The 125,018-nt window shown below is 40.8% G+C and overlaps 5 protein-coding genes and 2 long non-coding RNA genes across 9 annotated transcripts; 4 read left to right on the forward strand and 3 right to left on the reverse strand.

Annotated features, from left to right (window-relative positions):
- Positions 1 to 1,736: 1,736 nt before the first annotated feature.
- On the forward strand, positions 1,737 to 8,991 carry LOC101170324 (NLR family CARD domain-containing protein 3-like). Its single transcript, XM_023966173.1, has 8 exons — positions 1,737 to 3,602; positions 4,220 to 4,261; positions 5,463 to 5,627; positions 5,820 to 5,993; positions 6,218 to 6,394; positions 7,003 to 7,176; positions 7,341 to 7,514; positions 8,364 to 8,991. Exons 1-8 carry the CDS (start codon positions 1,855 to 1,857, stop codon positions 8,371 to 8,373), a joined length of 2,664 nt encoding a protein of 887 aa, XP_023821941.1. The 5' UTR covers positions 1,737 to 1,854; the 3' UTR covers positions 8,374 to 8,991.
- A 4,298-nt stretch (positions 8,992 to 13,289) lies between these two features.
- On the reverse strand, positions 13,290 to 13,991 carry LOC105356334. Its single transcript, XR_910516.3, has 3 exons — positions 13,827 to 13,991; positions 13,649 to 13,735; positions 13,290 to 13,535 (listed from the first exon to the last, which is right to left on the reverse strand). It is a non-coding gene; the product is annotated as an uncharacterized LOC105356334 (long non-coding RNA).
- Positions 13,992 to 19,894: 5,903 nt separating this feature from the next.
- On the reverse strand, positions 19,895 to 28,067 carry LOC101156610. 2 transcript variants are annotated; one of them, XM_011487256.3, is made up of 19 exons: positions 27,979 to 28,067; positions 27,411 to 27,492; positions 26,963 to 27,048; positions 26,517 to 26,738; positions 26,337 to 26,402; positions 26,185 to 26,217; positions 25,985 to 26,084; positions 25,752 to 25,878; positions 25,020 to 25,257; positions 24,751 to 24,907; positions 24,594 to 24,672; positions 24,425 to 24,487; positions 24,134 to 24,333; positions 23,918 to 24,052; positions 23,653 to 23,837; positions 23,438 to 23,577; positions 20,851 to 21,096; positions 20,599 to 20,761; positions 19,895 to 20,449 (listed from the first exon to the last, which is right to left on the reverse strand). In XM_011487256.3, the coding sequence occupies exons 2-19, from the start codon at positions 27,454 to 27,456 to the stop codon at positions 20,360 to 20,362; spliced, it is 2,376 nt and encodes a 791-aa protein (XP_011485558.1). In that variant the 5' UTR covers positions 27,457 to 27,492; positions 27,979 to 28,067; the 3' UTR covers positions 19,895 to 20,359. The 2 variants fall into 2 exon arrangements, with proteins under 2 accessions (XP_011485558.1, XP_011485559.1); XM_011487257.3 differs by lacking the exons at positions 19,895 to 20,449; positions 20,599 to 20,761; positions 20,851 to 21,096 and adding an exon at positions 21,910 to 22,494.
- Positions 28,068 to 38,602: 10,535 nt separating this feature from the next.
- LOC105356343 (alpha-tectorin-like) lies at positions 38,603 to 42,166 on the forward strand. The gene is made up of 13 exons (XM_023948987.1): positions 38,603 to 38,728; positions 39,030 to 39,096; positions 39,197 to 39,432; positions 39,545 to 39,780; positions 39,880 to 39,945; positions 40,054 to 40,253; positions 40,332 to 40,457; positions 40,537 to 40,721; positions 40,867 to 41,018; positions 41,307 to 41,552; positions 41,634 to 41,799; positions 41,891 to 41,977; positions 42,098 to 42,166. Exons 1-12 carry the CDS (start codon positions 38,603 to 38,605, stop codon positions 41,975 to 41,977), a joined length of 1,893 nt encoding a protein of 630 aa, XP_023804755.1. The 3' UTR covers positions 42,098 to 42,166.
- A 2,405-nt stretch (positions 42,167 to 44,571) lies between these two features.
- Positions 44,572 to 45,469, forward strand: LOC111949294. Its single transcript, XR_002875310.1, has 2 exons — positions 44,572 to 44,797; positions 45,254 to 45,469. It is a non-coding gene; the product is annotated as an uncharacterized LOC111949294 (long non-coding RNA).
- Positions 45,470 to 45,630: 161 nt separating this feature from the next.
- Positions 45,631 to 54,573, forward strand: LOC101156852. The gene is made up of 15 exons (XM_023948988.1): positions 45,631 to 45,772; positions 45,901 to 46,032; positions 50,628 to 50,761; positions 51,063 to 51,129; positions 51,230 to 51,465; positions 51,578 to 51,813; positions 51,912 to 51,974; positions 52,083 to 52,282; positions 52,359 to 52,484; positions 52,565 to 52,749; positions 52,919 to 53,070; positions 53,312 to 53,557; positions 53,665 to 53,830; positions 53,922 to 54,008; positions 54,122 to 54,573. Exons 1-14 carry the CDS (start codon positions 45,631 to 45,633, stop codon positions 54,006 to 54,008), a joined length of 2,172 nt encoding a protein of 723 aa, XP_023804756.1. The 3' UTR covers positions 54,122 to 54,573.
- A 5,073-nt stretch (positions 54,574 to 59,646) lies between these two features.
- Positions 59,647 to 84,197, reverse strand: LOC101157091 (GRB2-associated-binding protein 1). 2 transcript variants are annotated; one of them, XM_023966177.1, is made up of 12 exons: positions 83,736 to 84,197; positions 75,761 to 75,889; positions 74,177 to 74,342; positions 73,671 to 73,860; positions 70,877 to 71,502; positions 69,623 to 69,681; positions 69,422 to 69,531; positions 65,299 to 65,597; positions 61,472 to 61,568; positions 60,531 to 60,660; positions 60,311 to 60,445; positions 59,647 to 60,173 (listed from the first exon to the last, which is right to left on the reverse strand). In XM_023966177.1, exons 1-12 carry the CDS (start codon positions 83,808 to 83,810, stop codon positions 59,988 to 59,990), a joined length of 2,202 nt encoding a protein of 733 aa, XP_023821945.1. In that variant the 5' UTR covers positions 83,811 to 84,197; the 3' UTR covers positions 59,647 to 59,987. The 2 variants fall into 2 exon arrangements, with proteins under 2 accessions (XP_023821945.1, XP_023821944.1); XM_023966176.1 differs by having other exon boundaries at positions 73,671 to 73,863; positions 83,736 to 84,195.
- Positions 84,198 to 125,018: the final 40,821 nt, after the last annotated feature.

Consider the following 125,018-nt stretch of genomic DNA (forward strand, 5'->3'; position numbering starts at 1 on the left):
CAGAACCTTCTTTGTTCTCCTTCAAAGCTGTGATGGTTTTCTGTGCTTGCAGGGTTAAGCGGCTCACAGAGATCCCAGTCCTCAACATCCAGCTGTGAGTCCATGAGGAGTGATCAGTCCAAATCATCTAATCCAGCTTTTAGCGAAAAGTAAGGGAAACTGTACTAACTTGATCTAAGGGATCAGTAATGTCTCAAATTTTACAGTAACTGTACACAGCTGAACGCACATGAACATAATTTCATCCATCGGAGCACTATAAACCGTACATATGTAGAGTGCTCAAAGGTTTGAAAGGGTTTCATTAATCATGGTCTTTTTGGATTTGGATAAAGTGTCCAATCTCATCCATTGCTCTTCTGTGGGAGGGGCTCTTGAAATTTGGAATCTGAGACCCCTACTAAGTAACATTGGGTCTCTGTACATCTAGAGCAGGTATTTGGTTTAGCTGGAAGAAAGTTGAACCTGTTCCCAAAACATGTTGGACTCTGGCAGGGCACCAGTTAAATTAATGCATTTTATGTATATATTTTCTAGGTGCAGCCAGGATTATATGGGGGCTGGTTTAGGAATTTCAGGATTTCCTCTTGAAAGGAAAAGAGCCCAGTTGAGGTTGCTTAGGCATCTCTTGTTGATGCTTCCGTGATGCCTCACTGGAGAGGTATTCCACTGGGGAAAAGCTAAGAAACTTCTGGAGGGAGTGGGTCTCTGATTGTATAAGAGAACTGGATTTAGTAACACCCCCCCACACACACACACACATTCTTAATAGGAAGTACCCACTGGTCCCAAGAAAAAGAAATCCTATTGACTTCTTTTAAGAAATAGACAGCTGTTAATCAGTAATATTTTTCAGAATAACCATTGTCTGTTACCTTTTTAAAAAAAAGCCCAGTCTTGATAATCCTAATTTTCTATGATATTTTTTGCTGTAATGCAAGTTAATCAAGTTATAAATTAGCTAAGCAGATGCCTTAATAAAAGATGGGGGTCTCATGTCAAATGTTCAAAGCGTTTCATTGACAGATTCCACAGAGCCCACATTCAGTGAAAGAGGTGTGGTCTTCTAACATGCTCACTCCTGATTGGAGAGAAACATTGACTCAGACTGACTTGGACCAATCACTGCTTGCTGGTGGCCTCTGCTTCCAAGATGCTGACGGCCGTCTTGCAGAAAGATGGCAATAGAATTGACTTTATTTTCTTGGTACCAGAAGCTAGTTGTTTTCTTTGGATGACGTCACACTCACTCTGTCCAGTTCTCTTACACATTCCATGGTCTCTCTGCTTGCCTGGGTGAGTCTTCGGTGTGGACGTGGACTACAGTCTCTGAGACATGACTCAGTACAAGTGGAAGAAAATGGGAGGATGGATGGATAAAGCTCAGTCTTACTAATGGAAGTTTGAAACATAAACTATAAAATATAGTAATTAGGAGGAATTAAAGAAAGCTGTAAATCTCAAAAGAACAGAACATTTGTGCCCTCTTAAAATCAGAGAACAGAGATTTGTTTGACTAAGTTGGGTTTTGTTCACTCTTTTTCTTTTCAACCTGCAGAAAAAAAGAGGAAGAGATGTGATGTGTCTGAAAACCAGTCATTTCTTGCTTTTTAAATCACTAATAGAAAATTGTTTAGTTATATCAAGAAAGATTTAAAAAAATGCCATAAAAAATGACAACTTATGCATTGGTGAGAAAATGCTCACTTCTGTGTTAACAGGAAAACAAAGTGTAGTGATGTGGATGAAGAAGAGCAGCTGTCCTGCCTGGACGTTTCTACCAGCTGTGGATTTAGACCATGCATCAAGTCAGACTGGAAAATAAATGAGTCTTTAGATGAACATCAAAATAACATGAGGATGAGACATGAACATGTGACGGAAGGAACTGATGAAAAACAGAGAGGACCTCTCCTCAAAAAGATCTACACTGAGCTCTACATCACAGAGGGACTGAGAGAAGAAGTTCATACCCAACATGAGGTCTGGCAACTGGAGACAATCTCCTGGAACAACTTGCTCCACAATGCTCCAATCAGGTGCCAAGATATCTTCAAAGTTTTAACTGACCAACATGGATCCATCAGAGTGGTTCTGACCATTGGTGTCGCTGGAATTGGAAAAACCTTCTCAGTGCAGAAGTTCACTCTGGACTGGGCCGAGGGCTTCAAGAACCAAGACATCAGTGCAGTGGTTCCTCTGTCATTCAGGGAGATGAACTTGATCAGAGATGAGCAGCACAGTCTTCTCACTCTCATCCAACTTTTCCATCCAACCTTCCAGAAGATCCCAGCAGAGCAGCTGTCTGTCTGTAAACTTCTCTTCATCTTTGATGGTCTGGATGAAAGCAGACTTTCTCTGGACTTCAACAACAGTCAGGTGGTGTCTGATGTCACTCAGAAGTCATCAATCAATGTTCTTCTGACAAACCTCATCCAGGGACGTCTGCTTCCCTCAGCTCTGGTCTGGATCACTTCCAGACCTGCAGCAGCCAATCAGATCCCTCCTTCGTGTGTCTCCAGGGTAACAGAAGTACGAGGCTTCACCGACTCCCAGAAGGAGGAGTACTTCAGGAGGAGATTCAGTGACGAAGATCTGTCCAGCAGAATCATCTCCCACATCAAGGCCTCCAAGAGTCTCTTCATTATGTGTGGAGTTCCAGTTTTCTGCTGGATCACTGCTGTGGTTCTGGAGAACATGTTGACCACAGAGAAAAGAAAAGAGCTTCCCACCACCATGACTGACATGTACTCCCACTTCCTGATGGTCCAGACAAAGAGGAAGAAGATCAAATACCAGCAGGAACATGAAGAGAATCCACAGGAGCTGACAGAGGCTGACATGGAAGTTCTTCTGAAGCTGGGGAGGCTGGCATTTGAACATCTGGAGAAAGGAAACATCATGTTCTACCAAGAAGACCTGGAGCAGTGTGGTCTGGATGTCACAGAGGCTTCTTTGTACTCAGGAGTTTGTACTGAGATCTTCAGAAGAGAGTGTGGGATCTTCCAGAAACCAGTCTACTGCTTTGTTCATCTGAGTGTTCAGGAGTTTCTGGCTGCAGTTTACATGATCCACTGTTACAACAACAAGAAGACAGAGGTGGTGGAGAATCTCCTGAAGAATCAAACAAACATCTCTACTCTAGATAAGTTTCTTAGCAGGATCATGAAGAAATCCCTGCAGAGTCAAACTGGTCACCTGGATCTGTTTGTTCGTTTTCTTCATGGTCTCTCTGTGGAGTCCAACCAGAGACTCTTGGGAAGTCTGCTGGGTCAGACAGAGAACAGTCCAGAAATTATCCAGAGAATCATCAACAACCTGAAGGAAATGAAGACCAATGACATGTCTCCTGACAGAAGCATCAACATCTTCCACTGTCTGATGGAGATGAAGGACCCCTCAGTTCATCAGGAGATCCAAGAGTTCCTGAAGTCAGAGAACAGATCAGAGAAGGAACTTTCAGAGATCCATTGCTCAGCTTTGGCCTACATGCTGCAGATGTCAGAGGAGGTTCTGGATGAGTTAAACCTTAACAGTTACAAAACCACCGGGGAAGGTCGATGGAGACTGATTCCAGCTGTAAGAAACTGCAGGAAATTTATGTAAGTCCAGACACTACTTTCATTCTATATGGAATAGATTGTAGCTTATTTCTTCACCTGAAGATTGTTGTGTACGCTTCAATTTTAGAAAGACCACTTCTCATTTTTCTTTATTAATTTGTCAGGGTGAGGAGTGGACACAATTGCAGGACACAGAGTCTTCCAAAGAAAAGTTCCACTTTAATAGACAAAACTTGCTCAGAAAACAGGGAGGGTCGCAACTCTGAGAAATGCACAAAACAATCCGGCAACAAGTCCAGGGGAGACGCAAAATATAAACATGAGAACTGATACACGCAAGTACACAGAGGTGCTTATCAGGGAGGGCATACAAAAAACATTTTGGGAAAATTTACACTGGAGGTAAAAGTCAAGACATCTGAAATGAGGACATGTGAGAAACAGGAAGTAACAAAAATTAAAGCAGAACAAAAACCGCCCTGGCCTCAATACCTCAAAATTTCAGATTATACTTTACTGTGTCTGTTTATCTTAATTTGATCAATTGCAAAACATGTTTCGTTTCATTAAAACTGTTAATAATATTAATGTTACTATTTGCATTGTTACAGGAGTTTCTGTTTACAGTCTGTAAATTGTCTATGCTTTTTCTGCAGGATAGGGGTTGTGTTAAAGCCTTCTGAAACTGGTACCTACAGGTAAGAGGAGGATACTGGGGTTTAAGTCTCTAGTTTATTACAAAGGCAGTTTAAACAGCACTGTCATTTATTTTTGTTGGTAAATGACCCAAAAGCACAAGATTTGGATTGGTGGTAAAAGGAAAACGTAATACATATACTTCAAAAATAATGACGAGCAAACAGAAATGTGACTGAAAATGTGACGAATGCGTAAAAACAAGCACGTTTCTAACACATCTAACCCTCCGCCCCCACCCAATATACTAAGGACCAATCAACAGAAGCAAGTGCACCTGGTGTACTCATAGCACAGTGGGTGGGTGGAGACAGAAAACCAAACTATGTAACGTGGAGGAAGCAGGCGTTCCAAGCGAAAACCAATGCACACAGAAAGAGAACATGAAAACTCCACTCAGAGATGTCCTAGCTGGGATTCAAACCAGGACTCTCTTGCTGTGAGACCATCGTTCAGCCCCTCCATACCTATCTACCACTCATAATTGCATTTAATCATTGGTTATTCAAAAATAATTTTTAACCCTTTAGTTTTGACATTCTTTAAATTACTGTAATTATTTAACCGTTTATATAATTATTGTATATATAATTTAATGTATTTCCAATGGAAACAGATGCAGAGAAAAGCAGCTTGGTGTCCACATGCAACACTTTACGTCAGTAAAGCAGCTTTTCTCCAAGTCAGAATCTGCTACACCACCACACCATAGCCATGGAATCTGGTGCACCAATTTACGTCCTTCTCACCAACATGTCACCAATGTAGTGTTGCATAGTGGCACAATGCCAATGTTGTCCCCATTAGAATATGTTAGAATTAGATTTATAAATGTTGAAGAGTGACTTAAAGTTTGTTTGCTACTTTGCTGTCGCCGGTGACATCTCCAGTGTTAAAGGCTTAAACAGAGGAGTCTTATCCTCCTGCTGCTGTAGATGTCAGGGAACATTCAACCTAATTCTAGCCAAATCCTCTTACATCCACAGACTTAGTCTTAATGCACTAGATCCATTCAACAGAAAAGAAACAGTCCTGCCAACCCTCTCTCAGGACACGTGAACAGAAAAGGAGCCTCTTTCTAAACACCCTCAGCAACAGCATCAAATTTAATGTTTTGTTTGTTTTGCAGATAGTCAGAACAATGGAGTTTAAAGATAAAAACTCAGAATTGATTTTTCTGTGCTTACATGTTTGTCACCATAGATACGAACTCTCAGAGAATGACTGTGAAGCTGTGGCTTCAGCCCTGAAGTCCAACCCATCTCATTTGATAGAACTGGACCTGAGCAAGGCCAAGCTAAAGGATTCAGCTCTGGAGGTTTTGTCTGGTGGTCTGAAGAGTCCAAATTGCAAACTAGAGACTCTGAGGTAAGAAGGATACGTCTGCAAGCTATTGCTAAATTAGCTAAAAAGTTAGAGTTGGTTCTAACAATAGAAAGCATCAGAAGTCTTTAGTGCCATGACAATCAAACACACTGCTGCTGAGGCATAAATTAAAACACTGGACACTTATGGTTCTGCTTCACTTTCAGAGAATCTGAATCTTTCTTCTGCTTTTAGGTTGGAAAACTGCAACATGTCAGAGATCAGCTGTGCTGCTCTGGGTTCAGCACTGCAGTCAAATCCATTCCATCTGAAGCATTTATATCTGAGCTTCAACAACCTGCAGCACTGTGGATTTGATAGCCTGTGTGCTGTTCTGGAGAGTCCAAACTGCAAACTGCAGACTCTGAGGTACTACTTCCCTTTGTAGTAACGCCTTGATCAAAAAGTATATTTGTGTGATGTTTTCCACACTCACAATCTTTGTGGTTAAATGTTTTTACGGGGTTTGGTCTAGTTATTGATGCAGGGCTCCAGATTTAAACCGTAGAGGAAAATATTCGTGGATTTGACTTCTAACTACACTGAACACTGACGGATATAACGGAATTCTGAATTTCCATTTTCACCAAAAGGTTAATTGGCTGCCGATTGTCAGAACCCAACTGTGCTGCTCTGGGATCAGCTTTGAAATCCAACCCGTTCCATCTGATAGAACTGGATCTGAACAGGAATAAGATGGTAAAAGATTCAGGACTAAAGCTTCTGTGCGGTTTTCTGGGGAGACCAGACTGCAGACTCAAGACTCTGAGGTCAGATTTCATCTTTGGTTTTGCTCGGTTAAAAATGGACAGAAATTTCTGTTCTATGCTTCTCAGAACAGCCCATCTTCATAATCGCAGCTTCTGTGGTTTAATTCATTCTCTGTTGTGGAAATGCAGATTTTTACCTCAGAAGAAGAAAGATGTTGGACTGATTCCTTCACTTTGAAAATGCCACAATAGCTTTTGACCCTCCTTTTATGTGTCTCTGAGGAACAGCATTGATATTTGTTTTACTTTAATTGCAAATAGAGTTGCTGAACCATTTTTTCTCGATATGTTGATTACACTAAGTAAGTCAAGCAGGAGACGTTTCAAAGATGTAAAATATTTTGAGAAACTTTTCGATTTCTTTATTTTAAAATTGATTAATTTGACCCAGAACATTACAGGAGGCTTTAGAGGCTAAAATCTGGGTCTTTTTACCCAAGCAGCCAGATTACATTATGATATGCATCTGTCTATAATATGCAGCTGTCTATAATATGCAGCTGTCTATAATATGCAGCTGTCTATAATACGCATCTGTCAAAACTTTTCTAACTCTGAAAAACTTCTTAAAGAATTTTTCTAGAGCAACTTTTTCCTTGTGAGTTTAGGTTAAAGGAATGCACTTTATCAGAAGACAGCTGTGCAGAGATAGTCTCAGCTCTGAGGTTCAACCCGTCCCACCTGACAGAACTAGACATGAGTGAAAACCAGCTGGAGGATTCAGGAGTGAAGCATCTCATAGGTTTTCTGAAGAGTCCAGCTTGCAGACTGAAGACTCTAAGGTCAGTATTTTTGTTCTTTTTTAATAGTTCTGGATTTAAGGATCTAATTAAGACCATTGAGTCTCAGACAAAACCTACAGTGATGAAACTCACACATGTGCATTTCTTTTTCCTTAATGTGCTCCACTGTTTGATGCTGAACCTCTTTCCGTTTCTGGTTTCAGGCTGGCTGGCTGCAGTTTGTCAAAGCCCAGCTGTGACAATCTGGTCTCAGCTCTTAAGTCCAACCCATCCTATCTGACTGAACTGGACTTGAGCTGGAACTGCCTGGAGGAATCAGATGTTCTGGAGCTCTCTGACATGGCGAAGAGTCCAGATGTCAAACTGGAGACTTTAAAGTGAGCCAACCTGTTTTATGTGTCCTGAACTCAGTTAGTCTAATAGCATAGACTTCCTACTTCTACGGCTGCATCTACACTCCAGGCCAAAGCGACTCAAACCTGATTTGGCTAAACTTACAATGATGAGACTTTCACTTTTAGCCATTTTTCACCTGACTACCCCTTTTCAAGGGCTGTCCAAAACACAAGATTGGATTGTTTATAATTCCATTGAGGTTACTGAAAGATAAAGTCTAAGCACTGATGCATAGTATTGTTTTCATTTCAATTGAAGTCCAGACATGCTTGTCATTTTTGCATCATAGTCCTAAATATCTTTCGGCTGTGACCAGTAGAACTCAGCATGGCAGATGTTTAATTTTACTTTTGTGTTATTACAAATCTTTTGATGTTTTTTGTACTTCTACAACAGCTAAACATTCTAGAAAAATTATTTCGTTGTGTCTGTTTTGATAAGTGAAGTCTGCACATGTGCTACTCTGGGCATGCACAGAGTTGTTAAACTGTATATGCAAGTTCCTTTAAGGTTCCAGTCTGATTCTAAAGCACATAAGTGTGCATCAGTGGTCTGTAGTTTTGAGTGCATTTATTTAAAACAATGGACAATGCACAAAAGAACATTGATCACATGAATAGTGAAAAGAAATGTTGAGGCAGGTTGTAGCAAAATTGCTAATTTGTGTAACCTCGTTGAGAGTAGAGAAGAATAATGATGGACAGACAGAGACATCATCTCCTTTTCTCCACTAAGTGAAATTTTCAGAAAAAGAAAAGATGGAAACATGAGAGCTGACATGAAGCTTCAGTTTAATCAAGACATTCATTCAACTTCTCTTTCCTCTGCAGATGGGATTGATGAAGACGACCTTGCTGTGATCCGCTCATGATAGTCCAGCGGAGAAGCAGCAGCATTTGAGCTGGTTTGGTTTTCCCAAGATTCTGTTTCAACTCAGTTTGGTGGTGAAGGATTGAAAATTTTACTCTTGTCAAGAAGTTCTTTGTACATTTCACAGCTAAGTCTAATTTGTCTGTGAGTATTGTTTTTCCTCATAGGTTAGATGCCTGCATCCTGTTTTATTATCTGGATCTTTCTGATCTGTCTGAGGGTTATGATGAAAAACACATTCTGAATAAAACACCTAATCTGCCTCTTAGTTGATTTTAGTTTAGTTACAAACCTGGAAAAAAACATTTTTTAATCATTTCGTTTGGTAGTGGCAGGACAAAATTCATTGGCACTTTTGTTTCATAAACTGAAAAGTATATAAGTATATTTTACCATGGTAGCATTGCTGGCATGGACACAGATACCCAAAATATTGTTTCCCCACCTCAGTATCAAACCGGATTTGTACTTTGAATCTTATGTCATTGTGTCTTACATTATTTGTATACTTGGGGCCAGGGGATTTGGACAGTGTCTTCTGTGTGTAAAGTTCATTTATTTTTGCTTTAAAAATTGAAGTTGAAAATGTTTTTCTGTGAAGCACTTTGTGTTGTATGACAGAGTTTTAGGGACAGGTTACAACATTTTTCTTTTTTTAATATTACGACTTTAAAGTCCTAAAATTATGACAAAAGTCATAACTGTTAAATTACGAGAATAAAGTCATAAATTTACTATTTTAAAACACATAAATTCACGTGAAAAAATTAATACATTTAAGAGAAAAAAAACATAAATTGACTAGAAAAAATTTACAAGGGGGGGGCCCACTATTGGTACGGGGCGGGGGGGTTGACGGGGCGGGGTCTCCGCTGAGGCAATCAGTGGTTGCCCCGGCCGGTTGGCTGCCTCAGTCCCGTTGAGGCCTGACTAGAGCTCTTCTAGGGCCGGCGTTTGGGGGTGGGGGCCTGGGCTTGCTCCGGGGGGGCGACGCTTTCTGGCCCCTCTCTCTCTGTGTGGGGTGGGTGGTGCCGGGCCGGGGGTGTCGGCGCCTCCGGGGGTGGGGCCCCTGGGCTGGGTGGGCCTGCCCCCTTTGCTGAGGGGGGTGGGGGGGTGGGGGACAGCTGTTTGACCACCGGGGGACAGTCTACCAATTGTCCCCAAATTACCCCCTTCCTCATATAAGCTCATATTAGGGTGAGGGGGTGGGGGGTTTAGCCTGCGATGCGCCTTGGGGGGGGGGTTACTTGGCAGTGGCCCCCCTCCTATGGTTGCCGTATGGAGTGGGCCCCCCCTCTTTCGGTTTTATTTGCACCTTAGACATGTAGGGTCCTTGGTAGGAGGGGTGCTTGGACACCACTGCCAGCAAGCAGCGGATGTCCTCCTAGCACCCTACCCGCCAATTTTAACTGTTCACATTACACCTGAGCCGGGGGTGTTCGTGTACCTGGGGGATGGGTCCTGGTCCTTGCCCCTGAGGGCTGGGCCCCGCCAAATTTCCAACTGTGGCCGAGCCTGGTCGGGCCATATTTACAACACCCCTTGTGGGCCCCCTTTTTTCCCCGGGGTTCCCCCCTTCGGGGGTGGGGGCGGCGGGCCCCTGCCTTGCTCCTCCCTGGACCAACCGTGGGCCGGGTGGGAGGCTGCCTGGAGTGCGGAGCGGGTCTCCCTTGGGGGGTCCTGGCTCGTACCTGGGGTTGGGGCGGGGGGATGCCCGGAACTCCTGGGTGGTGATGGGGTGCTCGTCTGGGGCTGTGGGCCTCCTTCTCCGGTGGGGCCCTGCGTTGGGCTCTCACGGCGCGGCGGGGGGGCTGCTCTCCTGCCCCAGCCCCCCCCCCGGCGGTCCTGCTGGCCCTGGCCTGGGTGGCGGTCTTGGTCACCCGGGGGGCAGTTTTTCCCTCTCTGTTCCCGTGTGGCGTTGGGGGGATTCTGGCTGCCGCTGCTGCGGGGGTCTTGGGATGGGGATGGCTGGGCACTCTCCCTCCTTCTTTTCACGTTCCACCATCCATTTTAGAAGAACATAAACACTCACCTGAGCACAGGTGTTAGCTCACCTTTGCAGTAACAGTTTGCATGACTGAATGACTGAAATATTTCACACTAGTTGGTTTTAAGGCATAAGTATGCGTGTGAACACTATCTGTTTTGTGTGCATGTCGACATGTGGACATTTTTGCAGCTAACAGGTGTGTTGATAACATTTGAGTGTGTGTGTGGACAGGCCCCGCCCTTTTTGTACTACATTTGAACCTTACCGTAATGTTAAACAACCAGTAAACTTGTTGCTTTATGCTGCTTCATGGTCTTATCCCTCCTCCCCTCCTATTATCACCCTCCTACCCCCTCTCTTTGTAACATCCCTCCCTTTTTCTTCCCTTCTTTCCTTTTCCGTCCGGTCCAACACACAAAATTTTCAAACATGGTTGAAATTAATAAAGTTTGGCCTCAATTACAAAAGGGGTTTATTCAGACATACCTCTGGTTTGTTTGAAGATTAATAACCCCTCTTGTTAAAGTAAAATATGTCCAACACAAGAGGCCCTCAGTTCTCATCTGCCTGCCCAGCTGTTGGACAGGACAAGTTAAAAAAAAAAAGAAAAAAAAAAAGAAAAAATTTACAAAACTCATTGGAGATCCCCACTTCTCTTGGGCGTCCTCCTACTGGGCAGGTGTGAGCGGCCCCTTCCTGGCTCTCTCATTGGCTGGGTGGGTGGCAGCCTGGAGTGTGGGGTCTTTCTTGGGGAGCACTGGCTGGTGCCTGAGGTTGGGGAAACTCCTGGGTGGTGGTGGGCTGCTCATCTGGGGCTGCTCTACTGGGGCGGGGCCCCGTGTTGGGCCCCCCGGGCGCAGTATGACTACTCTCCTTGTCAGGCTGGGGCTTGCACTTTCCGTCTCCCTGTGCCTCCCTGCTCACTGGCATTGGGGGACCCTGCAGCGGTCCTGCTGGCCCTGGCCTCGGTGGCAGACGGTTTTCCTCTATCTGCTATACCATGCGGGAGTTGGGGGGGTCCTGGGTACCACTGCTGCTTCGGATGGGGCTTTAGTGTGGGGATGAATGGGCACTCTCCCTCTTTCGTTTTACATTCTGTTATCCACTGCAGAAGTACATAAACCCTCACTGGAGCACAGGTGCTAGCTCACAAATGGTTTGTGCGACTGAATGAAGTGTTTCACATGTGTTAGTCTGAATGCATTAAGTATGCGTTTGCAAACGTAGTTGCATTGTGTACATGTGCTTGTAACTTTGAAAAAAGAACCCCTCAAAATTACGAAAGGAAACTTTAACAGAATTTTAAACTTGTCATCCCTGTAAACTTGAAAAAAGACATAAAATAAAATAAAAACAAACAAAAAAACAACAATTTTCCATCCTTTTTTCAATCAGAGGTCATTGAATTAAAAGTAGAATAAATGAATAGAGTAGAGCAGGGGTGGGCAAACTACGGCCCGCGGGCTGGATCCGGCCCGCCTTCATGTTTGGTCCGGCCCACTGAACAATATCAGAGACCCGTGTTTATTTTCTTTTTAAATCTGGCCACACGATTAAGACGTGACATTTTCTTTCCCCCTTCTGCAGTCTGTGCTCCAACCTGAAACCCTCTAATATCTCTGTCAAATAGAACAGAGATAGATAATTTATGTTTCCTTTCTACGTCACAGTTCATCTTTCCTGGTTTAGATCATTCTTTTAGAGCGGTTATGCTGCCTTTTTCAAACAGCGAACCCTATTGTGTGTCCTGATTGGCTGGAGACCCTGTCAATCAATCTCCTCAGTCCGTGCCATGTCTCCCGTACAGAAACGCGGAGCTCTTCAGATCAGACATCTACGGTGGCCCTGAAGTGCAAACCATTCAACAAATCACTCGATACCAAAACATTTTTAAGATCGCAACAACAATTAAAAAAAAAATGTTAAAAAGCAGCATTACATTTTAGAAAACAAAACAAAATTTCAGAAACCAAAATTAAATATTGAAAAATGAAAACATTTCAGAAAACAAAATTAATTTCCGGAAAAAAATAATAATTTCCAGAAAACAAAATTAAATATTGAAAAATGAAAACATTTCAGAACACAGAATTAATTTCCAGAAAACAAAACGAAATCTTAAAAAATGAAAAACATTTCCAAACCGGAAGAGGTAGGTATGGGACAACGCTGGGGTTTAAGTTTTGGTTTCTGAAATTTTGTTTTGTTTTTTAAAATGTAATACTGATTTTTAAATTGTTGTTGTGATCTTAAAAATGTTTTTATATCGAGTGATTTGTTGAATGGTTTGCACTTCAGGGCCACCGTAGATATTTGTCATCGATCAAATCTTTGTTTTCATTCTGAAGGGTTGAGAAATTAAACAAGAGAAAAGGGTGAAAATGTTTATGTTTGTGTGAGAAAAGTATAGAAAGTGAACAGTGAGGAGTTTTACTGCCATGAACTTGAACGTACAGACAGATCACGGGTTATTTTTAGAACGTAACTCCTGATGAGGATGGTTTTTTTTAAATGTATCTGTACATTTTTTCTGAGTTTTTGTCTTTGAAAATCATAGTGTTATCTGGTCATTTTTTTATTTCATACATGGTGTTATTTACTTTATTAAAAGGATCATGAAATGAATGAAACTTTATTCATACAGCCCTTTACAACCTTGAAGGAACCAAAGGGCTTCACAATAAAAGAGAGATCTAAAATGGGAACAAAAGTTTTTAACTAAAAACTCTAGAATATTCTGTATTAGAAAATAATTTTCAATCCAAATGTTTTCATTCCATTACATTCCATGTTATAGCATTTTGACTCCACGCATCTGCTCCTGGTCCGGCCCTTCTATCAAATTTTAGAACCCACAACTCAACATAACTGCCCACCCCTGGATTAGAGTAAGAAAATAACAGCTTTTAGCTCACTCAGTTCCTTCCCCATCTAAGTAATAAAGCAGAGAACAGATAAATGATAAAATAATAAAGTGACAGTTTCCTTCCCTTTTCAGAATTAGACAGCAGCAGAATTCCTGCAGTTCAAGTTAACAAATTTGATTAACAGCAGCCAGAACTGATCTTTTTCACACATCCAGGTTCAGAACCAGGATTGGATCGGCACTCTGATGTTTAGTCAAGGTCCCCATGAAAGAAATCTCAAAGAAAAATCATGTGAGACTGATGCTGTTTTTTATGTTTGTTGTCATGATCTGTATCTATCAGGCTGTTAAAGACGCCTCATAGGATTTTCCTAACTAGAGTGTCTTACCTAAGGAGTCCAGACCATGCTGATCAAGGCTGGAGCTCCACGTCTGTATCTGAGAGATCTGCGTCTTCTAGCTGGACCAGAGCAACCCTGGAAGACAAAGTTCAGACGTTAGAACATTTTCTGTCCTCATAGTTCTCATTAAACGTGTTTATTCAGTAGAGTTTCCATGGAGACGTACCGGCTCACAGCTGCCGTTCTTTTTGACACACAGCTGCAGCTGGCAGTGAAGGTAGACTTCTGAAGGTTCCTTTCCAGAGAACTCAAACATGTTGAAGGAGAAGGAGTTGGAGGTTCCTTGTCCATTTCCCATCACTTGAACTGTTTCTTTCCCAGAGCTGCCACCAGTTGAACTCAAGTTTATTCATCTGACTATTATCTTTTATCAGTCTTATTTGTCTGTGTACATTATTTATATACTGCAGAATGGACTATGACCCGTCATCTGTCGCCCACGGCAGAATATTCTGTATTTCATCCGAAGGCTTCGTTTTAAATGTTAAAGGGTGCACTCTGCAGCACGAAAGTAAATATCACGCCCTTAACTCATTGCAGTAGTGTTTGGAACATAACAAGTAAAAAAAACAGTGAGAAGGGGGCGCAATGCACCGATGGCTGGACGGGCGGACGGACGGATGGACAGACAGATAGATAAACTTTATTTATCCCACAAAGGGAAATTTTCTTGACTCACAGCTCGAGACCAGGCTGATGCGATGCCAAGCGGAAGTAGGTGTCAGAAGATGCTAACTTGTTTATTTTCATGAGAGCACTAAAATGAAAATGCCCAAACCATCCAGTGCCCAATTTAGAAAAGAAGAAGAAAGAAGACCAAGAAAAACGTGAAAATGACATTGATATTGAACATTGGTTATGTCATTATGTAAGCCTAAAACCACTTTATGAAACATGCACAATAATATTTTAGGAATAGTTAGGCTAAGGCTATTGTTAGCCTAAACATTTAGTTCATCCAAACTCAATTTGTGCATGAAATTCAGCTATATTCACTCATATTCAACCAATTTCAATTAATTAATTCACTCGTGCTTTTATAAAAAATTGCATATTACAGCATGATGACCTGCTGTCACGTTATTTAGATATCTGCAATTACATATATTTGCTCTTTATTCTCAGTATTATTAGAATTACTTTGTGGTGGTTTCTGAAGGTCCATTTGCGTCTGATTCACAGCAGCAAGGAGCATCAGGTTTGCACATAAGTGCATAAGATGTATGACGATCCATGCCGCCTAAACAAATTCCACAAACACACCTATTCACAATATATGTGCTTATTTTAGGATTACAAACATAAAAATATCTCCATCCATTATAGCAGCTTCAGTGGAGGAAGAACTGCCCACTGACAAAGTTAACTGGCTGACAGGAATTGAACACATCTGGTTTTTAGAGGACAGATTTAGGTGCCGTGCACATTTGTTTTTCCCGGGAATGACAATGATGGAGGACGCTGCCATCAACAGTACTTCAAAAAAACGTTAGTTATTGAAGAAGAGGTGAAAAGAGCTTGGTTGGTGTAAGAGGTAAGATGGGGCCTGAAAAATCCAGCCCGACCCGACCCAGGCCCGCGGGTGTTAAAGCCCAACCCAGCCCGAGCCCGACCAATTAACTTGATTTGCAGGCCCGAGCTCGAAGCAATAGTACTTTTGGCAGAAAAAACGCAAGATTTAAGGTTAAAATAGTCTACATATTTTTATGATCATGATAAATGCATTTGCACAACGAAATAACGCTGGAACACAGAATAAGAGGCCAGACAAAGAGAGATTTTGATGCGCACTCGCTTCATTACGCAGAGAAATACTGCAGCCCAGCTTCTGCGCTTCCTGTTTAGTAGTGGTTATATAGCAATTACCTTACAGCGCCTTCTCTGTTTTAACCAAATTATTTATTCCTTAGTTTAGTATCCACACATCGTTTTAGTATACCTTTTTATAAACTTATATTTATTAAAAAAGTCAGCGAGAGAGAAGCCCGGCCCGACCCGAACGTGATGATTGTCATTGACTCGGGCTTAAGATCTTACCTCTAGTACTCGGGGGGGAAAAAAGAATAGGCTCTTGTGTTTTTTGCTGCAAACTTTTTTCCATAAGAAAAATTAGTTTAAGCCTGGATTTGATGATTGGAAGCATGCCAGTTCTTTGATCACCTCACATGACAATTGCCCAGATCATATCCACTGCATTAAAACCTGGAAAGAATTAGCTGTAAGGATTAAATAGCTTAAGCTCATCAAAATGTTCCTATGATCATCCATGGTTCAAGATCGGCTGTCTGGTTTGGCAGTTATACGCATAAAACACACCATAGCTGAGAAACTAGCATGAGGATTTGATTGATGACTTTGCCCGTATTAACGCAAGACAGGAACATTTTTAATTTCTATTAAGAGGAGACCAAGTTGCTAGTGAAAGCTATGAGGATTTTCAATTCAGTTCTATTTATTTAGCCCAATATTACAACAATAGTCATTTCAATGGGCTACAAGCTTTAAATTGCACTAGTTGTATAAAGTTTTTCTTTTAATCTTATGATGAAAGTCATTTTAACCGTCAAACAAACGTATGTGTGTGATGTTATCCTTCTTGGTTGCTTTTGAAAAAAGTCTTATAAGCTGTAAGAATTTACAAGCTTCTAGTCGCATTTTTTATAGTTTTTATTTGTTAAATATTTGAACAATTAAGTAAACCGCAATAAGCAATTTTACATTTCTGGGTAGTAATTGGGTGGGTACCGAGGGGCGCTTCTGGTGTGGCTTGCCCAGGGCATCATTTGTGCCACAAGCGCCACTGGTCTCTAACCTAGGGGGGGAACTACAGGACACTCTGCTCAGTCTACCGGATTCACTCCAAAGGCCAACCTCTGGGAACAGCATCACAGAGATAAGAGCTTTTTGGACAGAGTCCCTCTGGCAATGATGAAAGTCAGGCAAGGAAAAAATCTTTGAACTTTTCTTTGAGCGATATATGGTCTTAGATGAATTCAGGTACATTCTGGCAGCTAGTTATTCACTTCTTAATCAAGAAACTAAGACTAATTGGAGCATCATGATTTGTCATCCAAACCCCTAGTTTGACTTGCCATTAAGGACTTGCTGGTCCTAAAAAAGAATTTGGATAATTGCTAAAAGTAACACAATCCCACAATCTAAGCTTTTCCTAAAAGCTGCAAAACATACAATTGCTAATATATAGTAACATCAAAGCCCCAAATGGCAAAAAGAACACCAGTAATTATGATATTCTATGAAAGTACCTCATTTATTTGAACGATTTCTGCTTTAGAAATACTGTTTTCTCAAACTATAATTACATCAAAATATGGGATATGCTTTAAACTATCTTTCTATGACATAATGCATCAATTCTTTAACACCAATGCTTAGTAATCTGGGAAATATCAAAACAAACATACAAACAAAATTGAACATCGTAAACATTATTTTTAAGGGAGTGTGGGTCCAAACCACCAAATACTTATAATTATAATTAATGTCAATAATGTTTTTGAGCAAAACTGAACTAAATCATGGTAATTAGGAAATACAAATAAATTAGAGAAATGTATTCAAATGTTTCAGTTTTGATCAATGTGGTCGGTTATTCTGCAGTCAGATCAAGAAAATCTACAAGGGGGGTTCTCTTGGTCAATGGGGCACTGATCAAAGAAATAAAGAAGAAGATCCCAGACCAAATTTAACAAACTACTACAAACGGTACAGACTTGACATAAATGGCAATTTCAAACAGTGTATAAGCATGTTTTATACCATGGTCCGGTTGAATACTTGATTCTGATTGGCTGCTGTGTGTGCATTAAAACCTGATCGCCGCACGGTGAAAATCTAAAATAAAATAGTTATTGTATCAGTGCGCGGTCTTCTTTAAAACAACCTTTTGCTTCATCATTTGGACAAAAACAAACGGTAAGAGATGAACTTTCTCTCTGAAATGATGCTTAATTCAACCCATCGGGACGATCAGCATATATATATATATCGCTGAATCTTGACTGCGCGACTGACTATGTGTTACGTGATGCGGTGCGATATAGTCAAAATCGAAAGGACTAAAAACTGGTTAATATGTATTGCTTTTGTAAGTGACCATGGAATAAGCGGGTTAATGGCCTTCGAAATGTGCGTTATTACTTTAACGGACATTTTAACTTTAAGGAAAAAAGTAATAACGCACACTTTGTCGGCCATTACCCTTACTTAATCTCTGCATAATTTCCACCATAACTAATTGTATTAGAACGGAGAGTGAAATTCTGAACAACAATTGTACTCACCTCCAACATTTGTCTTGCGAATGTACGCTAAAAAAAAATTGCCATATTTGTCTTTTTCCTCCAGCCAAGACCACTTAAATTTGTTTTTTATCTGCTTCTCACAACTGAGGTCGTGACCACGCTCAATAATGACGATGCCCACCATTATTTTAACCCAAATTTGATCGCAAACTCTTCAGATTTGTTTGTGAACGTTTAGCGTGGGTCCTCCAGTTTTGGTCTCGAGGGAATCCGTCACGCTGACCAAGTGGTACAGACAGAGCCAATCGGAGCCGTCGACGCATCCGAAAGCAACCAAAACGACCCGTCAGTGGTCAATTAGGCTGGGAAGACGAAGACAAGATAGCCGCGCCCATAGAGAAAGCGACCCAAGGAGAAATATAGAAAAAACAGCGAAAATTCGCCGATTTCAGACAAGTTTTTCATCCGGAAAGCGATTTGTCCGTAGAGATCAGGTCTTTATTTCCCGGAAGATACGATCGGTTTGCTCGAAAACCCAGATTTCCGGGAATTCCCGGAAGACTTTCATCACTGTTCTGAAGTTCATTCAGGGTGACACAGAGTCCTGGTATGGTGTAAAAAAAAATAACCTCATGGTTCAAACTCTCCACCTCCTCTGCTCTGAAACTATGTAGATGTTTGAGTTTTACTGACTGTTTCCTCCTCTAATCTGTCTGCTGTCCGGTGGCAGGTGGCAGGTGGCAGCCCTACCTGTAATTCTTAGCAGTTTAGTCCAGTCAGTTCCAGATGTTAATCTCTCTATGGACCCAAAATGAGTCCGTACTGGCATATGCCAGTATGTTGCTCAGTGGCTCGTCTTTATCTGTGTTCTTTGATCGAACAGCTCAGATCTTAGATCTATAGGTGGTACAAAACATAAAAACTTTACCTGGAACATACAGACTGATTATTTTGCAAAGCAGATTCCCAGCTGATTTTTTAAAAAACATTTTCAGTCCTTGCAGGAGAATCATGATGGTCTGTGTGAAGACTCCATCAGTTTCTCATCCTCAAGGCCATCTAGCGACTCCAGGTGACATCTGATCACGTCAGCATCTCACTGATTGCTGTGGTTTGATATAAGTATGAGATTACAACAACAGTCCTGACTGTGTATGAAATTATGATAAAACTGAAGAAAACAAATGACAAAAACATAAACTGTCAAATCTGTCATGGATATATATATATATATATCTATACACAGATATATCAAACTAAGGACAATTAATCAAGACATTGGAAGAAATACATATACACATGCTTCCATCCAAAGAGCTTGTAAGTCATTTGTTTCTCTTAATCATCAATAGACTTATGGGTATAGAACATGACAATGACACAAATAAATATAAGGTTTGTCAAAAAGAATTTGATTAATTGCTTGAAATGGGGGGAAACATCTACATAATCCCATCCAGGTGGTTTTTCACGTACCTCTTTTTCCTCTTTACAAATTACACAATTGAGTATCAGAAATAATTAAGTGGATTGGCTTTTGATAATTACAACAGACTACTGCTTTAATCATCTTGAATAATTGAACTATTATTCTTTTCTTTTTCATTTATTGTTAGTCAAAGTCAGTGTCTTTGTCACATCTGAACCAAGTTGCAGATATGGATGTGATGTCTAATGAGAAGCAGATTTGCAGACTCAGTGTTTCTTTTTTTTTCATAATTATTTTTATATTTTTGTTTTACCATGAAGCACTTTGTGATTTTTATCTTAATAGGTCCTATACAAATAAAGGTTAATTAATATTATTGTTCTGTTCTCTGGGTAGGTTGAGAGCTCCTGCCATATAAAGAGGACCTCAAACATGCCCCAGGTCATTCTTCGTCATTGGATTTGTTTATTCTCTAATTACTGTAATAGTTTCTAAAGTAAAAATGAATGAAAAAAATGAACAAAAGCACAAAAAGGAAAATCAGCAAGTAAATATGATTTTAATGATTAACAAAATGTTAGTAATAAATCAAATAGGTTAAGTAATAGTAAATGTGACCCATAAACTTCACTGCACTCTATTATTAAAAGAAAAGAACCTCAGAGAGACAATATTTTCATTTATACGTAAACATTTCATTAGAAGCTAATTATAATGAAGGATAGTGGAGGAAGCTCTTAGAACACATTTGGGTTCTGTATCAGGACAGGATCAAGCCCAATTCAGGGCTCATAATCCAGGTTTTTGGATTGTCCGTAATTACATATCATAGCAGAAAAGAAACGGTAAAAGACAAAAAGAAAAAGGTTCATTTATGTTTCCTGTGTAATCCCTGCTTCCCTGTTAAAAATGACTGTATCAAGACTCAAGCATTCAAGTTTTAAATGAAAGAAAAATAATTATCTCTTCACATGAAAAAGCGCACAGATAATCTGAAAAAGGTATTTAGGTACTCCAGCCCATGCTCAGGAAGGCTGCATCTCTCTGATGGTATTTGGCTGATCTGCGTCTTCTTTTGGTTTGAACAGAACATGGCTGGAAGAAAAAGAGCAGAATATTGATCTCCAGACTTTTGAAAATAGATTATTTAGGTTCGTTTTAAACAAATCTTTCGGATTGTGTTTTTTTTTTTTTTTATTCAGCAATGCAAAGCCAAGTTTAGTAAAACTTTGTGCAAATCATACCGGGATGCAGTTGCCCTCCTGTTTAAGACACAGCTGCAGTTTGCAGTGAAGGTAAAGATCACGAGACTCATCAGTGAATTTGAACATGTTGAAGGAGAAGTAGTTCAGAGTTCCATCGCCATTTCTCTCCACCTGAACTGTCTGGTCATCAAAATTTGCACAGCTGCAGGAAAACAAGGATAAAACATGTTCAAGGTAGAATGACAAAGATGAGAAAGCACATCTAAACACGATCAGTTCTGAGCCTCTTACCCATCCTGAATCAGAAAGTATTTCTGAGAGCTGTCGGATGACGGCTGATTTGTTGCCCAGCAGGAGTCAGTTACCGTGGAGATCAGGTTTTCATCAAGCCCACTGCTCTTCAGCTCCACCCAGATCTTTTGGTTAAGCTGCACTTGATAGCTTGGGTCCAACATTTGAGTGCGCATGGAATCAGCAAAGGCTTTCATTGTCACAGTGTGATTCCAGTCTCCAGATACGACAGTCTGAACCACTGGGCTAGAAAGAAAACCAAAAAATTCACCTCATGTTCCACAGACCATTGAAGGATTCCTTCTCAACTGAAGAGAATTATCATTTAATCACCAGACAGAAGAATTGCACTGCATTAAACTACAAACACCCTGCTCCTTTCAACTCAGGTTCAAGCAGCCACCTCCAATGAAGTGTAAAGGTGCGTTTCGGTCTTCTGCATTCAAAACTCTCACTACCCTAACAAAGCAGCAGTGCAGTGAATATATGCAATATATGAACTTCAACATCGCAAATATTTTGTTTTTGAGAAAAAAAAAGTTTATTGCTAATTTGCATAAGTTATTGGTCATAACATATGATAAAGATCTAAGTAAAACAAGAATGTTAAACAGCAAACCAAGTTGATAAATTATTTGAACAAACTTTGGCTTCTCATAGTTGACTGAAATATGAATATTATTGAAAGGGCTAAATGCGTTATTCTTGCAACCAAAATAGCTAAACTTAAATGAGATTGACCATTTAAAAACTTGCTTATAAAATAGGTGGTAAAAGTGTAGCAATACAAATAGAAAAAATAATTTAGCTGGACAATGTCAGAAATGAGATCAAATGAAATAATTAGGCGATAACCCAAGCAAAAACTAAATGCAATGAGAGAAAAAAGTATTGCAGCCACCAATTGTGCAATTTCTCCAGCTCAACAAAATGAGAAAAGCCTGTTTTGTCAGAAAAGGAACACTTCAAGTGAGTGAAAAGGAATTGTGAAAATCCTAACCCTCAACTATGAGAGGCACAATGAAAAAAATAAACAAATCAAGAGAATCACAGTTTGTCTGATTTTTAAATAATTTATTTGCAAATGATTGTGGAAAACACAATTTTTTTTTTAAATAAGTATTTGGTCAGCAACAAAAGTTCATGTCAACAATTAGTTAACTAACTTTTTAATGACAATAACAGACGTACACAGTTTTCAGTAAGTCTTTATAAAGTTTTTACACTGTTGCTGCTATTTTGTAAGTCTTTATAAAGTTTTTACACACTGTTGCTCCATGCAGATCTCCTCTAGAGCAGTGATGTTTTGGGGATGCTGCTTGGCAACACAGCCTTCAACTCCCTTCACCGATTAAGATCCAGAGACTAGCTAGATGGGGATGCGTTGGATTCTAAGATATTTGCTCACTGTTTTTGTAATCATTTTAAACTATGGATTGAGATCTTGTGCGGAGCCCAAGCAGAGGGATATTGTCTGTGATCTTTAATGTCTTTCACTTTGTAATTAACAGCTGATCTCTTCCCAACACGCTGCTTGCTCATTGTAGTTTGGCTCATCCCAGTCTTGTTAAAGTGTGCAATCTTGTCCCTGGTGTCCTTTGACAGCACATTGATCTTGATCATGGTTGATATGTTGAAGTCTTACTGTTTAAGGGTGTGGACAGATGTCTTTAACACTGATAATCAGTTGAAACAAGTAACATCAATACAGGTAGAAGGATAGAACTACTTCTTGAAAAGTTACACGTCTGTAAGCAACAGAATTATTGCATGTTTGTGGGTGACCAAATGCTTGTGTACCAAGGAATTTACCAATTATTTTGTTAAAATCCTACGATGTTATTTGCTGATTTCCCCCCCCAACAATCTGTCTTGCATACTTGAAGTATACTGATGATGAAAATGACAGGTGTCTCTTAAATTTCTAAGTGGGAGAACCTGCAAGGTGGTGGCTTACAGTATAGTTTTTTTGCACTAGTGTATATTAGCTTCATTAAAATAATTAACCCTAAATTTAGCCTAATGAATGTAAAGATAGCTTAAGAAAAAAACGTAAATGCTAAGCTAGAAGAACAAACCAGAGACTAGGACAAGTGGGTTTGAGGCCAAGTTTGAATTTGAGCAACGATTGAAAATGTATATCAGTGCCTCCTCACAAAACTTGCCTTACAAGGGTTGGATTGGACAGGTTAAATCAATAAATGGACTCCAAGTGCATGGCTACTTGCCAACTTTTTTTCCTTTTTTTATTTTTTATTAAGGAAAAAGTCATAACCCTGACACTTGACAACATTAACCAAGCAAAATTAATAATAGATAAGAATTACATATTTTGGAAAGTATAAGATACCTTGGAGATCTTTGTGTTATTTATAGAACTGTTACGTGTAGTGCTTCTAAAATTTGCTAACAAGCCTTAAAAAATGCAGACAGTATGAAATTTAATTATTATATCAGAAATTCTGAAATATTTAGTCCATATTCAAATTAAACACATAAATGGCAAGGGCTGTTAAAAAGTCATCCTTTCTTTGTTTTGCATTGAATATTATTACTGCCATGACAAATGTTTCCAGCTAACACTCACCTGTCTTGGATTCTGAAGGCCACATGGTTGACTTCAGGCTTTTTGTAGAGGCAGGAGAACTCAATGAAAGCTTGGTCCTTTCGAGTGATCTTATCTTTCAGGGTCACGGCATTCGTAAAGATTACTTGACTGTTGTTGGTCTAAAGGAACAAATATTCATAAGTTAATAACAAGCTGTTGACAAATAAAAACTCTCTTTCTTGTGACAAACTCACAGTAACTATTGTCCCACAATTATCGCTGGTGAAGTTAAAGGTCATCAAGTGAGTAGTTTCATCCACTTGACCCTTGCAGGTTTTATCCAGAAGAGTTAAGAGGGAGTAGTCGATGCCTCTTTGCTCCAGAAGACAGCCCACCAGAGTCAGTGAAGCAGAATTGTGCTGGCAGACAGTTGGAGCACCTGAATAACGATGCTGCATGTTACAGTAACATTTTCTACACTCACAAAACCAAGTTCTGTAGATTCCAAAGGCGACATACCAAAACTGCTTGAATTTATGTATGGGGCGGCAAAAATTGCTCTACAGCGACATCCAGTGGCGGTGCTGTTGTCGATCTGACCACAGAACTCATGATCGCTGCAGGTTCTGCCCGGACACATAACTGTAGAACTGGCTGAAGAGAGACACAGGAATGTTACTCCAAGAACATGAGCATCTAGAAAAGCTACATTCTTCTTCAGTAACCAGCTCTTACAGCACTGAGCTGCTGTCTCCCAGTTCTCTATGTTAACTTGTCTCTTCTGGCAGGCTTTGGCGTAGGCCCCCAGGAACTGACACCTGAGACCGTCCACTGCAGGATACTTGCACAAAGTCTCAGTGCAGGCAGCTATGTATGGCTGAGGGTCAATAACAGCATTACAGGAGGAGAATGGTGGGGATTTCAAGATGTTACACCTGTTCAATGCAGGAAAGAGAAGAACAGAGAAGACATTAAACAGATGATCATTTATGATATCACTAAAAATCAATGAAGGAATCTACTTACTGTTGAGTCACAGCAGTGCAGTTAACAGTGTTGTCAACTTTCTCTTGATACTGTTGCTGACAGCTGCAGGTGACAAACAACACACAGTCAGGACTGTTGTTCTGCTCAGATTTATCAAGAGAGCAGCAATCAGTGAGACTCTGACTTTGTGATCAGAGTGAGTGATCACCTGGAGTCACTGGAAAGTTTTGAAGATGAGAAACTGCTGGAGTTTTCACACAGACCCTTATAAGAGTGACCTGCAAGGACTGAAGGTATGAAAAAGAAATGATCAGAAGATGTTTTGTAAAATGGTACATCTTTATGCTTTAGGTAAAGTTTTGTACCATCTATGAAGATCTGAGCTGTTGTTCCATCAAAGAACAGAGAAAAAGATGCGCCTCCCAGTGAAATATTGGCAGTGACTCCAGTCTGGTCCTTGGAGAGACCAACACCATTAAACGTCTGGACTGAACCACTGAGGGTCACAGGTGAGCCTCCCACCTGTTGGACAGCAGACAGATTGAAGGAGGAAACAGTCAGTAAAACTCCTCAATCATCTTCAGAGCAGAGGAGGTGTGGAGGAGATCAACTCATGAGGTTTTAGGCAGCTTACCAGGACTCTGTGTCCTTGTAGCAGCTGAATGTCAGCACCCTGACTGAAGTCCAGAGTGACACTGTCCACAAAGCTCACATCTCTGCGACGCCGTTCCAGAAAGTTGGCCTTCAGAGTGAATCCAGTAGACTGATCCTGCAGCAGAGTGTACTCACACCGGTCTGACACTGAGTTCATTTGTCCTCTGAAGTCAATGACGGTGGGACCGGTCACTGTGCAGAGTCCTCTTTGCTTGCAGCTGATGCAGAGAGAAAGAGACAAAACAAAGAAAATGTAAGTTCCACTGAGACTTTGAGGTTTTTTTTTTCTTAAGTCCTGCTTTCTGCAGCTGCAAATATGTAACAAATGCTGTTTATTTTCTGAGATTTAAACCTCCTTCAATGGCTATTTATGTAAGTTATTTCTTAACCAAGACATAACATTGTTGAGTTTAGTTAAACTAGAAACAATAACCAAACTGGAAGGCCACAGATGCTACGTACTTTTAACAACGGACAGTGTGTGTATCTTCAAAGTCAAGAATTGCATCAATAGATCAAACTAGGGCTGGGCGATATGGCCAAAACAAAATCTCAGATTTTATTTTTTTTTATTTTTTCCGATCCCACATCTGCCATCGGTACTGGAGAAGTTTTTTTTGTGTCCCACAAGATGTAAACCAGAGCTGTGACGGTGTGGGATTTTTGATCACCGCGCTGATGAAGCAGCAGGAGTTGCGGTCAGAAAACCTACCTTCCTTTGCCGTCACAGTATTCACGGTCACCGCAGGTGGTGCTTGTTACCACTGCAGCTGAGCTGCAAGAGCCTGTGGTGCAGGTCTCAGGAAAAGACTTCACGGTATTACGTGCCATACCAAAACCTGTGAAGTTGAGAAAGATCCCACAAATTTAAAAACTTCTGACCTTTTTAAGGCTCACTAGTCAGATAAAGTTTCACAGAATTTCACAATAGTTAATGTTACCAACCGTTGAGTCTGCAACCAGTGATATCTCCATAATTTTCAACCGCTGCTTTACTAGCAACCACAGAGTGGACCTGTTCATTGTTGACTAGAGTGTAAGCATACTAGAAAGAAACAGAGAAATATGTGAGAAGAGAGAGAGAAGACAGAAATAATTTTGTTCTTTTCAAAATTAAGAAAGTGAAAGAAATCCTTCTTAGTTACCCGAGGATAATCTGTTGACCCTGTCCCAGGTTGCTTAAATCAAAAGATAAAAGATATGAGGCATTAAATAAACCAATTTAATTTAAATGTACTTTATGAGATACTTGAGAAGGAGTAGGATTTGAAAACTACTAATCCAAGGGAATCTTTACCTGGTAATCAGAGTACTGTAGACCAAGAGCTGTCTGGGTACCAAACTGGTATAATTTCAGGGCAGTCTGTTAAAGACATAACAAGCTACATCACCACTGGATTGTTGTCAAACAATAAAAAACAAGTTTAAGCTTTGATGATACAAATATGGTGTTTGTAGGTAAAGACTAAATACTCACAGTCCTTCCCTCACTTAAAAATGAAAAGTATGAATAACATTTTAAGTCATTTGTGAGGAGTTTCAGTTTCTGGCGGATGGTTGAGCTCAAGGAGTTATCTTGGTATATATTAAATGTGATTTGATTTTTGTCAATCACAGGCCCTTGGATGCAGTCGTTGCTTTTTCCAGGGTTGTAAAATCCTTTAAAGCAGATCATGAGTCTTCCATTGCTGACGTCCGTCTGGTAAAAATCAACATAATATTTATTGGGAATCGAAGGTTTTATGTAACATCAGTATGTTTTAATGCATTACAAATAGGTCAAGCAGTTGTTAAATACTGAACAGAAATGCACTAGTTCTTGGTTTTCTGATTTTAAACAGTAAGAAAATGCGTTATATTACTAATAAACGTAGATAGAAACTACAAACTTTTAAATTGATTTTCAGACTTAGTCTTACTTACATAAACATTAGTGTACTTTTCCGTGTAGTATGTAATGGGACATTGAGCAATGCTGACTTGTTGTTTTTGAGTGATGATCACTGAACCTGAACACATACACACAAAGCAGTGGTCTTAGCTTTAGTTAGAAGATAAGTTGGTGAAATGTTGTTGCGACATCTACTGGCAGTGTCTTATATACAACTCATACCTCATCATACAAAAAAGGAAAGGGTCAGCACAGATTGAAAAGGCAGGAATAAATCTTTGACAAAAACTGGTAAATAATCTGTTAACATCTCATATAAGCAATTATCAAAAAATATCATATTGTTTTTATAATATGCAACGCTGACGTTTTCCCTAAAGATTGTAAATGGTTTCGCTTGTAAGTATTTAAAAAAATGATGGCATAAAATATTTAGCGGAGGAAATAATTACTTTGCTCCCTCAGGGTAAAGCAGTGTACCTGCTAGCGTGACAACAGAAAACAGGAGTAGCAGGAGGCGGAGCATGTTGGAGGACGACAAGTCAGCTCACAGTAGGATAGACTATAAAAAGCAAAGTAAAAACGGTTGTAGTGTCAGTACATTCGACAAAAATGTTATGGTTAATCTGTTTGCAAAGTCAGCTCAGCTAGATCCGAATAGTCATAACTTGGAAAACATGGAACAACTACAACATGTACAACAAGACATAAGAATACCGTTGTGCTTTACAAAAAAACTATTGTTTTATGAAAATATTTTTATTGATGTTAAAAAAACCCGCACATTTGTCCTTTTTCTATTTAGTACAGAGATCTAAGGTAATTGGTCTGTTTATTTTCTTTTTTTAACAAAGACTTTCTATAAAAGATAAAATGTTCATTACTGCGAGTCAAAGAGACGGCGATGTCACAATGTCTAAATGCTCTAAACAAGGGCTGAATCATTTGTTTGCTCTAAACACACATCAACAAAAAGAATAATCAGCTTTGACACACTTATGTTCAAAGAATTTATCTCTAAAAACAGTAATTCAAAAGCTTTTCTTACCTTTTCCCCCGTCTGAAGGGATCTACGGATTCTCTGATTTGTCTGCTGGCTTATCTGTTCAGGATGACACTTGAAGTTCTTTGCGCAGCATCTCGTACATCCACCACTTAGTAGTTAAAATATTTTACAGGGGAGTGGTTTGTAATAGAGGTGGAACTTCTTGGAAGGAAACTCCCCATGCTGTGGCACGGCAGAATGTGTTTGTGCAGTTAAGTCAACCCCTTTGCTAAAAACTCACATAGTCATTTTGTTGAGTTCCAGCAACATACACTGCCTTTTTTGTTCATATATCCAATCATTTTTGTCTTTCCATGATACATTCCCTCTCTTACATCTAATTTAACCCCCTCCACCCCATCAGCTCTAAACCTTCAGTCTTCTTCGCTCATCACAGTCATCTGGTCTAACTTGGTAAAAACTAATGAATAAAAGATTGAAATTCCAAAACACGTGCAGAATACAACTAAATGTTTGTCTCCAATAAATTACGGAACCAGTAATTATTTTGTATATGATGTGTTTATCACAACTAATCATTGAAGTAGCGTATTCCAGGATATCCAAACTTTAACATTTTTTTTTATCTAAACCATTCTAGTCTTTGTGACAGCTCAAATGTTTTTAAAAGACTTTCTTTTTTCCAATTGCAGGTCTCTTAAAACCAAGCACCAGAAGTAAACAGCTGATGGGAACACTAACAATTTATATATTTTATTTGGTTTTTGAATTAAAAAGCATTGTGGTGGGACAGCATATTTACGGACAACTACTTCGTAATTCACTATGTATGACACTGACTTGGTACATAAAGAGAGAAACCAAGAATTACAGAAGAATGCTTGAGTCCAAACAGAACCGGAGCAGTAGCATTCTTTCCCCTTTGATCTGACATTTCTTATATAACTTATTACAGTTGCCAATTTCCTTCTGTACTTTTAATCATTTGTACATTTGAACTAATGATGAAAAAAAAATCATACTTAAAAAGATGGTTCGCTTTTTTAATTTTGTCAGTCATGCACTGTTTTATGCATCTAGTAGTTAAAGTCATTGCTTGCATGGTCTGATTGGTAGGTCTTATCTGTTTTCGTTAGTCCTACACGCTGTTCACGCCTATACATTTTAAGTTTAGGTATGTTCAGCCGTGGGTTTTTTCTCGGTACCTAGTGTGCTCAAAAACGTTTCCACCGACTACCAAGACTAAAAGGAAACTAGGCATTTATAATGGCTGGGCAAGTTAATGTTCACAAAAGTATTCTTTGACATTTGCAGTGCGTTGCCAAAGTTGAACGTTTGCCACATTTCAGGGTTCAAACATAAAGATGCAAAACTGTATTTTTTTTTTAAGAATCAACAACACATAGGATACAATCATAAAGTGGAACGAAATTTATTGGGTCATTCAAAATTTTCTAACAAATAAAATTCGGAGTGCAAAATTGATCAGCCCCTTTACTTTCAGTGCAGCAGACTCTCTCCAAATGTTTAGTGAGGAGGATTTCTTAAAGATCCAATAAATGACTAATGATGATAAATAAAATCCACCGATATGTAATCAAGTCTCCGTATAAATGCACCTGCTCTGTGATAGTCTCAGAGGTCCGTTCAAAGCGTTTAACAGTTTATACCAGTAACTGTCAATTGTGTTTGTTTATGTCATGGTTTTTGTGGCCCTCCCCTGCATGCAGAGTCTTCTCATAGACAGCAGAGGGAGCATTCTCTTTTCTTTCTAGTTCACTGTAATGCAATGTTCATTTCACAAGCCATTGACTAATGTTATGGATGACAGGTAACCTCAAACTGCCATACCCCCTCCAAGTCGTTCAATGGAATTTGCCTGGCATGAAACAACATTGGCTTTTCCTGAAGCAGCTCTGTGAGGCCATTGGAGAGGAGGTGATCTACATCTAAAAACTTCTGTCTTATGAAGTTAAACCCAAACAGTTGTAATTAATGAATGAATGAGTTATTGCAGTAAAAAAAAAGTTTAAGTTTGGATTCAGTTTATCGGATTTATAATATATATATATATATATATATATATATATATATATATATATATATATATATATATATATATATATATATATATATATATATTTTAATTAGCATTATATTTTTTAGTTTTTAACTTTTTGCCCGTTTTGGACATGCTTAGTTTTTGAGTATTTTTTAAATGGGTTTTTCCAAAGTAACACAAATAGGTATAATTTTGTGTACTAAACACACATCAGATGCTTAATGTTTAATTTCAAAACAATATTATACATTTAGTTTTTATTTTACATTTGGCTGTCAAAGTTTACTTGATTAGTTATTCCACCTCAGTGCCTTTTAAGTTTATAACTTTTTTTTTCTTGATAACGGACATTTTTATCGATTTCTGTGGATTGTATAGACAACTTACGTTCAGGGTAAAACAAACAGGGCATTGCATTTGTATGTTATAAAAGTAACAGTAGACAGTGTCCCTTCACCTTCCGAAAATAAGACATTTTTGGTTGTATTATCTTTAAATGTATAAATCCAGTAATGTTTAGGAAGCCTGACCTAAATTACAAAGATCATAGTGATGTGTCACGTACATATTTTTAACAACAACTAGCCACAGCACAAACAAACTGTTCTGGCATTCCTGTTAGCATTGCCAAGTTTTACAAATGTGACCTAAATAACATCCACTAAATTAAATCTACAAGGAAACTTGGGGAGGAACTAAATGTCAACTCTTTGCCTGAGGCGACTTGTTATCTGCATGTGGTTGAATGCGAGGCCATGGGGGATATTCCTAAAAGTCACTGAGTGTTGTACTTTCGTTTCTTTGTAGTATCAATATATCACTATAATAAAGAATCAATACCACATCATCTCTAAAATAAAATGATCATTCTTTAAAAACATTAGAAAAAAAGTTAAACGTGTTACTGCAACCCCATACGTTCACCAAGTTACTTTTCTTGCTTTTAAAAGATTGAATAATAAGTTGGACCTCATTTCCCAGCAGACCGAGAGTAAATGCTTGATTCTTAAAGCTGCTGGAAAACGATAAACTTTCAAACAGGAAACTAGCTATCATTAAGAAATTAGACTCTTTTTTTTCCCTCAAGATATTGCCTCATGCCCTTGGCATAAAAAGATAATTAAAATTTACAAAAATTAAAACACATTTTAATATTTTGCCAGTTTTGACATGCCTAGTTTTCTATTTTTTTACTGTTTTTTCAAAGGAACATCCATCTTTTTTTACTAAACGTACATCTGATGCTGGCTGTTTGATTTTAAAACAATCAGTATACATTTATTTTTTTTTGATTCTATGGGTATCAAAGTTTGCTCATGTAATGAATTGGTAGTTCCACCTCAGTGGCTTATGGGTTTGTGATATTTTTATTGATAGCTGAAATTGTTCTTGATTTCTGAAATTTTGCCAAACTTGTAAGACTGTACTGGCATTCCTCGTAACATTGTCAACAGTTTTAAAAACGTGTCCTAAATAACTTCCACAAAATGTTGATTCACTTCTACAAGGAAACTGGGGAACTATACATCACCTCTTCCTGAGGTGACTTGTATGTGGTTGAATGCACAGACAGATGGTTTTACATTTTTAAAATCATCATTCTTTAAAAACAAAGAAAAAAAAAGTTACATTTGTTCATGCAACACCATGAGTTCACCAAGGTACATTTCTCGCTTTAAAAAAGATTGAATATTAAGTTGGGCGTCATTTCCCAGCAGACCAAGAGTAACTGCTCGATTCTTCGGGCTGCTGGAAGACGATAAACTTTCAAACAGGAAAGATGCCATCATTAAGAAATTAGATCTATAAAATCATATTTTTTTCTCTTAAGATATTGCCTCATGCCCCTTGGTAGAAAAAATGATTAAAATTTACAAAAATTAAAACAAATGTAAACAATAAAATATGGACTAAAAACATCCTTAAACTATTTAAATGATCAGATCAGTTTCCAGAAATCTGACCCGTAATATGTCGTACAATTATATATTCAAACACATTTTTTTACAAACAAAAAGAAAATGATAGTCAAGTATGACAAAGTAATTTCTGTTGTGGGCTGAACTTCAAACTGTCAACAAGATTTATACATCTTAAAAACTGCAACATTTTCCAAAGAGCTTCTTAAGGCTTAGTAGGAAATGCAATAAGTCAATTATTGAATGCCAGCTTTCAGAAACAAAGATGCCCAAATGCCATCAAGGTATTTGGCTCTCAACCTACACCATCAATCAAAACTGCTAAATAGAAAATGTGTCAAACCTAAATTACAAAGAGCTGCACAACATTGCAAATGTGATTAAAAATGGAACTCTCAGTTATGCTTTTGTAATTTAGTAATTAAAAATTGTTTACCATCTTTTTCCTACATAAGAACAAATATAAAATATAGATAATATATATATTTTTTAATATAAACGTGATCTCAGCTATTTATACTCTCCCCCTCAAGTCAAAATTTCAGCTAAAAAAGGTTTTAGTGAGGCCTTAGATCTTTTTCCCCCACTTTCTTTTGCCTGTTCCAGATTTACAAAAATTTGAATGAAGAAATACTAAGATTGTAATACCAGAACATGTTAAAAACACAATTTACATTGAGTGGGTCTTTAAAAAACACCTGGTTTAAAATTTGCTTAATAATTGACTAATCATTAAAAATACGTGGAAAAAAAAGGCTTACCTGGTTTTATTAGATCGATCCGTGGGACCTTGATATGAACACGGTAGAAGTTCATGAGCAGGACACCGAACCGAGATCTAAAATGACGACTAGAGGACTTGACTTCTAATGGAAGCAAACTCAAGTCAAATTTGGAAAGAGAAATTCAAGGCGAACTCAGTGTTACTGCTCGAGGCCTTGACATCCCGGCCGCGGAACCACCGCTAATGTTTTTCTGAACTTTTATTTGTTGCCACCTCATGGCCAACTTTGATGTTGAGGGAATAACTGGGGTTTATATGTACTGCTGGGGGTTTTAATTAGGCGCCGGCCGCCATGTCTGGGTTCATTCATCAGGCTCCTGCCGCCGCCAGAGCTAAGGCCGTTTTAAACGTTACTTTCGTTAAATTTTCAATTAACCAGAGAGGGTCAAACATACTGGGGTGTCCTCTTTATTATTGTTTTGATGAAAATAAGATAAATGTTATGCCCGTCGAGCTGGAGCGATGGCGGCCGCTGATGGAGTTACTGGAAACATGTCGTGCCCAAAGCTGAGTTTGATTGGTTGTGTCGTGTTAGCTTGTTGTGCCGCCACGTCGACGGGCGCCCAAAAAGCGCTGCAGGACTCAGGTCTTCTTGTCTGTACATTGACTTTACATTGAAACTCGATGCCCCTGTATGTTACAGTTTTCAACTGTGGACAATTATCATAACCTGGCTAAGCTAATGTCTCCTAATCGTACCTAGCTAATTAGGCTTTTGGCGGATATTGCCCTTCCACCTCTGTGACTTGGCTTGCAGGGTATCTTTTTAAAGTCGTAAGTGAAATGCGGAGAGCCATAAGGCGCGAATCACGTCCGTGTGGATGCAGAATAAATAGGCGCCGAAACAAACGCTACACTTACAGAAGGACAGACTTCAAGCTGAAATGTCCAGAAGCGGTTAAAAAAAAAACTTTCAACTATTTTCCACAACTTAGTTTTGAGTTAACGATTGTAAGGCCAGTATAATTTTGATTTTTTACTTATGTGATGACTTCTTCCTACATTTTTCGCGGTCATGCTTGTGCAGCTCACTTCCGGTTTTGCTCTACTGTGGGCAATACAAGACAGACTGGCAACGGTCGTGTGCTTTTAAAGTACTTCCTTCCTCCGGGGCGCCGGTTGGGTGGTGGGCGGCTCATGGGTTCTTGGGGCCCTGGCTTCGTCCTTGGCCCTTGTCTCGGTGTCCGGTGGCCCCCATGGCTGCCGCCTGGTACGGCTAAGCGCTCCTGCCCTGTGGCCTGGGGGCTCGGACACCGGATTCGCCTATGCTTTTGGGTGCCGGGTGGGCCCCTCTCTGCGCCTGGCTGGGTGGGTGGGCGGTCCCCTCCTCCCCCCCTACCGGGCTGCTTGGGTCCCGGTGCTGGGGGCGCTCCTGGCCTGGGGGTTTCTCCTCCCCTCCTGGTCTGGCTGGTTAGGATCTGGTTCCCCTTATGAACACACGGTTCACTTCGGCAGCATGCATGTATCTCCACCCCCACGTGCACGTGCACACTGCCACACTGCTCCCTGTCTCCTTCATCCCTCCTCCTTACCCACAGTGTATTGATGGACAGATATTTTCCGCTCATCTTCGTGTCAGATTTTCACCTTTGATGTAATATTTGTCTTTCCAGCAGATCTGGTATAATTGTTACAGCTTAAAATAATAACTTATTCAAATCAGTATTTGTATCCCCCACTTTCTCACCTCTCTTCCCTTTACTCCCTTCCACCCCCCATCTCACATTCTTCCACTCCCCCCCCCACACACACTAAACATAACTAATAAATAAAAAAACAATTCAACAAAAAGGGGTTTATGCAAATCTACACTCTGGTTTTTGAAGTTCTATAACCTCTTTTTGTGAGAGTAAAACCTGTCCAACACAAAAGGCCTTCAGCTCTAATCTGTTTGCTAAGCTGTTGGACAGAACAAGTTAAAAGAAAAATAAAGTACTTCTTTTTGTCTTTCACAATAAAACCAATATGACACGTATATTGTTTCAAAAAATATGTTTTTGAGAAAACGTATTTTTTGGTTTTCTTTCTTTCTTTTTTGTATTTGACATAGTTTTCTACTGACATACTCTTGTTAAACACAAATTAAACATAATTTACTTAAACAGAAAGTTGAAGAAAAAAAGCTGAGGTCACATCATTTTCACATTAAATATGAGTACTTATTATTTTATTTTCCTGCAGTAGGATTTGTTACTTATATAAAATTAAAACTCCTACAGTTATAATTTGATTCGCCCTCCCCAGACCAGTTTATTAAACATACCACCTTGGTTAAACATACCACCTTAGTTATGCTCAGCAACTGCCAAAACCAAAATATTTCTTTTGTCATTGAACCTCCTCTACTTTAAAATACACTCAAAAGCTGTGATGTGACACAGAAACAAAGGAAGCAGCATGGAACTTTTGGGCAACTCAAGTTTGGACTTGAATATACCAAGGTAGCCAAAAATACCAAAGTAGCCAAACTTACCAGCACAGATACACTGGCCTCAGTCTGGCTAAGTATCTAGAGCAGTGGTCTCAAACTCACAGCCCGTGCCAGGTTTTTCTAAATGAGACTTTTTCACTGTTGTGCACGGAGCATCACCAATCACAGTGATTGGTTGAAGTCCAATATGACTCATGGGGGCGTGACATTGACCGGGCTTGAAAGCAGGGGAACATTTAAGGCAGGAAACCTGACAGCCCCTTCCCTGGACCACATTAAGGAGTTCCTTAATTTCCCTTTTAGAAAGTGTCTATTCGCTTGACATTTTCTAAATTCGTGCAGTCAGGGCTGAACTTTTTTCTGGGCCGCACCTTCAGCCAATCAACAGGTTTCAATAGTAGCTCTGCTTTAACCCATCCGTTCCATTTTTCTTTGGACCTATAACCAACGGGGGCTCAAAAATGGTATGGTTCGGTCAAGCTTAATGGGTAAATTTTGTAATGTAGATGCTCAACATATCGGACTGGACCATAAACCTCAGTGGAAACAAGGTTTAATCTTCCATTGCTGGTCTTGTATCAGGAATGATCTGGTCCAAATAAGGATTGTCATAAGAAATCATCTGGGCCAAGTTTTGGTGCCAGATTAGGGAAACTGTGAACTAACATCACGACTTTACGTACACAAATTGGACTGTACTTGTTTTAATTAACTTTGGAATGTTGAGCTGTTTTACTCGTTCTCATTCAGGTTTGGTGTCTTCATGAATGTTTGGTTTTTTCCAACTCAGATTTATGATGATTACTGTAGGTCATCCATGTAATTAGTATTGACAGTTAGTTTCCTTTTCACATAGGAACAAACAAAATTATTTCTTTGGAAGTGCAACTTACCACTTCGCATTAGTAGTCTAAAATTAAACCTGTCAATTTGTTTGTGTTTAACGACCCTAGGGCTTGAAGTAGAGATGAGTATAGCGTGACAAACACACATATGTGCACAAGCAAGGGAGGACACAAAATACATAAATGTAAATAAACAATGACCAAGGTGTGCAAGACTTAATATTAACACAATTGTTTCAAATAAGCCCACTTCAGAAAATGATCAACTATATATCTTTGGTACAGTTTGTATATTATGTGGGCCTTCACTATTTTCCAAATTGTTGAACTAGTTGTGTGTAGTTGAATGTTGGTCTTCCTGCTCCGAACTCCTGTTTAATTAGTGAGGAAAAAGGTCAGTTTCTTTTTTTCACATTCAAAAACTTAGAATATATTTCTTAAACCTTGCAAACTTCAACACTTGTGTGTTTAACAGGCGCTTCAGCTCAAAATAGAGACATGTACAGCTCTCCTACAACCAACCAACCAACCAATCAAACCTCATTTTCACCTCAGTGGAAACTAGGTTAAATCTTCCATTGCTGGTCTTGTATCAGGAATGACCTGATCCAAATAAGGATTGTCAAAAGAAATCATCTGGAGCAAGTTTTGGTGCCATATTAGGGAAATTGTGAAATAATATCATGACTTTACGTGCACGAATTGGACTATACTTGTTTTAATTAAACTTGGAATGTTGAGCTGTTTTACTCGTTCTCATTCAGGTTTAGTGTCTTCATGAATGTTTTTTATTCGACTAAGTTTTATGATAATAAATGGAGGTCATCCTGCTTTCATTCGCCTTGTAATTAGACCTTGGAATTAAAACTTATCAATTTGTTTGTGTTTAACGACCCAAGGGCTCGAAGCAGAGATGAGTATAGCATGACGAACATGTGTATGCGCAAAAGCAAAGGTCTTATTTTGGAGGATGCAAAAAATAAACGTAAAAAACAGTGACCAAGGTGTTCAAGAGGTAACATTAACCCAGTTGTGTCAAAAAAGCCCACTTCAAAAAAAGATCACCTATATCTCTCTGGAAAAGTTTGTAAATTATGATTCAGAAAAACAGATCTTACAGAGAAGAATTTTGAGAGTGCAGGATTACTAAGGACAAAAAAAGTACAAGGAGGCTTAGCTTGGCAGATGTAGCAATGGCACCAACAAATACGTGTAGTCTAAGAGTCAGCCAAATTTACGTTCCACGAGTGGAACTAGGTCGGGTGTGCTTCAAACAAAAGTGAAGACTTAATTAAATAGTGTTTTCTTTCCTTTTATCAGCATGTAAAAAAACTGCTTCACTAATGAAAGCTGTCAAACTCTGCATGATGGATGGTGATAAAACAAGAATGCCACACAATCACCTTCCAATGCAACAGGTTTAAAGGAAACCTAGTTATATTTGAAGCCTTTAAGCTGATTTCTTGTAAACAACAATGAGTTGAACTGAATTCAAACGTAGCTTCTGTGACCCGATTCAGTACAACCCAAGTCTAAAAGTTTTGACTAAAGAAAATTCACGAGAAAAAAGAAAATGTCTTAAACAATGGAGAGTGTGAAATGCCCTTTTTGCCAGGTCTTTTTTGTCCCATTTTCAAGTGTGAAAGCCTGTCTGAAACATTAACAGCATCTATCAGTTATTAATAATTTGTCAGAAAACACTGATACATTCAGAAACATTGATAAACAAGCACCTTCCTGATAGACACCTGGCATCCCCTCCGGACGTGTCCCGTGCAGCGCTCTACACAAGCTGTTGAGCTGGTTGTGTGTCGTTGAAAGTTGTTCTTCCGGCCCAGAGCTGCTGCTTAATTAGTAAGGAAATATGTCAGTTTCGTTTTTCACATTCAAAAACTTAAAGTATATTCCTTATTGAACCTTGCAATATCTCCTAATAGACGGTATGTGGTCAAAGACCACAATGGTAAGATGACCAGAGAGATTATCCTTTAGTAAAGAGTCTGGATTTACTAATGGTTTTCAAGACTGGAAGGTCGTATCCGAAAGTCCTGCTGGCAGAACACAAAATACTGCTTAGAGATTTCTTTTGCCAAACCCCAAAGTGAAAAAATTAGTAAAAACCTTTTCAATGCAATGCTGATAAAAATATGAAAAAGTTAGCGAGCGCCGAAAATGAATAAAATACCACAAATGTTTTCAGATGTGTAACTTTAGCTTGCAATTGTTGTTAACTCCACCAAAACCTTTGAATTTATTAAAAAATTACTCATATTCAGAAAATATACCCCTGTAAGTTATATCAAAAATATTAATTTTTAAAGGAAAAGTTTTGACGGAATCATTTTCACTTTTTTTGAGAAATGAAAAAAATAATTTATTATAACTTAAATTTCTCTAAACATTTTATTGAGTAAAGAAAGGTAATGTTTCTAACTTTATTTCTATGTTATCCAACTCCAAATTCCGGGAATTATTTTGTACTAAACTAATGAAAATTGTAATTAAAAACAAATACACAATGGTACATTCCAAGCTGCTGATTCATCACATTACAGGTTGGTTCCCCTCAGGTGATACACCTCCAGCCCTCCCCTTGAATTCTTCTGGGTGTGGATAGAGGCCAGAATGAGCATAAAAAGAGGCAGACAGAGAGCCAGAGACACAACGGTGATCTCCACCAACACCCTGAGCAGGATCTTCAGAGAAAAGGAGAAGCATCATCATCTTCACTCTTCCTCCTGTCTGCTGAGGGTAAGACAGACTGCAGACCTGTTGGAGCATCCTTCTGTCAAAATGATTCCTTACATGAATTGTTGAGAGTTTCAAACTGATTCAAAGTCATTTATTCCTTTTTATCAGGTAGCATCACTTTTGCTTAAATCAGTCCATTTCAGTCGTTCTATAATCTGTTTATTTCTGCTTATTGAAATATTAGTTTGGGGGAAAATGAAATATGTTTCTGAACAATTGAACAAAATCTCAATGTGGTTTATAAAATGGGTCGTCTTTTCCAATCTGTAGATTTTAATCTATATTTACTTCTATTTCCCAGCCTGATCTGATCTCCTCCAACATGCTCCGCCCCCTGCTCTTCCTGTTTGCCGTCAGTGAACTGACAGGTAAGAACTAACAAAGTATTGATAAACCATGTTCTGAAAATCAGATGATCTATTTATACAAAGTTTGGTTTAAAACTCTCACCTGTCTCCATCTTTGCAGGCGTCCATGGAAACCTCTGCACAGTCACTGGTCCCTCTGTCATTGACATCAGTGGAAATGTCAACTCAGTGTCAGACCGGTGTGAGTACACTCTGCTGCAGGATCAGTCTACTGGATTCACTCTGAAGGCCAACTTTCTGGAACGGCGTCGCAGAGATGTGAGCTTTGTGGACAGTCTCACTCTGGACTTCAGTGAGGATGATGACATTCAGCTGCTACAAGGACAGATGGTCATGGTAAGCTGACTAAAACCTCATGAGTTGATCTCCTCCACACCTCCTCTGCTCTGAAAATGATTGAGGAGTTTTACTGACTGTTTCCTCCTTCAATCTGTCTGCTGTCCAACAGGTGGGAGGCTCACCTGTGACCCTCAGTGGTTTAGTCCAGACATTTAATGGTGTTGGTCTCTCCAAGGACCAGACTGGAGTCACTGCTGATTTTTCACTCAATGGTTCATCTGTGTCTGTGTTCTTTGATGGAACCACAGCTCATATCTACATGGATGTACCCGTCGGTTACACTTTTACGGGTCTGTGTGCAGACTCTAGCAGTTCCTCATCTTCAAGGCTGTCCAGTGACTCCAGGTAACATCTGATCACAAAGTCAGAGTCTCGCTGATTGCTGCTCTGCTGCTGTTTGATAAAAGATTAGAACAGTCCTGACTATGTGTTGTTTGTCATCAGCAGCTGTCAGGAAGTGTATGAGGATCCTGCTGATGACACCATTGACCCCGATAGTGTGATTGCACAGTAAGCAGATTCCTCCATTCATCTTCAGTGACATCAATGATAAAGAACAAGTATAAATAATCATCTGTTTAATGTTTTCTCTGTTCTTCTCTTTTCTGCATTGAACAGGTGTGGCGTCCTGTCAGCTGCACCATTCTCCTCCTGTAACATTTATGTTGATCCAGAGCCATACATACTTGCCTGCAGAAATACTTTGAACAAGTATCCTGCAGTGGACGGTCTCAGGTGTCAGTTCCTTAAGGCCTACGCCAAAGCCTGCCAGAAGAGACAATCTACCGTGCAGAACTGGTGGACAGCAGCTAAGTGCCGTAAGAACGTTACAGAAATGATCTTTGTTTGTCAAAGCCCCTACATTCTCAGAGTAACACACTTGTTCTTCTCTGCAGACCACCCTGAGCCCATCTGTCAGGACAAATGCAGTGACCATGAGTTCTGTGGAGATATCCACGGAAACACTGACTGCCGCTGTAGAGCCATTTATGCCTCACAGTACACTGAACAGAACAGACTGGGTATGTCAGCTGTCAGACCTGATTATCAGAACTTAAAAGGACTACATTTCATAGTTTGACTCATTGTTCACATGTTCAGGAGGTCCAACTGTCTGCAAGGACAACACTGCCTCACTCACTCTGGTGGGTTGTCTCCTGAAGGAAAACGGCATCGACTACAATCACCTACACCTCAATGACAAGACCTGCACAGGTGTGATGGACCCCGAGAGTCACATGCTGGAGTTCAGCTTTAGCAGTGACAGTTGTGGAACAGAGGTCATGGTGGGTTTCCTCCTCCAATTCTTTATTTTCCTGAAAAACATTTTCTCCTTCTCTATAGTTTACAAATATCTGCTAAGTTTCATTCATTTCATTTTCCGTTGACAAAAAAATGTTTTGATTTACTTCTGAACATCTGATTCCTCAGACCAACAACAGCCAGGTCATCTTCACAAATGCAGTTGTGACCCGGGACAGCTCCTCGGACCTCATCACCCGTCAGGATAAAGTCTATATTGAGTTCTCCTGCAGCCATCCTGCACCTGAACTGCAGAATGTGGCCTTCAATATTTTGGACAAGTACGTATCAAACTTGGCTTCTCCTTTTTTTGGGGTCGCTACGAAACAACTCAGCAAGTGGCACATATGACATGACTTAAATTTCACTGGAAACACTCTTTTTAACACAACCATCTGCATGTATCTGGAATCAAGTCCAGAACATAAAAACACTGGAAAGGAACTTTCAGCAACTGGTAGTCCATGTGGTCTAACCTTAGTTTCTGAAATCAAACAGGATCTGGCGGGTCTAAGAGTAGAATCCTAATTTGAGCTTCTGTGTTTAATAATCTTCTTTGTTCTCTTCAGCTCTGTGGAAGTTGTCCTTGAGTCTGGAGAGTGGCACTACAACTTGACCATGAAGGCTTACTCTGATGCTGCCCAAACCCAACTTTTGGGTCCAAAGAGTGATGTCAGGCTGAACCAGAAGATCTGGATTGTGCTGGAGACCAACGGTCTGGATGCAGAGGTGGTTTCTGTGGTGACCGACTCCTGCTGGGCAACCAGTGGGAACTCACCCAGCAGCTCTCCCAGATATGACCTGATCACAGACGGGTGAGACGATCAGAACCTCCTGCTTCAAGGCAACCATCTAAAAGTTCTGACAATAGATTGTTTTTTCTTGTTTGTCACCAGCTGTGCAAATGCAGAGGATGGAACAGTTCAAGTGATGGGAAATGGAGAAGGAACCTCCAACTCCTTCTCCTTCAACATGTTTGAGTTCTCTGGAAAGGAACCTTCAGAAGTCTACCTTCACTGCCAGCTGCAGCTGTGTCTCAACAAGAACAACATCTGTGAGCCGGTACGTCTCCATGGAAACTTTACTGAATAAACACGTTTAATGAGAACTATGAGGACAGAAAATGTTCTAACGTCTGAACTTTGTCTTCCAGGGTTGCTCTGGTTCAGCTAGAAGACGCAGATCTCTCAGATACAGACGTGGAGCTCCAGCCTTGATCAGCATGGTCTGGACTCCTTAGGTAAGACACTCTAGTTAGGAAAATCCTATGAGGCGTCTTTAACAGCCTGATAGATACAGATCATGACAACAAACATATAAAAAAGGCATCAGTCTCACATTGTTCTGATTTTTCTTCCAGATTTCTTTCATGGGGACCTTGACTAACCATCAGAGTGCTGATCCAATCCTGGTTCTGAACCTGGATGTGTGAAAAAGATCAGTTCTGGCTGCTGTTAATCAAATTTGTTAACTTGAACTGCAGGATTTCTGCTGCTGTCTAATTCTGAAAAGGGAAGGAAACTGTCACTTTATTAACTTTATAATTCATCTGTTCTCTGCTTTATTATTGATATGGAAAGCCGTTTTTTTTTTACTCTAATCAAATTTTATTAAAAAAATTTAAAGTCAATCTTCTGATTCCAAAATTCATTTGTAGTGAATGATAAAACCTGGAAAAGAATGTGTCTTTCATTATATTTTTCTCACCATCATTTTGATTGATTTTGTCACAGACAGTCTGAAGACAATAGAGTTAAGATTGTTAGAAAGCTTAACAGCTGCCTATAGTTTGAAGTCAAACAGTGCACTGCTTCAAATACCTCACATTGTCCTTTTTAATCTTGTTTTTAATTTAATTGTTTCCTTTTTCTGTTTTTTAGAACACTTGATTGAAAATCAAAATGTTTTCCTTTTTTTTTGATTCATCATCTGTTAAGCATTGAAAAGACAAAAAAAATGAATAAAATTTGTGGATGACAAAAACAGTTGAGCTCTGTTTTTCTTTGAAACTATTGATACATTACTTTCTTGGTAAAAGAATGCCAACTCCGTGAATCTAAGTTTAGCTCTATAAGACCAAGAGTGTTAAAGAAACACACAACCTGTTCAAACCAATGAATAAAGCTATGTCTTTGGGCTTTCTCTGAGCGAAAGTGAGCGACCTTGGGCGCCTTTCAGGCAGACTACTCTAGCAGTGTAATCATCTCACCTGTTCAGCGTCCTATTTAAGTCCAGGTGTGCAGTTGTTCATTCTCTTCCTTTACCGCAGCACTGCGTTCATTGCCGGTTCTCCATCTCACCTTCTCGCCGTGTTGTGTCTTCCCGTTCTTCTTTGGATTTGATGGTTCCCCTTCTTCAGATGTGGGGGCCTCCGTCTCCCCCTTTTTATCAGCAAAATACGGAGGCGTTGCGGCTCCTCCGTCATTCGGTGTAGCAGCGCCCCGCGTCTCAGGCATGCGTCTGCGGGGGGATGCGTCCTGGTGTGTTCGGGTTGTCAGTGGCGCTCGTCTGGGGGAGGTCAGGGCCCCCACGGAAGCTGTGATCACCACTATAGTCAGCGTGCATGCTGTCTATTTCCACTGTGTTCATGTGTTGAGGCTTTTTCCTCACTCCTGGATCTCCCTGGTTCTGTGTTTACCTAGTCGCCGGTGACGTTACGCCACAAAGGACCATGGGATTTGTAGTTCCTTTCTTAAGAGTAATCGTATGCTCCTGGTTCGGATTCTGCTGTGTGTCTCTGCGTCGTCCTGGTGTCATTTCGGGGTTATGGGTTCTTTTCTGTGGTTATGAAGGCTGGCGGTCCTCACCTGGACAAGTTTCTAATGCTGGCTGACTTTGTTGTGGCTTTTGGCCTATTTCTCTGTTGCTGTGTTTTATTTAGGAGCCGGATGTGAATTTTGGCCGTCATTCGGTGCTGGCTTTGTTGTGGTGGCTCCCTGTTTTGTTTCTTTCTGTTAAAGCTGTCTAAGTATTAGCCAAGGCTAATACTGCTTTGTCTTTATCTATGCATCGCTTCCTGAGCATGCGACCCCTACTCCCCGGTCAGCACTTCCGTTTCTGGTGGATGATGTAAAACCCTCGACAGAGTCGGCTGGCTTCCAAGTTCCACAGTCTCTGCTCGTCCTGCATCTTCCCTGCAGATGGTTGCCCCTGCACTCCTTGATCTGGAGCTGCAACGACGACCGGAGCCCCACGTACCTATTTCTGCACTGAAAGTGATGGGGTGGTAAACCTTGTCCACGTTTCAATGAGATTTCTTACTTGAATCATCCAATATGATAGCATCAGAATGGAATACAAATGCTTGGATTACAGATGTTTGAAAACTATATTGCCAGGTGGAAGCCTCAAATTTAGGATGTTCTTAAGCTTGAAAATTGGAGTTTCCTTAAGCTCGTATCATAGTATGCTGGATGGTAGCGTCGATATTATAGCATTTAAGCTTGTTCGTAGTACTCAGAAGGAAGCTTCTAAATTTTGGATGTAACTTAAGCTTATAACATATTATGCCAGTGGAAGCTTTGGATTTGGATGTTAAGCTTCGTGTCGTCTTCCGGGTTGGTTTTTGGTGGTTAAATTTATAGTTCCCTAAAGCGTTCTTTCGGACATGGCTCCACGTTCAATTTGCCTGGCTCTTTTTCTCCTCTATCTAGATAGTATGCTCGCTTCGTGGTGCTGTACTTGAACGGGAGCGGCCCAACAGTTAATGGGGAACTAGGTTTAGATGCTTTGAACTAGGGGTGTCCAAACTACGGCCCGCGGGCAAACTGCGGCCCGCGGGACTGTTTCTATTGGCCCGCAGCACATTTTGAAAATATAATTGAATGTGGCCCGCACATGGCGCTTGAGCTCAACTCTGTTGCACTTCTCAGTTTCAACACTAGATGGAGTCGGTCACAGAAAGGTGTGTAGCGGAGTGTGTGTGCTGAGCGAGGCGCGTGCCACGAGAGAGAGGGGGAGGAGCGCGTGAAGGTGGAGATGGGTGTGTGAGCACGGAGCGGAGGTGTGGGGGGTCGATATATTGTGTGTTCGGAGGACGGAGCATTTTAATAAATAGAAGGTGTAATTCCCTTGCAGTCAGTCCAGACACAAGTGGTTTTCTTAAACGGGTGTCTTTAATGTCGTACACACACCGTGAAAACTATAGAAAGCACAAACAAAACAATTAATGCTTATCAAAACAAGTACAAGTTTCAAAAAAAACATTTACACTCACAATAAAAATACCAACATAAAATAACCTCGTTGGCTGTATGCTGCCAAAAAGAGAATTAGAACCCGGTTGGGAATTAGAACCTTCTTTCTTTCTTAATTTTCTTTTCTTGATTGACGCTGATCTTCCTTCTGGAGCTTACGACGTGCTCTCCTTTTCTCTTTTTCCTTCTCTGCTTTTTTCTAACTTAATTTGACCGCAGTGACATCTACAGGTGGCTTATAAAACTACACATTTAAAATAACCTTAAACCCATCAAAAAAGACGCACTAAATTCAAAAAAAAATGTGGCAGCTACAGAAGGTGTTCCCCCCCAGAATAACTATTTGGAGTCATTCTTAATCCACTCTGTGGCTGAGGGTTCCGAACGGGAAAATGAACCGAAAGGAGAATCGCATTGGGCCCTGGAGGAAATCTCCCCATCGCTTCTGACCACGGTCGGAAAGAGAGAAAAGCAAAGAGAAGTCCCGCGCAGGAAAGGTTCAACAGGTGTTTCTCCACTAAACAAAATTAAGCAAAGAAGAATATTTACTACGAGTCACCAGAAATGGCAGCACCGAAGAAACGCAAGATAGCAAGTGAATGTAGAAGATTTCAAACACGGTGGGAAAAATTAATATTTCTTTAAGGAAATCAACGGAAAGTGTATCTGTTTGATTTGCACTGAAGATGTTGCCGTGATGAAAGAGTATAATGTCTGTCGGCACTATGAGACCAAGCATCAGAGCAGCTACGCTTCGTACACAGGTGCCGAACGAGCACAGAAATTCAAGCAAATGGCAGCCAGCCTGCAAGCTAAACAACAGTTTTTTTCCCATCTCGGTGAGTCAACACACGCCGTCCATCCAGGCCTCCTTTACTAGTTTCCTCGTGTAATTTGCAGCGTTACATGAGGGGTTGCCGCCTGCCTGTCTGTCTCTCCTAATGATGGCCTTCACGTCTCCCCACAGGCTTCATAAGAGCAAAGGCCACAGGCTTAGGAAGTAAAGGAAGCTCCTATGAGCCGTCTCCGTCTGACACCTACAGGGATGCTGTTCGCAAGGCCATGTTTGCACGCTTCACAGAGATAGTGAACCTAAAAGGTGAAGAAAATGCATTCTGAATTAAGAAAAAGTATTCCCTTATGTAAAAAAGAACTTGTTTTGTTTTTTAGATTTTTTTTTTGTTCATAGCTGCATATTTTGTCACAGAGTGTAATTGTAAAATGAAGCTTTTTAAATTGTGTGCGTTTATTGTAAAATTGTCCTCGGTCACCCATAAGCCCCGTTTTTCTTGGTCTACTTTTCTGAGAAAACAGTCGACTCTTTATAAACTACAAAATCGTGCACTCTGCCAGTCAACCACACTAACGGCTAAGTATGTAAAGATCTGCTGGCTTCAGCTGCTCAATCAACCCGTTCTGAACTGCCTGGTTGGAAGGAGGTTTCATTGTCTGAGTGAATGTTTCATTTTGATGTGCGCTTGTTTTATGTGGCACAGATCAGCATCGCTGCTCCCACTGAGAGCAATGTTCTTCACATTATAGGTGAGTTAGAAATACACAGTAATCATGTGTCAATATGTCACCTCTTGTGTGCGGCCCGGACCTTTGCTCATTTTTCTGTATTTGGCCCTCACCAAAAAAACTTTGGACACCCCTGCTTTAAACCAATGAGTAATTTAATTAATTTTCATTTTCGTTCAATGTGAGAAATTGTTTGACAAATGAAAGATGTCAAACTCTGCATGATGGATGGTAATAAAACAAGAATGCCACACAATTACATTCCAAAGTAATAAGTCCAAAGGAAACCTAATTATCTTTATTAAATTCTGCCAAGCTGATTTCTTGTGAACAAATACAAGTTTAGCTGCATTCAAGCTGGCTGTGAGCCATTTCATCTAAGCTTAGTACTGAAAGCTTTGACTTAACCAAAACTTTTCAGCACTCTGCAAGTGCCTTCATCTGCCTGGGGGAGATGGAGGAAGTGTAAAACGAGGTGAACAACTGTTTGCAAGCAGGTGGAAGAAGTCAATATAATCAAAGTGATAAAGTCATCAAGAATTAAAGAAAAGCTGTAGAAGACTGTGGTGAAAGGAGCCATGTTGTTGGTTTAGAGTCTCTGATACACAGATAAGAGGCAGAGGTAGAAGTGGCAGATATATAGATGTTGTAGTTTTCTTTGGAAGGATGGAGAGGATGAGGAATGAGTTCATCAGAGGAACAGCTCATGGTAGGTGTTTTGGAGATACATGCAGGGATGCAGATGGTTTGGACACGCTGAGGGGAGTAAAAATGATTATGTTGGTAAAATGGTGCTGAGGTTGGAGCAAAAGGTCACGTAAAGATGAAGAGGGTCAGGTGTGTCGTACTAATATTTTTTTTTTTTGCCTCTAAATCCTGTTTATTATGTGAGGAATCCATTAATTCAATTAAGAGTGCTCTCCTTGTGTTGCAACCTGATTTTTAAAATAAAACAGGGGAAAATCAGAGTGTAGTTGGTTTGGATATCCCAAAGGTGTCGTAGAGGCCCTTAACCCTTGTGCCATCCTAAGCACTTTAACATTGGAAGTTGGGTCATCTAGACCCACTAGACAGACAGCTCTGAACCTTTTTTTCTTCAATGATTTGTGATCTTCACTGGTGTCCATGGATTACATGAAATCCTTCCACCTTTATCCACCTTTGTCATGGTAGGGAGAACACGTCAATGTAAGGGTGGGGTCATCTAAGCACAAGGGTTACGTATCACATGCACACCCCGCGGGTCACTATGGGGCTAGTGCTCACACCTTACTAATGACTGAAGTGTGGCATAAGGGCACCGTACAACAGCATCGCCCATGGGCCATAATTGCATGGAACCTCCATTAGCCTTATGAATGCTTTACTATCCACACACCACACACATGGCAATAGTATGCACCATTCTCATGACCTCCCCTAAGGTGGTGGTATAAGCCTAAAAAGAACCTGGAAGACACACCTGCACTCCCCTTACAAAGGCACTGCTCCTCTCTGTAACAACCCCAAACCCAGAAAAAGCCATATGGGTACATGTGACTAAGGCTGACCTTGGAAGATGTAGCAATGGCATCAACAAGTACATCTAGTCCTACCAGTCAGCCCAACCCACGTTACACGAGGGGAACTAGGTTGAGATGCTTTAAACTAATGAGCAGTTTAGTTAATTTGCATTTTCTTTCCTTTTACAATGATGTCAGAAATTTCTTCACAAATGAAAGATGACAAACTCTGCATGATGGATGGTAATAAAACAAGAATGTCACACAATTACCTTCCAATGTAATAAGTCCAAAATAAACCTAATTATCTTTATTAAATTCAGCCAAGCTGATTTCTTGTGAACAAATACAAGTTTAGCTGCATTCAAGCTGGCTGTGAGCCATTTCAGCTGAGTTTGGGACTAAAAGCTTTGACTTAACCGAAACCTAAAGTGAAAAAGAAAACTTCTCAAACAATAGATCCGGGTGATGTCTTGAAGATAAATCATGGCATCTAGACTTAAAATCTTCTTCATTGAACATTTTCATCACTCTCTATGTGGCTCCATTTGCCTGAGGGAGATGGAGAAAGTGTAAAAAGAACAACTGTTTGCAAGCAGGTGGAAGAAGGTTTCAACTGGATCGAAGTGATTAAGTTATCAAGAATGAAAGAAAAGCTGTAGAAGACTGTGGTGAAAGGAGACATGTTGTTGTTGTAGAGACACTGATACACAGACAAGAGGCAGAATGGAGGTGACAGAGATATAGATGTTGTAGTTTTCTTTAGAAGGATGGAGAGGATGAGGAATGAGTTCATCAGAGGAACAGCTCATGGTAGGTGTTTTGGAGATACATGCAGGGATGCAGATGGTTTGGACACGCTGAGGGGAGTAAAAATAATTATGTTGGTAAAATGGTGCTGAGGTTGGAGCAAAAGGTCACGTAAAGATGAAGAGGGTCAGGTGTGTCGTACTGATATTTTTTTTTAGCCTCCAAATCCTGTGTACTAAGGAACCCATTTACTCAATAAATAGTGCTCTCCTTGTGTTGCAACTTGATTGTTAAGATTTAGAATAAAGGGGAAAATCAGAGTGTAGTTTGTTTGGATATCCCTCGGGTGTCCTAGACGTCCTTAACTCTCACATGCACACCCCGTGGGTCACTATGGGGCTAGTGCTCACACCTTACTAATGACTGAAGTGTGGCATAAGGGCACCGTACAACAGCATCGCCCATGGGCCATAATTGCATGGAACCTCCATTAGCCTTATGAATGCTTTACTATCCACACACCACACACATGGCAATAGTATGCACCATTCTCATGACCTCCCCTAAGGTGGTCATATAAGCCTAAAAAGAACCTGGAAGACACACCTGCACTCCCCTTACTATGCCGCTGCTCCTCTCTGTAACAACCCAAAACCCAGCAAAAGCCATATGGGTACATGTGACTAAGGCTGACCTTGGAAGATGTAGCAATGGCATCAACAAGTACATGTAGTCCTACCAGTCAGCCCAAATGAAAGATGACAAACTCTGCATGATGGATGGTAATAAAACAAGAAAGCCACACAATTACATTCCAATGTAATAAGTCCAAAGGAAACCTAATTCTCTTCATTAGATTCTGCATGATCTGCTGATTTCTTGTGAACTTATTCAAGTTTAGCTGCATTCAAGCTGGCTGTGAGTCATTTCATCTGTACTTTGAACTACAAACAAATCCAACAGGTCAAGTAAAGATGAAGTAGGTCAGGTGTGTTGTACTAAACATTGAATAATTGTTTAAGATTGAACATATGCGGCGATATACTAGTTTAAATATTGAAACTTTTCTTGACTCTAGTGAAATATTTAACTAAACCTCAGCAGACGGATGGGGATTTTTGTGCCCTCCAATCCACAATTTGTTTTAAAATGTTTTGTTTTAGTTTAGACCTGTAAACACAAAGTGTCATTCAAAGTTTTGACAACATGATCCAGATATGGTTCAAAATAAAGAAATAAGGCTTGGTAATAATTTTAGCTGTGTTTCATTATTAACTTGATTAAGAAGTATGATCTAAATCCCGTCACGTTGTACTGCAAGGATAATGAGGAATGTTGGTCTTCCTGCTTAGAGTTTCAGATTCATTAGTGATGATAAAGTGCAATTTCTTTCTTCAAACTCAAACAATTAAAAGATATTCCCTAAACGTGCCAATTTTTGTACTTTGGTGTTAAAAGGTGCTGAAAATACAAAGACCTGTGCAGTTCTCCTGTTAGCGAGTGCCTTAAACTTACAAAGGACCACAAAAGTTTTCAGATTGATAAATTCTGCTTAAACTTGATATTACAAACATTTTTATACATTTTAAATACTTACTCTTCCAATTTTTCACATATCTTAAAAAAAAATTATCCATGCAAGTTATAAATGTTTGAAGTTTAAAACGTTATGACTGAAGTATTTTCTGACAAATGTTTACATAAAATAAAACTTCTTACATTGAAGTTTTTTTGTTTCAAGTTATTATATTGACTTTATTTGCTCTATGAAAAATAACATTGATGTTTCTAAGTCATGTAATTATTAATTAAAGAGGACATACTGTTGCATTCCAAGCTGCAGATTCATCACATTACAGGTTGGTTCCCCTCAGGTGATACACCTCCAGCCCTCCCCTTGAATTCTTCTGGGTGTGGATAGAGGCCAGAATGAGCATAAAAAGAGGCAGACAGAGAGCCAGAGACACAACGGTGATCTCCACCAACACCCTGAGCAGGATCTTCAGAGAAAAGGAGAAGCATCATCATCTTCACTCTTCCTCCTGTCTGCTGAGGGTAAGACAGACTGCAGACCTGTTGGAGCATCCTTCTGTCAAAATGATTCCTTACATTAATTGTTGAGAGTTTCAAACTGATTCAAAGTCATTTATACCTTTTTATCAGGTAGCATCACTTTAGCTTAAATCAGTCCATTCCAGTCGTTCTATTATCTGTTTATTTCTGCTTATTGAAATATTAGTTTGGGGGAAAATGAAATATGTTTCTGAACAATTGAACAAAATCTCAATGTGGTTTCTAAAATGGGTCGTCTATTCCAATCTGTAGATTTTAATCTATATTTACTTCTATTTCCCAGCCTGATCTGATCTCCTCCAACATGCTCCGCCCCCTGCTCTTCCTGTTTGCCGTCAGTGAACTGACAGGTAAGAACTAACAAAGTATTGATAAACCATGTTCTGAAAATCAGATGATCTATTTATACAAAGTTTGGTTTAAAACTCTCACCTGTCTCCATCTTTGCAGGCGTCCATGGAAACCTCTGCACAGTCACTGGTCCCTCTGTCATTGACATCAGTGGAAATGTCAACTCAGTGTCAGACCGGTGTGAGTACACTCTGCTGCAGGATCAGTCTGCTGGATTCACTCTGAAGGCCAACTTTCTGGAACGGCGTCGCAGAGATGTGAGCTTTGTGGACAGTCTCACTCTGGACTTCAGTGAGGGTGCTGACATTCAGCTGCTACAAGGACAGATGGTCATGGTAAGCTGACTAAAACCTCATGAGTTGATCTCCTCCACACCTCCTCTGCTCTGAAAATGATTGAGGAGTTTTACTGACTGTTTCCTCCTTCAATCTGTCTGCTGTCCAACAGGTGGGAGGCTCACCTGTGACCCTCAGTGGTTCAGTCCAGACGTTTAATGGTGTTGGTCTCTCCAAGGACCAGACTGGAGTCACTGCCAATATTTCACTCAATGGTTCATCTGTGTCTGTGTTCTTTGATGGAACCACAGCTCAGATCTACATGGATGTACCTGTCGGTTACACTTTTACGGGTCTGTGTGCAGACTCTAGCAGTTCCTCATCTTCAAGGCTGTCCAGTGACTCCAGGTAACATCTGATCACAAAGTCAGAGTCTCACTGATTGCTGCTCTGCTGCTGTTTGATGAAAGTTAGAACAGTCCTGACTGTGTGTTGTTTGTCATCAGCAAATGTCAGCTGTATAATGACGCTGCTGACGACACCATTAACCCCACTACTGTGGCTCAACAGTAAGCAGATTCATCCATTCATCTTCAGTGATTTCAGTGATAAAGAACAAGTATAAATGATCATCTGTTTAATGTCTTCTTTGTTCTTCTCTTTCCTGCATTGAACAGGTGTGGCGTCCTGTCAGCTGCACCATTCTCCTCCTGTAACATTCATGTTGATCCAGAGCCATACATGGCTGCCTGCAGAAGCACTTTGAACAAGTATCCTGCAGTGGACGGTCTCAGGTGTCAGTTCCTTAAGGCCTACGCCAAAGCCTGCCAGAAGAGTCAAGCTACCGTGCAGAACTGGTGGACAGCAGCTAAGTGCCGTAAGAACGTTACAGAAATGATCTTTGTTTGTCAAAGCCCCTACATTCTCAGAGTAACACTTGTTCTTCTCTGCAGACCACCCTGAGCCCATCTGTCAGGACAAATGCAGTGACCATGAGTTCTGTGGAGATATCCACGGAAACACTGACTGCCGCTGTAGAGCCATTTATGCCTCACAGTACACTGAACAGAACAGACTGGGTATGTCAGCTGTCAGACCTGATTATCAGAACTTAAAAAGGACTACATTTCATAGTTTGACTCATTGTTCACATGTTCAGGAGGTCCAACTGTCTGCAAGGACAACACTGCCTCCCTCACTCTGGTGGGTTGTCTCCTGAAGGAAAACGGCATCGACTACAATCACCTACACCTCAATGACAAGACCTGCACAGGTGTGATGGACCCCGAGAGTCACATGCTGGAGTTCAGCTTTAGCAGTGACAGTTGTGGAACAGAGGTCATGGTGGGTTTCCTCCTCCAACTCTTCATTCTCCTCAAAAACATCTCCACCTTCTCTCTGCTAAGTTTCTCCTGCTGCTCTATAATTTAGGAACTTCTGTTGAATTTTATTCATTTCCTTTTCAGTTGACAAGAAATTGTTTTGATTTACTTCTGAACATCTGATTCCTCAGACCAACAACAGCCAGGTCATCTTCACAAATGCAGTTGTGACCCGGAACAGCTCCTCGGATCTCATCACTCGTCAGGATAAAGTCTATATTGAGTTCTCCTGCAGCCATCCTGCACCTGAACTGCAGAATGTGGCCTTCAATATTTTGGACAAGTACGTATCAAACTTGGGTTCACCCTCCAGGGGTAGCCATTGACTTGGACTTAAGCCCAGAACATAAAAACACAGGAATGTTCTCGCATGTGGTTGCTGTAACCTAAAGCAACTGGTAGTCCATGAGGTCTTACCTTGGTTTCTGAGATCAAAGATGATCAGGCAGGTCCAGGATTAGAATGCTAATTTGAAACTTGATATCAACTGGTTGGCTAATGAACGAACCTTCTGCTTTTTTCAGCTCTGTGAAAGTTTTCCTCCAATCTGGAGAGTGGCACTACAGCTTGACCATGAAGGCTTACTCTGATGCTGCCCAAACCCAACTTTTGGGTCCAAAAAGTGATGTCAGGCTGAACCAGAAGATCTGGATTGTGCTGGAGACCGAGGGTCTGGATGCAGAGGTGGTTTCTGTGGTGACCGACTCCTGCTGGGCAACCAGTGACGAGTCACCCACCAGCGTTCCAAGATATGACCTGATCACAGACGGGTGAGTTGATCAGAACTTGCAAACTGCTGCTTTATGGCATTTATTGTTTTGTTTTTTCCATCCTTCTCAAAAGTTTTGACAGTTTGTTTTTTCTTGTTTGTCACCAGCTGTGCAAACACAGCAGATGGAACAGTTCAAGTGATGGGAAATGGACAAGGAACCTCCAACTCCTTCTCCTTCAACATGTTTGAGTTCTCTGGAAAGGAACCTTCAGAAGTCTACCTTCACTGCCAGCTGCAGCTGTGTCTCAACAAGAACAACATCTGTGAGCCGGTACGTCTCCATGGAAACTTTACTGAATAAACACGTTTAATGAGAACTATGAGGACAGAAAATGTTCTAACGTCTGAACTTTGTCTTCCAGGGTTGCTCTGGTTCAGCTAGAAGACGCAGATCTCTCAGATACAGACGTGGAGCTCCAGCCTTGATCAGCATGGTCTGGACTCCTTAGGTGAGACACTCTAGTTAGGAAAATCCTATGAGGCGTCTTTAACAGCCTGATAGAAACAGATCATGACAACAAACATAAAAAACAGCATCAGTCTCACATGATTTTTCTTTCAGATTTCTTTCATGGGGACCTTGACTAACCATCAGAGTGCTGATCCAATCCTGGTTCTGAACCTGGATGTGTGAAAAAGATCAGTTCTGGCTGCTGTTAATCAAATTTGTTAACTTGAACTTGAAGGAATTCTGCTGCTGTCTAATTCTGAAAAGGGAAGGAAACTGTCGTTTATCAACTTTATCATTTATCTGTTCTCTGCTTTATTACTGACATGGGGAAGGAACTGAGTGAGCTAAGAGCTGTTATTTCCCTTTTTTTTACTGTTAGAATGACCATTTAAGATGAAGGACCTCTGATTTTCAGCTTGTTTTGGATCCTGCATGACTAAATTTACTGAAAAACTTGCAAATCTATAACTTCTTTTTTCTGTTCTTGGAAAATTATGACTATTTGTTAAGCATCCGAAAGACAAAAAATCTGAAAGAATAAAATATTGTTGGTGAGAAACAAAGTTGTGTTGTTTTTTCTTTGAAACAATTAATGCATTATTTCCTGGGAATGAAATGTCGACTTTATGATACTTTATATTAAGCAAAGTAATTAATGCATGGACCAGGGTCCGCTTGGGTGGATTCAGACCAAAAACGTGTTCCATATTAATGGGGGAAACATACTCTGGTTCACTTTACCCCTTGTGCTATCCAATGGGGTCAAGATAACCATTGACGTGTTCTCCCTACCATGACAAAGGTGGATAAAGGTGGAAAGATTTCAAGTAATCCATGGACACCAGTGAAGATCACAAATCATTGAAGAAAAAAGGTTCAGAGCACTGTCTAGTGGGTCTAAATGACCCAACTCCCAATGTTAACGTGCCTAGGATAGCACAATGGTTAAGCAGACCAAATGTTTCCAGTCCTAATACACCCTTAGTTCTTCCATCTTCCACTTGTTACCTGTATTAATGACACCAGTTTGAACTGGTTCTTTGTATAAAAGACACATGTCAACACCCTTAACCCTCCTATTATCCTTGGGGTCAATTTGACCCCAATTCAATATTTGTCATTCAAAAACGAATAGTTAATTTTTTTCTTTTTCTTTTTCTTTTCCTAATTTGATGGGGACAACTGATTAAGCATAAAATTATCAATGTCCTAAACACAAATTCATAGTAGTAAGTTTAGGGGCTGTCATCTGGAAGTAGTTTTTAAAGTTAGACTTTGACTTCTTCTAACTTTCCAGATGACAGCCCCTAAACATACTGTTATAATGGAATCAACCTGGATGAATGAGAGTCTTCATAGACTAAACACATATTGCATACATTGTTGTTCCTCTGGGTCAATTTGACCCCAGGCTGTTTTTGCTGTGTAAAACTTGTCTGCCGGTGTGTGTGACCTAACATCCCCACACCTTCAGGTGCAGAGTTGATACTTTTGAGTGGATACATAAGAGAGAGGGATGGGGAAACTCCTATTCCTACGAGAACGTAGACATTTTCTCATGGTGTGAACTCCTGGCAAAATGAGGAAGCCAATGTAGGCTTGTGAGTTGATCACATCCAAGTCTTTCCAACTACACATGCCTCCCCTCTAAAATGATCATGTCAAGATCAATATTTTCTATTGATGGTTATATATTTTATGTTTTATATATAATAAAAAAAAACTAAAAAAAAACGCCCCTCTCACCCTCTGCGGGTGGTTTCTCCTCCATACTCAGGTCCTCTACCAGAGGCCTGGGAGCTTGAGGGTCCTGCGCAGTATCTTAGCTGTTCCTAGCACTGCGCTTTTCTGGACTGAGAGGTCTGAGGTCTTTCCAGGTATCTGTTGTAGCCACTCCTCCAGCTTGGGGGTTACTGCCCCGAGTGCTCCAATTACCACAGGCACCACTGTCACCTTAACTTTCCAGGCTTTCTCCAGTTCTTCTCTGAGTCCCTGGTATTTCTCCAGTTTCTCATGTTCCTTCTTCCTGATGTTCCCATCGCTTGGCACTGCCACATCCACCACAACGGCTTTCCTCTGTTCTTTATCCACCACTACAATGTCTGGTTGGTTCGCCATTACCATCATATCAGTCTGGATCTGGAAGTCCCACAGGATCTTTGCCCTCTCATTCTCTACCACCTTCGGAGGTGTTTCCGCATTTTGACTTTGGGGTTTCCAGTCCATATTCTGCACACATTTTCCTGTATATTACTCCAGCCACTTGATTGTGGCGCTCCATGTATGCTTTCCCTGCCAGCATCTTACACCTTGCAGTTATGTGCTGGATTGTTTCAGGCGCCTCTTTGCACAGCCTACACCTTGGGTCTTGTCTGGTGTGGTAGATCTACACCTTGGGTCTTGTCTGGTGTGGTAGATCTACACCTTGGGTCTTGTCTGGTTTGGTAGATCTACACCTTGGGTCTTGTCTGGTGTGGTAGATCTGAGCCTCTATGGCTCTGGTGCTCAGGGCTTGTTCCTGTGCTGCCAGGATGAGTGCTTCAGTGCTGTCCTGTAGGCCAGCCCTTTCTAGCCATTGGTAGGACTTCTTGATATCAGCCACTTCAGTTATGGTCTGGTGGTACATCCCATGCAGGGGTTTGTCCTCCCATGAGGATCTGTCCTCCAGCACTGAGCATCCTCTGCTCTCCATTGCCTGAGACATTCACTGAGCACACTGTCAGTTGGGGCCTTGAGCTTGATGTACTCATGCATCTTGGATGTTTCATCCTGGATAGTGGCTTCTATGCTCACTAGTCCTCGGCCTCCTTCCTTGCAGCTAGCATACAGTCTCAGGGTGCTGGATTTGGGATGGAACCCTCCATGCATGGTGAGGAGCTTTTGTGTTTTAACATCCGTGGTCTGTATCTCTTCCTTTGGCCATCTTATTATTCCTGCAGGGTATCTGATAACTAGCAGTGCGTAGCTGTTTATTGCCCGGGTCTTATTTTTGCCATTGAGCTGGCTTCTCAGGACTTGCCTCACTCGTTGGAGGTATTTAGCTGTTGCAGTTTTCCTTGTTGCCTGCTCCAGGTTGCCATTTGCCTGCGGAATTCCAAGGTACTTGTAACTGTCCTCGATGTCTGCCATTGCTCCTTCTAGGAGTGAAACCCCTCCTGTGTGGACTACCTTGCCTCTTTTTGTCACCATCCGGCTGCATTTCTCGAGCCCGAATGACATCCCAATGTCAGTACTGTAGATCCTGGTGGTGTGGATCAGGGAGTCAATGTCACGCTCGCTCTTAGCATATAGCTTGATGTCATCCATGTAGAGGAGGTGACTGATGTTGGCCCCATTTCTGAGTCTGTATCCATAGCCAGTTTGGTGATTATTTGGCTGAGGGGGTTCAGACCTATGCAAAACAGCAGTGGGGACAGAGCATCACCTTGGTATATCCCACATTTGATGGACACTTGTGCAAGTGGCTTCCCATTGGCTTCAAGGGTGGTTTTCCACAGCTTCATTGAGTTTCCTATGAAGGCTCTTAGAGTCCTGTTGATGTTGTACAGCTCCAAGCATTCAGTGATCCATGTGTGTGGCATTGAGTCATAGGTCTTCTTGTAATCAATCCATGCTGTGCACAGGAGTTGGTGTTTGGCTCCTCTGGAGTCTCTACCAATGCCCTTCTGTGTGTTGCTCATGTATTGATCCATGTGCCTATTTATCTTGGTTGCAATGATGCCTGACATGAGCTTCCATGTTGTGGAGAGACAGGTTATTGGCCGGTAGTTGGATGGGACTGCACCCTTTGAGGGATCCTTCTGGATCAGGATCGTTCGCCCTTCCGTTAGCCATTCAGGGTGAGTTCCATCTCTTAGCAGCTGGTTCATTTGTGCTGCCAGGCGCTCGTGGAGTGCGGTAAGCTTCTTTAGCCAGTAGGCATGTATCATGTCAGGGCCCGGTGCTGTCCAGTTCTTCATACCTGAGAGTCTTTCTTGGATGTCTGCCACTGTGATGGTTACTGGATTCTGTTCAGGGAGGTTATGTTCTTTTCTCAGAGAGACCAGCCACTGGGCATTGCTGTTATGTGCTGTCTCTTTCTCCCATATACTTTTCCAGTACTGTTCAGTTTCCAGCCTTGGTTGCTGCTCGGCTGTTTTGACCCTGCCACTGAGCGTACACTTTTGCAGGTGGAGTTGCGAAGAGCCTGTTTATTCGTCTGGCTATATATATATATATATATAATAATGTTGAACTGTAACACTTGAAGGTCACTTTACTCTGCTGAACATCACTTTGCTGCTGCCACAGACAACAGAATTTCTCCATCGTGGGAGAAAGTTTAATCTCATCTCTCAAATGAAGAGCTGGAATAATGACTTTGTCTTCAACATGACTGACTGTGTGTCTGGTGGGACACACTTTTAGCAAGAAATATGTCTGCACATCCTGTGTACATTGGTGCAGACTAAAAGCTTGTCTCTCAAATTGACCCGAAGGGTGAAATTTGTGAGCAATATTTGAGGATAAATGAGGGTTAAACAGTCAGATTGCAACCTCTGCACCATGACTGAGACCAAAGAGCTGTCGAAGGACACCAGGCTTTTCTTTTCCACCCAAGTCAAATTGTATTTTCCTCTTTGTTTTGAACTTTTATGAAATTTGTAAACGTTCCCTTTGATATTACTAATAATAAATGAGAAAAAACACAGTTTTCAGTAGTTTGTCATTTATTGCCTCCAAAATGTAGACAGTAATAAAGTTTAAATGCCAGAATTGCACACTGAGAATGTAGATAGTTTCAGGTAAAAAAAAAAGGGGGGGGGAAATTTCAGCTGGCGTGGGCAGTCATTCTCAGTTTTTATCATAGATTAATGTGAATGTTTTGGCTGAATTGGGTCCCATTCATTGGTTTGATCTGCCACCACTTATAATTCAATCGGTTCTTCGGGTGTGTGAGCTGATTTAAACCCTGGAAGGACTAAACAAAATCTCGCATGCAGGCGTCAGTCAAATGTACATGATCCAAAGAGTAGTATTTAACAAAAGCACTAAAAGGCTAATGCATTATGGGTAAAGAAAAAGAGCACAAAGTGGTGGGTATGATTCACGTCGGCTGCCTCTCTTTCACCACGCCGCCAATTCTCTGCTCGGCCCCACTCCAAAAATGTATTCCTAAGGTCGATGCCGCCGCGGCTTGGGAGGAGCTACCAGCTAATCTTTTTAGCCAGATCGCCGCACGCTGTCTTCATGCCGTTTCCAATGCACGGAGATCAGGTTCATTTGCTATGAGGAACTCTACAAAAGCATCAGTAATCCATGTCTGTGTCATCATCTTGGGGTAAAGTGAGATGGCGCCAGTGGGTGCGGATTGCCGCCTGCTCCCGCCTTGTGATTGAATGTTTTTGCTTTTATTGATGAGTGTGAAGCAAAAATCTATCTGCCTGCTGGTTTAGACTCCCTGTGCCGTTCTTTGTTCTTTCTCTGATTTTGTCTCGTTTTAACATTGTGAAGCACTTTCTGAGTCACTCTCTGAAAAAATGCTATATAAACAACGATTTACATGGTTACATTTAGGTTCTTTGGGGGGGGGGAGCTTACTCTTTTAAATGAAACACTTACAAAAATCGCACCCAGATTTGAGAAGAGAGAAGTCCTCATGTTAGAGTCAAAACATTTTTTTAATCACACCATACAGTAGTAAATCAAGACATCCCATAGTATTTAGTGCTATCTAAGAGACTTAAAGTGGATCAATCCAGAGAATTGTTGGAGAAAGTGAATCCTGTATTTCCAATAGCAGATTGAGTTCCATCCTCTTGTTATTAAAACACTACAAAAAGACGAGGACTGAGCAGATTTCTGGAGTTAAAGTGGACTAAAGATCTCTTTTTCTGTGGAAAACAGACCGTTTTAACACAATTTCAAAAGTCTGATGTTTGTTTACTCTAGTCAAGTAAAGTTGTTCATTCGTCCGTGCGGTGTGCGTCTTCGTCTGTTAGGTTTTCTCCTTTTCAGTCGACATTCTCCCATCATGCCATGCTTCCCGGGTGTTCTTGAGGGCTTTCGTCCGTTTGGGATCCACCACCACATAGTCAACACGCGTACGCTCGCCTCGTGCGCGCTCTTCCTCTCCGTATCCCTGCTCAGAGATGCTGGTCCTGCCTTTGGGTGTGCATCGCTTCTACCCGCAGGAACACGGGTTACATGAGGGAAGCAAAGTGTCGTTACATTTGCAGAAAGGAAAAACATGAAATAAAGTGTATTGGTGACCTGTAGTGGCCATGTAAACATGAATATATTTGGTCAGCGCCCTCCTACTTGTCTCGTTGGAGTTGATCGACCAGTATGAAGGTCCAAGTCCAGATACTCCACCTGCTTTTCACCTTTCGCCCGCCGTAGCAGCGGACTACTGGCTCCGCCCTCTGATGCTCTGTGCAGCATGAGCCTGAGAGACTACCATCAAACAAATTTAGAGTACTTAAAAAAAGAGAGATCAAAAGCTGCTGAATGGAACCAAGGAACTAAGACAAGTGTTTACCTGCTCTCCAGCACTGAAGCTGAGGTTGGAGGGGACCATGGCTACATAGCTGTCCTCCAGGTCATCCGAATCAGAGGAGGGGGAGGAGCTTTGAGCCGAGTGCGGTCTGACACAGCTCCCACTGGAGGGACTTCAATACACAGATCCATTTCAAAACTCGGGAAACATTTCCAAATTTACATACAAAACAATAAATAACATATTTATAAGAGACAAAAAAATGCTTTATAAAATAAAGATTTTCATTAAGTGCTAGAGATACTTTTCAGGTGTTGCAGTCATTGACTATATATGGGAAATGGAGCGAGTGACATCACTCATAGACAATGGTTTACTGCCGGCTCCAACCAAACAAAGTCAATTCAGTCTATATTTCTTCGCGACATGGACGCAGCCATGTTGGGGTCAGACGTCGTCAGCAAGCTGTGGTAGGCCCTAGTTGTCTGAGTCCACGATTCTATGCCAACACATTTCGCCAACTGTAGCAGGCGACCAGATATCTGTCAAATGTTTGGAACGTTGGACATGGAGATGAGAAGGCTCCACCTACTTTTATTGAGGCATCTGATTGGTCAGTTTATGACTTGAATACCTTGAATTACAGAAACAAAGGTATCAGGGCATAAATGGTTATTCTGACTAATAGAATGACTGTGTAACAGCTGTTTATTTCTCTATAGAAGTCTGTGGGATTTTGGCTTCTTGGAGCCAGCTGGTCCTTCCTGTTTGGAACATTGGGGGGAGGGGTCACCTAGTCCACTTCTCATGTAGGTCAACAGTTGCAGCTCTCTCTTTTGTGGTCTTTGACCACTTCTTTATCAGTGGCATAAATCCACGGTAAGTCTTTGATGTGACCACAAGATGGCGGCAGAGTGCCAGATGTTTTGTCGTTTAAGCGGCATTTCCACTCTGAACTTCATATGCAAACATTTCACCATTACCCTCTTCTGAAGATTTGAGTGACAGGTGATCGTACTGGAGGTGGGACTTCTTGCCAGTCTTGTGGGAGTGGAGCGATTTTTAGAGGAGCTGGTTTCACTGGGAGACATAAGAAAATTGAAAATGTCAAATCTTCTTCAATGTTTTTTCCAATCCTCTATAACAATTATGCACAATCTTGTTAATAGGATTTAAAAACGCACATTTTCTTTAATCATTGCACATTTATGTTTGGCCTGTCATCCGGTTACTGGAGGGACGCTCTCACTGATGATGCCCAAATACAAAAAAATATTTATTCAACGACTACTACTTGTGCGAAGGTCTGTAATTTTCATCAGAGGTATTCATCAACTATGAGACAAAGTTAGAAAAATAAATCAAGAAAATCACACAATTTATTTGCAAATTATGGTGGTTAAAGAGGTTTTGGTTAGCAACTGAATATTTTTATTGCATTAAATTGCATTTCTGACTACTTTTTTATTCAAATTGTAAATCAGGAGCAGACGAAAAAAATGCAGTTTGAAAAAAATCGTATTTGTGACGTACGAAAAAAACGCTGGGCGGGCCACAAGCTTCCTGCTCTACAGTCTCAGCAGGGGTTGCTCAGCGCCAACAGTCCTGCCCACAACTCAAAGGTGAATTTCTAATGAACTCCTGCTGTTCGGCAGAAACTATGTTCTAGAAAACAAGGTTTTTTGATAAGATTGGCTGAAAACGTCATAATCTTGATTATAATCAGTGTGATGGTGTAAGGAGACCAACCGGCTCCTGAACATCTCATCCACCACAGGACGAAGACAGATGACCACATCGCCGTTTTTCATCAATGGGGAAAAGGTAGAGAGAGCTGCAGATTTTTGGGGGTCCCGATTGAGGAAAGCCTAACTTGGATCACAAACACTTCTGAGCTGCTGAAAAAAGCCAAGCAGAGACAACATCATCTGCCAGACTCCTGCTGTCCTTCTAGCGGTGCAGCATAGAATCCATCCTGACCTACTGCCTCAGTGGAAAGTTCGGAAGAAAGTCCTCCAAAGGGTCATAGACTCGGCCCAGAAGATCAACGGCTGTCCTCTCCCTTCTGCACAACTCCCACTGTGCAATAAGTGGACTAATCTGTGCTGTAAGTGGAATAATCTGTGCAACAAATGGGCAAATGTATGCAATGAGCGGACGAAGATGAGAGTAGTAGTTTTCTACTTTTATCATTCATTCTGTGTTTGTGTTTTCAGACTTGCCTTAAATGCTCCATAACATTGTTTTATTTTTGTTGATTTTTTCTGAACACTGTGAGCACGCGAGGACATGTTCTTGTGCATGTTACACATCAATGAGAATATCACCTATTCTAATCCTATTCTAATTTAAAAATAGATCTAAATATGATTGTTGTGAGTCTTTTAGGGTGTGGACAGGTGTATTTTTTGCAGATAACTAGTTCAAACAGGTGACATGAATAAAGGTAACCAGTGAAGAACAAAGAAGAAGTTACAGGTGAGGGAGGGACAGAAGTCTTGCTTTTTTTTGCTAGTGGTCAAAGACTTTTTTATTGAAGACTATACCAATTATTTCATTATAAATTATAATTATATATCCCTGAATCTGTGAATTTGATTGCTTTCTGTCTCTCAAAGCAGAGGTTGAGCTTTGACGATAATTACAAGCTTCTTTGATCTTTTTAAGGGGGAGAAGTTGCACAGTCGGGGGCTGAATTAATCTTGTCCATCTATAAAGGATATGAAAGTTGGCGACTGCCCAAAACAAAAAGGAACATTTAATAAAAAATATGATTTTTTTTCCAATCATGGACAAAATCTCATTTAAATTATTTTTCGTAAATAATAATTTTATATTTTTCCATATAGATTAATTTTTATGATGTATGAGCACTTTTGGCTGAGTTTGTGTGAAAACAGAAGGAGGAGAGTAACAGTCTGTCATGTGATTCAAATCACCGCAGAAACAAGGAATCAAAGCTGTTTATATTCGTCTTCCTGCTGTTTTCTGTCATCTCAGCTGTTTCCTCTCAAACTGAAGCTCCCAGTGCGATGACATCTGCTTATCTTCATTTGCCCTCAGAATAAATAATCTACTCTGATTTTTTAATTTGCATCAGGAGAAATGTAAACTTTTTAAAAGCTCCTTAACTAAGAGGAAGAAAACTACCACCAGCGTAACCTGTTCAACCCATCCACATTTAAATCTCCTTTAGGTCAAAAGTTCATTTCCCATTTGCATTTGAACATGGATTTTTCCTTTTCCTGGAACTACAGGAAGTTCTGCAGAACTCTGAAGCATGAATGTTTCATCTGAAAGTTTGCGTGAGCGGCTGGTCATCGAGCGTTTGCGCCCGCCGCTGTCATGAGCATGTGCTGCTGCTCGTCAAGCAGAGAGGGAGGACGTGAATAATTGAAGCTGAAAGAGGCAGGAGGAGGACAAGAGGCACGAGAGGAGAAAAAAAAACAGCAGCAGGAAGAGAAATCTGCCTCAACTCAGACTAGAACAAGTTTTCACGACTCAAGAACAAAAATGCTCCCACGGTTCACCACTTCTCCTTTATCTGTCAGCAGGAATCTGCCTTTCAAAAGAAAACTGTTCTGTATTTTTTACACGCTAAGCTAAAGCTTTGCATGGGAGACCGGACTGGTTCAAAGCTTAAAGTTCCACTCCGATCCTCCTTTAAACCATTGGTAAAGCATTCACATTGGTCTTAATTATAATTATGCAGATTTTTGCATAAATAACAATGTAATTCGTGTAAACATAGTTTTTGCAGAGCGGCAGGAGTTCATTAGAAAGTTACTGCTGAATTATAGGCAGGACTGTTGGTGTGGAGCACCCCCGTCCCCCTTCCCGTCACCTATAACAGAGATCTCTGTTTAAACTCTCTCCCACTAGCTTACAGCCCCTCGTATCGGTACAACAAAAATGGTGAGCGATATCAGAGCTATCCAGGCGCAGAGTTTAGATCCAGACTCCAGATCCAGACTCCAGCTCATTTGAGGAAAACAAAGACATTCATGGATCTATTTGTCTGCAGGTGGATACATCAGAATGGAGCAGAGCACTATGCTTGTATCGATAAATTTACGTTTTTTTCCCTACAGTAAAAAACAAGGTCAAGTAAAGGTAAGTGAGGTAAGTAAAAAATTGTGGTCCCTATCCCCCGGGCTGTGGGACAGTACCAACCTTGGAACAGTTGGTACTGTCCCACAATAAAAAAAAACTACTTTTTAAATGATCATTTTAACTGAAGGAAGTTTTATTTTGAAAATCTACTGGTTTCTCTCCCTTCTTGATGCACGTCACGTCACTGAGTCACCGGTTTTTGTGACAGTTTTTGTTGTTTTTGGTGGTATTTTTTGCTGCACCTTAAAGGTCAGACGAGCCTAAAGTTGGCTTCCGATCTTTTTGTTTCCACTTCAACAGCTATGGGTTAAGGAAAAATTTGATCACATTTTAATGGTTTCTACATGAAATGTAGTGTAGAAATAAAGTTTATAATATAATATAAATATTATAATAATATAATATAAAGATATTTTACAGAGGATGAAGATAAACTTAACCCTCAAAAGTTAAGGGATCCTGGAGGCTTAAAAAATAAAATAAAATAAAAAGTCAGACCCCCACTTCAACCTCGTATAGACCCCTCTGGGAAAATACCAAGCTGGTAGGTGGCCTGAAAAGGCTTTGGGACCACTGCTTTAAATGTTTCCAGCAGAGAGGAACAAAAACAAAAAATGTCTCCACATTTCTGAGTAAAGTTTATGGGAAGCCCTTTTTTTAAAGGTGCAAAGATCAATTCTGTGCAGTTCCCACTGACCTTTTCTCTGTGGCTTCAAGTCACGGTGGATGGGAGGGGGCACGACTTCAGGTTCGCCCCTGGTGGTGGTGGTGTTGCGGGGGGTTTTCTGGAGCGGCGGTGTGAGGGGAATCACTGGGATCAACGGGGAATTACGAAATCCCATGTGAGCAGGAGGAGGCACCTGCCTGCCCAGAAAAGCCAGGTCATCTGACGGGGGGAAGGCGTGAGTGGGAAGTGAGGCTGTGTGGGGGGTCATGGGGACGTAGTTGCAGTCATGAGGGTAAGAGGAGGGGTCCGAAGGGGCATTGGGAGGCACCCTGGGACAAGACAAGGAAGTGACGATTAGAACATTACATTTGTTTTACTTTACAAAGACAATCCACAAACTAATGCAGCAGGCAGAGTGTAACCTAGGAAATGCGTTCCTATGGTGAACACCAGCTGCTGACCTACAAAGGGCTTAAAAAACGGCTTCCCTCTTGCAGTGAGAGCTGCTTCCAGTGAGCGCGGCCCCAGGCTGAGCGCGGCCCCAGGCTGAGCGCGGCCCCGGCTGAGCGCGGCCCCAGGCTGAGCGTGGCCCCAGGCTGAGCGCGGCCCCAGGCTGAGCGTGGCCCCAGGCTGAGCGCGGCCCCAGGCTGAGCGCGGCCCCAGGCTGAGCGCGGCCCCAGGCTGAGCGCGGCCCCAGGCTGAGCGCGGCCCAGGCTGCTCAGTTCAGTGGCCGTTTTTAGCTGAGTACTGCCTCAAACGCTGCTCAACGCAAAAAAGAGCGATGTCTTTGTTTATGCCCCTCTAGGGACTCCTGTGGTTGACCTCCTAGTTGCATGCCTACGTATCGCTGTTTTGCCCACGGTTTGCATCATTGTGTTTGGTACGGATGTTTCTAGCATCACTGTTTTGGTCGTCGCTACGGACTGACGTGGCACCTTTGGGACTTTAACATGTGAGCAGTCTTAGACAACAGTAAAGTAACACGCTCCTGAACTACCAAAAATCTTTGACCATTTATGCAATGAATGCAATTCCAACAGATTCTGATACAAAGAAAAGCAGCGTCAAGTTATTATGCAACAGTTTATGTTAGTACTTTAAGTTACTTTACTTTAGTTTACATTACACAACATTTTAGGTTGGTACTTTAAGTTACTTTGCATTACATAACACTTTACGTCAGTACTTTAAGTTACTTTACTCTAGTTTACATTAAATAACACTTTACGTTAGTACTTTAAGTTACTTTAGTTTACATTATGCAACACTTTTTGTTAAAACTTCATTTTGTACGTCAGTAATTTACGTTACTCAACTTTACCAGTGATGAAAGTCAGGTAAGGAAAAAATCCCTGAACTTTTCTTTGAGCGATATGGCGGGCACAGAGCGAAATTTTGGAAAAATACGTGGTCTTAGATGCATTCTGGTGCATTCTGGCAGCTAGTTATTCACTTCTTTATCAAGAAACTAAGACTAATTAGAGCATCATGATTTGTCATTCAAACCCCTAGTTTGACTCTCCATTAAGGACTTGCTGGTCCTAAAAAAGAATTTGGAAAATTGCTCATAGTAACACAATCCTACAATCTACGCTTTTCCTTAAAGCTGCAAAACATACAATTGCTAAAATATAGTAACATCAAAGCCCCAAATGGCAAAAAGAACACCAGTAACTATGATATTCTATGAAAATACCTCAGTTATTTATACATTATTTCTGCTTTAGAAATGACTCATGTACAACATCCACTTGCACTGTTTTCTCAAACTATAATTACATCAAAATATGGGATCTGCTTTAAACTTTAATTCTATAACATAATACATCAATTCTTTAACACCAATACTAAGTAATCTGGGAAATATCAAAACAAACATACAAACTAAGCTAAACATTGTAAACATTATTTTTTAAGGGAGTGCGGGTCCAAACCATCAAATACTTATAATTAATGTCAACTATACTGAACTAAATCATGGGAATTAGGAAATACAAATAAATTAGATAGAGAAATGTATTCAAAATAAAAACTGAAACTCAAAACTAAAATTGAAATTATTTCAAAATGTGGTTTTGAGATTATTTTACACAAAAAAGTATTTGACCTACACTACCTTAAAAATCTTTTTTTTTCCAGCCAAGACCACTTCAATTTGTTTTTTATCGTCTTCTCACAACTGAGGTCGTGACCACGCTCAATAATGACGATGCCTGCCATTATTTTAACACAAATTTGATCGCAAACTCTTCAGATGTCTTTGTGAAAGTTTAGCGTGGGTCCGCCAGTTTTGGTCTCTAGGGAAGCAAGTCACGCTGACCACGTGGTGCAGACAGAGCCAATCAGACCTGTCGACGCATCCAAAAGCAACTAAAACGTCCCGTCATTGGTCAATTAGGCCGGGAAGACGAGAGATGGCCACGACCATAGAGGAAGCGATCTGCGGAGAAATATAGAAAATAAAGCTAAAATTAGCTGATTTCAGACCATTTTTTAATCCGGAAAGCGATTTGTCCGTAGAGATCAGGTCTTTATTTCCCGGAAAGTACGTTCGGTTTGCTCAAAAACCCGGATTTCCGGGAATTCCCGGAAGACTTTCATCTCTGCTTTACGTTTGCACTTTCTGTTACTTTATTTTAGTTTACAATATGCAACACTTTACTTAGTACTTTACGTACTTTTGTACTTTAGTACGTTACATTACTTGACTTTGTTATACAACATTGTATTTTAGTACTTTATGCACTTACTTTATTACTTTAGTTCTTTATGTTATTTGCTTGACTTTGCTATGTGATACTTTAGGTTAGTCTTTTACTTTACTTACTGTAAGGATGGCAGTAAGGATGGGCGGATATGTCTCAGCGTTGATCACTCTCAGCACCGGAGCCCCCCAGGGTTGTGTTCTGACCCCTCTACTGTACTCACTGTACACGTACGACTGTGTGGCCTCCACCAACTCCACCACCATCATCAAATTTGCTGACGACACCGTTGTGGTGGGCCTGATCACTGATAATGATGAGACGGCCTACCTGAAGGAGATTGGACATCTGGAAAACTGGTGTGAGAGGAACAATCTCCTCCTAAACGTCAGCAAGACAAAGGAGTTGATAGTGGACTTCGCCATAAAGCAGAAGAGGAACTACCAGACCCCCGTCATCGACCAGAGCCCAGTGGAGAGAGTGAACAGCTTCCGATACCTCGGTGTCCACATCACGCAGGACCTGTCATGGTCCTGTCACATCAACACCGTAGTGAAAAAGGCCCGGCAGCGTCTCTACCACCTTAGACGCCTGAGAGACTTTAGACCGCCCTCTGTGGTGCTTCGGAACTTTTACTCTTGCACCATAGAGAGCATCCTGACGGGAAACATCACAACCTGGTTCGGGAACAGCACCATGCGGGACAGACGAGCTCTCCAAAGGGTGGTGCGTTCAAATGAGCGCTTCATTCATACCGAGCTCCCTGACCTACACTCAATCTACAGCAGGCGGTGCTGGACCAAGGCCAGGAAGAGAACGAAGGACCTCAGCCACCCCGACAACGGTTGGTTCTCTCTGCTGCGGTCAGGAAAGCGATTCCGCTCTCTGAAGGCCAACACAGAGAGACTGAGGAGGAGCTTCTTCCCACAGGCGATAAGGTCTCTTAATCAGTAATCAGTACACCACACAGTACTCCATACTCATGGACATTATACACACAAGCCACTTTCACATATGTCACTTTAGAGCATATTTGCACTCATTCGGACATTCTGTTTTTATGTTTTTATATTTTTATATTTTATATCTATTTTCATATTGATATTCTTTCTTTGTTTGAGGTCGCGGGCGGTCGCCTAAGCATTTCACTGCACATTGTACGGTGTATGATTGTGTGTGTGACAAATAAAATTTGAATTTGAAAAATTTGAATTTGTTCGACTTTACATTATGTCATAGCAGCTTTTCGGCGTCAGTACCAGCTGGTTTACGTTAACCACATAACCACCAAACTACTGTCAAGTGTTGCATATCATCCCAAAGCTGCTTTTCTCTGCATCAAAATCTATTGGAATAGCGTTGATAGACTAAACGTACAGTTCCGATCGTTCCGAAAGTCAAAAGAATGTCAACACTGGCGCCACAGCTCCGGATGTCGTCATGCATACCTTGGTGCGACAGGAGGGTCAGAAGGGGCGGTGCTCATAAACACATAATTTTCAGTCACGTCCTCATCTTCAGGACCAGAGCTGCTGAGGGGAACCATGCCTTTGTTAAACTGAAAGAGATCAAGACATTTGCCAGAATGTCTTTACAAAAGCCTGAATGAGAAGGTGCGTGTGACGGCAGCGTTGTTGGTTTTGACTCACAAAGTAACTGCTGAAGCTCTCGCTGAACTCAGGCATGGAGCGAGGAAAAGACTCACAGCCTGAAAGACAAACACGAAAACACACAAATCCCTTTGATGTCAGTGTGAGCGGATTGAACTCGGCGCTTCCCGAGAACGGAACAACGACCAGCATTGTTGGGAACCACAACAGATTCACTCAGAACAGCTGCTTTTTTTGTACATCTCAAGCGGAGCCTGACCAGATCTGTGTGCTGATGGGCATAGCGGCTAGCTGCAGCAAAGGAGGATCAGGTCCAGACATGCAGGACCTAAAGAATCATCCTCTAAATCTCCCTCCTAGAGCCGTCAGGAACAGAAGGAGTTCATACTCCTGCTAATAATGTCATGGCAGCTCCTGTGCTTTAAAAACACAGAGCAATGGAGTTTGCTGCAAAAAACCAAACAAAACAAACTGTTACGTCTGTAAAGATTAAATCCAACAATGAGGCTTAGTGAAGCCTCTAAAGCCTCTCAAGCAAAGGGCTCAAAGCACCTCTGAGCTGCCAAAGTTCAAACTCCTCATCACTAATACCAGGTGATGAAACTGCATTTTCAAGCAGCAGCACAGTTGAAGCCGTGTAAATTTTGCTTTTCTTCACATTATCGGAATTCTCTCTAAGTATTTGTGCTGCAGGATTGCAGAGCAGATACCATGAAGGAAATTGAAAAATGTGAGGGGGTCAAAAATATGGTGCCCCTGAGTTTTGATGTATTTTTACTCAAAGGCCTAGTAAGAGAGAAGACTTGTCCCACATGTGGTGATGTTGTGTTTAAACACAATTTCACCACATTTAGGGGTGTGTAGATAAAGCTAAAGTGCAACAACCGTCTTCATGCCAACAACATTTCAGAAAAAAAAGAACAAAGTAGGAATAGAGCAATGAGCCTCAGTACGCATGTGCACTTTGCTGAATCGAGGTTTTGATTTGTTTGTCTGCAACCCTGTGACGTATTTTTGAGAGTGTTTTTAAATTTCGTTATCAAAGACAAACACAAATCGGATTCACAATACAAATGTTAATAAGAAATATAAAACCAAATGTTGCATTCATATAAGTTGTGCACAGGGGATTAGTTGACGCACTATAACCTTACGTATTTATTTTTTTGACAGTTACCTTACACCATAGTTTTCATTTTTAGCAGTCCAATTAACACGGGGTAAAAAATGTGAAACTAAGAACTGAAGCGATGTCAGAAAATAGAAGTCAGACCAAAGCAGTTGTGCTCGTACTTGTCTGAGTGTGTCCTGGGATGGTAACAGTGCTGCTCCTCGACGTGTGTCCTCCATCAACACCTTCATTTCTCCGCTCTGACTCAGAACTTGTTCTTGGAAGGGTTGCAGGCCCAGCGCTCACCGAGGCGGTCTCTCCGTGGGCTGCGAAGTTGGGGGGCTTTGGAGGGCGAGGGGGAGGAGCCGGGATGGAAGCAAGGAACTCCGCCTGGGTTAAAGAGTCGACGCTCGGTGTAGACGATGGACGATACAGGGGAGGGGGTTGTGGTGTGGATGCCAGACGGGGAATCTGGTAACTACTGGAGGTAACTTGCTGCACGGTGGAGTCTTTGAGCGGGCGCATGAGGATGTCTAAAGAATGCTTTCTGGGGTGGGGGGAAGGGTGGCAGCGAGATTTGTTCACTTGTTTCTGGAAGTCCGAGGGGGCATCAAGAGACTGACTGATGGGAGTCGTCATGGCAGCCACTGTCCAAGCAGCCGTCTTATAGCTGGAGTGAGAGGGAGGTGTAAGGCTGCTGGGAGGGAGGGAAGGAGAGGAGGATGAAGAGGAAGAAGCTGCAGAGGGAGGAGGGTTGAGGGTGTCGTTGTGCTCCGTTTCAAGAGAGACAGAAGAACCCAGAGGAGGCCTGGAATGGAATTCAAACAAGAGTTATATTTAGATGTGAAGGTATCCTGATTTGTAGCATAAAGACAATTAGCCATTAACCAAAGAGATTGAAATCTTTCCTGGAAGATACAAAGATTAGAGAACGTCAGGCCTCTCAGAAACCTGTGGGTGTGGATCAGGATGAAACTCTTTCTAAAGTTCAACTTGTCTAAACTTGTAACTCGTGTAGATGTTTTGGGTTTTGACAACACTACTTTAGTCTTAGTCCCGACTGCCCCTACGGGGGTTACAGGCTGTTTGCGGGCCAAAAATAGGCTAACCTGTACAGGACTGTATCATGGTCGTAGACCGCTCAGTGAATCCCTAGAGAGAAAATGTTCAGGGACATTTCTTTTCTGCAGGCATGCTGCAGGTTGTAATGAACTCTCAGGAGAGGTAAGTAGGTGCAGCCTGACTGTTAGAAATAAGGAAATTAGACAGAGTGTAGTGTGTGTGTGCGTCTAACAAGCACTTATGTATTACGTACACACAGTACTTGCATCTTACTAGAGTACCGTACGACTGCGTCACCTGTACGTCATAAGACCGGATGATTCTTTTACATTGGTAAATGGCCACCTGGGCACATTTGGAGGTCGCGCTGTGACAGTCCAGTAACAGGAAGGCAGCAGCGAAATCGTTGGCTGATAGGAGGGTCTCCAAAATAATCTGATGATCGGCCAATTTCAGACTGCAATGCCCCTGACCCTATGCTGCTGTCCCACTGCCACCGTTCAATAGTTCAATAGAAATTGTTTGATAGCAGCTCGGGAACTCGATGAGGGCTGTTTGAAATGGGCCGGTTCCAGGCAATGACCAGACAACAATCTGGCGATCCCAGCCACCGTGGCTCCTGCATATGAAGCCTGCTGTGATTGGACCGCTTGGACCTTCGTTTTGGGCGCTGGGCCTTTGTCTTAGCTGGGTTTCTTGCCGGGCTTGTAGGCGACTGGCGCCACCCTGTATGGACGGCGGCCATGCAGAGACATTTACAATCAGATCTGCTGCCGGCTGGCAATCCGGGTGCCACTGTCCTGTGGTCAACCAGCTGTTGCCCAATTTCGTAGTGGGCGGCAGCAGCTAATCTGAAAGATTCTACCAATGTCTCCCCGTCGCGCGATGGTAGTTGTGTTTGTGACCATGTAAGCCATCTTAGATAAACAGGTTTAGGTTTTTAATGTTTTTATTGAAATTCATTGAACTGTTGAGCTTCTAGACTAGAAAAAACTAAATTCAAGTGTTGACTTGCACATATCTGATGGAGAAAACAGGAACAGGCTTGCTGTCAGGTAAGGTCATGAGTCATGTGCAGAGGAGTTTCACAGCCTTTATCTTTTATTGATTGAATTAATCTCTTCCACTTCATTTTTTGCCCAGTGAGACTAATGTGAAGTACATTAGAAACAGTCACAACACACATCATATCAGAGACTAAAAGTTTGCTCAAAATGCAGACAAGGGCATAAAATACATAACACCACAGTCAATGGATTTAGTTTGGCCTAGAGACATTTTTGTCCCTGGTTTTGACCCAAATGGGAGTTAAATTTAATAATTATTGAGACAGACTTCTATTATTTAAGTCTTCTTCACAAATTTTGCATGAAGCTTATGCTTCATCTTCTTCTTTTATATTTTTAATGAATTATGATAAGGACTGGATTTCAATTTACTGCTCATTTCATTAGAAACGAGAGATTTTTGTAGTTTTGAGTTCTGGGTGTCATGGAGAATCCAGAATTCAGATTCCTTTCTCGTGTAGTTCCTTCCCGGCTCTGGTTTCACTTTCTACCACATTTGCTAGTCTTTGAAATCACTTAAGCTTTCTTGGAAATTCAGCTTCTTGGAAATGAAGGCAATGCTTGGAAATTCTTCATGGTGAAATGCTTTCCATCTTCCTGCATGATGATGTTTTATTCAATCTTCAATCAACACTCAGACATTCACCAGTCTAGGACTGAAAACCTTCAAATTAGATCACTTGTTTTTATATCCTGTTCTTATAAAATGATTATTTTAGTTCTGCTTTCAGGACCCTTAGAACTGGTACTTGCCTCTTTATCTCACATAGATGTATATTTTTCTCATTTTCAGAACAGATAATGTGTCGTTTGTTTCTGTTTGACCCGCGGCAGAGTCTCTGTTTACCTGATGTGACTCTGGCAGTTTGACAACCACAGGTAACCGTCTTCTGCGCTGTTGTAGGGCTCCGGGTGTTGCACCCTCACAGGGTCATACGGGGTCGGGACAGAACCCGCCACCATGAAGATAGCGGGGGTGGAGCTGGTGGTGGCTATGGAAGTCATGGAGGTGCTGGAGTTTGATGGTCTGTCTGGAGCTACTGAAAAAGATGTGCAGCATAGAAATGATGTAATCATATCAACGGTGTTTCCATTGTTGAAACATTTATGTTTTAACATAATTAGTCCAGCTTTTGCCTTTTGATCATAGCTGTATCTGAACTGAATTGATTTCATTTTATGCATTTCTGTGATACTGCAGCACAGTGGAGGACCTTCTGGGGCTTTTTTCCCCCTCTTTTCTCTGTTCTGTTTTGTCCTCCGACAGGTTTTCACACTGACTCAATCACAACTCCCACACACAAACACGCATGAGCAAAACAAGCGAGCAAACAACGTGGATGGGTGTTGTACCGTCGTCTGTGGGGTTGAAGCCGCAGAGCAGGCAGATGGAGGACACCCAGCGGTTCATGTCCTCCTCAGACTCGGCCACCAGGTACCAGATCCTCTTCTCTGTCCTCAGGTCAAAAACGTAGCTGCTCTCCAGCTCCTTCTTCGTAAAAGACAGACCAGCATCCACCTAATGTAGGGGAAGGAGACATATCAGTCCGAATGTGCGGATTGGTGAGAAGAGCTAAATGAGCCAATGGGGACCCAAATCCCATAAATTGAAACCGTTTTTATTTTAGGACTACTTCCTGTCCCCGGTTAATATTTTGACAAGATGACTTCCTGTTTCCCGTTCTCAACATGCATTGTGTCCAAATTCACTCCTACTTTGGATTCTGCCAACTGGATCTTTGGATTTGGACCTAGTTTAGACTTTGGATAAGGATTTTGGATTATCGGACCAGTTTCCTCTTCACCCGCCACTGAACTGGACTTCCATGCCACACCATCTCCACCTTGCAGCAGAAGATTCTGCAGATTTGGCGCCTTCTTCTTAAGCTCATCCTGAACCTGTTGGACTTCTCCTGTTGAGCATCTCACATCACCTGACGGCCATCAACACTTCCTGCTCCAAGTTGGTTATTAAATCTGTGCTTCACTTTACTAGGAGAACCGATGTTATAATTGGCTCTCATTATTTATTTGGTGAGTTTTAAATGTACTTCTCAGTGTTGCCATGCAACAGCTAAGGATGATCTAGATGTTCTCCTAAAAGTTACAAAAGGTTGTTAAGTTTTTAGGAAGGAATCGTGTACTTCAGGGAAAATGAGCCAGAATGCATCCAGTGGACCACAACACAGGCAACTCAGCCATAAAATGATGTACTAAATGTTTAAAATTACATATTTTTTTGTCAGCAGAAAAAAACAGAATGCGGTTTTCAGAAAGTAGGCCTGCATCTTACCTGCTGGTTCTGACTGTTATACAGCTCTAATAACTGATGCATTCATTGTTGACTTTATTAAAGTTGAAAACAAAAGCTTGGTTAAATAGAATAAAGTCTACTTGTTTCCAAATAAATGTAAGACAGTAGTTGGTTGGAGTTAGAGATTTTTGAAAAAGAGTGATTCTATTATTTGTATCAATATGGTATCAATTTCCCCATCATGGGATTAATAAAGTCTTCTTCTTCCTCTTTCGGCTTCTCCCATCAGGGGTCGCCACAGCGAACAAGTCGCATGGTATACTTGGCAATGTTTTACGCCGGATGCCCTTCCTGACGCAACCTTCTCAAACCGGGCTTGGAACCGGCACAGAGGTGGAGAAGGGAACAGGGAGCAGCCCGGAGTCGAACCCGGGTTTCACGGACGGAAGGCGCCGCAAACCAGCATGAGCTAAACCAACTCCCATGGGATTAATAAAGTATCATTCTATATTTATTTCTAACAATACAATGTGTTTTCTCCTTTAATAAGACAGCCCCCCCCCCCTGTACCCAGCCAGTCTTTTCTGTTGACCTTTAGTCATAAAACTAATTTTTAGGTTGTTTAGGACTCAACATGCACATTTAATTCTTCTTGCTCGTAGAACAGTATCGTCAATGTTTACCTGTTCACACAGATTGAGGTTAATGGTCTTGATTGGCTGGCGGGACTGTTGGTTTTTGTAGTACTGCAGGACATCCGGATCTCCAGTCAATCGGCCACTTCGAAGCACAAACCAGCGTCTTTTCCACGCCTAGACACGAGACAAAATATTTGTTTTATAGAATTAATCATTAAAAATTTATATTGCCTGACACATAAATTGTTTTTTTTAGAGAAATAAAAAAAAACGGACAGTGTGATCATGAAATAAGTGAGTTTTTGCGTTTTCTTTTTTTATATAATTGACTCCCTAAATTTACAAGAAGTCACGTCTAATTGAGAGTTCTGGGCTAAAATGAGACATGTAACAAGAAAACTCCCCTTTTTTCCACAAAGACACCGGTTAAACAATGTAACTGATTAATCCAAGATCTGCTAAATTTAAGAAGAATTTAGTTATTCTCAGTTTACTTTTACAAACAGTAAAAAAAAAAAGCTCCATAGCAAATGAGTAATCAGAAACGCATAAATTCTGCAGAGAACATTAATGGAAATTTGCTTGCAGGGTTCACACAGCTGGAATAGCCTCAGGGGGAAACTGTAGAACTGTCTGCATGTTTCTACCGAAGCTTTTACTGCTGTATTGAGAAAACGTTTTCTTGTGAAATAAAAACAGAAAGCAGTTCTAGCCTGAGGGATTAGCTAATCCTCTGAGATCTGGCAGCAGCGGCGGTGAGGCGTCATGCTAAACAGCTACTTACATGGAGCAACATGCATCCATTTGCTTTAGGTGTGGCTGTTTACATCAGAACAAACATGCGCGTTAATTTAGTTACTGAAGCTTGAAAATTTGAATGATAGCAGGTCAATTTAGCCTCTTTAGGCCTCCAAACGGTTACATTTAAAGCGAGTAAACAACGGGAACCCATGAAGGTGCTTAGAAATGTGGCATCTGAAATCTGAACAAATAACAAGAGACGTACCTCACGCCGCCAGTGTCTGCGGGTTTTTAAGGAGTTACATAACAGATTATGCATGAGACTGATTGCACTACAGACGTGGCTCATGACTGAGCAAAAAGATGCACTTCTACAAATACAATAATCTCTCAAACTTTACTATCAGCTAGAAAAGCTGTTCCAATGTTGGACACTCACACAAACAGCAGCTTTTCTAGAAGCTTAATTTGACTGAACTAACATTATTACGGCTTTAAAACTGTAGTCACCGTGTCTCCTAACAAAGTAGGACGTATTTATGTATTAACTTGATGACTGCATATGTTCCGTGGTAAATTGGTACCAGTACCAACATAAACTACTACTGGTACCTTGTAAAAATGTTGATTTCGGCACTATGTCTTACTGGTTTTCTTTTCAGTTTGGGTGTACAATTCTATCCAATCATTTTACCTTTCCAACAATTGTGGAAATGAGGGTGGGTGGAGCTTCAGTAAAAGGCCAATGGCGTTTCCAATTCAGTGGCCTGAAGAGTGACTTGATCAGTGCTCTGAAAAAAAGATCGAATTTGTGGCCATAAGCCGTGAAGTTCTACTTTTAAAATTATAGAAGAAATAAATGAGACTCATCTTGTCCAATCACAAAATGGAAGGAAGGAAGGAAGAAAGAAAGAAAGAGAGAAAGAGAGAGAGAGAGAGAGAGAGAGAGAGAACCTTCATTTCAGGTTAACTCAATTCTTTCTTAATTTTGAGGTTCCGTTGCGTCTAAGTGGAGGTGTGGCGATGACGGTGGTGGTGGTGGTGGGGTGGGGGGGTTCCTTGTGTAAATTTGATAGCTTTTTGGTATCTTAACTAGAGAAACTGCTGCCTGTAAAACACTATAAATTTAAACTTAAAAGTTTTACAGTGTACCTTTTTTATGTCAGTCATAGGGCTCCTAACAGAATCAACTACTGTAGAAATATATCCTAAAATGTGATGTCCACACATGTGGAAAGGAAGTCCTAAGAGGTTAAATCCCAAAAGGAGAAGATCTTCGATTGAATCTGGACAAGACAAACCTTTGAATTCATGTCTTGTTTTATTTTTATGAAGCTCAAGGATCTGGACAGACGTGTTAGATGACGTCATGCCACAAAAACACTAAAACTATTTTCTCTGTCGAGTCAAAAGCTTCACGCTCCAGTGAACACAGACGCCGACCGAACATGGAGCACACGGTCGGTGCATGGTGAAAGTCCTGTTATCATAACGGGCAGTGTCCTTTGAGCGATCCACAGGATGACACCTCATATTTCAGCCATGACTCACCCGCTGTGTAAGAGTGTTAGTGTGTAGGCGGGAAAAACACTTGGTGATGATTTAAAGGTGTGAAGTGAAGCATTTTGGAGGACTTTGATTCAACAACACAGCTTTAAATGGAACGTTTCCTCACAGGTCTGCCATTAGAAGCGATTTGACGCAGTGAAAAACTGTCTGCCTGTTTGCACGTTTGGGTCAACTCCCACCAAGTTATCATCAGAATCATCTCCTCTAATCCTCCTCTTTGTGGTGTTTCTGCACAACGCCAGCAGAGCTGCACACAAACTGTGTGTGTGTGCGCGATTACAATGAGCAGCAATCAGGCCCCTGTTTTCTCCAAACACACACAGGAAGAGGAAGTAGCTGAACAGGAAACACTGGCAAGACGTGGCAGTGGAAGTATGCCTGTTTATGTTTTGGTTGTTTGATCCGCTTTCTTTAGACAACATGGAAACAGCAGCGGGACAGAAACTCGCTCCGTGATGTTTGTACAGCGTCAGAGTCAAACGCCAGAAATAAAAGGCAAAGATGGAGAAAAGCTGGAATTTAAGGAAATGTTTAAAAGCTACAATAACAATGCAAACAACACACAAAACAAAAGAAAAAGGGAGAAAAATTTTAAAAGAAATTGATAGAAGCTCGGCTTCTGTCCACTTCTATCCACTCCCTTCCCTAAATGCCTAAACTGCTTTGCTGAGTATAATAAATATTTTTATCCTTATTTGTTATTTTTGATGTCTTTTATTGAAAAACGAAAGTTCAGTCTTCACTTCCCACCACAAGATGTCTATTTTATAACTAATACACATCTATTGTTCATGTCTACTGGACATCTACTCTATTGAGTCACTCTGTTACCCCGGACTTCCTCCAGTCCGCATGCAGAGCATCTCCATCGCGTGGCGTGAGGAGTCCGTCTCACGGCCATCAGTTAGTTTACATCGTCGCCGCTGTATACTTACTGAATATTTGATTTACAAATATACAATAACTATACAATTAAATAACTAAAAAAATGGATTAAATCAATATTTAAACCTATTAAGTTAACTAAATTTATTACATTTATAATTTAAATAGCTAATTATAAATTTGTATCAGCTCTGTTACTAAATAATGAAAAATGCATTTTTAAAAACTGAACATTTTAGACCACTGCAAAAACAACCACCCCCACCCCCAAATCAATTACAAATTTATTTGTAAATGATTTTTTTTTCGTGTGCAAGTCCGACTTTATTTTCTGCAGACTTTGTTACCTCAGCGTCTGATGGATTTGGAGGTGATTTATGTCTGAATAATGTTGAAGCTGTGAATTTAGATGCAATATTGATAAGCATTGTTGTAGTGTCGCCTCCTTCCAAACGTTTGTTTCCTCTATTGACCTTTGACCTGGAGAGGAAGTGGGCACAATAGATCTAAAAAAAAAAAAACATTTCCTACTTCCTGTCTGGAAACCAAAATTAACCCCAGACCTGAATACCAAAGTTCCGTCGTTTAGTTCCTCACTTCACAGTTATTTTGAGTGATGTCTTTGAACTGGAGCGACACGTTGCTAAAACTGAGGACACTGGAGGAGTTTTTCCAAGAACCTATTGTAATGCTGTGTGGTTTAAAAGCACGGCGGATATGTGTTTTAAGCTTTAACTTATAGCTGGATAAATCACTTTTCAAATCATTTTGTAAAACAAGTATCTTTATTTTCAAAACAGCAGTTTAATGCTAACAATAGAAGGGGGGGGGGGGGGGGGGGGGGGTTGGTGGAGCTCAGCACTGTGGTCAGAACTTGAGTCTTGCCATTTCTGAAACTGCTGACCCGACATCACCTGAGCAAGATGTTGCAAGCGCGCTGATGCGTTTGAGTAATCGTCACGAGGGAAACCTCTTTTATTTAAAACATAAATTCAATAATATTTGGAGAATAAATCAAAGTTGCAATGTCCAGCTGCTCTGCATCTTCAATTATCTCCAGTTTAACTTTCCCTGACCCTGTTTCACATTTATGACAACCATCCGTGCCTTCAGACCACAGGATGGACTCTGCCTCTAGCGATTTCACTTTCATCTTCATGTGCATTTGAATCTGAAAGTACTAACATGCTCCTCCACATGTCATCCAGGTGGCTGCTACAAGTCAATCCTGTAGACATTCTCTTAAATGTAAGCTGGTCCAACTTCACAATAGACAAACTACTCTGTGGTTTTAAACTTTTCCTTCTATGGCCAGATCTACGATCCCAGAGGATGTCAGAGGGGGCAATTTCTTTGAACATTTTTTTCTACAGGCTGCAACAGTTGGTGGCGGACATTGATTCAAGGGTAAGAAGTAAGGGTAAAGTTGGTGAGCAGCAGGCGTGTTGTATATATTTTTCATTGTATCAACCTCCACATATCCTGTAGACTGGACCAGTAACCCGTTGGTACTATTGACGTGATTAGTCTGCGCTACTTACGGGAAGCCTGACTGTTAGGATTTAGGGAAATTAGACAACCAGAGTGTAGTTTATGTGGATGTCTTATGGGCACTTAACGTATCTCGTGTACATCACATCCTGTGCCTGTAGTATTTATCCGCAGTCAGTAAGAAGCCAGTACTTGCACCTTACGTCTAGAGTGCGGACACCGAACAACAGGGTCACCTATCCTTACGAATACTTCACGACACATTCAAACGCATAACAATGGTGTGTTCCATTTTCAATGACGCATTTTAAGGTGACCATCAAGCATCAAAGGACCTTCAAGACACAAAACAGGTCCAGGATGGATAAACCTGAACCGTTAGAGATTATCATACGTCTCTACAGTCATTTCCTTTAGTTTTGGGTCTCATAAGACAAACCAGGACAAACTAGGAGCATCTCTCTGTGGAGTTTGATTCAAGAAGGAGCTGAGATTCTGGAACTTTTCTGACTATTTTTTAGGTTTTAAGAGGTTTAAGTAAGAAAACAGAACACCGGATGATTGAATGAACAAACTCCATCTGACCTTTGGGGTGTTGAACGTCTGTTTTTGTGCTCACAGAGTTTGCGTCATCGTTCCAAGGCTCTGTGCCATCATCTGTGTGTGAGTCTTTGTGTTTTTCCAAATCTTCTAAGTCTTCAGTGACGGCCCCCCCTTCACACCCGCCAACCCCAGCTGAGAGTGATTAGCTGATTACATCACGGATCTTAGCACACAGAGGAGGGCGTGTATGAAGGGGTATACCCCCGCCAACTGGATTGTAATCCTAACACGTGCAGCCTGTTGCTGGTGTGTCAGGCAGCTCAGTGCATTTTTGTGGTGAAAATAACAGCACTGCTTGCCAGAGAGAGTGTGTAAATACACACAGGGTTGTTTATGCCTTTTAGGCTGATTGTATTGGACTTCTCAACAATGCAGTTAGTGCTTTAGGGCAACAGCACCCCCCTCTTTATATATTAACGGACAGGGGAGTTGTCTCAGTTAAGGTATAATTTATAAAAATATATTTAACCCTGTAAACTCCACCACATCAGAGAATTGATAGAACATTCTTTTTTTTTTTTTGGTAAAAAGATGTTGACGTCATGTTGACTTCATAAAATGGGCGACACCCACAAGGAGCAAAAGGCGGGGCCTCAGAGATCAAGTCGTGTTACTTCCTGATACCAAAACGAGCCGCGAAAATAATTCATATTTGATAAAAAAGTTGTTTTTGACATTTTTCACATTATTTTGACCGTGTCTTTACTTTGATTCAAAGTGGAAAAGAAAAGATGTTGGGGTTGTACTAAAAAGATGGACACAAAGCCTCACAACAATAATAAAATAAACTAGAAGGAGCTGCATTTCCAGAAGAAAATGCAGGGTTGAATGCTGTACTGCTGAATGAAAGCTAAATTTGCTGAAGAAATGGCTGAACTGTACTGGAAAAACCTTTAAAAGTTAAAGGATCAAAAGTCCTGGCATGACTAGGCTGAAAAAGTTGAACATTGTAATAGTAGAATGGCTAAAATAGGTCAAAAATTGTAGAAGGAGTTAAGCATTAAAGCTTAAGTTGATGAAAAAATGGCTGAACTGTTGAAAATTTGAAGATGTTGCTAAAATGGCTAAAAGTGCTAGCACTGAAATCAGCATCATCAACTGACTCCAAAAAACCCATTGTTTGAGAGTATCGTATTGGTAAAAGCTACATGTTCTAAGTTGATAGAAAATCCACTTTTTCAAAAAGGCGGCTTTCCTATTGATTTTATCTCCATAGCAACCATTTTATGTTTGGGTCGCCTGGGGATGACGAACAAATCGACATTAGTTTCAGACAAATTGGAAAAAGTAAACCTTTGGACGTCCTTAGCAACGAAGTTTGTTGGCTAACCACGCCCACATTCCTTATATGTCCAGATCCAGTGAATTTCAATATGTTCAGTTCCAGCCATGGATGAAGTTTATTGCAATATTTGCTTTAGATTTTGTCAAAAAATGGCTACCAAACAGTAGGTTGTGTCGACATCGAATAATGATGTCTAAACCTATTTTATAGTCCAAAGCCTTGTGATCAATTTAACGTTTGAACAGTGTCTCTAGCTAAAGGCATGTTGAAGTTATAATGGTTGAAAGAAACAAAGGTTATCAAGGATTCTCAATGCATTTAAATGGAGCGAAAATCTTGGAAAATCCTGGAATATCTTGAAAGGGTCAAGGATTTGAAGGACCAAAAGTAATAGCTGAAAGGAATAAGCTGAAAGGGTTGAACATTTTAATAGTAGAATGGCTAAAATAGGTGAAAGTTTGAAGAAGTTTAAAATTGAAAAAAAAAAAAAAACTTTATGTTGAAGTTCAAAGCCTTGTGAACATTTCAATGTTTGAACGGTGTCTCTAGCTAAAAGAATGTTAAAGTTACAATTGTTTAAACCAATAAAGATATGAATGCTAGAGCGAAGAGTAAATTAGGAAGAAAAGTGCTTAAAAAAGCCCCATCCTAGTAAGAGTAATGCAATACCTTCTAGATACATCTAATGACTCTTCTCTATATTCATTCTTAACATTGCAGGCTCTTCTGTCATATGTGTACATAAGTGGGCGAGTCTCCCTAAACAATCCCTGCCGACCTTTCCCTCTGTGGGGAAGAAAACCTACTGACCTTAAAAGAAAAAGAGGAAGTGCCACGAATGAATGAGTGAAGCCAAAACTGCTGAAGGAGAACTAAGAAGCAGCGCAGACATTTCTTGGGAAATGAAAGGTTTTGAGAGAATATGGAAGCGGCAGATGAGGAGCGCTCGGCTCATTGGGAAGGTATGTCAGAAATGTGGCAGATGTGTGTTTGTGTTTCCAACTGAGCTGCTGGGAGAAGAAAGAAACACAACTGGGGTTGACTTTTCTTTGATCTTTGTTAATAAAGTTACACAATCGGAGTAAGGTTTGTATTGTCTTTAGGCATAATTCCCACATTTGAGCACATTAGTCAAGAAGGGAATAAGAGGCACTTACTTCTCTGTCAAATAGTTCATTCAGAAAAACATCAATGTTACTCATAAAAAGTGTTCCTGAAAGGTTAATGAAGCAGAGATTTAGGTCGACGCATTTTAAAGTTTACAATCCTCAAAGTTTGACAAAGTCCAGCGTTGTTAACACCGCAGAAGCTGACAGCTGTCACTTTATGGTTTTATTGTTCGGCTGCCTGTTTGGGTGTGATGACACCGTGTTTGCACATTTCCTAAAACGGGACGTGGTGAAGTTAGTGCTTTATTTGCTCTATCTTTCAGGCTGGAATACTCACATAACGCCGCAGCTTTTTCTCTGGAGGGGATTTTCGTAGCCACCCTTCGCACACCACATCTCCTGCTCCACTCATCCTTTCAAACTCTTCTTACTTCTCAACCAGCGGATCGGATGTCAAAGAGGATCCTCAGCATCAAACTGAAAGAACTGAAATTCCTTGTTCTGGCTTCCCGACTTTACTGTGATCCGCCCTCCAACCGGCTGACCCATAAAACGGTTGGTTGACCTTTCACGGCACTTCCAGCAGCAGCGGCCCGGTTTTCAGTCCGCTCCTCTGTCTCCATGTTATCGCACAGTTTCCATGGATATTCCCATGTGAGGCAGAGCTGCTGCGTTTCCCTCACTCAGTCTGAGAGACCCCACCTCCCTCGGATAGACTGCCCTCTTCCCAGCAGAGTCCCTCCTCTTTCTGCTCCAGCGGGAATCACACTACAGACTTCAGCTCCCTTTCGTCTGTCCTCCTCAACCCTCCTGTTTTTCCCACAGACTCATATCAGTGCCTTTTTTTGTTATAAAGTAATGGGTGTGTATTATTTAAAAAAATGCAGACTCTACAAAGAAAAAAATGTAAAAGGTAAAAAGAAAATGAAAGGTTTTTCCCGCTAGGAATAAAAGAAAAAAAGCCTCAAATCCAACCTATTTTTTTTGTCATGAACCTGTTTATTTTTATCCAGCTGAATCGTATGTTAGATGAATCCAAGAAATCCAGATTTATGCTAAAACAAAACAGAAACAGAGACTGGGATTCACGGAGAGTTTAGGACATTTAATGACATCTGGTGTTCTATTTTAGGAGCTGCAGGTTGGTTTCTAACTTTTAACAGGCTTCCTTTCAAAATAAAAGACACCCCATGTTAAGTGGGATTGTCTCAATGCAGCAAATGTCACAGTAGTAGTAGTAGTAGTAGTAGTAGTAGTGGTAGTAGTAGTGTGTTGATGTAAGCAGTGATTTAAAAAGAAAACAGTTAATTTTACTGTTTGTGGTGCAACACACTCAGACGTGTTTACATCTAAGAACAAATACAATTAAATCACAGCTAATTAAGTGACTTCTATGTATTTTTAAACATAAGCCGCACTGGAAATCCTTGAACTTAAAAAAATTGGAAATCTGTTATATATTTAATCTGGTGCACCTTCATTCTGGTTCTGACCTCCAATTGATTTTTAGTGGAACACAGAAATGTCGAAATGTTTCAGTTCAACTTGTGATTGCTACGGTCCACCAAATGTTTTTGAACGAGTTAAAAAGAAGTTTGAGTTAGTTTACTTTACATTTCTTTGTCACGGTTACTTTTTTTCAAATTAAAAAGTTTTTAGTTTCAGGAATCGGTGGTTTGGCTCCCAAAATGTTGGAGATCAGGTGTAGTGAAAGAAACTGACACATTTCATACAGAAATTAAAACACGACAAACCCAAAGGAGCAACAAAATAAAATTGCTGGGTAATTGTCACTGATCTTTTTTACTTGCAGACATGGAAACATTCTCCTCCCTCAACAGCTCTTCTAATCTGACTCACTTGTTCTTCATCGACTCCAACATCCTCTTCAACCTGGGCTGGACGGTCTCCAAACCAACGTCCTCCATCATGATAGCTCTTTACATCACGCACATCTCGCTCCTCCTCCCTCTCTGCATCAGAATCCTCCACCATTGGTGCCAAACCACCTCTGCTGTAACGAGCCACTCTGACTGCTTCAGCTATCACACGGCTGTTGTGGAACTGATTGGCGTCCTTGGTTGTCTCTTCAGCTGTTGTGTGGTCCTAAAGACCGAACTGGTCTTATTTTTTGTTGGGTATGTCCTTGTAGTCTTTACTTGGGTGGCAGAGACGTTCTTCCATGTTTTGACGTGTGTGGAACGCTACATGGCTGTGGTTCATCCCATCACCTACCTGCACCTGAAGAATGAAAAAGCAATTAGGGCCAGAAACGCCACTCTGGGCTGCGTTTGGCTGCTTTGTACTCTGCTAACCACTTTGTTGACTGTTGTAATGTTTGCCATCAATTTGTACTTACTGATAGTTAGCTTGGCAGTCATCGTCTTCTGCAGCATCTCCGTTCTCTGTGCGTTGGTCCGTCCAGGTCCGGGTAAAAAGGGCGGGCGCTTGGAGAGAGTTGACCACTCAAAAAAGAGGGCCTTCTGCACCATTTTGGTCATACTGGTGGTACTGGGAGTCCGATGTATGTGGGGTCTGATTTGGATTTCCCTAAAATCAACAGATAATTGGTATCTTTGTTTGCTGATGTCCTGCAGTTACTGGTTTAATCTGCCCAGCAGTCTCGTGCTGCCTCTGTTGTTTCTTCACAGAGCTAAGAAATGAAGGTGTTGCAACATGCAGTTACAATTGTGTCTTTAGACTAAACACTCTCTTTTTAAACTCAGATGTTTGCATAAACTTTCAACATTTCAAACATTTTAAATAAAGGCGAATTAAGTTCCTCAGAACTTTGAAAATATCTTTTGTAAAGCTACATTCACGCCGCTCTTGGCCACGCCCTTTCAACTGGCCCTTTCCAATGAAAAGCCTACGTAAAAGCACATTTCAGGCTTCTGTATCCAAAGCTACGCAAGGTTCTACCCCAGTTTTTAGGCTCCAGGTACAAACACAGATTTGTACCACTTCGACCTTTCACACCAAGCCTCTTCCAACTCTAGCTGATGGACATGCGCTAGTAAACTGTAGAAACACTTGAAACACTTTTTATTTCCTTTCATGTATTATTTATTATATTAGTAGAAAGTTGTATACTTTTTTTGATGTATGAATGTTGCACTGACCAGAAGTCACTTTTAATTTCATTGTATGCATGACAATGACAAATAAAGATCTAACTACCTATCTAGAAAAAGAAGAAGCCCCTCCCTGCTTTTCCAGTGTGAACTCCATGTGCACATTCCAAAAAATTGCATGTAGCTCATTCTGGGATGCACGTCACATGTCCGGTGTGTCGATAGCTTTAAAGTTGTGCCAAATATAGAAAGTAACTCACCTGTGAAGTGTTTGTGGGATTTGGGTATGTCTTTGGTCTTTTTTTCTACTAACTCATCTATGCTAATTTATTAGGATGATATTGATTCATTTTTACAGGGAATCAAAGAAAAATGTTTACGGCGTATACTTTTATAGCACTTTTCTAAAACCTTGCCCAATAACACTTTGACACCTGGGCTGCACAAGATTTAGTTTTTTCAATGTGGTTTTGCAACAATGCCAAGTTATCTGAACTGTAATTTATTGATGGCTTATATATGTGACATAGAAAATATTTAGGGAATTTTCACCTTTGTCTTCTGAAATGAGTGGAGTGTAATGAAGAAAAACAATCTTTAAATGGACAAAGATGAAGAATATTCCATCAGAATCTCAGCCAGGAAGAAGGAAAATTCAGGGAGATGTACTTTGGGTTTCATTTTTAAGCTTAGCCTGACCAAAGCAGCATGCACCAAAGTGTTCCTTACCAACCCATTGGCTTAGCAACTGGCACCAACGTTTTATAAATCGGTCACATTTATCAATGAAAGCCAATCACTACCACCTAACATGAACTCAGCCAACATAATCCTTCTTCGAAAACCAATGATCCCACAAGTCCTAAAGCTATCGTCCCATTCCTTTAATCAATGCCGATGTAAACATTATCTGCAAAGCACTAGAATAGATAAAGAAATCCTTTTGTTTGAAGTGTTCAAATGTAGCAACAATTGGTCTTGCATGCTGGTTATCTGCCCTTCTTCCTCTTAGCCGGTGCACCCTCTGAAACGCGGTCTTCTGTACCTCTTCCTTGGGGGGCTTCAGGTGAGCTTCCATGAAGGTCTTCACCGTGGCCTCCGGGTATTCTCCTGCCTCCTCTGGAATCCGTGAGATCACCAGGTTGTCCCTCATGCTCCTCGCCTGAAGATCCAGCACGGTTTCCTTAATGGAACGGTTCTCTTCAGAGAGACGAGCGGTGTCGCTGCTCAGGGTCTTGACGGTCTCTCTGAGGGCCTGGTTCTCCACTGCGAGCTCCTGCACCTGCCGCAGGCCTTGGAACTCTGTGGAGGATCTCCAGCAGATTCAGGCGGCATTCAAGGCTGGAGAGTTTTTATCTATGGAATCTAGTGTGTCACTGATTCCGCTGCCTGGAGAGGAGGCAGCTCTGGGAGAATCTTCGGGACAGCCAAGTTTGGAGGAAGGAGTGGTGGTGATGGTTTTCCCCATAACTAAGGTATTGTAGCAGCCGTCCAAATAATTCTCCAGGTCCTCCAGGCTATCAAAAGGCTTATTAAACTTTTTGTTGTTAGTTTTACAGCTGATTTTAATTTGGCGGTAAAATGATATAAGACCAAAATGTTTGTTCAACTACATAGGCACCGCCAAGTTGAGTTGCCACACTGGTCTCGTGATACTACAGCATCAGGTTTCTCCTCATCCCACCTGACTGAATTCCCCTAACGATCATCAAAACACCATCCATAACGTTGTCGTTTTGCCTAAACAAATGACCCCTTTAATTCATTCACAGCACCACAGTCAGGCAGACACATGGAATGGAAAGAACCAGAACTGGATCAGAAATCACTGAACACTCAACTGTCTATGGAATTTAGCAGAAGCAAGTTTCAAGAAGAAGGTGAGGGTCACTACAAAATTATGACTATGACCTATACTTACCTGTTGTTTTCTAGTAAAACCTAAAGGAATACAAAACAATAAACTGGAGGATTGTTTTGGCACATCTTTTTCACCTAACTAGAATTTTAAACATGAATCATTTTATTAATAAACAATATATACTTTCTTATAGGATTTGTTTTTACAGGGGATACATTGACTTTACATTAAATATCAATTTTAGCTAAAAAAACATGGAATAATTACTTTATTGTTTATTTACTCTACTCAAAATTGTATTCATAATCAAAAATACTACTCTCCCACTTCAATGTTTTTCTTTTGCCTTATTTGAGTACTTCTAACATACACACACACACACATTTATTTCACATGTTTTGTTCAATGATAAAAAATGATTTTAACTGTGTGACAACCAACACTAACACAAATAATATTTCTTGACAGAGTAGAGTCTTAAGGCTGTGTCACACACCCGTTATGTACATTTTGTGGATTTTCCATGAATGACATGTGCATGTCTGTCAAGAGTTTCGGCTGACCGGTCTTTACGTGAATTCAAGTCTTTTTTGGTCAGTAGACAGTTATGCAGTTTACCCATATTTTATGTGGTTTTACACAATCATTACATCAATCTTACACAATATTGTGGGATTTTAACAAGATGCATACGCAAATTTGTGGCTTTCCATGACCGTTCAACGTATGTCCTTATATGTTTAATTAATGCATATACCACTAATATTTTATTGCCTATACAGCGACATATCACGCTAAAATGACATAATCATGTAAATTTGGGGCCAGATTTTTGGCTTTTTCCTTGCGTGGTTTATTCAGGATACATCTGAGGAATTTTCATTTTAATAACTATTCTCACTTTTTCAACCTTTATTCAAGTATGACCAATTTCCATCCGTGCATTATGCACAAAATGAACGTAGCGATTGTGTGACACGGCCTTCAAAATACAATTGTGTTCCTGGCAAATCTGGTAACTTTGCAAACCAATAAGAAAAAAACAGAAAGCTTTTTGTTGACATGACATCAAGAAATGTGAAAAACAACAAATGTTTAGCTAAATCTGAGACAGTAGCTTGACTCTAAGGAGGTTACATTAGCAAAGGAATTTGCATAAAGGATGGTCAGAACTTAATGGCAGATGCGGTTCCTGGCCCAACCAGACTGTGACCCAACCTGGACTTCCTCCAATGACTAGACACTGATTACATCCGTGTAGTGATCTCACCAACTCTGTTGTTACATGGAAAACAACAAAATGAATAAAAACCTCTTGAAAAGGAACTAAAGACCATTACATTTTCAAAGGTTGGCTATAACTGCTTGGGTGGAGAAGTTTGTCTGCTAAACAATTGGTCAAGGGTTCGAACAAAGGCTAACAATGACAGTGGTGTCATTGTTTAATACAAATGTATTTATACTGCTTAAAATTGCCGGATAATTTGTAATTGACAGATTTTCCAACAGTGGAGCTTATTTACAAGATGAAATGCATAGAAACTAAAAGCACCATTTATTTCTTCTTGGCAACAGTTAAAGTGTCTAAAGCGGGAGTGAAGTGGCAATCAAATATTTCCTATTATATAATACATTCTCCTAAACAACTGTGTCATCCTCAACTATAATGGGCACTCTAATACAAAGAAAAACCGAAACATTTCCAATATATCTGAAATGTTATTTAATTAACAAACAGCAGGTCAAATATCTATTTTAGAAATCGTTGACATTACCTCGCTAAAGTGCTTCCATAACAATATTGCATAAGCAAAATAGGCTGAAATTGTGATGGAACTGTTTGAAACAAAAAGTACTGCATTTGTGGTATTTCATACCTACAGCGATAAGATTGGGTTTTTCAGAACAAAACCCCATCAATATTTCTAAAAACTTCACAACAATTAAAATGAAAAATAAACAAGAGTATTTTGATTTATTCATCTTTTGTTAAAGTATGACACAGGGCCAAAGTAACTCAATGTAAGTGAATTCTGTCACGGTGCATGTAAAATTAAATGTTTTTACTTTTTTATGTACTGGAAGTATGTTAATTGAAGTTAAATACATTTTCTGCAATTAGACAGCATCATTATTAATTTCCCCCCCTAGGAAATAGAGTGGCAATCACTTGTACTATTCATTTCAAAACTTGTTCACATTTCATTTTGACGTTTGGCAGAACAGAAAGAAAGTCTGGATTTAATCTGAATATGCTTGGTTATCATTCAACAAACTGAATTTATAACTTCCTAAATGTCAGCTGCTGCAACGGCAAAAACATGACTAAAAAAAACAGCTGTACAGTCATAAACGTCCGCAGATTGTGGACCCGCTTCGCACTTTTCCCACTCACGCACATGCTCCCGTTCCATTGATAGACACTCATTTCACTCCACCTGTCCTTTTTTAACGGCAACAGTTTCATTATTACAGAATCATTATTACAACATTTTCATTTCACTGTGGCAAACTTAGTTTTTTTTCCCTAAGGAGCGAATGAATTCAAATCGCCTGTTCATTAATTGGAAAAGTGGCAGTATTTATAGGCTACAGGTAGGTTGGGTCATATTGATTGAACCTTTTCCATATGACGCCATAGGGGAAACAAGACCATTGTATGAAGAAATGATCACTCAAACCCAACTTTTTTTAATCTAAAAGATACAAACAGACAACATCAAGTGCGTATTGTTGTCACACCCCTGCATGGCACTGTTCTTTACCTCCGCATACCAAGTGTGGCACACATGCCCTGCGTGGCTGACCCCTGGCCTAAAGCCTTAGTCATGTTGACCATGTACTGGTCAATGGGAGGTTGACTGATACGAGTGCTGTGGATTTTTGGGAGGGTCGTGGAGAGAAGCAGACACATCTTAATGGTAACGTCTAGGTGTGTCATGCAGTTCCCTTGAGGCTTGTGCGGCAACTTTAAGGGTAAATGGTAAATGGTAAATGGCGTATACTTATATAGCGCTTTCTACCTTCTTTCGAAGGCCCAAAGCGCTTTACAGTCACAGTCCCATTCACCCATGCACACACACATTCACACACTGGTGGCGGCTCCGCTGCCAAACACTGGCGCCAACCTCCTACCAGAGGCAAGGAGGGGTTCAGTGTCTTGCCCAAGGACACTTCGACACATGGGCGTGCAAGGCGGGAATCGAACCTGCAATCTTACAATCATGATCAGAACACGGAGAATCTTACAATCGTAGATCTTACAATCGTAGAATCTTACAATCGTGGTGCATTTTCATGACGCCCCTTGGGCGTCATGAAAATGGATCTCTTTGGGAGGCAGATGTATGCTGCATGAATTTATGACTTACTTAGAGTATCTTTATGATACCCTTGCATCTCACCTACTACACCCTTACTCATGCCTGTACTAAAAATGTGAATGAACATTTTTTGCACTACAGGCTTACCTATTTTCTACAGGCCAACAGAGTGCCCCATACTCTCACTCTCATACAGCCCAGATCTACCCATAAGGGCAGTTGTGACTAGCGCTTCAAGTATTGAGTTGTCCTTTGTGTAATGTTCAAGTGTTTTATTTATAGAATGTTTTAATATTTGTGTTTCTGAGTTATAACGTCTGCTGGCATTCAATGTGGTTGACAAATTTAATGAACACCTTATTTCTCTTTCCAGATATGTGGAGGAACATATCGTTTAGCCACTCTGTTTTCACAGCACAACAGCCCCTAATGAACTCTTCCCACTCTTTATACATCCACTGCCTCATCGACACTCCAAGCTCCCTTATGTTCATCGCTCTTGAAATCACCACCATCTTGATTGTCCTCCCTCTCTGCATCTTTACCCTCTACCATGGCCTCCAGAAAAGGTGGCAAAAGCGCTACACGTCCTCTGTTTCAGCCATGAGTCACTCTGACTGCTTTACTTACCACCTGGTTGTCATTGAACTGATTGGAGTCATTGGGTATATCGGCAACTTAGCTGGTATCTGTGGTGATTGGATAGACATTTTATTAATTGCAGATATATTTACATGCCTCACCTGGTATGGTCAAATATTCTTTCACATCCTAATGTGTGTTGATCGCTACATGGCTGTGGTTCATCCCGTCACCTATCTGACGACAAGAGATGAAAGAGGGGTCACTATCAGGAACATCTGCATCGGCATTGCCTGGTTGCTTTGCTTTGGAGGAATGGCATCAATGAAGATGACTAACTTTTACTATGTTGTGGATATTTTCCTCCTGGTATTGTCTCTGACAATTGTCTGTTTCTGTAGCATTTCTGTTCTCCGTGTTCTGATTCGTCCCCGTCCAGGGGAGAAGGGTGTGCAGAAGAAAAGGATTGACCAATCAAAGCAGAGAACATTCTACACTATTGTGGCCATACTGGGAGTACTGGTGGTGAGATTTGCTTGGAATATGGTCTGGGAGGTCCTATTCATATTTGGAGAAAATAGCAATTGTGTTATCGTGGCCACTTGTGTATGGTTTAATTTGCCCAGCAGCCTGGTGCTACCAGCGCTGTATCTACACAGAACAGGTAAAAGTGGGTGTTGTAAGCATACCATTCACTAAGAAGATGAGAAATATTTTTTAAGGAAGAAATCAGTTAATTCATGAAAATATATAAAAAGGTGGACATTAAATACATTAGACAGCAAATTTAAAATTCCTTTAAATCCAATGTATACATATATTGTTTACCCATTTTACAAATTAGAAAAGGGAAATTTTGGATCAAGAGAAAGTACTTAACCTGAAACTAAATACAGTATCATTGTCAAAGCCTTAGTCATATGCTACTGTATTGGCATATATATATATGGGTGCTATGGGTTTTTAGGTTGTCCTGACTGGTGGGGGGTCATAGAGAGGAGCGACTGGATCATAATCCTTAGTTGCACAGGGAGGTTGTCCCGTACGGGTGTTGCAGGTTTTTGGGTTGTCTGGTAGTCAGGAGTGCGGGTGTACTTGATGCTCATCCGGCTACCTCTAGGGACATTGTTGAAAATGGAACGTACCATTGGTAAGTGTACTGTGGAGATAAATGGGGGGGCTGAACGCATGTGGTTTGCAGATGATATGTATGCCCATAGGACACTCGTAGGATGCCGACACGAATTACTCTCTTACAGTCCATGGGGGTGGGGGGGCAGTAGATTTGTACCTATCCATAGCCAGGTTAGGCTCTGGCAGCCCTGTGAAACTGAAAGGGAAGTGGCAAGTACGAAGGAGATTGTTGTGGATTTCAGTGGAGGCCTCACCCAACTGACCATCAATGGAGTTTCTTGGTGTGCAAATCTCTGACGATCTGTCAAAGAGTAACAGCACATCATCACTGGCCAAAAACCCAGCAAAGCCCATGTGCCCCCTGCACACAGACTTCTTGCTGCCAATTGCACTATTTGCCTCTTTTGCCATACTGTCTCTTTTAAAAGCCAATGTTTCATATACTCATTGTTCTTATTATGTCTGGATTGTAATATGTCTATATTAATACATATTGTACCTATTAGTTGTATGGTTATACCCGTGTCTTTTTATTATTTATTTTTCTGGATGTTTGCACCAAAGTCTGAGAGGACAGCAGTTTAATCTGTACTGTATTTTAAAGTTATATTGCACATTGGGCAATCAATAAATCTTGAATCTTGAACTGAATCTAACACTCGTGTTGCTGAATTGCTTTAAGGCTATAAGGGGAAAATAATTTGGATTACAAAAAAAGAACAACCACTAAATCAATGTCATTACATGGTTTCTATTTCAAATAGAGGAACATTTTCTATAATCAATTGTTTGGTTTAACCTCTTGACATCTATAGATGCAAATTCATATTAAATCCCTTCTGCTCTAAACTTATCTTGATTTGGCATCTATTTGAAAGCAAAAAACCCAACAGTTTTTTTTCTTCATAGCTGGAAATAAATTCGGGCATCAAGGGATTAAATTACCCTTAGGGTGTATTCAGACTGGAGAAGTCTGTTGGCCCTGACCGAGCCTGCTTAAGTTGGTACAGATCACATCCTGAAGCTTTTGTTGGGTCTGTATTCAGACTGTTGTCAAGCAGACTTTTGTGTTTCAAACCAAAGCAACAAAACCACGTGACTAAAGATCTCTTCAGTAATTGGCCAGAAATCAGAAGGGCGGGGCAAAGCAACAAGAGGCAGAAATTATGGAAGTACTGCGCTTTGTGATCCTTGTTGGAATAGTTCACTAATTCAATATTTCGTTGAACAATTTTGAACATCCGTATGAAAGTCAGGTACAAAACTTTTCAAAATAAAAAAAAACAATGTGTTTCCTGTCAAATGTTTTTTTGACGAGCCTGCATTCATCTGATCACATTTCAATGAGTTTCTGGGTCTCATGGTTGTTGCATTGTTGGTAAGAGAATTCTGTTAAGGAACTACAAGGTAGCTTGTAGGATAATGTCACAGCAGTGCCAGGCGCATGCCGGTGGTAAAATAAAAGTTCGAACAAGTAAGCCGTTGGACAAATTATTCTGTTTGATAACATGGCAATCATTGCTTTACATTTGTCCGCTGTTCATCGGTTATTTCATTCCTACTCTGTTTATGTCCCATAATGTCCCACCGGCTATGGTGGCCATTGTGTTCCAGTTGTTCCACTTTCAACACGGATTGTATTCAGACTGTCGAATCTCAGAGCGACCCAGAGCTCAGTATGGTTGGCAAAGAAACAAGACCATCTCGAAAGATGGGTCACAGAGCCTGGTTCTAGACCAGGGTCCGATTGGGTTTTTTCAGACTCTGGTACAATTTAAAGTTAATTTGCTTGTATATCCAAATAAAATAATATAAATCTCATCACATCTCAGTGTAATAGGATCATTAGATCTCAGTTGTGCAACATGTTATAAAAATCTTTACTATTAATTTTGTTCAGCTGACACATATGTGAAAGTGTTTTTTTATCAGTATTGGTTATTGTGATAGCATTAAAACAAGGAAAAATAAAAGAAATAAACAATCAGTGAGTCATATTAAACTCACAGAATGAAAACATAATAAAACAAACAAACTGATTATTCACTTAATAATGCTGTCAGAGAAGTTTGCTTTATGTTTAATTTGGTACGTTGCAGTTTGTATGTTTGCCCACCATATCTAATTAATATTCAAATATATGTATTAATGTCTTTGTAAAAACTCATCAATAAGTAAATTTTTTTACACAAGCATGACTAACTGCAAAAAAAACTGTTGTGATATTTTTGCAGTTTTCACCAAAAACAGTTTTATGAAGTCATCACTGAAAATGTATTATTTTTGTTGAACTATATCAAGAAATAAAGAATTATTTATTCCTGACTCGCAACATTACTTTTGAAGTGGACACCACACATTTTATTTTTTATGTAAATTGTCGTCAGTCTATCACCATAGCAAAAACATACAACAGGGGAGAAATTTCCCTTTTGGAAATAAACCGTGTAAAGGGAATGACCAATACGTGCAAACAGCACAAACATTAAGCCAATGCTTCCATATGATTAATTTTGCAATGAAATGTCTTTCTTTTTAACCACTGCAAGACCTTTTAAAAAAAAAAGCTAACTAAGCGTCTTTCAGGAAAACCTTTACACACATATAATCTGTTGTTAATGACAAAAAATTGTTAAATCTAAGATCAACAGGTTTTTTTCTTTTCTATGAAATTAACTTTAGTCCTGTTTTTAAAGCATGGTTTTAACCCTTGTGCTATCCTATGACCCCACCCTTACATTGACGTGTTCTCCCTACCATGACAAAGGTGGATAAAGGTGGAGAGGATTTTATGTAATCCATGGACACCAGTGAAGATCACAAATCTTTGAAGAAAAAAGGTTCAGCGCACTGTCTCACTCACAATGTTAAAGTGCCTATAGCACAAGGGTTAAAGTTAATAATAATAAAAATGGATTAGATTTATCTGCGCTTTTCCAGACGCTCAAAGCACTTACAGCGTGTCCATTATTCATTCACTCCTCATTTATACTGGGGAACGGTAAGCTGCTGTTGTAGCCACAGCTGCCCTGGGGCAGACTGACAGAGGCGTGGCTGTCGGTTCGCGCCTACGCCCCCTTTGACCATCACCTGGACATTCATACACATTCACACATCAGTGGAGCCACACTGGAGGCAAGGAAGGTGAAGTCTCTTGCCCTGGGGGTTGGCTGGGGAGAGCGGGGATCGAACCGCCGACCCTTCGATCATTGGACGACCTGCTCAACCGCCTGACCACTGCCACAGTTGTGTTTATAAGCACCACACGAGAAAAAAACATCTTTTGATCTATTTCAAAGTGTTCCCACTGGTCCTTTAATTAACTTTTTAGCCCAAATTAAAGGTGTTTTATTCACTTTACTTACTATAATTACTTAGTGTTTTATTTCTGCTGAGCAGTAGCAGTTCATTAGAAAATCACCTCTGACTTGTGGGAGGGACTGTAGGCGCAGAGCAATTCCGCCCCACTTCCTTTTCCTGCTTCTGAAAGCGCTTTCACATTGGGGATGTGAGGGGCTGTAAGCCAATTAAAAATTACTGGTGCAATAACGATGGCAAGCAATATCGGAGTTATCCAGCTATACAATTTTAGCCATATTCCAGCTGAGACAAAGAAAATGAGGACAATTTTCTGTCTGCTACTGATTCACAACAACAATAAAAATACTCAGACAGGCCCCGCCCTTTTTGTACTACATTTGAACTGTACCGTAACGATAAACAACCAGTAAACCTGTCTGCTCTATGCTGCTTCATTGTCTTACCCCCCCCTTTCACTATCACCCCCCCCCCCCCGACATCCCTCCCTCTTCTTCCCTTCTTTCCTTTTCCGTCCGGTCCAACACCGAAGATTTTCAATCATGGTTGAAATGAATAAAGTTTGGCCTCAATTACAAAAGGGGTTTGTTCAGTCACACCTTTGGTTTGTCTGAAGATTAATAACCCCTCTTGTTAAAGTAAAATATGTCCAACACAAGAGGCCCTCAGCTCTCATCTGCCTGCCTAGCTGTTGGACAGGACAAGTTAAAAAAAAAAATACTCAGACATTCAATTAAAACCTTAATTTTCTTAATATATATGTCCTCCATCATCAGAAAAATGCAAGAAGAGCAGAATGGGTTTTTGACTTATTTTTATCGAAACATCAATATTATTACTTTTTAGTTAAATTACAAAAACCACTAACCCTAAACATCTTTAATCAAAGTGAAAATTATGTGAAGTGTCCCCATTGGTGACAGAGTCCTGAAGAGAATGGTGAGTAAACCAAAACACGTCCTCAAAAGATAACAAATACAAGGTTACGCACACACACACGCACAATAGAGCCATGGGCATTTATTTTTTGTGAGACTGCACAGCCTTAGACCTGGAGGAAAGGTGCGCTCCTTTAGCTCCCTTAGGCACGGCTAGTTTCCCCAAAGAAAACACTCTAATGAAATACGTAAAAACAAAACATCAAAAACAAGGGAATTCAAAGTCAAAGAGCAGAACTTTTAATAATAATTCAAACAAACAAACAGATGTGTATTTACTGTAAAATTATGCCTTTTAATGTAACAAAAGACATTTTTGATAACTGCGTTCAAATTTACTTTGCACCCTTTCAAAAAAAAAATTCTCTCTCTTTTGTGAAAATTGGGTCTTTAGTAAAAACGGTATGAAACCTGTCTAAATTTGCACAAATAAATGAGCTGTGAAACAAAGCAGGCAAAAAAACAACATTTTTACAAAATGCATACCTGCATTTTTCTGTATCTTCTGAGCGGCACTGGATGCCTCAGTCACCAAGGCCTCCAGATACACAGCAAGAAAAAAAAAAGTAAGGCTGATAATTTATTTGTGTTATTGTGATAATTTTTAAAGTTTATTTTAAATAAGTGTAAAGAGTTGCAGCTGGTTTTATCTATTTAAAGTTTTTAGCCATATAAACAGGACCTATTATTTACTTTCAAGTTAAAATGTTATGTTAATGTTGAGCCAGGCTGGTGGTAAAACAAAACAACTGAAGCATTGGTGGCGTATACAATATTTTATTTCATTCAGCCTTCCTGACAAAGTTCTTCTTACTTCAGCCCACAGGATTTTCTTGACGTACCTGGACAAAACCAAACACCACTGCAATGTGTCAAACTCTTTGGGAGCAGCAAGCTTAATCCATGCCGACACAGCAAACAAACACTGAAACACTGCACTCAAAGACTGGGTACAGGCTGAGCACTACCTTGCTACAGGGTCAGGAATGGGGGAAGTGAAAAAAAAAAAAGATTTAAATGTGTTAGTCTGCTCTAACAATCTACCTAATCACAAACACGTCTGCCTGGAGCGGACTAACAACAAACATCTAGGATCCTGACGCCATAAAGGCGTAGAGCAGTTGCACTTCACAACTCTATTTACTGCAGAAAAGCGTAAATATTGTGAAGAGCAATTTCTAATTATTCCCCTAAAAGAACACAGTGATGGAGGTATCTGAGAATTACAAGAAGGTGCTTGACTTCGTGCTGAGGAGGTCAGAGCCATGAAGATCCTGCATGGACAGATTCTAAATGTGATAGAGGAGGTTCGAGCTCTGAATGATCAGAATGTCAAAAAGATTAAGATAATCGAAAAGCAAATAGATGGCTAGTAGCAGAACTCCAGGACAAACGACGTGGTTAACACCGGATAGCACAAGGATTATTGATAATATATTTAAAAATGATATAGAATACACTCATTTAAATGTCAAATGCCCCTTGGTTAACCACCAGTCAACAAAATGCTTGTAAAAAGAAAAATAACCTCTATAAAAAAAATTGTAAAGTTAAGCATACTTTAAAAAATTTTTGTTTATGTTAAGGAATACAATCATGAATTTTCTTGAATATTGACATAAAAGTTATTTTTTATGTGCTATAGTGCAAAAAAAATTACATCATTAGGCTGAGATTTCAGAAATTGTAACTTTGTTGTTTAAAGTTAATAAGCAGTGATTTTTGCTTATTTAAGAAGAATATTGAGTTTAGCAGTAGTTAATATTTTTGTTCTTGTTTCTTCATTATAGGGCAATAATATAAAGCTGACTTCATACCTTTTATTGTTGTTTATTTGTATGAATAATGACAAAACTGATCACTGGTTTTTCATCCTTCATTTGGTCAAGGTTTTTAACCCAGTTAAACTTTGTTTTTACACGTGTACAGTTTCATTTTTTGCTCCCTTGTGCCACCTGCTGTCAAAGTGAACTTTGAATGATTTTATTTTTATGTGCCAGAATGGCTTTCAGACAGAAAATATCAAACTTGTGCCGTATCTCTGCACTAAAACAGTCCAAAATAGTTAACCTCAAAACTTTTAGTTTAGAAACAGGTTATTTATGATAAATAACCCTTGTTCTTTTTGACTCATCGTATTTAAATCTTAACGTTTTTTATACCACAGATGCCTCAACATGTCATAATAATGCCATATGAGAATGTGGCCAAAAATAGAACTTAACTTGTTATATTTTTATTTTCAGAATTCATTTTATTAGTAAATAATTAACGTCAGCACTGCATAGATTTTAGAACCAGACTAGTATTTGCATGCTATCCGGCTCTGCTCATCATTCAAGCATCTCTGGATTCAAGTTTCAGATCCCTTATCTCAGATGTTAGTCAGCCACATCCTTTTTTACCCCAAAGGTTTGCATCCTTAGAGACTCATCAATAGTGCCACACCTTTAGAAATACAAACCAAAAGACGACTGAATGCATTGAAAAACATTCTATTTAAACATAAAAATTGTCTAGATCCATTTTTTCCCCAAAAATATTTTCTATTATGTTTATTTACATCTATCATTCTGAGTGTTTTCTGTTAATCTTAGGTCCCACCAAACCTGAAAGCAAAAAGAATGCAACAGGAAGTGATTCTAATCTGGCCCCACTAAAGGCAGCATCAAAAAGGAGTTTTGTTCAGGACAGTTTGACCTACTTTTTCAAGCCAATAAAGTCAGTATCTTGGATTTACTCAAAAAATGTCAAAATATTACATGTTCAGCTTTTCTAAAAGTGCTAGTATAGTATATGTGTTTGTATATTGTAGCAAAAGCATGAGTATTTCTTTTCAAGTTTAATGCTTTCTCATTAAACCCAGTTTAAAGTTGTCGCTGTTCCAAAAAGTGTCAAGCTGTACCGTTCACCAAGGCTATGTCTGAAGTCCCTCACTACTCCCCAACCCCTAAAAGACTATATAGTTTGGGGCTTTCCAGTGTCCTGGATTTCTATGTAATTTGAATCCATCCATCCATCCATCCATCCATCCATCCATCCATCCATCCACCCATCCATTTCTGTTCATCCCGGAACAGGTCGCGGGGGATGCGGTCTGACACGTGAAAAACCAACAACAATTGTAGAATTTAATATAATCTAATCAAACAAATTTGGTCTTTGGGTGTTCATTTTGGGAAGCAACCAAAAATCTTAAAACTAAAACATTTAAAAAATTTGGGCTCTTTTTCAAATAAATTGTCATAATACAATGAGTTGTGGTCTATGTTTGTCAATCTAGTGAACATCAATACACGTGGGTTTTTCACAGAGACTTCTGGGAAATTTTCAGGTCACATAATTTTGTTTGATTCAGACACAGGTACGGTTTGCATTTGCTTTGTTCTGATCACATGCCTGATGTAGTTCTCATAATTCACAATAGAGGCTTGGTTTGAGCTAGAAATCTAAAAATGACACCACTATGAAATCAGTGAACCCCTGGGAAAAAACTAAATATGTTACACTTTTTACCGCCTTTTGAGCCTGAGATTGTTTTTCAAAACACAAATTCAGACCCCCAAAACACTTGTAAGGACCGTTTCATGTAGATTCTTTCAGAGGTTTTTGGTGAAGCCTATTTATTTGACTGGAATAGCATATTAGTTACAACCTGAAACAAAGATTGCAGCTTTGGCAGAGACACAACAAAGGTGTAGCTGAGGTTGGGACATCTGCAATGGCTTAATTTATGTTGATTTTTCTTCACAGAACTTCCAGAAATCAAGGTTTATGACTGGTCTCACAAAGAAAATTCTGAAAGTAAAATGCACACGACCAGAAGCAAACTCAAAATCAACACATATCTGAGAAAAACCCAACCATAGCATTGGAATAATTCTGCAAAGGAAACAAATAAGCCAGAAAAAAGCAGGGAAATCTTAGATCACAATAAACAATGCACACTATGAAATAGGATTCAGCTTTTTTGCATATGAGATACATTCAGGTATAAATGGAGACATCCTTCATTGTGGATAAAAATCCATTTGCATGCGGAATTGTGTAACAATAATGACAAAGCTTCAGTCTCATTTGCAACATGCAAAGATTTTACCATATCCAGTCTTTGAGATGCCGACCTGGACAAACTAGCACCAGGAATACTTCAAGCATTGTAGCAGTCATTAGGAGTTCCTTAAAAGGAGAGCTGGACTCTGTGATGCAGCTCCAAGACCACTAGAAAAAGACGCTACCAAGACGGTAAGTGCATCATTTGAGATATTCTTATTTCTATCAAGAAAAGAATAGAAACTGATATTTGACTGTGTTATTTTACTATGAATAACATTTTTTTTCCATTTTCCACCTTTCTATAACATGACTTATAAGTCAAGTGACCTTTTAGAAACTAGAAATATTTTCATATAAACAACTGAATCACATTCTGTAGTTTAAAATCATGATGTAACCAAAATTTCCACACTAAGTCGCGTTTTGCAAATTCTGTTTATTTAGAGTTAGAGCAGTCCAGTTCACTGTTATCATTGCTTTTCTGTCTTCCAGACATGATGGATAACTCTTCTGTGTTTACCAATTCAACTAAGTCAATTTTCCCCATCTACATGAACTGCTTAATCAATAAACCAACGTCCTTCATTTTCATTGGTTTCGCCGCAACCTACACCTGTCTCCTCCTGCCTCTCTGCATTCTCATCCTTCACCACGGTTACCGTCAGTGGCGGAAGAAGGGCTCAACCTCCTCAGTTGCGACCATGAGTCACACTGACTGTTTCACCTACAACATGGTCACCATAGAGCTGGTCGGTGTCTGCGGGTGTATCATCAGCTGTTACGGAAGCATCATGAGGGATTTATGGGTGTTAACTATTGGGACTCTTCTTGCATCTTTTATTTTGCAAGGAGAAGCATGTTTTCATGTGCTGACATGTGTGGAGCGCTACCTGGCTGTGGTCCATCCCATCATCTACCGGAACCTGAGGAGTGACCGAGCCATAGCCATCAGAAGCTTTGGCATCGGCTGCGTCTGGCTGCTCTGCTTTGCAGGGGTTCCTTTGTTATTATTTGCCGATTTGTTCAGTATCATGGATATCTGCCTCCTAATCTTAGCCGTGCTCATCACAGCCCTCTGCAGCATCTCTGTTCTCTGGATTCTGATTCGTCCAGGCCCAGGGGAGCAGGGCGGGGACAGGGAGAGGGTCAACCAGACAAAGATGAAGGCTTTCTTCACCATTGTGACCATACTGGGCGTATTGGTGTTGAGGTTTGCTTTGGGTCTGGGTCGAGCTGTGTTGTTTGTGTCACGTGCAAAATACACTTGTCTTATAATGGCCTTAAGTTTCTGGTTCTATCTGCCCAGCAGCTTGGTTCTGCCTCTGCTGTTCTTACTCAGAAAAGGCAAATCAGTGTGTTTTAAAAGTGCCTAGCAACCGTTAAGTCTACAAGACTACAGTTGTTTATTTACAAGCTGTTTTGACAGTCAAACCTTTGCATACACTGCACAAACTGAATCTTAAGATAGTAAAAAGATTTTTTCTGTCTTGCAAGAAAATGATCTTCTCAAAAAAAGGTTTCCAATAGCAAAATATTTACAGAAAACATGTCTTAGTAACTAAAATGTCTTTCTTAAACCAAATGTTCTTGGTAAGACCATTTGTCTTACCCCATTAGTTGATTTTTTTTTTACCTTATGGGAGGTTCTTCAAATTGTAAAAACTTTAAACTTATTTCTAGACAGACAAGTACTAGCAGGGTGTTTTTGCAGTGTATGTCATAGATTTTAGTCATATTTCAACAAGGGTGAGCATTTGAACTTGCTTGTTGATGTTGGTCTGATTAAAAAAAACAACACAACTGTGGTTGGTGGGAATTGTTATGAACCTAAGTTGATATTCGGCATTGAAAATGTGGTAAAATACATAATGCTTGTATCATAAATTGGTGACAAATCTACAACACAAAGTTTTTCATATATCAGAATAAACCTGTGAAAGAAAAAGCCCGGAGCAAGATTTGCACTGCTTTGACATTTGATGCTTGGCCTCTTTAAACTGCAGGTACTGGACATGCGCTAGTAAACAGCTGAAAAAGAAGAAGAAACCCGCTCCTTGCTTGTCCAGGGTGAACGACATGGACTAAACATACATTCAAGAACGCCTTCTTCAGTGCACATTAAATGCCCAGTGTGTATGTAGCTTAAGAGTTATATTGAAAGAATGGAAACTTGTAACTTCCAAATAAAAAAGCTGAACAGAAATCGTTCATATTGTTGTCATAGTTTACAGCGATGCTTTCACGTCGTTTAAAGATAGAAACTACAGATAAACCAGTCGGATTTATAAAGTTCATTTTATTGGCTAAAACAAACATGAAATATAACTTTTATTTTAAAAAAAACAAATATTTTAAAACTGGAAAGGTGGAAATTCAATCATTCTTTTTTAACTTAGTTAATTAGGGTCACAGAGATAGAAGTTCGTTAGTCCTAAACTTGTTTAAAGTTAATAAATGCTGGTTTTAGAAAGTTTGTCTAATTATAATTAAATCTTTAGGCTTCTGGCATCAAGTAAGTCAGTCGATTGAACTCTTCTCTCAAAGCTGCTTGCTTATCGTAAATTGGGTGATTCCAGTCTTGTTCAGCTCTACAAGCTTGTCCCAGATGTCCTTTGACAGCTCTTTGGTCTTGGTCATGGTGGAGAGGTTGCAGTCTGTCTTTTTTACAGATAACCAGTTTAACCCTTGTGCTACCCTAGGCACTTTAAGATTGGGAGTTGGGTCATCTAGACCCACTAGACAGTGCTCTGAACCTTTTTTCTTCAGTGATTTGTGATCTTCACTGGTGTCCATGGATTACATGAAATCTTTCCACCTTTATCCACCTTTGTCATGGTAGGGATAACACATCAATGGCCATTTTGACCACATAGAATAGCACAAGGGTTAAACAACAAAAATTATTAACTCAAACATCTACAAGTGTTTTTTTCCTTTCTATAAAATTAACTTCAGACCTGGTTTTAAAGTTTAAATATTTTAAACCATGGTTTTAAAGTTGTATTTATAAGCAGCACACTAGTGTCAGCTAGAATTTTCCTTTTGTATTTTAAAGGCCGAATTCAACCATCTTTTGATCTATTTTCAAAGTGTTGCCAGTGGTCCTTTAATTGGGTTTTTAGCCAAATAAAAAGAAAAAAAGTGTGATTTTATTGTAAATGGTTTCTGCAGAGCGAAAGCAGTTTATCAGAAATTCACCTCTGAGTTGTGGGCAGGACTGTAGGCGCAGAGCAATCTCACCCCCCTTCCTTTTTCCGCTTCTGAAAGCGCTTTGGTGATGCGCTTTCACGCTGGTTTAGAGCCCCTCACGACCCCAATTCAAGATTACTGGTGCAGTAAAAATGGCGAGCAATATTAGAGTTATCCAGCCGTACAGTTTTAGCTGTATACCAGCTCAGACAAAAAAAATGAGGACAATTTTCTGTCTGCTATGACTCCCAACAATATAAAAAAAGAAATTCTCAGAAATGCAATTATTGATTTTCTTTATATATATCCTCCATCATCAGAAAAAAGCAAATTTTTATTATTTTTATTGAAACATCAATATTACTACTTTTTAATTAAATTACAAAAACTAACCCTGACACCCACACACACATACTGGTTTCCACGTTATGTGGATACCAATATTGTGGCCATCAGTTAAGGGGACCACCCATTCTTGACGAACTAGAACTCCGAAAAAAATCAGGTGGCCTCAGCAAAACATTTGTCATTATCTACATTACTTTAAAAAGCCAAAAAGTCTTAAGTTTTTGGATGCACCTGTTGCTACCAGATTATGTGGGGACACAAAAAACAAAACAACAACAAAAAAAACGCACACACATTTTACATGGGGACCTCATTTAAATAATATTTGCATTTTTTACACAAGTTTCCATTCATGTGTGGGGACTTTGGGCTAGGACCTCACAAATTAATGAAAAACTAATGTCTAATATTTCAATGGCACCCAATGTCTCCTGCTTGACACTCAGCATAAAGGGGCAGATTGGACGACTCTCAAGTGCAGCTGTGTCTGCTGCTCGCCTCTCCCCCGAGGGATGGGTCAAATGCAGAGAACAAATTTCACACACCTAGGTGAGTGACAGCTAATGATACTTTCACCAACTATTCATCACAATCAACTGAATGCCTTTTACAGTCAAAAGCTCCCAACTACTGAACTATAGTCTTGTTTTGTTGTTTACTTCACAAGCACTTAAAGTGAAATACAAGTAAGCTTAGTCGGACGACAAAAGACCTGACAACTCTGAAAATGCAGACTTAAACATTTAATGGCAAATTAGCTAATAAAAACCTGAGAATTTGGAACACTCCCCCCCCCCCCCCATCTTCACGGTGTGTAACAAGCTGGAGTAATCAAACCAGTTGCAATGCAGTTATAAACTCAATTTTAAAAAATCTAACACTTTCTTCCCCAACAGAAGGCAATTTAAAACATATCACTGACACTGGAGTTTCCTTTTGTATGCAATTATATGATTCTAAACATAAAACTTAAGATGTTGCCTGTCTCAATTCTTCAATGCTTCCGGTTCAGCTGCAAAACACTTCTCGCAATCAGCCTTTGCTGGTACACAACAAGATGTGATGAATGGACTCATCTGCCTTTCCACAGCCTGAACTTTGTTTTTTGTCCATGGTCTTTTCCTTCTTTTTGTCGGATTTACCTTTGACATAGCACACAAATTTGACAAATCTACATTTTTGTTATGCAAAGAGAACTGTCAAATTATGTTATCTTAAATACAATTAGATTTCAGATGTTGAAGATCAGAGTTTCTCAGAATGAAATTACAGAGAAATGTCATAGCAACGTTTGATTAAAAGATGTTTAATCTCGCTTCACATTCCTTATTTTCATCACCTACACAGAATCTGGAATTCTCTGGTCCTGAAGAGCTACTACCTTTGATTTTTTCTGTGTGTAGCTTTTCTGCCTAAACAATATAGTTTCCAGGTTCAGGTGTGTTTGCCAAGTCAGATCCTGAAGGATACTAATTAAAGAAAGAATGTAATCACAAAATTAAATCTTAAGTGAAATGTTGCAGTGCCTTTGACTGAACACATCTAATCCTGGTATGGACAGCAGCATAAAAAACCAAGTTAAAGTTCAGTATCGAACTCTATTATCTAAATGCTGCAGTCAGTTAAATCTGAATAAATGGCACTTTGCCTCTGTGTACACAAGGTATTCTACAAATGTGCTAAACATTACCTAAGAAGCACATTAACCACAACTTTTACTTATGCACAGAATCAAAATTAAGTAAATCATTGCAAAAATTGAGTAGGATATTTCTATATAAATTTGCGTTTCAGATTAGGCTTCAGTTATATCCAACACCTTCCCCCATAGCTTTTCCTTGAACTGTGTGTCCAGAAACATGTCTTTTGGGGACGCCGTGCGAGTCAAAATTAAATTCACAATAAAGTCAAAAACTTACAAGTCTAAATGTTCAAAATCACAACAAATATTCCATCAACAACCATTTATAAATTGCATGATTCAAATCTGTAAATAGTTACTTTTACTCAAATGTAACAGAACACATCAGCTGGTTAGGCCCTCTCAACTGGTCAGATATTTCAAAATGTGAGCAAAAAAGGTCTAAGTAATATTCAAATTACAATCTAAATGCAAACAGAGCTGTACCTGAAGTAAAGAGCTGCACAGTCCATTGGCATCATCTGTCTGGATCTCCGGCAGTGTTAAAGGGTGACCTTCTTCCACTGCATCTATGTGAACACCGTCTGTTGGTGACTGTAAGATGAAAATATATTTACAAAAGATTTTTGACAGAATTAATGACTAAAAACTAACGAAATAGTGCATTATCTTAGGTATAACGATTGTTCAAGCTGAATATTTCATTTAAAAACACCATTATTGAAGACATAACTAGGTGACTTCAACAAATGGAAATATGAATGATTTTAATATTTAAATATTGAGAAAATTGGGAGGAGCACGTGATGCTGTAGTATCGCGAGAGCCGACGAGAGGAGTGTGGTGAGTTTACTTGGCGGCGCGTAAGTTGTGAACAAACATTTTTGATTTATTTAATTACACCGCCATATTTAAATAATCCAGAAAGTTTAAAAAATAAAAATCTGAAAAAGTTTGTCAAGCATTTGCCAGCCTGGATGACCTGGAGGACCTGGAGGATCTGGAGAATTACATCGACGAGTGTTTCAATACCTGCCTCATGAAGAAATCCAACACCGCCACTCCGTCCACCAAACGCAACCGTCCCGAAGACTCCCCGGGGGCTGCCTCCTCCCCAGGCAGCAACATGAGTGATATCCTGGATTCGATTGATAAAAGGCTCTCCAGCCTTGATTGCCGTTTAAATCTGCTGGAGATCCTCCATAAGGAATTCAAAGGTCTGCGAGAGTCTCTGGAGTTCAGCCAACAGCAGGTGCAGGAGCTCGCAGCGGAGAACCAGGCCCTCAGAGAGACCGTGAAGATCTTGGGCCACGACACCGCCCGTCTCTCTGAGGAAAACCGATCCATCAAGGAAACCCTCCTGGATCTTCAGGCGAGGAGCATGAGGGACAATCTAGTGTTCGCAGGGATTCCAGAAGAGGCAGGGGAAGTCCCGGAGAACATTGTTAAGTCCTTTATAGAGGTCCACCTGAAACTCCCCAAGGAAGAAGTCCAGAAGATCTCCTTCCACAGGGTTCACCGGCTCGGAGGAAAAAGGCCGGACAATCAGCGTCCCCGTCCTATTGTTGCTAAATTTGAACATTATAAACAAAAGATGCAGGTAAAAAGCAGAGGGCGAGAGCTGAAAGACACACATTACAGCGTGAATGATCAGTTTCCAGGCGAGATCCTCCGCCGGCGGAAAATCCTCTTCCCGCTGAGGAGGAAGCACCTGTCTGCTGGAGCTCGTGCGGTGGTTGCCGTTGATAAACTTTTTGTGAATGGCAAGCTGTTCCGGGACCCAGAGGTAACACCCTGGCTGTGCTGAAGGCTTTCAGAGGCGCACTGACATCTGCGCTGCCCAGAAGAAACCCGCAAACTTATTTAACTAGGAAATAATCGGATCATCAATAATCCACACCTCTCAGGAAAAGTGTTTTTTTCTTTCTCTCACATTCATGTTTCTGTTGTTGTTTCGTTGTTTTTGTTTTTTGTTCTTTCTCTTTCCCTCTCTCTTTTCTCTTGTCCCCCCCCCTTCCCATGTCCTCATATGTGAATCAGGTAAAGTCAACGCAACCACGGTGAGTATTTATTTATGCACGGAATGGGCGCGCGCGCATACTAGCGCGCATAAGAGCATGCACATGCGATCCCGCACACACACGTTGATAAACTGCAAAAATCTCACTTAGGCTCACACAGGACGCACGTAACATGCAGCTCATAGCCAAGACACGTTCACCCACAACGCATAGCGCTTGTCAGTGTAGCAGGAACGCACAGCGGGCACGCGCACACGGACGGGCACACGCACTATTTAGCCTTGCACTCTCCCGGTTAGAACAGCTATGAACAGTCTTAACATCGTTAGCTGGAATGTGCACGGACTTGGTTCTGGGCCAAAGAGATTGAAAGTGTTAAATCACCTGAATGATCTGAAAGCAGATATAGCTCTGCTGCAGGAGACCCATTTATCTTTATCAGCTGGTCAACTCCTGTGCTGTTCCCAGTATCCAGTTATGTATTCTGCCGGTTTCAACTCCAAACAAAGAGGGGTTGCAGTTTTGATTAAAAAAAATGTTACATTTACTCATAAGGATACAGTTACTGACCCAGAATGCAGATTTGTAATCATTAATATATCCATTCAGAACAAGGACTTTTGTATAGCGAGTGTATACGGTCCTAATTTTGACGACTCTTCCTTCTTTCACAGATTCTTCACCTCACTCTCAGTTCACTCTGACTCCACAATCATTATAGGAGGAGACGTCAACCTGGTTTTGGACCCTGAACTTGACAGACTCAGCACAGCAGCAAACCAGCGTACATGGCAGTCTGCAAGTATTCTAAAGCAGTACATGAATGATCTGGGTCTCTGCGACGCTTGGCGCTCATGTCATCCAAGCACTAAGGGGTTCACCTTTTTTTCTCCAGTTCACCATTCACAATCTCGTTTAGATTATTTATTAGTTAGTAACTCCCTTTTGAAAGAAATTAAAAGTTCCAACATTCATCCAATTATTATCAGTGACCATGCACCAGTTTCTGTTACTATTTCAAGGGAAGTACCCAGACCCTCGGGTTCAACCTGGAGGTTTAATACGTCTCTGTTAAAAGACCAGGAATTTATTGAATTCTTTAAAAAAGAGTGGGCAACCTTCTTAGAATTCAACGATACTTCTGAAATATCACCAAGTATTCTTTGGGAAGCAGCAAAAGCAGTCATGAGAGGGAAAGTCATCTCTTATTCAACGCATAAAAAACGCAAGGAGAAAGCAGATTTATTAGAATTAGGAAATAAAATAAAAACTCTGGAGACTGCTTATGCTGCTTCTGCACAGGAACACATACTGGGGGACCTGAAAAATTTAAAGCTGCAGTTAAATGACATCATCAATAAACAAACACAATTCCAGATACAAAGGCTTCGACTGGAAAGATATGAAAACTCAAATAAATCTGGCAAATTTCTAGCTAATCAGCTTAAAATTAATAAAGAAAAATCAACAATCACTTCGATTCTGGACCAAACAGGGAATGTCACCCATGACCCGGTAAAAATTAATAATGCGTTTAAAGACTTTTATCAAAACTTATACACTCCACAGATCAATCCATCAGAACAAAGCATCAACTCATTTCTCAACAATATAAACCTGCCCAAGTTAAACGAAGATCAAATCACAAATTTAGACTCTCCGCTCTCGTTGTCTGAGCTTCATGAAGCTCTGTTACTTATGCCTAATGGTAAAGCACCAGGGCCTGACGGCTTTCCTGCAGAGTTTTATAAGGAATTCTGGGAACAACTGGCACCAACGTTTTATAAAACGGTAAAATTTATCAATGAAAGCCAATCTCTACCACCTAACATGAACTCTGCCAACATTATCCTTCTTCTAAAACCAGACAAAGACCCCACGAGTCCTTCAAGCTATCGCCCCATTTCTTTAATTAATGCAGATGTAAAAATTATCTGCAAAGCACTAGCACAGAGAATAGAAAAAGTCACTCCTCACATAATTGACTTTGATCAAACTGGATTCATCAAAGGCAGACACTCGGATGACAATGTCCGCAGACTCGTTAACATAATAGACTTTGCCACCATCAAAAACCAGGAAATGACTATACTATCACTGGATGCTGAAAAAGCCTTTGATAGAGTAAATTGGAAGTTCCTCATTGCTGCCCTCCATAAGTTTGGGTTTGGAGAATCATTCATCAATTGGATCAAAATATTATATCACAACCCCAATGCATCAGTTAGAACTAATAAACAGACTTCCAACAGGTTTTTTCTTGGAAGAGGAACTAGACAGGGTTGCCCACTCTCCCCCTCTCTTTTTGCAATATTTATCGAGCCTCTAGCTGCAGCAATAAGACAGAATGAGAGTATTAAAGGAATTAAAACCAAACACAGCCATCATAAAATTAGTCTCTATGCAGATGACATATTACTGTTTTTAAGTAATATACATTCTGTAAATGAAACGGCAACAATCATTAATGAATTCTCTTCTATATCAGACTATTCCATTAATTGGAATAAATCTGTTTTATTACCACTGAACAGTAATGCGGAGCAAGGACTCACAATACCAGTTAAATCAGGCAATATAAAATATCTAGGTATTTATTTTTCCCCCAAAATATCAGAACTGGTGCAGCTAAACTACACCCCATTACTGAAAAACATACAGGACGATCTAACACGCTGTACCAACCTGCCTTTGTCCCTTATGGGCAAGGTAGCCACGGTTAAAATGAAAATCTTACCCAAAGTTAATTATCTCTTCTCAATGATTCCCACACAACCGCCATTAAAATGGTTCAAAACATTAGACTCATCCATATCAAGCTTTCTATGGAACAATAAACCTGCAAGAATTAGTCTAAAAACTTTAAAATCTGCAAAAAGCTGTGGAGGATTAGAATTACCTAACTTCCACAATTACTTTCTTGCAAATAGATTACAATACATCTTAAAATGTTTAAAAAATAATCCAGAAACCAACTCATGGTTAGACTTGGAACAGGCGTTATGTGGAAAGATCAACCTGTCAGATCTTCCATTTATTAGTCAAATAGTTAAAAAACAGGATTGTTTCAAAAGTATTAATATAAATGCCACTTTAACAGCCTGGTGGGAATTTCTCAAAATATCAAAATCATAAATTTAACCGTGCAAAATGACACCCATCTGGAACAACCCAGACATCCTCATAAACAAAAAAATTATCCACTTCCCAGCTTGGCAAGCAGGGGGCATAAAACAACTAGAGCACATAATTATTGATAGAAGATTCATAACTCCCCAGGAACTTCAAGACAAACATGGAATATATAACTTCTTGGAATATCAGCAACTTAAATCAATTATTACTAAAAAGTTTAAATACAGAGACAACGATTTAAAGCTACCAGATGTAGTTACCACTCTGATCAATTTCTCAATGAATAAAACTCTCTCCAAAATACAAACTTTTATGTAATTTAGATAACAATATTTCACTTCCGACAACAAAATGGGATGCAGATTTGAGCATCAGCACAGATGAAAGTTTTTGGTCAGAACTTTGTCTAAACACCTTTAAAATGACAAAAAGTCCAAATCTGCAGCTAATCCATTTCAAAACTCTTCACAGAATTTACTACACTGGACAGAGGATGTTCAAGATGGGTCTCAGCAACTCAGACATTTGTCAGCACTGTGACAGTAATCTACCCGACAATTACATGCATGCACTATGGTTCTGCACGCCTGTCCAGGCTCTCTGGCAGCAGGTATGTGCCGATCTATCAGTCTGGCTTAAGGTTTCAATCACAGCTTCACCGTCACTTTGTGTGCTTGGTGACATGAGTGCCATCGATGTAGAAGGAGGATTAGGCTTTATCATTTTCATAACTCTTTGCATTGCTAAAAAAACTATTTTAATAAATTGGAAAAGCAAAAAAAATATAAATATAAGTCAACACAGATATCTGCTGCTTGATCATATCAGCTTGGAAAAAATGTCAGCCCAAAGTTCAAGTAACTTTGAAAGAATTCGGTCTCTCTGGTCTCCCATAGCTAACTCCGTGACTTAGGGGGTGGGGGGGGCATGGTCGTCGCCCCTCTAACCCCTCTGCCGTGGGCCGGGGTGGGGGTCGGGGCCTCCGGTGCCTGGCCGGGGGTGGTGGGGGCTCCGTTGGTCGGGGGGTCGGGTCCGGCGCCTGGGTGGGGCGGCCTGGGGCGCTGCGTGGTCCTCTGGGCTTGGGTGTGGGGGTGCGTGGTGGGGGGGTGGGGTGGTGGTCTGGCTTGGCTTGGGGGGGTGGTCCCTTTGCCTGTGCTGGGGGGGGTTGGCGGGGGGCGCTGCTCGGGGGGGGGGGCCCAGCGGGGCTGGATGGGCTTCCCGTCTACACCTGGGGCTGGGATCGGCCCTTCCCTGGCTCTGGGGCGGGACGGGACAACCCTCTTGGGGCCCCCGGTCGCTCTGGGTGTCATCCGCTTCGGCTGCGGGGCCTGGGGGTGGGGTGGGGTGGGGGTCTTGTCGGCCCTGTCCTGTGGGGGGGCATTCTGGGGGGGGGGGGGGCACTATTGGTACGGGGCAGGGGGGGTTGACGGGTCGGGGTCTCCGCTGAGGCCATCGGCGGTTTCCCCGGCCGGTTGGCTGCCTCGGTCCCGTCGAGGCCTGACCAGAGCTCTTCTAGGGCCGGCGTTTGGGGGTGGGGGCCTGGGCTTGCTCCGGGGGGGGGGGGGGGGGGGGCGGCGCTTTCTGGCTCCTCTCTCTCTGTGTGGGGGTGGTGGTGCTGGGCCTGGGGTGTCTGCGCCTCCGGGGGTGGGGCCCCGGGGCTGGGTGGGCCTGGCCCCCTTGCTGGGGGGGGGGGGCGGGGGACGGCTGTTTGACCACCGGGGGACAGTCTATCATCTGTCCCCAACTTACCCCCTTCCTCATATAACCTCATAATAGGGTGAGGGGGTGGGGGGCTTAGCCTGCGATGAGCCTTGGGGGGGGGGGTTTACTAGGCAGTGGCCCCCCTCCTGTGGTTGCCGTATGGAGTGGGCCCCCCCTCTTTCGGTTTTATTTGCACCTTAGACATGTAGGGCCCTTGGTAGGGGGGGTGCTTGGACATCACTGCCAGCAAGCAGCGGATGTCCTCCTAGCACCCTACCCGCCAATTTTAACCGCACCTTAGACATTTAGGGCCCCTTGGTGGGGAGGGTGAGGGGACGTCACTGTGAGTAATCAGGGAGTCCCTTTAGTGCCCTACCCGCCAATTTTAACCGCACCCCCCTTAGTACACACACCCCTCCCCCTTCAATATATACATCCCAACATAAACACACACACATGCACACACACACTCTCTCAAACACACATACACGCACACACATTTTGCAAGGAAGGTGGGACCTAGGACCATCTGTCCCCTGCCTCTTCCCTGGTGGGGGGTACGGGCCCCTTTGCAACGGCGGCTGTGTCCCCGGGGTGCCGGCTTCCTGGGCCCGGCGGTGCTCTCTCCGCGCGGTGGGGGGGTTCACATTACATCTGAGCCGGGGGTGTTCGTGTCCCTGGGGGGTGGGTTCTGGTCCTTGCTCCTGAGTGCTGGGCCCCGCCAAATTTCCAACTGTGGCCGAGCCTGGTCGGGCCATATTTACAACACCCCTTGTGGGCCCTCTTTTTTCCCCGGGGTTCCCCCCTTCTGGGCGGGGGCGGGGGGCCCCTGCCTCGCTCCTCCCTGGACCAACCGTGGGCCGGGCGGATGGCTGCCTGGAGTGCGGAGTGGGTCTCCCTTGGGGGGTCCTGGCTCGTACCTGGGGTTGGGGCGGGGGGATGCCCGGAACTCCTGGGTGGTGGTGGGGTGCTCGTCTGGGGCTGTGGGCGTCCTTCTCCGGTGGGGCCCTGCGTTGGGTTCTCCCGGCGCGGCGGGGGGGCTGCTCTCCTGGTTGGGCTGGGGCGGCGCCCTCTTTCCCTCCGCGCCTCCCTGCTCTCTGGCTCTGGGGGCCTTGCGGCGGCCCTGCTGGCCCTGGCCTGGGTGGCGGGTTTGGTCGCCCGGGCGGCGGTTGTTCCCTGCCGGTTCCCGTGTGGAGTTGGGGGGATTCCGGCTGCCGCTGCTGGTGCGGTGGGGGTCTTGGGGTGGGGATGGCTGGGCACTCTCCCTCCTTCTTTTCACGTTCCACCATCCATTTTAGAAGAACATGAACACTCACCTGAGCACAGGTGTTAGCTCAACAGACTGAATAACTGAAATATTTCACACTAGTTGGTTTTAAGGCATAAGTATGCGTGTGAACACTATCTGTTTTGTGTACATGTCGACAGGTGGACATTTTTGCAACTAACAGGTGTGTTTATAACATTTGAGTGTGTGTGTGGACAGGCTCCGCCCTTTTTATTTTTTTTTGTTTTTTTTTACATTTGAACCTTACCATAATGATTAACAACCAGTAAACTTGTTGCTTTATGCTGCTTCATGGTCTTATCCCCCTTCCCCTCCTATTATCACCCCCTACCCCCCCTCTCTCTAACGTCCCTCTCTCTTCTTCCCCTCTTTCCTTTTCCGTCCGGTCCAACACCAAAGATTTTCAGACATGTTTGAAATTAATAAAGTTTGGCCTCAATTACAAAAGGGGTTTATTCAGACATACCTTTGGTTTGTCTGAAGATTAATAACCCCTCTTGTTAAAGTAAAATATGTCCAACCCAAGAGGCCCTCAGCTCTCATCTGTCTGCCTAGCTGTTGGACAGGACAAGTTGGAAAAAAAAAAAAAAAAAAAAGAAATATTGAGAAAATTGGTAGATTTTTAATTCAAGAAAATGCCAGGAGTGTTCAAAGCAGTAATCAAATCAAAAGGTGGCTACTATGTAAACATATTTTCCATTGTTTCACACTTTTTTGTTATGTATGTAACCTGAAGCAAAGATTGCAGCTTTGGCTGAGACACAACAAAGGTGTAGCTGAGGTTAGGACATCTGCAATGCCCTAATTTATGTTCACAGAACTTCCAGAAATCAATATTTATGACTTGTTTCACAAAGAAAATTCTGGAAGTAAAGTGCCCACGACCAGAAGTAAACTCAAAATCAACACGCATCTACGGAAAACCCAACCACAGCATTGAAATAATTCTGCAAAGGAAACAAATAAGCCAGAAAAAAGCAGGGAAACCTTAGATCACAATAAACAATGCATACTATGAAATAGGATTCCGCTTTTTTGCATATAAGATACAATCAGGTATAAATGCATACATCCTTCATTGTGGATAAAAATCCATTTGCATGCGGAATTGTGTAACAATAATGACAAACCTATAGTCTCTTTTGCAACATGCAAAAAATTACCAGACCCAGCCTTTGAGATGCCGACCTGGACAAACAAGCACCAGGAATACTTCAAGCATTGTAGCAGTCAATAGGAGTTCCTTAAAAGGAGAGCTGGACTCTGTGATGCAGCTCCAAGACCCCTAGAAACAGACGCTACCAAGAAGGTAAGTGCATCATTTGAGATATTCTTATTTCTATCAAGAACAGAATAGAAACTGATATTTTTTGGTTTTATTTAACCATGAATAACTGTTTTTGTGCCATATTCCGTCGGTTTATAACATGACTTATAAGTTAAGTGACCTTTTAGAAACTACAAATATATTCATATGAATAACAGAATCCCTTTCTGAAGTTTAACGTCAAGAGGTAAACAAAATTTCCACACTTAGTAGCGTTTGGCAAGTTCTGTTCATTTAGAGTTAGTGCAGTCCAGTTCACTGTTATCATTGCTTTTCTGTCTTCCAGACATGATGGACAACTCTTCTTTGTTTACCAATTCAACTAAGTCAATTTTCCCCAACTACATAAACTGCTTAATCAATAAACCAACGTCCTTCATTTTCATTGGCTTCACCGTGACCTACACCTGCCTCCTCCTGCCTCTCTGCATTCTCATCCTTCACCATGGTTACCGTCAGTGGCGAAAGAAACGCTCAACCTCCTCAGTTGCGACCATGAGTCACACTGACTGTTTCACTTACAACTTGGTCACCATGGAGCTGGTCGGTGTCTGCGGGTGTATCATCAGCTGTTACGGAAGCATCATGAGGGATTTATGGGTGTTAACTATTGGGACTCTTCTTGCATCTTTTATTTTGCAAGGAGGAGCATGTTTTCATGTGCTAACGTGTGTGGAGCGCTACCTGGCTGTGGTCCATCCCATCATCTACCGGAACCTGAAGAGTGACCGAGCCATAGCCATCAGAAGCTTTGGCATCGGCTGCATCTGGCTGCTCTGTGTTGCAGGGATTCCTTTGCTATTATTTGGCAATATTTTCAGTATCATGGATATCTGCCTCCTAATCTTAGCTGTGCTCATCACAGCCTTCTGCAGCATCTCTGTTCTCTGGATTCTGATTCGACCAGGTCCAGGGGAGCAGGGTGGGGACAGGGAGAGGGTCAACCAGACAAAGATGAAGGCTTTCTTCACCATTGTGACCATACTGGGCGTATTGGTGTTGAGGTTTGCTTTGGGTCTGAGTCGAGCTGTGGTGTTGGTGTCACATGCAAACTACAGTTGTCTTATAATGACCTTTAGTTTCTGGTTTTATCTGCCCAGCAGCTTGGTTTTGCCTCTGCTGTTCTTACTCAGAAAAGGCAAATCAGTGTGTTTTAAAAGTACCTAGCAACCGTTAAGTCTACAAGACTACAGTTGTTTATTTACAAGCTGTTTTGACAGTCAAACCTTTGCATACACTGCACAAACTGAATCTTAAGATAGTAAAAAGACTTTTTTCTGTCTTGCAAGAAAAATGGTCTTCTCAAGAAAGGTTTCCAACAGCAAAATATTTGCAGAAAACATGTCTTAGTAACTAAAAAGTCTTTCTTAAAACAACATTTCTTGATAAGACCATTTGTCTTACCCCATTGGTTGATTATTTTTGATTTTTTTTGCTTACCTTATGGGAGGTTTTTCAAATTGTACGAATTTTTAACTTATGTCTAGACGGACAAATACTAGCGGGGTGTTTTTGTAGTGTATGTCATAGACAACTGTGGTTGGTGGGAATTGTTATGAACCTAAGTTGATGTTTGGCATAGAAAATGTGGTACAATACATAATGCTTGTATCATAAATTGGTGAGTGTAGAATTTTCTGCACTTACAGGGCATGCGCCTGTAACTGAAAGCCCTGTGTTCCACCTGTTTCTCCATTGTCAAACCAATAGTTATTTTTTTCTTTTGACTTCATATTTCATGACTTTTCTTAATTTGATGGGGACAACTGATTAACCCTTGTGTTATCCTAGGCACTTTAACATTGGGAGTGGGGTCATCTAGACCCACAAGACAGTGTGCTGAACCTTTTTTCTTCAATGGTTTGTGATCTTCATGTGTCCATGGATTGCATGAAATCCTCTCGTATCTTTATCCACCTTTGTCATGGTAGGGAGAACACGTCAATGTAAGGGTGGGGTCATAGGATAGCACAAGGGTTAAAAAAGGGATATGTTCTGCAGACATCACATCCAGCCAAGTAGGTGACTAACCCTAACCCTAACCACAAAGATTATGAAACTAGATCCTTTACTGGCATTTTTTCTCATATATGTCAAGCTTCGATCACACCTATTTCAGCAACGCATGTCCAAGCAGCCACTTCCATTGAAAAGTCCATTAAAATAATGGATTTTAATGGACATAAATGAGTGTTTCGGGATTCTGCATTCAACACTCGTGTTCGCGCATAGCTAAGCATGCTTTTACGACTGTTTTCCTACAAAGTGTGTGGCCACTGAACACGCATTGCAAGTTGATCTTTGATCAACCAGGGACTCTGTGACAACTGTCTGAAAATTGATTATGAAGGAGATAGCAATAATTGCGGTGTGTGCCCGGCTAGAATTCTATAACACCAAGTCTTTTATACAGTTTACAAGACTAGAGCTGTCAAAGATAAGTCCGGAGCAAGATTTGCACGGCCTTGACATTTGACACCAAACCTCTTCAAACTGCAGGTAGGGGACATGCGCTAGATAACAGTAAAAAAAAGAAGAAGAATTCCGCTCCTTGCTTGTCAAGGGTGAACGACATGGACTAAACATACATTCAAAAACGCCTTCTTGAGTGCACATTAAATGCCCAGTGTGTATGTAGCTTAAGAGTTATGTTGAAAGAATGGAAACTTATAACTTCCAAATAAAAAAGCTGAACAGAAATCATTCACATTGTTGCCATAGTTACAGCGATGCTTTCACGTCGTTTAAAGATAGAAACTACAGATCAACCAGTCGGATTTATAAAGTTCATTTTATTGGCTAAAACAAACATGAAATATAACTTTTATTTTTAAAAAAACAAATATTTTAAAACTGGAAGGCTAGAAATTGAATCATTCTTTTTTAACCTAGTTAATTAGGGTCACAGAGATAGAAGTCCATTAGTCCTAAACTTGTTTAAAGTTAATAAATGCTGGTTTTAGAAAGTTTGTCTAATTATAATTAAATCTTTAGGCTTTTGGCATCAAGTAAGTCAGTCGATTGAACTCTTCTCTCAAAGCTGCTTACTTATCGTAAATTGGTTGATCCCAGTCTTGTTCAGCTCCCCAAGCTTGTCTAATGTATCCATTGACAGCTCTTTGGTCTTGGTCATGGTGGAGAGGTTGCAGCCTGACTGTCTTTTTAACAGATAACCAGTTCAACCAGGTGACATTTATACAGATAACCAGTGAAGGACGCTTCATAAAGAACATGTAACATTCTTTGAGAGGCAGGATTCTCGCTTGTTTATAGGAGATACATTCTTATTTTCTGCATCATTATGCAATTAAATTACTTTAAAATCAATGTGATGTCTCTGGTCTTTTTCTTTTACATTCTGTCTCTTACAGAATGTTTTTCTGTGAACATTAGAGACTTAACTCTGTGAGGTATTGGAGCCAGGGTGAGAGTGAGTTTTGTATCAGCTTTTATTTTGTTACTTCCTGTATCTCACATGTCATTTCAGTTGTCTTGACCTTCCCTCAGTGTGTTCACCTGCCCTCCCTGAGGTGCGCACCTGTTTGTAATTGTTTAATCAATCCTCATGCTTATAGTCTGCGTCTCCCCTGCACTTGTTGCCAGATTGTTTTGTTCTGTTCACAGAGTTACTGGAATGTTTTGGCTTAAGAGCAACTTAACAATTAAATTCGAGTTTTCATTGGAAAATCTTGCTTCCTGCATTTTGTGTCCACCTCGTATCCTGACAAACTCAGCTTTTTACTCAGTAGAACCTGCAGAATCTGTGACTGACAGATACTTTTTATGCCCCACTTTATACAGTAGGCCAACAAACCTCTGATGCCTGGATCAGCAATTATTGAGAATGATGTTGTTAAACCTAAAAGTCTTGGTTAACCAAGATGTTGCTGTATATCTTTGATGAAAAATCCATCAAATCACAATGATGGACGACACATGATAAAGTTGCCATAACACAAAAGTCATTATATTCCTACTGAGGAGGTCATACCAGGAAGCAACTTATCTTAGAGACTTAACCGCCTCTTTTCTTCTCAGTCCTCTAGTCTTTCCTGTCTAACTCCTGATGGTCTCTATTGAAAGATACATGTGCAGTTTGCAGAAATAACCCTTTTGTGAGACAAAAACAGACTGGTTTTTGATTACATTGATTATTTCAAGAGCTACAATCCTGCCCATTTCTCAATTCTCCCTGACCAGCTTGCTCCTGAATAGCAGAGTCAAGTGATTCCACATCCTGACTGGCTGAACAAACATAATTTAGGTTGTCAACATCAAGCAGTCCAGGGACAGCTGGAAAACAGGCAGGGTTTGTGGCTCTAAGCTGATAGTGCTGTGAAATTAACTTGTGGATAATATTTATATGAATCATAAGTCTTTAAACCCCTACCATAAACTAGGCTGTATGAAGATGTTGACATTTTGATATCTCCAGCCTTTTTCATTGTTACAAACCAAACTTACCATTTTTGTTTAGCATTTTGTGTTTGCGTCATCTAAATTGTTAATATTTTGTTTGTTTAAACAGCAGAATGACCCATAATTACCCATGACTCTCCACTGCAGTGTTCACTAAGTGCTTGGTCTCCTTGGGAGCAGAAAATGAGATTTGCCTGAAGAAATGAACCATACAGTGAGTAATTTAGCTTTGCAAAATGCAAAATCATACGTCAGTAACCAACCGTGGAGCTCTTATTCTATCCACACAGGTGCAATAAACCCTGGAAACTAAATCCCATTAAAGCTCTTGACCAGCATACCTCATTCTGGAGAAATATATGCAACGCGGTAGGCATCCTTTTAATTTTATTACATTAAATGTTTTTTCTATAGTTCGGGTAATATTTGCTGTGGCATACTGATTTACACATACACACATATCTGATTCCATTCACCAATCAAGTTCAGCAATTCATAGTTCAAACCATGTTTATTACTATTTAAAATATGATTGATGGTTGCTAAATGTATGGCTTATTACTGGATGTATGAAAATTAAATATGTATTTAATCAACATCATTTATACCTTTATTTAGAATGTAGCTAAACAAGATTCAGAAAAAAAATAAATGATATTTTTCACTTTAAACAATTTCACATTCAAAGGTTTTTCTGTCAACTTCCTTGTTAACTTCAAAACATAAATGTTGTTTTGGATCCTTTCACAACAAATCCCGGAAATGTTCTTCAGTTTTTCAACCTCAAAGTTTAGCTGACGACAGTTCCAATAGATCGATGACAGGAAGATAGTAAACACAGACACAGCAACATCTTAATTATAACAACTGTAACAACTGGAAAACAGAAATAGTTGGTTAACAGGCATGTTCGATAATCTCACTTTTATAATCTGTTTTTTTTTTTAATCTTTAGAGGAAATCCCAAAAACACTCAAGATGAATATTTTACAGACATGTTCCTGTACGATTTCTCCATCATGCTAGCAGATAGTCACATAATTGATCTCCAAATTTTTGTAATATTACTAATTGGATTTTTTTTGCACTTCCTCAAAGCGCTAACAATGTGTATCCGTTATTCATTGAAGCCACAGCTGCCATGAGGCAAATTGACAAAGTTGTGGCTGCCAGTGCCCCTCTGACCATCACCTGGACTTTCACACACACACACACACACACACACACAGACACACCAATGGAGCCACACTGGAGACAGGGAGGGTGAAGTGTCTTGCCCAAGGACACAACAACAGTTGACTGGGGGGGAGTGGGGATGAAACCGCCGACCCTGCGATCATTGGCTGACCAGCTCAACCACCTGAGCCACTGCCACTGTAGTTTTTTTTACTTTCATATTCACTGCATTTATTTATTTAAATTGTTTACTTTAATTAAATTATTAATTAAGCGACACCATCTAGCATTTCAGAGTGTTACGGCCCCGATCTACGGGAAATCACAACGGGGCCAAAACATACGAAAAATGGACATCAGTATATTAAGGAACACTGTTTATTAGGTGGAGGGGAGAACCAGTGTCCTGTAAAGCAGAAAAAAATAACTGTACTGGTCCCAACAAAAGACAAAACATAGGGATTGGAGCCTTGGTCAAACATAAAATAAGTCAGGGAGACAAGTGACTCAGCCAACGTTGACCATTGAAGTCAGCAGCTCCTAAGGCTTTCTAACAAAATCTAACTAATGATAAAGAAACAAACAAAGCCCACAAATAAGGACTACCAAGGTCCAACCCCAAACTAAAATGACAAAACCCAACAGAATAAGACTGCTGAGGACCAAGAGGGGATAAAAAAGAGAAAAACAACAACCAGCACAGCTCCAACTCAACAACTTCTCCTCAGCCTCCTGCTCTGCTCTCTCGGCATGGCTGCCTGGTTGATACCTCCTCTGACTTCAAGATCTGGCAGGTGCTGATCAAGATCATTGGCAACACCTGCCAGGTGAGCAGAATGAAAGGGGATGCAGGTAAGCAACAGCAGCAAGACATAACACAGAGTATTTGCCTAAGTATTTATTTTTACTTCATTTTACTATTTTTATGCATATCCACGATCTCAGACGTCGCAAATATTCACATTCATTTTTCCAAGGACAGATCACAAGTATCAGAGTATTCAAATACTTGTTACAGCCCTACTGTCCTGAGTGTACCCCACCTTTGCCCAACAGCAGGTGGGATAGACCTATTTGGTCTACTGAGAAAAGAATTTGTGTCTGTCTCCATAGAGCCATAGTAACAGTACAGTGTGGACTGTACAACCCCTGCGGTTTGTCTCTGGTATGACCACATGTTGATTCGATTCTGAACCTTTTTACACAACAAGCCCACAACAGCAAGAAAGCCTCAGAAACATCTGGCGCCCATGGGATCTGAACTTATTTGGAGTGGAGATTCATTAGACCAGAGAAGCATCCATACGTTTTACTTATTGCCTATCAAAATACGTACCAACACAACCCAAGAAAACAAATCCATGAGATTCATGTTTGTGATTCAGATAACAAAAGCTTCATCCTCAACTCTGACTTGTGTTGACGTTTGATAAGCTTCCTTATATGTGCTTTACTCTTTCAGAAATGTCTGCCAACTCCTCCCAACCCCTGAATGAGTCAGATCTTCAACAACTCTCCTCGAGCAATCCCGACTACATAAGTTGCCTCCTCAGCAAACCGTCCAGATTCATCTTCATCCCATTTACTATCACATCCATCCTCTTTCTCGTCCCACTGTGCGCCTTTGTCTTCTATCATGGCCTCCTAGACTGGCATCAACGCACCTCCAATTTCTCAGCAGCAAGGATGAGTCACTTTGACTACTTCACCTACAACCTGGTCTCCATGGAGGTGGTTGTTGTAGTTGGGTGGGCCTTCAGTTGTTATGGCGCCTTTACGGGTCAAAGAGACGCAGTGTCAGTGGGTAATGTTCTCTATTACCTATCTTGGTATGGAGAAATATTATTTCACAATCTAACGTGTATTGAGCGCTACATGGCAGTAGTTCATCCCATCACCTACCTGGGTCTGAAACAGGAACGAGGTCTCCGAATCAGAAATATCATCGTCGGCTGCGTCTGGCTGTTGTGCCTTCTTGGAATGACTTTATCCATAATAGGAAACTTTGTTGTCATGGATCTTTTGCTGATGTTTTTGTCCCTGCCAGTCGCGTTCTTTTGCAACGTATCTGTTTTGGTGTTTTTGATTCGTCCAGGACCGGGGGAACAGATGGGGGCCTGGGAAAGGGTTGACCAAGGGAAGAAGAAGGCGTTCCACACCATTACAATCCTACTGGTAGTTCTAATGCTGAGGTTTAGTGGTGATGTCATTTATGAAGTGTTTTATTTGTCTGGAGGAAAGCTCAACTGCATTTTTGTCTCTTGCAGTTTTTGGCTTTGTCTTCCCAGCTCACTGGTGTTGCCTCTGCTGTTTCTTTTTTCCAAGACTGAAAAACTGTTTAGTTAAAACTAGGCTTCCTTAGTCTTTCAAGATCAGGGTTGGGTGTTGACATTCTTTAAATTACCATAACTCTTCGACCGTTTATGAGATTTCAATAAGGAGAGATCTTGAACGTGTGATTGAAAGATACACTATGAAACAGAAGTTTGTGCATTAAATTGTCAGTACTTTGGCGGTTAGGCTCTGGGCCGGAGACATATTGCCTGCTTAAGATGACCTAGGACCACAGTGGAGAAACCACCGAGCCTAGACGCTGATGGTGGTTAAGGCCAGACCAATCCAAAGCCAAGAGCCAGGAGGAGAACGGGGCACAGGTGGGCCTTCAATGAATTTAAAGGCAGGAATCTGATTTTGATTGGCTGTGAAGAAAGCGAGCACTTTAGCTATTGGCTCAAGGCTGATTTCCATTAGTCCATCTGCAGAGCGTCTCCGTTGCTTGGACACAAAAAATTTAATCAATAATCAATCAGAATGTTTTCACCGCCTCCTGTGTTTCATGTCCGACCCTCCCCACCGCAATGCAAGCTTTATGCAGGAGTTCTGTTTCCAGTCTGTTTATGCCTCAATTTCACAGCAATAAGCTGGAGAACCGGAAACAGGTCTTGGTTTCAAAATAAAAAACTTCAGTTTTACTTACAAAATAAAACTTATAAGACTTAATTTCACATTTTCTGTGACAAGTTCCTTACGCAACGCAACACAAACACACCATAGGCAGACCAGTGTAAATTTAGGGTCAGAGTGAGGA

This window comes from Oryzias latipes, chromosome 18, assembly GCF_002234675.1.
Source record: "Oryzias latipes chromosome 18, ASM223467v1".
Classification (NCBI taxonomy): domain Eukaryota; kingdom Metazoa; phylum Chordata; class Actinopteri; order Beloniformes; family Adrianichthyidae; genus Oryzias; species Oryzias latipes.

What these genes read in the sequence shown, in the direction of transcription:
- LOC101170324 (XM_023966173.1), top strand. Translation starts at nt 1,855, where the DNA reads ATGAGGATGAGACATGAACATGTGACGGAAGGAACTGATGAAAAACAG. An exon ending in TCTGAAACTGGTACCTACAG is followed by an intron (nt 4,262 to 5,462) that starts GTAAGAGGAGGA and finishes TTGTCACCATAG; the next exon opens with ATACGAACTCTCAGAGAATG. An exon ending in TGCAAACTGCAGACTCTGAG is followed by an intron (nt 5,994 to 6,217) that starts GTACTACTTCCC and finishes TTTCACCAAAAG; the next exon opens with GTTAATTGGCTGCCGATTGT.
- LOC101156610 (XM_011487256.3), bottom strand. Translation starts at nt 27,456, where the DNA reads ATGCTCCGCCTCCTGCTACTCCTGTTTTCTGTTGTCACGCTAGCAG. An exon ending in CATAAATTCAAGCAGTTTTG is followed by an intron (nt 23,838 to 23,917) that starts GTATGTCGCCTT and finishes ATCGTTATTCAG; the next exon opens with GTGCTCCAACTGTCTGCCAG. An exon ending in AGGAGGGCAACTGCATCCCG is followed by an intron (nt 20,450 to 20,598) that starts GTATGATTTGCA and finishes TTTTTCTTCCAG; the next exon opens with CCATGTTCTGTTCAAACCAA.
- LOC105356343 (XM_023948987.1), top strand. Translation starts at nt 38,603, where the DNA reads ATGAGCATAAAAAGAGGCAGACAGAGAGCCAGAGACACAACGGTGATC. An exon ending in CTTCCTCCTGTCTGCTGAGG is followed by an intron (nt 38,729 to 39,029) that starts GTAAGACAGACT and finishes TCTATTTCCCAG; the next exon opens with CCTGATCTGATCTCCTCCAA. An exon ending in TGCCGTCAGTGAACTGACAG is followed by an intron (nt 39,097 to 39,196) that starts GTAAGAACTAAC and finishes CCATCTTTGCAG; the next exon opens with GCGTCCATGGAAACCTCTGC.
- LOC101156852 (XM_023948988.1), top strand. Translation starts at nt 45,631, where the DNA reads ATGAAAGAGTATAATGTCTGTCGGCACTATGAGACCAAGCATCAGAGC. An exon ending in TGCCGTCAGTGAACTGACAG is followed by an intron (nt 51,130 to 51,229) that starts GTAAGAACTAAC and finishes CCATCTTTGCAG; the next exon opens with GCGTCCATGGAAACCTCTGC. An exon ending in CACTGAACAGAACAGACTGG is followed by an intron (nt 52,485 to 52,564) that starts GTATGTCAGCTG and finishes TCACATGTTCAG; the next exon opens with GAGGTCCAACTGTCTGCAAG.
- LOC101157091 (XM_023966176.1), bottom strand. Translation starts at nt 83,810, where the DNA reads ATGAGTGGAGCAGGAGATGTGGTGTGCGAAGGGTGGCTACGAAAATCC. An exon ending in ACCTCAATCTGTGTGAACAG is followed by an intron (nt 74,343 to 75,760) that starts GTAAACATTGAC and finishes CCCCTACATTAG; the next exon opens with GTGGATGCTGGTCTGTCTTT. An exon ending in GCTTCAGTGCTGGAGAGCAG is followed by an intron (nt 60,446 to 60,530) that starts GTAAACACTTGT and finishes GTTTGATGGTAG; the next exon opens with TCTCTCAGGCTCATGCTGCA.